Source organism: Lampetra fluviatilis, chromosome 45 (genome assembly GCF_964198595.1).
Source record: "Lampetra fluviatilis chromosome 45, kcLamFluv1.1, whole genome shotgun sequence".
Lineage (NCBI taxonomy): Eukaryota > Metazoa > Chordata > Hyperoartia > Petromyzontiformes > Petromyzontidae > Lampetra > Lampetra fluviatilis.
In genome coordinates, this window is record NC_136319.1 from 7258414 (window position 1) to 7402592 (window position 144179).

General features: G+C 49.3%; 2 protein-coding genes and 1 pseudogene across 2 annotated transcripts in view; 2 read left to right on the forward strand and 1 right to left on the reverse strand.

Moving 5' to 3' along the window:
- Positions 1 to 32159: 32159 nt before the first annotated feature.
- LOC144947445 (E3 ubiquitin/ISG15 ligase TRIM25-like) lies at positions 32160 to 48467 on the reverse strand (annotated as a pseudogene).
- A 21373-nt stretch (positions 48468 to 69840) lies between these two features.
- On the forward strand, positions 69841 to 98516 carry LOC144947503 (E3 ubiquitin/ISG15 ligase TRIM25-like). Its single transcript, XM_078876726.1, has 6 exons — positions 69841 to 70398; positions 70665 to 70760; positions 77746 to 77979; positions 78873 to 78895; positions 79655 to 79755; positions 97969 to 98516. Exons 1-6 carry the CDS (start codon positions 69841 to 69843, stop codon positions 98514 to 98516), a joined length of 1560 nt encoding a protein of 519 aa, XP_078732852.1.
- Positions 98517 to 141055: 42539 nt separating this feature from the next.
- Positions 141056 to 144179, forward strand: part of LOC144947558 (zinc-binding protein A33-like) — a 19890-nt gene continuing 16766 nt past the window's right edge. Inside the window, exons 1-5 of the mRNA XM_078876778.1 lie at positions 141056 to 141329; positions 141468 to 141613; positions 141792 to 141887; positions 142918 to 143151; positions 144001 to 144023. Of these exons, the coding sequence (XP_078732904.1) occupies positions 141056 to 141329; positions 141468 to 141613; positions 141792 to 141887; positions 142918 to 143151; positions 144001 to 144023 (773 nt within the window). The remainder of the gene's footprint in view (positions 141330 to 141467; positions 141614 to 141791; positions 141888 to 142917; positions 143152 to 144000; positions 144024 to 144179) is intronic.

Consider the following 144179-nt stretch of genomic DNA (forward strand, 5'->3'; position numbering starts at 1 on the left):
AAAGAATATAATATACATACATACTTTATGTATGTGAATTACCCAACTAATAATAGAGATCAATTGACATTTATATGGACACATTAACCCGCCTCTTCCACTCTGGGCTTTGCACCTTATTGGCTCACAGTGATGACATCACATTTATTCCTCTAAAACCAAAACAGGAGAATTTCTCCACAATTCTGACTGTACACCTGATGAGGCTGGTTGTAATTACCGGCAAAAACGACGTACTCCAATTTTAAATGTTGTTGGTTTATGTTGTTGGTTTACTCTCCAACACACCGGTGTGCTGAACTAGTAACTAATTGGCATGTTATGTTTTTGTGACAAACCTAATTGGTTGTGTTGGGTGGTGGCAGGTTAAACGACACATTTATATTTATACGATCTAATAAAAAAAACTCTATTAAGGGTGAACACTTGTTGAAGCAGTCAATCTCTGAATTGATGTAAACTTTCCGAGACTGATCAAAAAGCAAATCCACGTGGCTCTCCTGATGTTAAAATTCCTGTTTCAGTATTACTCTTGGTTGGTCGACATTTGGTTACATGAATAAACAAAATTTAGCAGTAAATAGCTTAAATCTGTATATTACAGGAGCATGCGGTTAGATGTTGTAGTGCCAACGTCTGTATAAATTACCAACCGATTATTAACTAAATACATTTGTGTGTTATTTATTTATTTATTATTTGGAAATTCAGTGTTAATTTAAATTTTTACTAGAATATACAAATCCATGTTGGTGGACTTGTTTCTTCCTTTAATTTCAGAAAGCATGGGCCATAGATTGTATTGACAATGCAAGTTGCGAGGGTGGAGCAAGGCCATGCTGGGTGGATAAACGGGGGGCCCCTAGCAAGGTTCGGGGCTGTTGGTTGGAGTGGAACTCGTCGTGCTGCAGGAGTCTTCGTCACCGTCTTTACCTCCTCGGCGTTGTTAGTCAGGCAGCCTGTAAGCTGTCCTGACCATAGTGTAGTTACTCCCAGTACCTGTGAAGGCTATAATAAATAGAGTGCTACCTAATGTTAGTGTTTATGAGTGACGCACGACAAATGTAAAGGAAGTCATCGACTTACGAACACCCGACTTATGGACCTGTTCCCATGAATTATATATTTTTTTAACATCGACGAAAAAGGAAAACTTAATCACGGAACAATTTTTGTCAGCGGAGCAATCCTCCACGAGATGTAATGAGTCAGCCTCGTGCTAGCAGTGAGTGCTTGTGTACAAGTTAGTGTGTGGGGAGTGGTAATGCAATGGTAAGCGCACTGCGTTACCAACCCGGCGATCCGAGTTCAATTCCCGCTCACGACCAACACCAGTGACGAGTATCTGAATGGGTCCTGGGCCTCCCCTAGGTCGACTCAGTCTCAAATGAGTTCCGGGTTCGGTCTGTAAACATCGCCACTGGGGTGGCAACAGTGGTCAATGGTGGCCAGGTGGAGTGATGCCCACTCACACCCTCATGTGTGGTGCCGGCCTTCATAGACGGTGCTCTCCAACAGTCTTTATTCTTTGGTTCTTTCGGTAAAGTCACGTAAGTAGAAAAAATGATAGATCACGACGTTTTGATCGCAATACAAGCAACCGTCTTCAGGTGAAAAAGAGGGGGAATCTGCTGAGGCAGGCTGTTATAAAGGTTTCGAGATGGGCAGGGCAGCTAATGTTAATGTAAGCTCGGCAAGGGCCAAGCTCGGCTATGAAATTTGAGATTCGGCTAATATTTAGCAAATTTCCAGGCCCTAGCCGAGCTCAGCCCTTGCCGAGCTTACCTTTATAAACAGCCTTATAAACAGCAGATTCCCCGTCTTTTTAAATCCTTTATATTAAGTTCACTTGCTTGCTTGCTTACGACCGTGCAAATCTTTCGGTCGTTTTTCAACCCACTTCCCGTGATCCAATCGAGCTGACATTTTGCACACAGACTCGTTGTGCGTGACAATGTATTTTCGTGAAATTTTTTTTACAAAATTTTACACATTTTAGGAAAAAATAAATGGTGCCAGCCATTCATCTGACCTATAGGTGGCAGCCATCTCAAGCCAGAGGACGAGAGGACTCTAGCCGCCATGCATATAAAGGATTTATAGTGAAAAACTTTTTTTTATGGGTTAATTTTTTTCACCTGAAGACAGTTGCTTGTGTTGCGATCGAAACGTCATGATCTGTTATTTTTTCTACCTACGTGACTTAACCGAAAGAACCAAAGAGTATGGTTTCCTGCAGTCACGAAAGCTTCAAATTAAGATTCTCCAACAGTCTGTTAAGGCTTTCTGGGACATCGTTGTCGTTGGAGTGTGTCTGTGCATGAGTGAGTGCCCCGTGTGTGTGTCTTCAATTTTTATGACTCATTGCACCTCTTTCAACAAGGAATACAGGATCAGGACTCAAGGTAAGTGAAAATTCAACGGAGTTTTTTTCTATTTATGTTACTTTATCTTATGTGTTATTTACTACACAATTGTAATAAACCTTCTTGAGACGGCTTCGGAATCAGTTCTTTTTATTTCCACTTCCACAATTACACTTTACTCACACACTCTCCGTTGCTGGCAGACAACGGAGAGAGGGTAGACTTCACACCAAGTCCCCACCGCGCACGTGGCACCCAGAGCCCCCGTACGCGCGTGACTCCTGCTCTTGTCGTTCCCAAGTCTGCTCTCGATCGTTTTCTCTCTTTCTCTCTCTTAATCCCTTCGTCACGTGGTACCCCCCAGCCAATCCTCCATAGACAGCATTGACTGTTCTCGATGGTTCCCTGTCAATCCCGGGACCATGCCTCTGATCCGGCTCCCCATTAGCTTGGGCCCCGATTGGCCAGGCCAATCACCCCTGCTGACATGCCGAGATCACGCCGAGGCCATGCTCCTTGGCTCATCCCTTATTGGCTACAAAGCACAAAGCAGGACCGGCAAGCCAATCCCCACGTGAACCCTCTATGGCTGTTATTACATCACCCCCCCCCCCCCCCCCCGGTGAAAAAATTTAGCCGTCTCGGCTGGGAAAAGGGTGATGAACCAATTCCGTAAAATATCTTATTAGGGCACCAAGGTGCATTTAACAGTAGAGGGTGAAACGGCGTCCCCGCGCCTAACAACACTTAAAACAGTCACCCATGAAAAACCCGACATACATTAGGGCGCCCCTGCAGCGCAGTAACGACAGGGAAAATAGCCAAACGATCAAACGTTAACGAAACAGGAGAGATTTCGACCGCGTACGCGACTCGGGACCCTCTCCGCTCCGAGCGCATGGTCGCTTCGCTTCCAGATGGACAGGAGGTAGTAGGCTCGAAGAAGAAGTAGGTTGTTGGTGCTTGGTCACGTCCAGGGCAGGCCCCGTTGGAGGGGGGGCAGCGGGGGCTTCCTCAGCCCTCAGAACCTGTTCATCTGTAGGAGGCACAACACAGTCCCCTTTGGGATCAACGGGTGTGGCAATCGGTGTAGTCAGCTCGGCAGAACCCGGCAGGTCAGCTAGTGGGGATGAAGGACCGACACGCGCGTCAACATAGGGTTTAAGTCGCGAGGAATGAACATACCACTGACGTTTTCCGTACTGAACGCGGATACTTTGCGAGTTCCGAACATCTACCAGCGTCACAGGCCCCGCCACGGCCTGTGCAGTTTGGGGGATGTGCCCGCCGGCACCTGGGGGCAGTGGAGCCACGCCAGGTCTCCCACTGACCAAGGCATGCGAGTATGCGATCGACGCACATACCGTTCGTTCCTTGCCTGGGCACGGGCCGTCGCACACCGGGCAGCCTCTCGTGCCTCCGTTACTCGTTCAAGCGAGTCACGCACGTGGTCAGGCAAGAAGCAGGACAGTCGTTTACTCGGCTTACCCAGTTGCACATCGATGGGTGGAACATTTTCACGGCCATACATCAAAAAAAATGGTGAGTATCCCGTGAACGTGTGCGGAACCATGCGGTATGCTGCTAAGACGCCTGGTATGTGCAGGTCCCAATCGGTTTGCTTTTCACTGACCGTGTGACAAAGCAGAGCCGAGAGGGTACGGTTGAATCGTTCCACCATACCATCTGTTTGTGGATGGTATGGGGAAGTGCGAACTTTCTTTGTACCCAGCGCGTCACAAACTTCCCTAAGCAATTTAGAGGAGAAATTCCGCCCTTGATCTGTGAGCAGCCTCTCAGGTGCCCCCTTGTCCATGACATACCTGTTCAAGAAAGCGTCGGTGATGGACGCTGCCGTTTGGTCGGGTAGAGGCCAGGCCATCGGCCATCGAGAAAAATATTCCACCCCGACCAGAAGGTATTTATTGCCCCTAGCCGACGGGGGAAACGGGCCCACAATGTCGAGAGCAACTAATTCGTTGATACGGGACACCTCAATGGAACGTAACGGTGGTACATAGTGGTTCCGAGGCGGCTTCCTCTTCGCACAATCATGGCATGAGCGGACAAAGTCATTGACGTCTGCCGTCATACCGGCCCAAAAAAAATCCTTTTGCATCGCGGCCAAAGTCTTTTGGACGCCGAGGTGCATCAACTTATCAGCGTGCAGAGCACGGAGCAGGTCGTAGCGAAGCGCAGTAGGCACTACCAAGCGTGGTCGGTCAGACAACCCGTCGGTACACATTAACAATCCCGACTTGCCTCGGAACATCTGCCACTTCCATCCCGCCAATTGAGATTTTTGTTTCCCTACCAATTTCCGTAGCGGAGACAGCGAGGCATCGGCCTCCTGCTCACGCAACCAGACCGCGTGCGGCAGCCGCAAGGTATCATCGGTGTCCACTGACACCTGCTGGTCGTCCTCCTTCGCTTTCGCCCCTGCGTCGTCCTCATTCGCTATCGCCCCCATAACTGGGCAGGGCGAGGTGGGCGGTGCCGCACAGCGGTGCGTGCCCGTCAGGCAAGTGCACGGAGGAACGGGCGGCAGCCTTGAGAGCGCGTCAGCGTTCGCGTGACGGGCCCCCTTTCGGTATGTATTATCGAAGGAAAATTCCTGTAACGACTCCAACCACCGAGCCAGTTGGCCTGATGGCTGATCCAATTTCAAGGAGTATTTCAAAGCCGCATGATCAGTGCGAACCAGGAATTTCCGTCCATACAGATACGGCCGGTACAATCGAACAAAATGGACAATTGCCAAAGTTCCCGCCTTGTCACGCAATATCGCGTTTCCGCAGGGGATAGAACCCTGCTGCCGTACGCCACCACTCGCTCAACCCCGTCCTTACGTTGCGACAAAACGGCCCCAATGCCGATATCACTAGCATCCGTATCAAGAATGAACGGCTGTGAGAAGTCTGGGTAATCTAGCGTAGGCGCCGTGGCGAAGTGGTCCCGAAGTGCCCTAAAATAACTTTCTTACTCCGCTCCCCATTTAAATCTTTGATTTTTGCCAGTTAGAACGTGTAATGGTTTTGCCAACGTCGCAAAGTTCTTAACGAAGCGGCGATAATAGGAAGCGAATCCAATAAATCGCCGAACATCACCCACTGAAGTGGGTATGGGCCACTCTCGTACACATTTGGTTTTCAGAGGGTCAGTGGACACGCCGTCTGAACTGACAATATGACCCAAGTAACGGACGGAGTGTTGCAGAAGGTGGCATTTCTTAGGTTTAAACTTAAGGTCAGACGCGCGCATTCTTTGAAAAACTGTCTCTAGGCGTTGGAGGTGTTCCTCGAACGTGCAGCTGAAGACAATTATATCGTCTAGATATATGAGGCACGTTTCCCACTGTAGTCCAGCCAACACCAATTCCATGAGCCGCTGAAACGTCGCCGGAGCCGCATTCAAGCCCATAGGCAACCGATTAAATTCAAAAAGACCTTGCGGTGTGCGGAATGCCGTTTTGGCTTTCGACTCGTCATCGAGGGGAAGCTGCCAGAAGCCCGATGACAGGTCAAGGGTGGAAAAGAATTTAGCACCCGATAAAGCATCCAACGAGTCATCCATCCTCGGTAAGGGGTACACGTCCGCCACCGAAATTTTGTTCAACCGGCGGAAATCAACGCAAAACCGCGTACCACCATCTTTTTTCTTAACCAGAACGACGGGCGCGCTCCAAGGGCTGTTGGACGGCGAAATAATATCCGCCGTCAGCAATTCATCTACTGCTCCGCGCACGTGTTCCCTTTCCGCTGGGCTCATGCGATGAGGGTGCATACAGATGGGAGGTGCCGCACCAGTGTCAATATGGTGCGACAAAAGCGACGTGCGGCCGAGGTCCAAATCACAGGCATGGGAACGAGTTGTGGTCATTGCAAACATGATGCCTTGAATAAAGGTGTCAGTTTTGTACCAGTTAAAAGGGTAAAAACCTACCATTATATTTTGCCACTGGTAAAAGAGATCTCATAGTGTAAATGTTTACCCCGAACTCTCAATACTCTGATATTGCACTGTTTTTGAGTTGTACGCCTTCTGGTGTCATCTGGCCCTACACCAATGGGGACTAGGCTCTAAAGAAAGCTGTCTCGGGTGTGGGCCAATCAACTTCAAGGACAGTGCATATTATTATCGTTATCAGAGTTGCTTCTTTTTGTTTGCTTTATTGACTACTTGTGTTGTGGGCATTGCAAACATGATGCCTTGAATAAAGGTGTCAGTTTTGTACCAGTTAAAAGGGTAAAAACCTACCATTATATTTTGCCACTGGTAAAAGAGATCTCATAGTGTAAATGTTTACCCCGAACTCTCAATACTCTGATATTGCACTGTTTTTGAGTTGTACGCCTTCTGGTGTCATCTGGCCCTACACCACTGGGGACTAGGCTCTAAAGAAAGCCGTCTCGGGTGTGGGCCAATCAACTTCAAGGACAGTGCATATTATTATCCTTATCAGAGTTGCTTCTTTTTGTTTGCTTTATTGACTACTTGTGTTGTGGTCATTGCAAACATGATGCCTTGAATAAAGGTGTCAGTTTTGTACCAGTTAAAAGGGTAAAAACCTACCATTATATTTTGCCACTGGTAAAAGAGATCTCATAGAGTACCAAAAATAAATATTAGCTCTAACGAAGCAAAAGCCTTAAGAGAGCTCAGATTAAATAAAGGTAATTAAATTCTGGTAGCTGATAAAAGCAGCACTACTGTAGTGATGTCACGAGCCGATTATGATAATAAAATTAAAGATTTACTAGAGGAAAGTACCTTCATTAAAATTAAACGAAATCCAACTAAAACTTTCGAATGTAAGACTACTGCAATCATTGCAAATGCATTCATCCCCAAGACTGAGCAATACCAAATTAAGCCAAGGGCCTCAAAATCACCTAGACTGTATGGGCTACCAACAATTCATAAAATCGGCATCCCATTACGGCCTACAGTAAGTACAATTGGCTCTGCCACATATAAATTAGCAAAATATAGAACTAAACAAATACAACCCTACATCGGTAGGACATCTTCATTCATAAGAAATTCAGAACATCTTGTGAATGTGATTCAAGATTTTAAACTTAACCCAAATTATATTCTGGTGAGTTTTGATGTAATTTCTCTATTCACAAAGGTTCCAGTTAATACAGGTTTACCAACAGATATTCCAAAACTAGCTGACCATTGTTTAAATAACACTTACTTCTTAAGGAGAGGTGATTTCTTTAAACAAAATGAAGGAGCAGCAATGGGCTCTCCTTTATCTCCCGCTGTAGCAAATCTGTACATGTAAAACTTTGAAACTTGCCTCAAGTACATTAAAACCATCTTTTTGGTTTAGATATGTTGATGACACTTTGGTTGTCTGGCCACATGGTAAAGATACACTTATTAAATTTCTAAATCATCTCAATGCACCAAACCCGGCCATCCAGTTCACCATGGAAATGGAGGTGAATAACACACTCCCTTTCCTAGATATTTTGCTTGGACATGGCCTCAATGGCAAAATAACACACAGCGTTTACCGAAAGGGAACGCACACTGAAGACTATCTGAATGCAAATTCACATCATCACCCAGCTCAGAAATCCTCTCTTATCAAGACGCTCATACATCGGGCTAAAACAGTGTCAGATGGTGAAAGTCGACGGAGAGAGATTAAACATTTTAAAGAAGCACTACGAGAGAATTGCTACAATAATGCTCAAATCACGATCGCAAAGCAACACTGCTGAACATGATCAGATTATTAAAGCAATTAAAAGACCATATATGTCAGGAGTAACTGACAAATTAGCCCGTGTTTTGCCAAAGCAAAACATTCAAGTAAGATTTGGTACAGTACACAAAATAAAATAAAAACTAGTATCTTGTACGATTGGAACCTCCTTTGCCAGTAGCAAAATATGAGTTGCGTGCCTTTTGACGTCATCTGGTCCAATACCATGTGAGACTAGGCTCTAAGAAAAGCTGTCTCGGGTGTGGACAAATCAATTTCAAGGACAGTGCATACATTATCAGAGTTGTGCTTTTTGTTTGCATTCCGACCACAGGTATTGTGGTCAATACAAACATGACTCCTTGTAAAAAGGTGTCAGTTTTGTTGCCAGATAAAAGGGTAAAAAAACAAATACAGTATCTTGTACTAAAGACAAATTACTTAAATTATCAACATAAGGTGTATATCGGTGTAATTGCTTATGTAGCAGATGCTACATTGGACAGATGTGACGTAACATCAGCGTAAGACTAAAAGAACACCAAATAAATATTGAATTATCTTAAACATAACTGTCGGCAATGGCAGAACATGCTTGCCAACAAGGCCACTCAATTGATTTATACCTAAGGTAACAACTATGGTATATCTTCTTGGTTCTTTCGGTAAAGTCACGTAGAAGGGAAGTAATAAAATAATAAAAATAAAACATAATAAAACAATTCTCACGACGTTTCGGCCACAACGCAAGCAGCCATCCTCAGGCGAAGAATGAAACACCCCAAGCTTGGAGCGTATATTTAAGCTGGGTTAGAGGGGGGGGAGGTGGGAAGAAGAGCGCCTAAACAAAATAATTTGCATATCAAGAGGAATTCAGCATATGGAAAATGCGTAGGAGGTGGGCGGGGGGGGTTCCAAATCAATACTATGCCCGTGCATTATGCAGGATTAGCAGCATCAAAGGGGGGGGGGGGAAGGGGGGGAGCATTAACAAAGGAAAGGAATGTTAATAGTATGTAGCTGTAGTTACTAAACAACCACGTAAAAAACTACAGTATAAACTGCATGACAAACTAAAGTATAAACTACATAGCATCATCAGTAAACTTACTATACTCTACAATAAGCTGAGTTACTAACAGTAAGTAATACATGAAAAATTCTACGTTGTAAAAAATTATATAATATGCTTCCATCTAAACTTTATTCTCTTACATCACACGCGTCTATACCGTACTATATACTTCCATAGGCAAAACCAACATTAAATTACATACTGTATTGCTATAAACCACCCTATACCTTATACATTTTTAATATAACACTATGTATTATTCTACCCACCCTAATGTGTATCAAAATGGTTTATTACGTCCTTCCAGTGATTGCTAAGCCAGAATCCATCTTCTCGGTTAAAATTGTCTCTGTGTTTGTAAATGTGGATCGCCTCATGTACGAATCTCTCATGATAGCCAGATGGCTTGCAGAGAACCTCTGTCTTGGAGAAGTCAATGTCATGTGAGCCCACTGAGTTGTAACAGTGATCTGCCACGGCTGAGGTGTTTGTCCTACAGTGTTTCAGGTCAGCTTTATGTTCACGGATGCGGTCCGAGACATGTCGTTTGGTTTCCCCAATGTAACTGCTACCACAGAGGCAACTTAGTTTGTAGACACCAGGGTACTGTATGTCTGGAACCACATCTTTTACAAACGGTACCAGATCACGGATTTTATGTACTGTGTTGAATCGGACCTGGATCTTGTGTTTAATCAGGATTTTGGAGATCTTTTTTGTGACCCCAGCAATGTAGGGTAAGGTGATGGTCTTGAAAGGCTCCTCAACAGGATCCTTCTTGGTGGTTGGAGTGATGGCTTTGCGGATTGTGTAGTCGGAGTAACCATTAGCCTTAAGAGCTTGGCGTACGTGTTTGAGTTCACTGGAAATGTGTTCATGGTCGGAGATGCATTGGGCTCTATGATATAGAGTCTTGATGAGGGAATTCTTCTGGGATGGATGGTGGTGGGAATCCGGTTTTAGATAAGCATCCGTGTGGGTGGCTTTCCTGTAGACAGAGTGGCTCATTGAACCATCAGGTCTCCTTTTGATTAGGACATCCAAAAAGGGTAGCTTGCCATCATTTTCGACTTCCATGGTGAATCTGATGGCTGGGTGTATGGAATTGATATGGTCGAGAAATTGGTCTAGAGCAGGCCGGCCATGTGGCCAGATGACAAAAGTGTCGTCTACGTACCTCTTCCATAAGGTCGGGCGTAGAGTGGCAGTCTGGATGGCGTCCGTCTCAAATTTCTCCATGAAGATGTTGGCTACAACCGGAGATAAGGGGGAGCCCATTGGGGTGCCCTCAATTTGCTTGTAGAAGGTTCCATTCCAGGTGAAGTATGTATTGGTTAAGCAGTGTCTCACCAGGGGGGGTACCCCAGCATTCAGTCCTTGATGAACCAAGTCTTCAATGATTGCGATGGTGTCAGGCACAGGCACCTTGGTGAACAAGGAAACCACATCAAAACTGACAAGCAGGTCGTCTGGGGACAGGGCAATCCCCTTGATTGTTGATACCAGGTCAGTAGAGTTTAGTACTGCAGAGGTGGTTTTTCCAGTGAAAGGCCGTAGGATTTCGGACAAAAAACGAGCCAGTTTGTAAGTCGGGGAGTTGATAGTAGAGACAATGGGACGAAGAGGTGTATCTTCTTTATGTATCTTTGGCAAGCCGTACAATCTTGGTGGCCTGGCTGCAGAAGGTTTCAACGAGAACTGTTTGGTCTGATCAATTAATGCGGTTGAAGCAGAAATGATGTTGTTGGTTTTGGAGACGAGGTTGTTGGTGGGGTCTCTTTTTATTTTTGTATAGCTGCCATCGGTGAGTAGTTCTTGAATTTTGTTGTTGTATTCTATTTTGTCCATGATGACAGTGGCATTGCCTTTGTCGGCTGAGAGGATGACAATGTCATCCCTCTTTTTTAATTGAGCTAATTCAAAACGCTCATCTTTGCTGATGTTGCTAGCTGGCATCTTAGCGTTTTTGAGGGTTACAGAGATTTCCGATCTTGCTACGTCTGCAGCGATGTGACTCAAGCCCTTGAGAGCTACATCTACTCGAGCAATTATATCATTAACTGGTATGTGTCTAGGTGTGACTGCAAAGTTTAGTCCTTTAGCTAAAACGGATTTCAAACCTTCAGAAATAGGACTGTTACTGCGATTAATTACGACTTTGTTAACATCTAGCATTTCAATGTGTGGGTCCGGTTTCTTGTTTGAGAGGCGGTTGAATTTGGAAATCAAGTTGTCCTTACATTTAGTCGACATAGCGGCAGCTGAAGAGGCAGTCATTTTTTCCACATGTTCCCAATCCGATGTGGACATTGTTACACTCAAGGATAAGTGTGATTTGTAGAGTGTCTTGTCTAACTGATCTAGTTCGGTGCGCGTAAGTCTGATTTTCTCTGAGATAAGAGCTAAGCTAGTTCTAGACAGAATTCGTTTCGCATTAGAAGAAGTTACAGCAGCAGATGTTAGTGTAAATGCGTTCGGTATTACCTTAGAGTCGCGGCATCTCTTCAGAAAGGTGAGAGACTCGATTAGCTGAGCCTTCTTGTCTCGGAGCTTGTTGAAGGATCTCAAAGTTATGTGGAAACCCTCCCCGTAGAGGCGGTTAAATTTCGATTTAAAGCTTTCGTGATTCTGGCTTAGCAATCACTGGAAGGACGTAATAAACCATTTTGATACACATTAGGGTGGGTAGAATAATACATAGTGTTATATTAAAAATGTATAAGGTATAGGGTGGTTTATAGCAATACAGTATGTAATTTAATGTTGGTTTTGCCTATGGAAGTATATAGTACGGTATAGACGCGTGTGATGTAAGAGAATAAAGTTTAGATGGAAGCATATTATATAATTTTTTACAACGTAGAATTTTTCATGTATTACTTACTGTTAGTAACTCAGCTTATTGTAGAGTATAGTAAGTTTACTGATGATGCTATGTAGTTTATACTTTAGTTTGTCATGCAGTTTATACTGTAGTTTTTTACGTGGTTGTTTAGTAACTACAGCTACATACTATTAACATTCCTTTCCTTTGTTAATGCTCCCCCCCTTCCCCCCCCCCCTTTGATGCTGCTAATCCTGCATAATGCACGGGCATAGTATTGATTTGGAACCCCCCCCCGCCCACCTCCTACGCATTTTCCATATGCTGAATTCCTCTTGATATGCAAATTATTTTGTTTAGGCGCTCTTCTTCCCACCTCCCCCCCCTCTAACCCAGCTTAAATATACGCTCCAAGCTTGGGGTGTTTCATTCTTCGCCTGAGGATGGCTGCTTGCGTTGTGGCCGAAACGTCGTGAGAATTGTTTTATTATGTTTTATTTTTATTATTTTATTACTTCCCTTCTACGTGACTTTACCGAAAGAACCAAGAAGATGAATCCCTGCAGTCACGAAAGCTTTAAATCGAAACTATGGTATATCACAAATCTTATTTAAACATACAGCAAAGAATAATTACAAAGTATAAGATCTAGGGTAATTGAAAAGAATAACAAGGCGAAATAGGTCAATCACACACGACCAAGATAAAATGTATCCCATAAAATCAGTCCCCAAACCGCCGTTGTATCCCAGCAGCACATAATAATAGTAATAATGCAATTTATAACGCGCGCAAATTTGCAGACGTAACGGCCGCAACTCAGAGGCGCGGAGCCAAGCTCAGAGTCGCTCGAAAGCATGGTTAGAGAGGTGAGTTTTTAAGTCTCGCTTGAAGGAGGCGATTGAGGTGATGCTGCGAATGTGCAGAGGGATAGCGTTCTAGACTGTTGGGGCTGCCACCGAGAAGCGGCGCATAGACATGATCATCCTGGATCTTGGTAGCAACACATAGCATATCAAACACCATAAAGAAATTCCAAACCACATGTACTGTAAACACTGCTCAAAATATACTGGGAGTCACAGAGTCAAACCTCGGAAAGGATATGATACTAAGATAAGGGGTAGAAAATAATATGTCTTCCCTTAAACGTACAACCCATGAGAGTGAACGGAAAACATGGTAACATGTCACACTTCAAAGACGGCGCCTCTTTGAGAGAGACAAGAAAATGTAACACCCCTTTTTTCCAGATTAATTATTGCAGAAAGTTGGAAAACTGGGAAAACACACTTAGGGGCAATTTAAAGCATCTGTTTCCATAAATGGCGAGGTGGCTGAGGAAAAATACAGGAACCAGGATTTGATGAAACAACATATCACTCCAATACAGTTAGAACAAACACACACACATACACAAAAACAGCAGGGAACACAAATCTCCCCGGACGAGGGGTGACTGAACAGACAACTATTTTTCTTTCTTTCTCGTTTTTCTTAATACAAGGGTAAAAGTTCGAAACTTGGCTATAAAAATAAGTCGATATCATAGACTGCCAACACACTCACCCAGATTAAGAACCAAACTACAATCTACATTAATAGGCTAATATTTTTCTCATATTATCTTAACATTAATATTATTAACCTTACCTTGATTATTGTTTTTCTATCGAAGCGACTCTACCGAAAGAACCAAATAATGAATTCCGGCAGTTACAAAAGTCTAAGTCAAAACTTAGCCAGATCTTCAAACCTCAGGATATCAAAATGCAACTCGAGAATAAAAAGCACGGATCCCTGGATACAGACGGGGAACAAAGGTTAATACAACCCTAGGAATACATGTGGTAACAACTATGATACATCACAAATCTTGGATAAACATAGACCAAATAATACTTGGGAAGTATTAACCGAGGGTCATCCGGAAGAGATACAAGGCGAAATAGGTCAATCACACGACCAAGAAAAAATGTATCCCATAAAATCAGTCTCCAACCGCCTTTGTCTCCCAGCAGCACATGGTAGCAATAAATTACATACGCATGACTAGGGCACCTCGCCTTGAGATATCAAACATCATGAAAGAATTCCAAACCACAATGGAAGTACTGTAAACACTGCTCAAAATATACCTTGAGTCACTTACAGAGTCAAAACTGCAAAAGTGGTACAATATCAAGCTATAAGAGGTAAAATAATATTTTTAACTTCCAACCAGTACGAGAGAACACGACTTCAAAGGCCACAGTGCCCCTCTTTGTGAGAGACAAGAGAATGTAACACCCCAGCCGTGAGGGAAGAGGGGGGGAGAACGTAACCGGACGAAAGGAACCCCTCCCTCCTTCCAGATTGATCATTGCAGAAGTTGAAAAACTAGGAAAACACCCTCAGGGGCAATTTGGAGCATCTGTTTCCATTGATGGCGGGGTGGCTTGAGGAAGGGGACAGAAACCAGGCCTGAATGAGACGTAACATATTGCTTAATAAATCAGAACGTACACACACACACATGTACACCACACAAACAACTGCCCCCACAAGCTGAGAGCGAAATCAAAGGAATTCCGGTCCTTTGTGAGAAGGCGAGGGGAGAGCATTTCAGATATAAGAAGGGACACAACACACACATTTCGATTTAAAGCGTTGGTGACTGCAGGGATTCATCTTCTTGGTTCTTTCGGTAAAGTCACGTAGAATGGAAATAATAAAATAATAAAAATAAAACATAATAAAATAATTCTCACGACGTTTCGGCCACAACGCAAGCAGCCGTCCTCAGGTGGAGAATTATTTAATTATGTAAATTTTTATTTATTTTATTATTTCCATTCTACGTGACTTTACCGAAAGAACCAAGAAGACAACACACACAATTCAGTACTACAAGAGGCAGGCTCCGGGAATCTGCCCCCGTGACAGGCTCCTTGATAAGGAGCTGCATCGGCAGAAGCCAAGAGTCGTGGAGTTCGTCTTTTTTTTCTTTTTAATTGTATTTTTGACCATTGAGAGCATAACCAGCGCAACTGAGCAAGAGTGTCGGCACAGGCAACCAGCGGACGAGTTGCGAGCGCAATCGTGCATCGCCAAAGAGCACCAAACAAGGGTGCCAGCCCGGCGACCTGCGGACGAGCTGCGAGCGCGATCGAGCACCTTCACAGACAAGCATCATGCCGACGCAACTCATCCAGCAGTGGAGGGGCCTGCAGCTGCCGCCGAGAGAGAGCCATGTTTATGACACACCCACACTCACACACCCACGACTCATCGCCAAGCAGGGAACCAAGGCATAATCGGTACAAGGAACGCCCCACCTCAGCGTCTGCTTAATGCAAAGAGTTGAGCAAGGAGACAATACACCCGCACACATATTATGCACATATCGGGACTAATAAGAGTACTCCAAAAGTTATCCTTGTGTTTCGAACAGGGCCATCCTGAGGTGGTGCGCTAAATCGTAGGTGATCGTGAAAAGCATTGCTACCCATTGAATTACATGGATATGGTCGTTAGTATTTTAGTCATTTTTTTTTGTTAATTGCATAACTGTACCAATTAATTCATTGATGAAACTAAACATCTATTTAGAAACATCTATGTTACGAATCTACACATTCACACGGAGACTATTATGTTGAAATCTTTCTTTTGATCACAGAATCTTGCCCGCGAATTTATTGAAGCCTTAGCCAATTGATAAGCATTTGCTAGACAGACAGGCACATTTCCGCACTCTATTGTTCCAAGACATTTCGTTAATTGCATAATCTACCAAATAATTCATTGAGGTCTACTTTTGTTTTCGGGACATGTTTCTTTATTGCTGTCCATATGAATATTGTCTCATTCATTTTTAAGGACTTTTTTCTATCGCCGTGTATGCTCGCTTTACTCTGAGGAATTAACCGATTGTTCTGTTACCCAGTTTAACAAACGTAATCGTTGAGGGTTAAATGTATGGATTAATGAGGAGGACATCTCCAGGAGTACTGTGTTGACATTCCTAGCATAAAAGTTCGCATATTAGAGTGTTATGTTTTTTTTTAGAGATTAAAGTTGCTTAACACAGAAGAGTCTGAGTGGTGCCTTCCTAAGTTCATGCATAATTATCTTAATTATAAGAACTGGATCCTGCGCAGAGATCTGAATTTTGAGACCTGACATAAAGCGATAATCATTGTATTATCCTGATTGATAATACAACCCTAAACAATGAAGCCGAGCTTAATCAGCATACTTACATCACACGTGCATAACTTCATACAATTCATTGTATTATCCCGATTGATAATACAACCCTAGACAACGAGGCAAAGCCTATTTATCATAATTGCAAACATTAGCATAATGCATACACTTGTACAACTTAATACAATTACACCTTTATAATTAGCTTAATTTGCATCATTACATAAATGAGCATAAATTTGGATAATTATACATTGCTCAATTTTCATTGAATTTTTATTCTTTTTAATACATTTTCAAGACCGAATACATACAACACGCCCTTGCAGCGCTTCTCACCATCCCGCGGCTGGATAAATCCACCCTTAAGCAGCTGGTGTTCATCTATGGGCCTCCGGCAGACGTGCGCCACAAAGTCGCCAAGTGCATCTGAGCCTAGCAACTTTTGCATCGGGATGGGGCGCTGGCGACTTGCACTGTGTCCCGCACAGAGCCGGGGCCACCGCATACAGCGGGCCCCCTTATGGAAGGCGCGTCGACTTGGAGGGGTGGTGACCGGGGTGATGGTGGCATGCGGCGGACGCACAAGCGGGAGCGGTCGAGGTCGTCTTCTCGTTTCAAAGGCAGCCGTGTAACCTGATACCAGTGCGGCTTGTCGGGCCACGTGGCTTCGGGCTGCCGCGTCCCACGTCGGCATCTTCCGGCATCACCGCCATCCTGCTCTTCTCTATGACCTGAGGCGATTCACGACGTACTTCACACTCGACCCCTGGCCTCACTTCACCCATCTAGGCAATTTGGTTCACAGCCCAATCGTAATCACGACCGAGTCAGTGGTCGGAGCTGGCCCATCGAGTTGTGCCTGCGACTGAGGGTTCGTCTATGGTGCTTGGGTCTATCGAGGGTGTGGAGATAAGGATGCTGATCGACACGGGTGCATCGGCACCTCTCATTACGGTCCCGATTTTTTACATTCTGCCCCCTAAGTGTCGGGTTCTCGACCTTGTCGATGTGCCATTTGTTGCTGCTGATGGTGGTTCGTTGGGTATCATCGGTCGGATCACAGCCGAGGTACGCATCGCTGATGTTAGCTTGTTGGGATGCATTTTTGTTTCCACGTCCCTGACTGTTCCATGTTTACTTGGATCCGATTTCCTTGGCAGGATGCCATTGGAAATCTGCATTGACTGCGGCTGTTTGGAATTGCAATCCGGACGCCGTGTGGCATTTTTGCCTTCCCCTACCCGGTTGTGTGTGGGTAACATTACGGTGCAGATGTCTGCGCGCGGAATGGAGGAAATCTCACCCGGCGTGCGAACGTCTGTTCCCTTCCATTTGAGGGAGCCGTTTGATTTGGGTTCTGCGGAGTATGGAGCTATAGCTCAGAAGTTGGTGTCCGACGACCAGGAACATTGTGTTCAGGTTCAAAATGCTGGGTTGGACACCAGGAAAGTACAGGGTTGGCTCATGCGGCTCCAGCATGTTCGGTAGGGGGCGTTGTCGGGAATGCGAGTGCGGAGCCTTGCATGCGACGATCCTGGTTAGTTGCTGTGCTGTCCGCCCCTCTCGCCTTGAACCGGTTATCGCGCCACGCAATTTCATCTCATCTCCATATGGCTAGGGCCGAGTGTCGAGTGCGTTCAATGACCCGGGGCGAGTGGTCGCTGCAGTTGCTCCTGGACGGGGTGATTCTGTCCCATCCCCAGCCGTGGTACACCTGGCATTCCCTGAACAGTTGCGCATGCCGGTTTCGCGGACTTCGAGGGGGGTGGACCCGCCGGCCTGGCCTACTGCTCTTCATGAGGAACCGGGTCCGGCAGAACATTGACACATTCCCTGCTGGTCCTCTAGGGGTTTGAGCTCACCTCCCCTGTGGGGGGGGGGGTGGGTGTGGCATCATGGACCCGCTCGGAGACTCGTACGTGATCCTCTTGCACACATGCTCCCGCGCGTTGTCGTATGTTTGTCGGGCCCACTGAGTCGTGGCGGTTATTGGTTGATCCTCGGCGCCATTGCGCTCGCGTGCGTTGTTACACGATGAAGGTGGGAGGTGTGATTGTTATGGGGGATCCCGTGGGTTACGCGTTTGTTTTTATTATTGTTGGAATGGTGTTGCTTTCGGGAATTCCTTGCACACTCACTCCCACGCAGTCGGTTGCTTGTCATGTTCGCTGAGCTGTGGCGGTCATTGGTTGAACCTTACCGCCATTGTGCTTGCATCCGTAGTTACACGATGACGGTGGGAGGTCTGATGGTAATTGGGGATCTCGTGGTTCATGCTGTTTTTTTATATTGTTGTTAAGATGGTGTGGTTATTATGGGTTCGTTGGTTGCCACCCTTCTCCCTGTTGGTTTTTACATTTGTATATAGTGTAATTTTTGTACAGGTGCGTTGAGGTATTTATTTCGGTTCTTGTTATTGTTGAGGCACACTGTGTATTTTTTGCTCATTGCATTTCACTTATTGTTCGTTGAGGGGGAGTTGACAGCCGGGATGGCTGGATGCTACGAGGGGGGAGGGGGTGATGTAGTGAGATCGGGGATATCACTGTATGGTGCCGGCCCAGAAGGGTCGTACGGTTCGATGTTCCCACATCGCGGAAAGCACCGTGTGGATGTCTGTGTGTAATACCAGTGCTAGCGGGGCTTGGCGAGCACTGGGAGAGTGCGGCCATCACGCACAGTGTGTGGTGGGGGTTCCCCCGAGGGGGAGGCGGTGTGTGTCAGCCCAGAGGCAGGGTTGCCCCCGGACCGTGGTACTCTGGTTGACCCCGTAGACACGTTATGCAACTACATAATTATCTAAACCATTAAAATGTACTACATCAAAATAATTAATCACTAATACATCATGATTTGTGCATATTCAATTTAAAATGTTTAAATACTAATTGGCTCTACGTTGTGTCTGCTTTAGAGGTAGGTGCTTGCCATGAGAGCAAAAGTGTTCCTGCATTTCTTGCATTATCTTGAAGTCGCATCTCTTGTGTTTATTATAGCATTTAACAGCCGGTTTCCTGTAGTATTTTATTATCATCATCTACACTCGTTTAGTTTATTTTTATAGTTGAATACAGTCGTTGCTCCATATTGCGTTATTTTATCTCACCCATTGTAAGTCATTCGAGTTATCCTGCGAAATGCTTTGCAGTCTCATGAGATATAAACTTTTCTTCCACAAACGTTGTATTTGTTTACATTTACATTTGCCATAATAATTCAATATCCTGCACAGTTATTACACATTGACTCAAGACTAACAAAACTTGAGTCTATGGAGTTGTCCTCACATGGAGAGTTACAGACTCCAAGCAGGGTGGAGGTCACATGGTCACAAAGCCCACGTGTGGTACCTGTATGGCCTTGCGAGTGGCTTTCATCCGTTCCACGGACGCCTCTGCCTTCTTCCTCTTCTTTTCCACTGCTCGCGTCTCCTCTCCAACTCCACTCTGTAAGAGACGAAGTCACCAGGGGAGACTCCACTCCATGAGTGGCCCCTCTTAGCCCAACTCCACACGGAGCCCTCCACAGTGATAGTTTTATAATTGCCCATCAGAAAAGAGTCCAAGGAAGTCAGCTTGAACAAGTATAACCCGTAAAAACAAAGTTTTTCACTATAAATCCTTTATATGCGTGGCGGCTAGAGTCCTCTCGTCCTCTGGCTTGAGATGGCTGCCACCTATGGGTCAGATGATTGCATGGCAGCATTAAGCAATTGGTAATTAAATATAATATTTTTGTCCTAAAAAGTGTAAAATTTTGGAAAACATTTTTCACGAACATTAATTGTCACGCACAACGAGTCTGTGTGGAAAATGTCAGCTCGATTGGATTACGAGAAGTGGGTTAAAAAACGACCGACAGATTTGCACGGTCCTAAGCAAGCAAGTGAACTTAATATAAAGGATTAAAAAAAAAAGACAGTGAAGAGAGAATCATCCCATCTAGATGGATTTGATTTCATGAAATGTTATTGTGGCACTCTTATGGGCTCAGGTCATGGTACTGTTCGCTCCTGCGTGGCTCCCACTCAACCTTCGCGAGCCTCACCTTCCGTGTCTGATACTCATCCTCCAGTGTGATGAACTTATGACCCGTGTGGTCACCCGCGATGGTGCAGTCTCTGCACACGAGGCTGAGGTCTTGCTTGCAGTAGAACTTGAGCTCTTCTTTGTGCCTCTTGCACTTGCGGACTTCAGGGTTCACATTTGGTGAAACCAGGACGTGGTCATTAAACGTTTTCTTCTCCAGGTGAGGCACAAGATGCTCCCTGCAGAAGGACGTGTCGCACTTGAGGCAGGTCTTCACTGCAGGCGTCTTTCCTTCTGGGCAGTTGTCACAGAAAACACCACCAGCAGCAGCAGAAACAGCAGCCATGGTCTCAGTCACTCGCAGCTGCTCTATGAGATTGGCGATCGTCACATTCCTAGTCAGCTGGGGTCGTCGAGGGAAGGTCTTGCGGCATTGCGGGCAGCAGTACAAGTCTGTCTCCTTCCAGGCGCCCTCCAGGCATTGGAGGCAGAACGAGTGGCCGCAGCTCAGAGTGGAGGGGCAGTCAAACGTGTTCAGGCAGATGGAGCAGGTCAACTCACGGTCCACGTTCTCAGCGGGAGCTGTGCTCGCCATGACCCGAGGATGCTCCCAAAGTAGTTTAACACTGTGCCTCAGAGAATAGATTTCAACAAAAACACTTTACGTTAATAATATTGTGAGATGTTTATTACCATTGACGAGGTGTGTTCTGTTCAGGCGACGCTGTGTGAGCAGCTCACACAGCGGAGACGAACAAGGAAATGAATTGACTTCACCTGCAGTTAAGTTATAAATACCTCTAGACACGCCCTGGAATGTTCCACACGGCGGCTGGGCTCACCTGTGTAGACGTGGCGTTACAGTCACGCACTGTGTTAGCTCAAACTGCCTTTTGTGTTTAGTTTGTTGTCGTTCCCCTGCACTTCCAATTAGCACGGTTGGCTACGTACGGTGTGGAGGAAGTTCAACATACATACATAGCTTTTACCGGTCTCATGTGATATAATAATTGTACAAACAAAACCCAGCAGCAGTAACCCGGGACACAGCGATAATGGTTTGTCCCACTGGCTGATTGACTGCAAAGGTCAGGCTGTGTGCATTGCACAATGGAACCGCACCTTGTGCAAACATTCAGATTTAAATGTTAACTAGTTTTTTTCCATCTGTGTCTTTGTCCATTTTTTTCTTGCAAGGCCTGTTTGTTTAAGCTTCGCAGTCTGTGATCTTTTTCCACCTTTACCAGCTAATATTTAATTGCTGGCTTTGTGCGTCCTCTGTTCATCTGCCCAATATGTTTTTAGTTTTTTATTCCTACGACACCGTTTTATTCTAGGTGGACGGTGGTTATATGTATGTTGAACTTCTTTCACACCGTACGTAGTCAGCCGTGCTAATCGGAGGTATGTGAGTGAGTGGGTACGTGTGTAGGTCGGTGAGTGGGTGAGTGGTTGGGTGAGTGAGTGGGTTAGTAAGTGGGTGAGTATGTGTGTTGAACTTATTTCGCAGCGAACGTAGCCACTCGTGCTAATCGAAGGTGCGAGTGGGTGGTGGTGGTTGAGTGAATAAGTGGGGGGATTATTTGGTGAGAGGGGAGACAGATGGGCAGGAGGATAGCGTGAAGGGTGGTCAAGCAGGTGGTGAGAGAGGGCTGGAGGAAGGGTGGCTGGGAGGGCGTGCGGATGAGTTAGTGGTTACTTGGGTGGGTTGCCTCACGCATTACAACAGCGAACAGCCCCTGGCTAAACAAACATCGTGGTTCATTTAAGCTCGTTATATGACTTTCACCATCCATTTTCATATTATACGTAAACAAATCGAGGATTTAAATCTTAATAACCTAACAAATATATATTCATCACCTATTGTTGATGTTAAGATTTTACATCCTGGAATCGCTGAGTTTAGACGATTCTATTAAAAAAAAACTATTTTTATTTGACCAGGTAAGGGCCACTGAGGTTTATAGCTATTTTCACAAATCATAGCTCAACAACGTGGCTTATTATGCAGACATTTCTAGCAGCCAAACACTCTAAACGCAAGTTTTTAAGTGTGGAGGGAAAAATTGGAGGACCGGAGACAAATTCACGCGTCGACGGGGAGAGAGACAAGCCAACTCCAAGTACATGTACAGGCGTCAGGGCCGGGATCGAACCGACGATCTCCTGTATACCAGGCGAGGTAGTTAACATCTCGTACCCACCGCAGCGAGATGTAAAAAAAAATCACAGAGCAGCGACAACGAACAAGGAAACGAACTGACTTCACCTGCAGCTAAATTATAAACACCACGAGACGCACCCTGGAATATTGCATGCGCAGCCCGTACTCACCTGTGTAGACGTGGCGTCGCATTCACACACACAGTGTCAGGGTTAAAGAGTCGCAATTGATATATTTTTACAAAAATCCCACGGTAACCATGAAAAAGGTCATTGTTTGTCCTACAGACTGTACACCAGATAGGGTGAGGCTGTGTATTTCCACTGTCAACCGCACTGTGTAAATTCTTATTAAAAATTTCAAATTCTAAGTCGGCTTTCGCGACCAATATTATCAATAAAACGTGTTTTTGGGTTAGATCGCGTAAACATAAAAGTGTCGTTAAACCCGCCATCACCCGTCACAATCAATGAGTAAGGTTTGTCACCTAAACAAAAAAAACATCCCGGCTAGGGTGAGGCTGTGCGTTTTGCCCAGCAAACCACACAGCTGTAAGTTCGTATTCAAGGTAAAAAAAAAACGATTCCCCTAAACCAGGAGATTCGGAAACCAAAATAACAAGGAGAGACATTTTTGTTTTGTTTTTTACAAACCCGTAAGTAAAATAGAAACCAGACAACTCATTATTTCAAGAGCCGCAATGCAACGGGCTGTGAGTACGAAAGACGGTGGTGGTGGTCCTTGATAAATATGAACGTCTCAAGAAGCAGCAGTCCCTCAAAGAGCCACACGCCGCTCTGGAGCCACAGGTTGCCGATCCTGTGTCCTGAAACAACTGGCGTGACGGTCAAGTAATTGTAATGTGATGATATACCAGGGCGTGGGTGATGGGCTGTCGGCTCAGCCACAGCCAATGCGGAGTCGAGCCAGGGGCAGAACCCCGAGGGCTGAACAGCGCCCTGGAAGGTTCTAACGTGGTGGCTGTGGATTGGCTGGGGGTATCACGTGACCCAGGGTATAAGAGGGGTGGAGAGAGCGGACACGTGGTCTTCGAGCCAGGGTGTGAATGGGTGAGGCCACGCAGACGGGTGGTCCGACCTCAGCCATGTGGCAGTTGTAGCAGCCTCTCTCCCTCTCCCCTTCACGCTGCCAGCCAGCAGTGGGTCGGGAGCAGAGAGAGGAGTGGGGAGTGTGGAGCAGAGAAAGGCTGGAAGGAGTAACCGTATAAACTCACCAAAAGTCAAGTCGTGTCTGGATCAGTTATTACACTGGTGTCAGAAGTGATTTTTGAGACCGCTTGGATCATCATCAACGATGTACAAGCACCTCACGAAAAGGAACTCTGTCTGCCGATGAGGGTTGGCGACGAGTTGCAGACCAGACTTAATCTCTCCGGGTGGTGATGTTGAATCTCCTCACGGTGGTCGCGTCATCTGTGACCATGGGACGACCTCGAGAGACGGAGCCGTATGCGGACGACCTTGGCCTCCAGCAGGGGGTCGCCATCGGAACAGCCGCCACTATAACCCGCTGCGCGGGAAGGGGCCGCCATTTTAAACAAGCCGCGTGTTGCGCCTGCGGCCGCCATTTTAAACAAGCCGCGCACTGCGGGGGTGGCGGGAGCAAGCCCGCCCAAGGTCGATGGCGGGGGTCGGAGCCATCGCCTTCCAACCATTAAAAAATTTGTGGCCGGTGGTGACTGGAACGCTTTCACATGGCGGTTCGAGTCTGCCTTCCGATCTGTGTGATGGTCGGAGTCTGAAGCATTGGAAGCCTTGCCGACGCTGCTCGATGATGTTTCCTTGGCCGTATTCTGCTCCATCCCGACGAGTAAGAAAATGACGCTCAAGGACGCTTTTGCTGAGATGACAGAATTCTACGACCCGCCATCGGCCGCTCATAGGAAATTTATGCAACGCCGTCGAGGACATGAGGAGTCGCCGCTGGCTTATTGGGGTGCGCTAGTGGCGCTCGCGATGGCCGCCTACCCCGATTCCTCCGCCGATCTTCTGGACCCTCTTATTCTCACAAGGATACTCGAGCTGTCGCTGGAGTTGGCCATCTCGCTGCCTGTGTGCGGCCATGAGCCGATGTCGTCTCGCTGGGCAGCTCGATGTCTTGATGCCAAATTTTTACTTACGACGGTGGGACCAGATGGCGGTGTGGAAGGGGGACCCTAAGAAGGATGGTCAACCGTTGGGATGGACCCCACGTCATGTCGTGCAAATGCCAGATGACTCCAGCGACGACGACCTCGTGGCTGCCGCACCTTGTTGGACCCCGCAGCGCCGCCAGGGAATGCCATGTGGTGGGGCTGGAAGGCCGCGAGTTGGTGCCGAGGCGACCGACTGGCGGGCAGCAGCGACGTGCTTCAAGTGTGGCCGCGTGGGCCACTTCGCCCGCGATTGCCGACGCCGGTCCCAGCTTCCGCAACTTCAATCGACCCGCCCCCCACCGAACATGGAGCGGCATCCTTCTCGGGCAAGTCAGCGTACATCAGGCATCCACTCACACACCCGTGAATTTCCCTGATGTTGCTTGCCAACATACTGACTCGTTACCACACACTATTACACAGTGGAAAAAGTTGGCTCGGAGGGTGGTCGCGGCCGCGTCGGGATCTTCCACGGTGCTGGGCACCATTCAGGGAGTGGATGTGCATATTTTGGTTGACACCGGGGCGTCGGCCACCATCATTTCAGATGTGATTTTCCATTTTCTATCCATCCCTGCCTCGCGAGTTCATCCGGCTGTTGACGCATGCGTTGCTGCTAATGGGGGCAGCATGGGTATTATAGGACGCGTTAATGTCAACATCGCTATAGAAAATGTCGCCGCAGCAGGTCCGGTTCTCATCTCCCGATCGTTGGCTATTCCCTGTCTGCTGGGCACCAACTTTCTTCGTCGGATGCCTGTTAAAATTCTGGTTGATCATGGCTGTTTGGAAATGCCAGAGGGCCGTAGGATGTTTTTTTTGCCATCCCCATTGGGCCGCACGACTCCGGTGCACGCCGTTCACGCTCTTGCCGATGTCTCTGTGGAGATTCCTCCTGGTACACAGATGCTTGTTCCATTGCGCTACCATAAGAGATTGGAGGTTGCAGACAGGGTGGCGGGGGTGTTACTGTTCCCGTCGAACTCCTTGGCTAAAGTGTTTTCTCTTGTCGCGGCTCAGACTATTGTTGGGGCTGGGCAATGCCACTACCAACTTTACTGGCCTCGACATGGACCAGCCGTGGGTGCTGGCCGCGGGTGTGTCTCGGACCTCAGGATCGGACGATCGATGGATTGCCGACTTGTGCCGGGAAAACTCGTCCTTGTCCTCCACACAGCAAAGCGCACTGCGTTCACTGCTGTCGAGCTACGCGGACGTTTTCAGTAAAGATGACTATGATTTAGGGCGTACCTCAATCTTGTCGCACCACATTGATACCGGTGCGGCTGGACCGATACGTATGAACCTGCATCGCCTGAGTCCCGCAGAGAGGGAACATGTGTGTAACGCAGTGGACGATATGCTGGCAGCTGATATCATTTCGCCGTCCAACAGTCCTTGGGGCGCGCCAGTGCTGTTGGTTAAAAAGAAGGATGGCGGATTGAGATTTTGTGTTGATTTCCGCCGGTTGAATAAGATATCCGTGGCGGATGCGTACCCCTTGCCACGGATGGACGATTCGTTGGACGCCTTGTCTGGGGTTAAATTTTTCTCCACTCTTGACCTCTCGTCGGGGTTTTGGCAGCTTCCCCTCGATGACGCATCAAAGCCGAAAACGGCGTTTCGCACGCCCCAAGGCTTGTTTGAATTTAACCGCCGTCCGATGGGGTTGAATGCCGCACCAGCGACATTCCAATGCCTGATGGAGTTGGTATTGGCGGGACTGCAGTGGGAGGCGTGCCTCATATATTTGTATGACATTATCGTTTTTAGCCGCACTTTTGAAGAACACCTTAAACGGTTGGAGGCTGTTTTTCAAAGGATGCGATCTGCCGATCTCAAATTTAAACCTAAAAAGTGCCATTTGCTACAACATTCCGTCCATTACCTCGGTCACATTGTTAGCTCTGACGGGATCTCCACTGACCCTCACAAGACTTCATGTGTCCGTGAGTGGCCAACGCCCACTTCCGTAGGTGACGTGCAACGGTTCATAGGCTTTGCATCCTATTATCGCCGGTTCGTTAAGAATTTCGCAACGTTGGCAAAGCCTCTGCATGTCCTGATGGGAAAGAATCAGAAATTCAAATGGGGTCCGGAGGAGGAACTAGCAATCCAATCTTTCCGAGATCGATTGGCCACTGCGCCGACACCCGATTACCCGGATTTTTCGCAACCGTTCATCCTGGACACGGATGCTAGTGACAACGGCATCGGTGCTGTTTTGTCTCAACGGAAGGACGGTGTTGAACGAGTGGTGACGTATGGCAGCAGGGTTTTGTCTCCCGCCGAATCTCGCTATTGTGTCACTCGTCGGGAGTTGCTGGCGATCGTCCATTTTGTTCGCCAGTACCGGCCGTACCTGTGTAGTGCCATAGGTGGGCCACACTTACCAGCAGTGGTGGACAGGGCCCATCTGCAGGTACCTCGGACCCCCAGGGGAGGGGCCACTGTGCCAGCCCAAGAGGGGAGGGGCTCCTGGGGGCTCTAGGATCCTAGACAGCTAAGCCCTCGGCGCCGGCTCTAGGATCCCAGACAACCCAGACAGCTAAGCCCCTTGGCGCCACCAATGGGGGGCTGTGGGGTATCTGGGGGCACACACAACCCCACCCCTCGTTGGGCAAGAGGGATAAATGGGCCGATCGGGGCCAGTCGCAGCTCAAGACCCAAGACCAGCCAGCTGAGGACCCTGGACCCCCTCCTCCCGCTTGTCCAACCACTGGCCCGCTGTGCGGGCCTGTGGTGGGACTCTGGGACTCCCGGCTCTATGTCCTTGTAAGGGCGAGTTCCGAGGAAGCCAGAGTCTAGACCCGCACCTTGGCTGGGTCGTGTCAGGTAGCCTCCCCTAGGGTAATTGTAGCCGGAGGACCCCAAAGCGTAGCTTTGGGGTCCTCTGTGCGGTTACACCTGGGCGATAGTGATAGCTCTGCCGGCCTCAGCCCGCAGCCAATGGGGAGTCGAGTCAGGGGCGTAGCCCTGGAGCTGGACAGTATCTTTGAGAAAGTTCCAGGGGTGTGGTTGAGGATTGGCTACGTGGTATCACGTGGGCCAGGGATTATAAGGGGTGGAGAAAGACAGCACGTGGTCAGTGTGCGGAGGAACGAAAGAGGAAGCCACGTGGCTGGTGCCGTGGTCCCGAGCCAGCCACGTGGCAGGCCGCGGCAGTCTCTCTCACGTTGTCAGCCAGCAGCATGAAGGAGCGGAGAGGGAGGCGTGGGAACCGAGTGTGTGAATGCAGTGGAAGGCTGTGAACGGGAAAACGAATAGACAACTCTGAAGTCAAGACGTCGTCTGAACGGGATTTATTACACCTGTGAAGGCATATGCTGTAGATTTACAAATCGTACCGGGTTAAATCTCGGGCTCAGCTCTGAGAGAGACACTTTCAAGCCTGTGTAATGCGAGCTTAGGGGCTGGGGCTTCGCCGCCCCAGCCCCTAAGCCAACCAGGCGACACAAGACATCGGGGGCAGGGTTCAAGGGCGGAGCCCGCGGGCGCTAGGGGGCAGAGGTCGCAATCGGGTACCCGATACCCCTACCCGATACCTGGCTACCCGGCCGGGTACGGGTACCCGTTTGCGACCCTGGTGCGGCCGGGTACGGGTAGGCCGCGAGTCACTGGCGAGTAACCATTTAACAACGTCTTGTCTCTTCTCACAATTCAAGTTCCTAGAATCAACCCACCCGCGCCTGCAACATGGCTTCATCCCAGAGGTCGCAATCAGCTACCCGTACCCGTACCCTACCCTACCCGATACCCGGCCGGGTATGGGTATCCGGGCATCGAGTAGGGTACGGGTACCCGTTTGCGACCCTGGTGCGGCCGGGTACGGGTAAGGAATCAAAACCCGTTTGCGACCTCTGCTAGGTGGTGGTATTATCTGGAAAGTTCTTAAGGGGTGTGGTGAAGGGCGGAGTCTGGGTGACGCGGGAAGGGGCTCGTGGTCAGTTGGTCAGAGCTGGAAGCTGGACCACATTAAATTGTATTTTTTTTGACAAATCATCTCAACTTCACTTGTAAATGAGTGGGGGATCAGGTGGGAGGGTAGGAGGATGATCGTGTGGGTGGTTGAGCAGGTGTGTGTGTGTAGGTGGAGATTGGTCTTGTCGTGGTTAGTGCGCTGTGCTATGAACCTGCCGATCCAAGTTAAATTCCCACTCATGGCCACCAACATCAATGACTATTGTCTGAACCGGTCATGGGCCTCCCTTAGGTCGATTCAGCCTCAAATGAGTACCTGGTGTAGAGTATAAATATCACCACTCAAGACAAAGGCAGCAGGGCTTGGTGCTGGCGATCCACCCACTCGTGTGCCGTGCCGGCTTTCATAGATGCTCGCTAACAGCACTTGTCCAACAGTCTGTTCAGGCTATATGGGGGATCTTTGTCTTTGTGCGGGTGGGTGAGTGAGTGAGCGGGTTTGCAGGTGATCAGGTGGGAGGGATATCAGCCGGGAATGGGCGCTTGAATATGCATGAGGTGGGCAGATAGGAGGGTGGCAGGATGGGCAGGTGTATGGCCGAGCAGGTGTTGGCAGGTGGGAGGGAGGGTCTCTGTAGACGGCTGGGGGTAGTAGGTTAGGGAATGGCAGGTGTCGGCGAGGAGAGTGTTGGGTGCAGGTGAGTGGGTGGTGGTCATCATTACCAAGCGTAGTCATTATCATCATCGTGTTCTTCATCATCATCCATCAGTCAGGATCCATTCATCATCGTAGATCATGGTGACGAGGAACAAGCAAACTGACTGAGTGTGCAGCAATAAATACCATGAGACGCGCCATGGAATGTGGCCCAAGGCTACAGACAACAATTCCCTGTGAAGGCGTAAGCTGTAAATTTACAAACCATGCCCGGGTTTAATCACCGATAATATAACCTCCAACAAAATAAAACAACAGTAACCATCCCAAAAAAATACATGTTTACACAAGTCAGTCAGTCTCAGCTTTGAGAGAGTCACATTCACAGCCTGGATGACAATCTTGAAAATAGGTTTTCAGATTTCATTTTTTATTCACCCTGAAAACATTGACCCTTGACCCACAATACAATATGATTCCAGTTCATAGGTAACCCAGAACACACTCAAGTCTATGTATATTTACGCGATCTCACCCAATAAACCTTTTTCATTGATAATATTGGTCGCGGAAGCCTACGTGTTAAAGTCGATTTGTTTAACCAGAACTCAAGAGACCAGGATGAGTTTCGGTTGCAAGAGTGATGATAATGATGCTGCTTCTGCTGCTGATAATGATTATGTTACTGCTGATAATGATTATATCATAATTGATGTTGCTGGTTCTACTCCTGATGGTGATGATGGAGCTACTGCTGTTGATGTTGTTGCTCCTGCTACTAATTCTGCTGCTGATGATACTTCTGCTGATGCAGATGATCGAGTCGAGTTGAATTTCATTTTAACGAGGTGAGAACTCAGGAGATCAGGATGAGTCTCATTGACAAGAGTGACCTGGGTCACAAAAATGAAAACAGCAAAACAAGCCAAAATCATGCCGGAAGTAAAGCAATTAGAAATCTCACCCACAGCCAAGAGCACAATGCGACTAGCGTTCACACAATTACACAACTGGTACGATATAATCAATGTGTCTCAAATTATCTACGCGTTGCTATACAGCCTGAGACTCGAGGTTGGGTTCACACCGGATTGGTGTCTCACGTTAAGGAGGGGCGCCGCGGTGACTCGGAGATGTTAACTCCCTCGCCTAGTATGAAGGAGGTCGTTGGTTGGATTACGAACCTAATATCTGCTGTATATTTGGAGTTTGCGTTGTCATTATCCCTGTAATAACACACAGTGTATCTGTGTTATTAATGCGTGTTGAGACAATATTAGTCGTGTTGTAGATTAAGGTAGATCTTCGCTCTAGATATATTAATTAACATACTTCAAAGTCAAGAGACAGTTCCAATTTTTGTCAGCGGAGGAAGGCGTTATCCCATGAATCGAAGGTTGTGACTGGAGGTCCAAAGATAATTAAAACGTTAAACAAAACACACCTTTATTACGAAAAATATTGGTGGCGACAGCCCTCCTACTAGGTTTTAAAATGGCTTCTCTCTCTTAAGCCCTGTAAAATAAAACTACTAGGTCTACTCAACCTAAAATGAGTACCCCTCCAGTCTGTCAAGGCTATACGGGGGACCTTTGTCTTTGTATCTGTGTGTTGTGCTGTGTCAACATCGCCACAGGGGAGACAAAGGCGGCCGGGTGTGGTGCTGGCCACCCACCCCCTTGTGTGCCGTGATGGCCCTGATAGGTGCTCGCTAACAGCACTTGCCCCAACAGTCTGTTCAGGCGAAACAGGGGGTCTTAGTTTTTGTATGTACGTGTGTGTGTATGTATGTATGTATGTGAGTGTGTGTGAGTGTGTGTCTATTTGTGTGTCTGTGTAGCCTTAACATATTTTTGGGCAAAGGGCTGTTAGTAGCAAGTAGCAGCACCTGTGAAGGCTGGCACTCTCACACACGAGGGGGTGGGTGGCCAGCACCAAAACATAAAGTAGAAACAAAGACAGACACAGACACAAAGACACAGACAGAATAACAAAACTAGAGGCCGACCGAAATTCGGTTTAGGTTTTGGCGCGGAAAGTTGGAAAATGGCCACTTTCGGCATACTTTCGGTTTCGGCCGAAGGTACATTTTTAACTTTCGGTTTGCTTTCGGTTTTGGCCAGAAGTAATTTTTTTACTTTCGGGCTGGTTTCGGTTTCGGCCGAAACTGATATTGACTTTTAGTCGTCATTCGTCAACTGAAGATCTATTTTTAGAAAATAATGCTAGTGCTACGTCTATCACTCTGCCTATCGGCCGGTCAGTGGGTGCTAGGCAATCCTATGCGATAGGCTGCAAACACACACACACACGTCCACATCAGCAGCTTGGGAGCGAGGTTACAGCTGCAACTAGAGGCCGACCGAAATTCGATTTCGGTTTCGGCACCGAAAGTTGGCAAATGGCCTCTTACGGCACTTTCGGTTTACTTTCGGTTTCGGCCAACAGTCAATTTTTAACTTTCGGTTTCGGCCGAAACCAGAAATTCAGTTTCGGTCGGCCTCTAATCAAAACACACATAGACATAGGCATACACACCAACCCACTAACCCAAAGGAAATTATCACCCGTGTAGCCTTACAAAACTGTTGGGGCAAGTGCTGTTTGCTAGTAGCACCTATGAAGGCCGGCACTGTGGCACACGAGGGGGTCGGTGACCAGCACCACGCCCGACCCGCCTTTGTTTCCCCAGTGGCGATGTTTCCACACGCAGCAGGTACTAATTTGAGGCTCAGTCGACCTAGAGGAGACTCAGGACCGATTTAGATAATCGTCACTGGTATTGGTGAAACGGTCATGAGCCTCCCCTAGGTCGACTCAGCCTCAAATGAGTTACTGGTAGGGTGTGTAAACCTCACCCCTGGGGAGACAAAGGCGGTCAGGCGTGTTGTTGGCCACCCACCCGCTCGAGTGCTGTGCCGGCCTTCATAGGAGCTCGCTGACAGCACTTGCCCCAACAGTTTGTTATGGCTACATGGGGGATCTGTATCTTTTTGTGCATGAGTCTGTGCGTTGTGTCTTTCTCGTCGCTGCTCACACTCCGTGCTCTCAGGACGCACGACTCAGATCCAGAATCCTCACTGAGTCTGCATACACATACAGTGCAGGGTAGAGCGGTTGACTAAACGAGTGGTGAACGGAGTGCAACAACTCCATGGAGTCGGCACGGTAAAACGACAGCAGCCCCGCCTCCCAGTGCAGGTGACACCCGACTCTCCGGGGAAGATCCCTCACCGGCACTGAGATCACTACACCACCATGACGCGCGTAGCAGCGGTTGTTAGTTTTATATAAAAGCCAGGATGAGTCGTTCTGTCCCAGCCCGCACTCTTTACTACGCCCTTTCCGTGCGATCGTCCCGTACGCGACTCCAACCTTACAGCACTCCGCCACACTCCCCACGTCCACCTCCCAGTAGTGCTGACCAGACGAGAAGCTCTCGGAGCACAGGGCTTGTGTATAGGCATCAAAGCGGTGTGGGTGATCGGGGCGACCCTGGGAGACAGCAGTCTGCGTCATCGTCCTGAGGTCCGAGGAAATCTGGAGGTTGTTGTGGGCCGAGTTTGGGTCCAGAGTCGGTGAGCGGCCGTCTGCAGTAACGATAATCACAGTAGCCGTGTAACAACAGCACAGCTATAACAATAGCACGCGTGCACTAACACGCACATACATTACAATAGAGCAATTCATAATGGGCATTATTATACAACGTTTTAATGTGTAGCTATCGGTGTGATGACATGTAACGGGCACTTTGTTAATCCACTGCTGGATGAGGGCCTCCCTACACTGTGCGGGTCGTGGGGGATATTTGACCATACTTCACCACGCCGGTCACCGCGCATTGGCGAAGGCAGGCGGCGCAGCTGGCGAAAGCACAGAAGTACAGTACAGCGGTGCGTTTGTCTGCCCCACCATCTGCTGCTCCGCCACGTAGCCCCGCAGCCTATAGCACCTGCTATACACGGTGGTGGCCACCCACGCTAGCCCTACCCAGGCCCAACCTCTGCGGGGCTTTCTGAGATGCGAGGACGTGGGGTGCACTGCGGGTGCTCCGTGCGCTAGGGCTGAACGATTTATGGAGAATCTCTAATTGCGATTTTTCTGACAGATATTGCGGTTTGATTTGCGATTAAATTGTTTTAAGTCAATCTTCAGTTCAATATTTACCGTGTAATAGAATTAAAACACGTGATGGAGCATTATCACATTATACCATCAAAATATGAACTGCTCTATGTATGCTAATGCAAGGATTAGAACTTAAAAGATATGAATTGCTTCCAACAGGTATTTATTAAAATGTTTTAATTGAAATAGAACCATCAAACAGAGCAATTGTTAAGTAAAATAAATAAAGTTATAATAATAAAAACAATTCCAATAAGAAAGTAATAGGACTTTTCAAATTGCGAAAAATCGCAGCCTTTGCGATTTGCTAATCGCATTGTTACAAATTTCGATTTGAAATCGATTAATCGTTCAGCCTTACTGTGCGGTAGTGCCCATGGGAGGCAGTGAATCGCAGGAGCAGCAGCGTGGATATCAACACCGCCGTAGTGTCTCCGTTTGTGTACAACAAACACAAATATCTCCCGTGTCACCTTTCACAGGCTGTTGGAGCAAATGCTGTTGGTGAGCACATTTGAAGGCCGCGGCACGGCACACTCGAGGCTGTGTAGTGATGTACACTCGTATGTGTGTGTGTGATAGTGTAGTGATGTGTAGTGTTGTAAATAAAGGTGGACGACTTCTTGTCTTCTGTCCGGGCCACTTTATTACAATCTGTTTATATAACACTTGTTTAGTTATGTCGAGGATCCGCCGTCCATCGCTCGTTCGCTCCCTCACTCGCCACGTCCCTATCCTATTCTCTAATCTCCTTTTCTCACCCGTGTCTCACTGTCTCAGCAGGTTGACACCATGGCAGCCACGGCGTTAAGCGTGCCGACATACGGACTGCGCTCACGCCTTTAGCGTCCTACTCCTGATCTGTACGGGGCCCGTGTCTCACTGTCTCAGCGGGTTGATATCACGGTAGCCCTGGGGGTCAAGCGTGCCAACGTATGGACTGCGCTTGCCCCTAGCGACTCTATCCGAGCCTATCCAGGTCCACACAGGACTTCTCTCGCCCAAGAATACTCTAACTAGCTTGGCGGGTCCGGCTTCAGCTTCTCATGTCTTCTGTCTTCATAATACTGTCCCTCGGGCTCGTTTTGCCCATCTTATATATCCCTCGCGGCCCCTTCCAGAACTTTCTCCAGAATATCCCTCTATGATTGGCAGATACCGGTCTTTTGAATTCCGGTCCACGTCCCCCCTTGTTTACCCCAACAGAATTACCCCAACGGTCATCCTGACTCTGGCTGCTCTTGACGTTCCCATGATGATGCTCACCAACCGCCTCTTTTGGCTGCCGAGCGCGGACATGCAGCCGTTCTTGAATATACGTGCGTTGAACCACTACATAACTCCCCCCCGTGATGAAAAAGCTAGCTGTCCCGGCTAACACACAACGAACACAACGTGCGATTAGTGGCACGGGTTAACAACAACAACAACATTTTGACAACGTAACGCAATCAGTGGCCCGGGTAGAAACCAACAACAATAACATCAGCAGTAACAATGATGTGCCGCAATAACAGGTGTATGTGTAGTGGAATGCTCCCACAGTGCCCTCAATGGATGGCCATTCTCCGGGAGTGGGTTCCAGCTGCTGGTCCGTCACCCCTTAATGGGTCAACTTGGGGCAAGGGAGGGGAACGCTCGATACTTGACAAGTAGCCACGTCTCGTCCTCATTGCGACTTTTCCCTCGTGACGGTGGCCATTCGCCGGCGCGCTGGCACCCCGCTTCCATGTGTCCTGGGGTGCATCCCGAGGTCGCAATCAGTGGCCCGGGTAGGAACCAAGAGCCTGCCAGCCAGCTCATCCCGTGCAAATAGTAGCGGTCCTGCAGGCACACGAGGTGCAGACCGCTGAGGCGCGTCCACATGCGACCGTACCACAGGCTCGTCGGACACATCCAATACAGGCCGCTTCGGGATGGGGGATGACGCATCATACGGAGGAACAAATTTCTTAAGGCGCGTCGGGTGAACGTGCCATTCGCGCCGGCAAAAGTGAATACTTACATTCTGGTCCCGTCGAGTTTCCACAATCTCAACGGGACCCTGCCAGGGCCGATGGAACTTTGGCGATGTGCCTACTGGCACCATGGGGCAATGCAGCCAGGCCTTGTCCCCCACATGCCAGGGCTCCCGCGGAGACCGTGTGCCGTGCAGACGCTCGTTGGCTGCCTGTTGTCGCGCCGTGTTAACCAGTGAGGCCTCTCTTGCCTCATTCAGTCAGTCTAACATCACCTGCATGGGGACAGGTACGGCCGACGTCTTTCTCAGTGCCCGCACGCCCAACCTCACTAAGGCAGGGGCCTCGGGCTCTCGTCCGTATATTAAATAAAATGGTGAATGTCCCGTCAATGCATGTGGGGCCAATCTGTAAGCGGCTAGGGCACCCAGAACGTGCAGGTTCCAATCATTCTGCGCTGCATTCACCTGTTGGCATAGCATAGACGTCAGTGTCCTATTCAGGCGTTCGACCATCCCGTCGGTTTGCGGGTGGTACGGGGACATCCAAATCTTTTTCGTCCCTAGCGAATCGTACACCTCCTTAAGCAACTGGGAGGAAAAGTTGTTGCCCTGGTCGGTGAGCAGTTGTTCTGGTGCACCTTTGTCAAGGACATATCCTTGCCGGAAAGCCTCAGTGATTGAAACCGCAGATTGGTCCACCAATGGCCACGCCATAGGCCATCGGGTGAGGTACTCGACCCCTACAAGCAAGTATTTGTGGCCTCTCGGGGTAATGGGCAACAATCTCGTTAACACGGGAGACCTGTATGGATTGTAATGGCACCCGGTATGGCTGCGCAGGCGCCTTGTGCCGCGCGCACTCGTGCCAAGATTTAATTAATTGATGTACGTTGTTTTGCATGCCTGGCCAATAAAAAATTTTGCACAAGGTCAATGTGGTCTTTTTTTTCACCCAAATGCACAAGTTTTTCATGCGTATCATGAATGAGCTTGCCCCGCAGACACAAGGGCACGACAATACAGAACTTCTGCAGTTCGACGTCCCATCGCACGAGGAGTCTGTTGACAAGCCGAAAGAAAGGGCGATCCACAGACCCTTTAGAGTGAGAAGCCTGAATCCTCATCCTGGTCAAGGAGGAATCCTCCACTTGCAGGCGCCTCCAATCGGCCAACGAAAGGCCCAATATGCCGTTCCCCTGTGCAAGCAACCCATCAGCTGGGACCGAATTGGCTGCGGCGGCCATCGCCGGAACCGCCTGCAGCGGTGGACCGCACCGTAATGAGCCTTCTGCACACCTATAGGAGCCTAATGGCTGCGGCAATCGTGACAATGTGTCTGCGTTGACATGACGCGTCCCCTTCCTGTGTTGGACCGTAAAAGAATATCCTTGCAAGATTTCGAGCCAACGGGCCATTTGATCTGAGGGCTGGTCAACCCGCAAGGAGTATTGCAGTGCCGCGTGGTCAGTGCGGACCATAAAATCCCTGCCGTACAAGTATGGCCGGTACAGTTGTACGAAGTGCACGATGGCCAGCAGCTCCCTGAGTGTGGCTGCCGTATGCTACAACCTTCTCAACACTGTCGACTGTTTGCGACAAGATGGCGCCTATGCCAGTGTCACTGGCATCGGTGTCGAGGGTAAACATCCTGGAAAAATCTGGGTATCCGAGTGGCGGTGCATCTGCCAATGCGCCCCGAAGTGTCTCAAATGAACGCTGTTCCACTTCCCCGCACAGGACCTTTGACCCTTAGTGGTCAAGGTATGCAGCAGCCTTGTGATTGTTGCAACATTTTTGACAAAACGGCGGTAGTATGACGCAAAACCCATGAAGCTACGTACCTCTGACACTGTTTTTGGGACTGGCCACGTGCGTACACAGCTCGTTTTGTCCGGATCGGTGGTGACTCCCGATGCACTAACAACATGACCCAAATATTTCACAGATGTTTTCAGCAAGTGGCACTTTTGGGGCTTAAATTTCAATTTAGCATCAATGCGTGGAAGCGAGTACGCATCTGCAACCAAACTCTTATTAAGTTTTCGACAATCGACTGAAAATTGCAGGGAGCCATCGCGTTCTTTAACCAGCACGATGAGAGTCCCCCATGGGCTGGTGGAGGGAGAGACAATCTCCTGTTCCAGAATTTCATCCACAGTTTGCCGAATGCAGACTTTTTCTAGTGGGCTCATTCTATGGGAATTTAGGCGAATTGGGGGCGCGTCCCTCGTGTCGATGTGATGCGGTAAGCGAGGGGAGACTCCGTGTCCTCCCACTTCCTCAGTTGAAATTTACATTTGGCGGCCAAACGCGGCTCGTAGATTTTTTGCATTACTGGGAATGCACCCACCAGCGATGACCGGTCTTTGTCCGGGATTCTGTGGAACGCCGCTAGCACGTCGTCGTCAAGGGCCGTTGGCAAGGTCTACAGCGCGTTGCTCTCTGCCCAGTCCAGTAATTGGTACGCCGCTCAGAAGTGCCGCGTGAACGCTGTCCAATCACCGACCCTGGCCTTGAAGGGTTGGACGCGCGGGAGCCGATGCTTCGAACCCGGAAGTAGCGACGCCGGCGCCCCTGCGACGTCCGGCGCTGCTTGCGGCGCGGCGGGAGCTGTGGCCGCATTCTCGGCAACAACTGGCATCGCAGGAGCAGGCTGGGGCTGGCTTGTCTCCGCCGTAAGCGCCGCCAGCTTGGCCTCCCACTGTGCTATGATGGCCCTCCACTCCTGAGCCGGGCCCGGCGCCCCGGCCTCGCCTGGTTCGCCCTCCTGCGCTGAAGGCAGCTGGTCGTCCGGGTCCACCGGGGGAGCGGCAATCTCCTGCTCTGACGTGGGAATCACGTCCGCATCGCTGTCGTCGTCATAGAAGTGCGCCAGTACGTTTATTCTTTTTGTTGTCTTCTTTGACATGTCGGCGCGGTTCTTCAGTCACTCTAAAAGCAAATGTAGTGTTGTAAATAAAGGCGGACGACTTCTTGTCTTTTGTCCGGGCAGATTTGAAACACAGCTTGAACGCGGTGGGCTCACACGACATTGTTTTTTCCGAGACCACACTGCTCTGCAAACCTTCGGGCTACCATCAAAGATTTGTTCATGAAGCCATCCAGATATATAAACACAGACACAACTTCAACCAAGAAGATGGATACAAATTGAGCAATCATTGGAAGGACGTTATTCACCAGGTAAAGCCTTAGCTTGTTGTGATGTTTCCATCCTACCTGCTGTCTCTCTCGCATTTTCCACGATGTGGTGTTGTATTTACATCCAAATTACACCTCTTGCCCCGCCCACTTACCCTTGGGCTAAGCCTATATAACTTCGTGTTTTGGCAGCGCTCTCGCTATATTTTTTCACCTGATGACGGTTGTTTGTGTTGCGATCGAAATGTTGTGATCTGTTATATTTTTTCTACCTGTGTGACTTTACCGAAAGAACCAAAGAGTAAGCCTCAATAATTATAAATGAATCCTGAGAATCCTAACGCTGCCTTAGTCTGGTTATGAGCCTACATCATTAACAATGAACCATATGCATCACAACGGTGATGTAGTTTTTCTCGAGTCTGATGACGACATCCATCACAGAGAAGACTTGTACTGGTAGATTAATCTGCTACAATGGTTACTTTGGCCAACAGCATCCTCATTGGATAATACAGACGTGTAATATCAATGGAGTACTTCTAATAGTGAAATACACTCGTGTGTGTGCTATATATTATTGTCTAGAGCATACATTACAGTCGTAACGTTTATATTTGCATCTACAGTGTAGTTATAGTCAAGATTAACCAAGATTATGCCTTAGTCTCTCTCTGTGAGCCTCAGCCATTAATTGGAGAACCTAAGAATCCTAAAATGCCTTAGTTTGACTCTGAGCATCAGGTTGTTGACATGAAGGCTAAGAAATGTAAACGTGTCTTCGTCTGGATGTATGATCCTTGGGCATTACCGATCAACCCTAAGTTTATATAATCCATAACAGAGATTTTTTGGGTTAGATCCCGTAAATATATAAATGTGTCGTTAAACCTGCCACCACCCGACACAGCCAACTAGTAAGGGTTGTCACGTAAACAGAACATGCCAATTCGTCACTAGTACAGCACGCCGGTGTGTTGGGGGGCAAAGCCACAACATTATTTAAAGTTACATTGATCTCATGATAAAACCCATTTAATCCTATGAATTCTGCAGGTCGCCTTTGTGTCTGCAGTGCTAATGCTTACAGAACGTACCCGGTACTCGTTTAAGCCAAGGGTCGACCTGGGAGAGGCTCAGAATTTATTCTGAATCCACTCACCAATGATGTTAGCCATGGTCGTGAATCACGTGTAGGTGACCATGTTTGTAGCTCAGTGCACAGACCATCCCATCATCATTGCACATCCGTACTCACTCTCGCTCATCTACACATACGCATACAAACAGACACAATTACAAGACCCCCGTATTTCCCAAACAGTGAGTGGCACTTTAAGGCCGGTATGGAACATGAGGGGGTGGGTGGCCAGCACCACGTCAGGCCGCCTTTGTCTCCCTAGTGGCAGTTTTAACACACTACACCAGGTAGTCATTTGAGGCAGAGTCGACCTCGGGGAAGCCCATGACCGGTTCAGAAAATTACTGGTGTTGGATGTGAACGGGAATCGATTTTCCGTCACCAGGTTAATATTGCAACATGTTAACCACTATGCCACCGCTCCGCAACATACACACAAGACACAATTACACGCAAAATAAGACACATGCACACTTGGCAAAAGTCCGTGGAACTCACACATGAACGCCAGCAGGTTGACCACAGCTCCCTGCAGGGCGCTGATCGTGGCGATGTCTTCTTTGCTGGGAGATGAGGGTGGATCACCCTTCTGAGCATCTCTCCTGTGAGACCAAAACCGGTAGTGACACACACAACCCGTGTCTTACACAGCATCATCACACAGCATAATCATTCACAGCATCAGCATACATAGCATCATTCTACACATCATCACCACACACATCATCATCACACGCCATCATCACACACGACATCATTACACACGGCATCATCACACACAGCATCATCTCACACATCATCATGCCACACAACATAATACAGCATCATCACACAGCATGATCATCACACATCATCATCATCATTATGCAGCCCATGTTCCACACAAGGAGTCACTCCATGTGTTTATTTGTGCGAGTTCATGAGTCCATACCGGTTTGTCTCTTTCAGGTGAACCTGCAGGAGTCAGACACAGGGGGCGCGAATCAGTTTACCTCCAGCAACGTTAACCACACGGTGATTGGTAGTCGCGATGAGCTGGGCTGCGCTCAGCCATTCGCATATCCCAGTGTTGTTGGTTGTAATCAAGACAAAGCCGTGGACTCGTTATGACTCAATGATTCTCATCAGCAAGGTGTGGCCTCTAAAACTGTTGCCACTCGGTACTCGATGTCATGGCAAGAGGCGTCCGTGGCACACATCGAGTTGCAGTGATTGTGAACCAACATTCAAAATAATGATCCACTGCGAGCGTGAATTACACCCAGAACGTTGTGCTACCAGAGTCCATAGTTTAGCAGGGTGAACATTTGTTGAGGCAGGCAATCTTGGGATTGGTTTCAACTTTCTTAGACTCAACAGCAGTCAGTGCTGAAATATAACTTCTTCTGGCTTTCCTGATGTTAAAAGCCCTTACGTTTTCAGCATTACTAATGGTTGGTATACAGTTGGTTCAATTTATCATTTAAATGTAGTGGCAAGTGGCCTCAATCTGATGTACATTACAGGATGATGTGGTTACAATTTGTAATGCTAATCCCTGCATATATTACCAACAAATTGACTCAAGGGATATGTGTGTTAATCGTATATTTATTCTTTTGAAATTCAGTGGTAGTTTATATTTTTAATTAAAATATACAAATCCAAGTTGGTGAACTTGACTCTACGTTTACTTTCGGAACCCATGGGCTATATTTTGTATTGACAATTCAAGTAGTGTTATCTTGTGTTGCAACGCATGTGCCACATTTACAAACACAATGAACACACGAACTGGCGCACTCGCCCTGGCTCCCTGAGCGCTCTACCTGCAGGAACGTGAGCGAGTCCCTCTCCTTCTGCAGAGTGCGCAGGCGCGTGGCTGTTGCCTTGAGGTCGCTGATCTCGTGCTCGTAATGAGCGATGTTCTCCTCGATCCGGGATAGCAGCTCGCGCCCCTTCATGTCCACGCGATCAAGAGCTGCCCTCTCGTCCCCATCCAGCATTACCCTCATGCGGGTGAACTCGCCTGAGATGCGAGCCTTGGTCTGGAGCATGGAATCCTGCAAGGGGCGTGCAATGGATTTTATAAACTCACTCGCAGTAAGTACCCGGTGTTGCCCGAGCGAAAAAGACAGACACACACATTGACTTACACACAGACATCGACCCACACACATAGAAACACATCGACTTAGACGCACACACACACACATATGGACTCACACAGACAGACATCGACTTAAGACACACACGCATGGAGTTACACAGACACATAGACTCACACACACAAACACATCGACTTACACACACACACATATGGTCTCACACACACATAGACATCAACTTTAGATACACACACATGGAGTTACACACACATATGGACGTACACACATACAGCGACTCACACACACACATATCGACTCAGACACAGACATACGTGGACCCACGCACACACATCGACTTACACACACACATAGACTCACACACATACATAGACTGACGCACACATTGCCCTACACACACAGACACATATGGACTCTCACACACAGACATCTACTTTAGATACACACACATGGATTAACACACACATATCGACTCACACACACGCATTGACTTACACACACAGAGTGACACGCACACATGTATGGACTTACATACACATGTGGACTAACACACACAAATGAACTGACAGGCACACTTGGACTGACACACACACATACAAACACTTTGACGTACACACACACACATACAAACACTTTGACGTACACACACACACACACATCGGGCGTTGTCCATTCGAAAAAGAAAGACACACACATGCACTTAAATACATACATGGACCTACACGCACACACATATGGACTCGAACACACACACATCGACTCACACACACACATCGACGTGCACAGCAATCAGCGATTATGGCACAGCTATCAGCATCGCAGTAGTATGTATCAGTAAATAGCGTGACGTGACCAATCGAAACAATGGAAATGCATAGAAGAAATACGCTGAAATAAGTGTAAATTAAAGAGCAGCAGTACGCACAGGTAAGGTGAGAAGCAGGCTACAGTCTAGATTATAGACTGCCAGTACGCCGGCTCAATGACTTAAGCATTGCTACAGTCGACATGAAAAGCTGGCAATACGGGCAGCAGCTGAAAAAGCAGGATACAGTCGACATGAAAGGCTGGCAGTACATTGAGTGAGGAAAAAAAGCAGGCTACAGATTATAGACTGGCATACACTGATAATGGCCAAACGACAAATAGCAGTGTAGATAATAGAGTGCCAGTGCACTGACGTTAATTAATGAGCAGGCAGCAGGCCACAGCACAGGCTGGCAGTACACCGTAGCAGCGTAAAAAAGACAGCAAAAAAAGGGAATATTTAGCAACCTAATAATGAAAAATAAGGTTTCTGCACACAAACATTATTATTGTAATATTTGCCAACTGATTTGCTTCATAATAGTAAACAATGAACGTGAGTTCTTATTTGTACACAAATATTATAAATGTAATATTTGCCACCTTATTTGTCTCATAATAGTAAACAATGAATGTGAGTTCTTATCTGCACACAAACATTATTATTGTAATGTTTGCCAAATTATTAGTTTCATAATAGTAAACAATGAACGTGAGTTATCTGCACACAAACATTATTATTGTAATATTTGCCAACTTATTTGCTTCATAATAGTAAACAATGAAGTTACGTTATTATGTGCACAAAACATTATTATTGTAATAATTGGCAAATTATTTGCTTAATAATAGTAAACAATGAACCTGAGTTCTTAGCGAAAGATGAAATAAAATTGTACTTTACATTGCCGTGGTGAGGCCTAGTCCCGTGCAGAGCTCGCAGCCTCGCCTAAAATGCCAGGCTGGGGGCTGGGCCGCTACCCCCGCCCCACCATCCCCCCGCCCGCGCTGCAATAATTCTATGTAAGCGCTATACTATTAGTATGTACCGATAGTAAGTGCACACATTGGGGTGGGGGGAGAGAAGAGGACATGACACTTTGATTAATTTACCGTCAGGGTTGTGTGTATTTTTTGTTGCATTTTGAATGGGAAGGATAAATCCCCCCCCCACCCTCCAGCGATGACGCGCGTGCTTCGCAAGGGGCAACCCCTGTGCACCTTTGGCGGGGCCGGGAAATAAATAAATAACGCGAAATAGCACAAAATTGTAAATTAAACTACTTTTAAGTTTACGGATGGGAAAACGGAATAGCCTATGCCCGCCCCGGGGCTTAGGGAGTGCTGCCTGGTCATATCCCTCACAAGCACGCGCGCAGAGACTTTTATACATAAGAGAAGAAGAAGATATTCCATGCCATTAAGACTAAAGTCACATTGTTTTCCGGTTACTCCAAACCTATTTTTCCTTGCCTCCACGTTATGTCTTTGGACTCACATCCCATTAAACAGGTAGAACACAGCAATGGTCAGCCATGGCGGAGATATTAGTTCTGCCGTGTTTCAGATCTGACTTGTGCTTGCGAACACGGTCGAGATATGTCGTTTCGTTTCCTTAATGTAACACTCACCACAGGTGCAACTTAGTTTGTAGACTCCAGGATATTGCATGTCAGGAATGACATTCTTCACAGATGGGATGAGATCACGGATTTTGTGTACTGTACTGAATCGGACTTGGATCTTGTGTTTATTTTAGATTTTGGAAATATTTTTGGTAACGCCTGCTCTGTATGGTAATGTGATGGTTTTGATTGGCGTCTCAGGGGGTTGTTTCTCCATAGTTGGAGAAACAGCTTTTCGTGTAATGCGGTCCGACTACCCATTCATCTTGAGGGCCTGGTGTACGTGTTCCAGTTCACTGGCTAGGTGGTGTTGGTCAGAAATGCGATGTCTTCTTTTAACACCAATCCACAAAGAAATATGTGTTCTCTCTGTGTGTCCTTGTGATGTCTGTCTGCTTGTATGTCTGTCTATAGTTTTCTAGTTAGATTTTTGCTGCTATTTCTTTTATGCCTGATGATGATTGCTTGTGTTACAATCGAAACGTCGTAATATGCTATTATTTAATTTATTATTTTATCTTTAGACGTGACTTAACCGAAAGAACCAAATAATAATTCCTGCAGTCACGAAAGCTCCAAAATTAAGACATAACGTCAGTGTTTCTATTTTTTTTATAGTTACATTCTCCACAACAAATCTAGTAATTATGTTGGTGTTGTGTATTATTAATTTGGCATCTAACGAAGACCCATATCTTTATGAGAGGGTTATTCCCCTATATACATAGGGCAGTACATCAGCATCAACTCAAGCAAGCCTGCCTCTAATATTGAGACACTGGGTGTGAAAATCAGCCCAGAGTTTGCATGTACGGAATCAATAAGTTGTAAAGATGCACTCCCACTTAGTGTGGCTGATGGGATGTGTACATTTTTTCTCATAATTTATGTAGAGGCAAATATATGATGGAGATGTATTGTCTGCTTATAAATTAACATAGGATTGAAGCTTTCGTGACTGCAGAAATTACTGTACTCATTGGTTTTTTTTTTCCGGTAAAGTCGCGTATGTAGAAATATTCTCCAAAACATGGATATTTTGTGCAAATTATTTATATCACCAGCTGACTGGATGCCCTATTTAACAGCATGATTTGCATTATAATGGATACTTATACATGCGACAACACAAACAGGCTCAGAGCAATACCGTTTAAGACATATAAAAGGTAGACGCAATTACATAATTATCCTTGCTGTTAAAATGTACGACACCAAAAGAGTGATTCACTAATACATCACGATTCGGGCACATTCAATATTTTTAAGTCATTGACGCTACGTTGTGCCTGCTTGACAGTTGGGTGCGTGTCATGAGAGCAAAAGTGTTTTCCTGCATTCCCTAGACGCTCTTGAAGCCGCATCTCTTGTATTTATTCTAGCATTTAACAGCCGATTTGCTGTCGTATTTTATCACCTTCACTCGTTTAATGTCGAGTTTCTAATTCAATACAGTTGTTCTATGCTGTGTTATTTTATCTCACCCATTGCAAGTCATTCGAGTTATCCTACGAAATGCTTTGCAGTCTCACCAGATATTTTTTTTCCATAAACGTTGCATTTGTTTACATTTACATTTCAAGCATCCATCACCATAATAATGCAATATCCTGCACAGTTATTATACATTGACCAAAAACTAACAAAGTTTACTTGAGTCAATGGAGTTTTCCTCATAGGAAGAATCACAGACTCCACGCAGAGTGGAGGTCACAGGGTAACAAAGTCCATGCGTTGTACCTGCACGTCCTTGCGAGCGGCCTTCATCCGTTTCACGGACGCATTCGCCCTCTTCCTCTTCTTCTCCACCGCTCGCGTCTCCTCTTCGACTCCACTCTGCAAGAGACGAAGTCACCAGAGGAGACTCCACTCCCTGAGCGGATCCCTCTCAGCCCCACTCCACACGGAGCCCTCCACTGTGATGGCTAGGGAGTCAGCTCAGACTGACTGACACAGTCTATAAAGGCAAGGGAGAGAATCAACTCATGGTGATGTTCGTTGCATGAGATGTTTCTAACAATCCCAGTGACACTGATTATTTTCTGCCCATGTTGTTATGGCCAGTGACAGCTTTTATTAGGTCGAGTTGCGCTTTCGTTGTTTCTGTATCTGAGTAGCTCTCACTCCGTGAGGGCCTCACCTTCTGTGTCTCGTGTTCATCCTTTAGTGTGATGACCCGATGTCCTATGTGGTCTCCTGCGATGGTGCAATCCTTGCACACGAGGCTCTCGTCCTGCTTACAGAAGAACCTGTAAGGGCTTCCATGCTGCTGGCAGCTTCGCCCCTCCAGGCTGACAATGGGAGCCACCAGGACGTGGTCCATCAATCTCGGGTTGTTCAGGTGAGGTTCCAGGTGCGACTCACAGAAGGAAGTCTCACACATGAGGCAGGTCTTCACTGCACGAGCATCCCCATCACCACAGGTGTCACAGAAGACAACTGCGGCCATCCTCTCTCCAACTCTGAGCTGCTCCACCAGGTTGGCGAGCGCCACGTTCTTCTTCAGCTGGGGTCGCTAAAGGAAGGCCGCTCAGCACTGCGGGCAGCTGAAGCGTCTCGCTATTTCTCAGGCACCGTCCAGACACCGGAGGCAGAACGAGTGGCCGCAGCTCAGCGTGGAGGGGCAGTCAAACGTGCCCAGGCATATGGGGTAGCTCAGCTCACTGTCTACACAATCACTGGGAGACGCCCATGGCTCCACTTAGACTCAGTCGCTCACCGCGGCTCACGGAGGAGCTTTCGCAGCAACAGCAGCTCACACAGCGGAGACGAACAAGGAAATTAACTGACTTCACCTGCAGTTTAGTTATAAATACCTCGAGACACGCCCTGGAATGTTCCACACGGTGGCCGCGCTCACCTGTGTAGACGTGGCCTTATAGTCACGCACTGTGTTCGCTAAAAATGATTTTTGTGTTTAGTTTGTTGTCCTTCCCCTGCACTTCCGATTAGCACGGTTGGCTACGTACGGTGTGGAAGAAGTTCAAAATACATACATAATTTTGACCGGTCTCAAGTGATATAATATTTGTACAAACAAAACCCAGCAGCAGCAGCCAGGGATAATGGTTTGTCCCACAAGCTGATTGACCGGCTAGATCAGGCTGTGTGCATTGCACAGTGGAACCGCACCTTATGCAAACATTCTGATGTAAAGGCGAACTTGTTTTTTTGCCCATCTGTGTCTTTATTTTTTTTGCAAGGCCTGTTTAAGCTTCGCAGTCTATAATATTTTAACTACTGGCTTCATGCGTCCTCTGTTCATCTGTCAAATATTTTTTAGTTTTTTTATTCTTATGACACCATTTTATTCTGGATGGACGGTGGCTTAATGTATGTTGAACTGCACAGGTGGTGCATCAGCCAGTCATCTCGGTCATCTCGGTCAGTCGACCCGTGGCACCTGGGTCTGCCCCGTGACCTCCTGCCAGCGGGCGTTCGACACTTCACGTGGCCTCAAGGTGCACATGGCCTGGCACAAGCGTCGTGGTGACGTCACCGCCACTTAGTGGCGAATGGCGGTTGTTGTTGTTGTGTGTGTGTGTGTGCGTGTGTACGTGTATGTGCGTGTGTGCGCGTATGTGCGTGTGTGTGTGCGCGTGTGTGTGCGGTCGATATCCCTGTACCGGTATTAGTATTATTCCTACCAGCCCACCCCGCAGGGTCCTGTTTTGATGAGAGGGGAAACAGATGGGAAGGAGGATGGTGTGAAGGGTGGGCGAGCGGGCGGTGATGGAGGGAGGAAGGGTGGCTGGGAGGGCGTGCGGTTGAGTGGTTGGGTCCCTGGGTGGGTGGCCTCACGCATTACCACAGCGAACAGCCTCTGGCTAAACAATCATTGTCGTTCTTTTAAGCTCAATATCGGGATGACTATCACTGTATATTTTCCTAATTTGCATAAAAGAATATTGCACAACGTTTAAAATCATCATCACGTAAACAAAAAAAGTCTTCATCACTTATTCTTGTCAATGTTTACATTTTAAATCCTGGATTCGCTAAGTTTGGCAGATTCTATAAAAAATAAAAATAAATTATTTCACAAGATAAGGTCCACTGAGCTACGCAGCACTTTTTCCAAAGGCGACCTGGCCACAAATGAAAGCCCAGCGAAGTAGCTTTCCCCGTGGACATTTTCTCAGCCAAAAACTCTAAATGCGTGATGTGGATTTTAAATTTCGAGGGGAAAGCGGTGGGAGCGGAGAAAAATCCACAGGCCCACAGCGAGAGAGACATCCAAACTCCAAATATACAGCAGCAGGCGTCAGGGTCGGGATCGAACCCACGACCTCCTTTGTACCAGGCGAGGTAGTTAACATCTCCGAGACACCAGAATGATGATGAGAGAGACAACCACAGACTTCAACTATACAGCAGGCATCAGGGTCGGGATCGAACCCGCGACCTCCTGTATACCAGGCGAGGTAGTTTACATCTCTGAGCCATCGCAACTAAATGTAAAAAAAGAAAATCACAGAGCAACCACGATGAACAAGCAACGACCTGACTTCACCTGCAGTTAAATTATAAACACAATGAGACGCGCCCTAGAATGTTCCCCGCGGCAGCCCTGCTCACCTGTGAAGACGTGGCGTTACATTCACACACACTTTAGCTGACGTGCAGTTTACTGCTAGACAGCCAGTTTAGATTTAATTGTCATAAACATATCAATATCCCCAGCCTGTTACCCCCAGCATCACACACTACCATCACCATTTCCACATGCTGTTTTTTTGTCTTCTTTAGCTTAGCTTGTGCATCCATGAATCCATCTAGATATAAAAACATAGAAATAACTTCAACCGAGATGATGGATTCGAATTGAGCAATTAGTGGAATGATGTAATTAACCAAGTTAAACTTTAGCTGCCGTGCAGTTTACTGCTAGACAGCCAATTTAGATTAAATTTTTATAAACATATCCATAATCCCATTTGTTACTCCACATTACCACACGTGGTTTTTAGCCTGCACATTTCAGTTTGAACTCTATGCATTCCTAATTTACCCAGGCAGCATAACAAGAGGCAGCTTAAATCCTAGCTTGATTATCTACTTCCACCATCTACATTACAAAGCCTCAGTTCGAACTCCAATCGTTGCTCGGGGTACACAACGCTACCTCCCAGCCCACACCCTGCCCTCACACTCACCATGCCCCCTCGCCCCATCCCCCCGCAACTATTGAATTATATCTTCAACCGAGATGATGGATTCAGATTGAGCAATCATTGGAAGGATGTAATTAACCAAGTACTGGTAGTAACCTCCTGGTTACAAGAGCCCACGGGGGATTATTGTGTCCGTCCGTCGTGCAGGGAGGGGCTGGGTGGGGAGGGGAGGGTGGGGAGGGGCTGGGTGGGGAGGGGCTGGGTGGGGAGGGTGGGGCTGGGTGGGGGGTGGGAGGGGGCTGGGTGGGAGGGGGCTGGGTGGGGAGGGGCTGCTCACCCCGTGGTGCCCTTATAAAACTCAACGTTTAATTTAACCTACTCACGCCGGCTTGTGCCCGCCCTCGGGCATATTTGCAGAATACACCACACCGCCGTTGACCCTGGCCATTGACCGAGCAACCCAACGTTACTACCAGCTCCCTCCGCAGGAATGTGTTTAAACTTTAGCTGCCGTGCAGTTTACTGATAGACAGCCAGTTTAGATTTAATTGTCATAAACATATTTATATTCCCAGCCTGTTAACCCCAGCTTCACACACTACCATCAGCATTTCCACACGCTGTTTAATGGTCTTCTTTAGCTTAGCTTGTGCATCTGTAGTGGTGCTGTTGACGTGTGCCGACAGTGATGGATCACGGGGCGGCGCGAGGGGCAGGGTTAGGCACGCGATGTGGGCGTGGTATGGACGCGCGCGCCGGGAGTGAGGGATGACGGGCGGCGCGGCGTGGGTGTTGAGGCGCGCTGACACGAGATGGGGAAAAGAGGATCGTAGCCAGCGCCCGGTGATTGGTCGAAGGGGAGGTGCTCTCAGCGACGTCCGCAGGAGGGGTATAAAGGGTTACGCGCAAGAGCACTCGGGGCAGTTAGCCAGTTAGAGATTAAAGACGGAGTGGAAGGGGTAGGGCCTGTGTGGCTCGAAGGCGAGACCGTGGGACCCGAGGTCCGACGCCCATGTGGGTCGGGACTGTGGGACCCAGGGTCGAGACGGACACCCCAGCTGGGTGTGTTCCGAGAGGCTACGGGGCGTTAGTCGCCCGGGTAGCTAAGTGGCGTTAGTCGCCGAGTAGATAGTCGAGTAGCTAAGTGGGCGTTAGTCGCCCGGGTAGCTAAGTGGCGTTAGTCGCCGAGTAGATAGTCGAGTAGCTAAGTGGGCGTTAGTCGCCCGGGTAGCTAAGTGGCGTTAGTCGCCCGAGTAGATAGTCGAGTAGCTAAGTGGGCGTTAGTCGCCCGGGTAGCTAAGTGGGCGTTAGTCGCCCGAGTAGCTAAGTGGCGTTAGTCGCCCGAGTAGCTAAGTGGGCGTTAGTCGCCCGGGTAGCTAAGTGGGCGTTAGTCGCCCGAGTAGCTAAGTGGGCGTTAGTCGCCCGGGTAGCTAAGTGGCGTTAGTCGCCCGAGTAGCTAAGTGGGTGTTGGTCACCCGTGTAGCTAAGTGGGTGTTGGTCACCCGTGTAATTACAGTTGGTTCAATAAAAGAGTGTGCTACCCGTGAAGTCGTCTCCCGCCGAGTTACTACATTACACATCCATGAAGCCATCTAGATATACAAACATAGACTTACCCCACATGACCACACGTTGCTTTTAGCCCGCACATTTCAGTTTGAACTCCATGCATTCCTTATTTACCTGACAGCATAACAAAAGGCGACTTAAATCCGAGCTTGCTTAACTACTTCCACCATCTACATTACAAAGCCTCAGTTTGAACTCCAATCGATGCTCGGTCGTACACAACGCTACCTCCCAGCCCACACCCCGCCGCCACACTCACAATGCCCCCTCCCCCTATCACCCCGCGACTATATAATTACTCGTCCCAGCCATCTCTGAGACACACCTAAGCGGTGTGCTTTCGCTAAGTTGTCCCCACCTGAAGAAGGATGCTTGTGTTGCGCCTGAAACGTCGTGATTTAATTTATTTCACGTGGCCTCAAGGTGCACATAGCCTGGCACAAGCGTCGTGGTGACGTCACCGCCACTTAGTTGCGAATGGCAGTTGTTGTTGTGTGTGGATGAGTGGTTGGGTGAGTGGTTGAGTGTGTGTGTGGGTGAGTATGTATATTGAAATTATATCGCAGCGTTCGTAGCCACTCGTGCTAATCGAAGGTGTGTGGGTGAGTGTGTGGGTGAGTGGTTGGGTGAGTGGTTGTGTGGGTGAGTGGTTGGGTGATTGAGTGGCTTAGTATGTATATTTAAATTATTTCGCAGCGCACGTAGCCACTTATGCTAATCGAAGGCGCGAGTGAGTGGGTGGTGGTGGAGTTTGAGTGAGTGAGTGGGGTGGTTATTTAATGAGAGTGGAAACAGATGGGCAGGAGGATGGGGTGAAGTGTGGGCGAGCGGGCGGTAATGGAGGGAGGGAGGAAGGGAGCTGGGAAGGGATGCGATTGAGTTGTTGGGTCCCTGGGTGGTTGGCCTCACGCATTGCCACAGCGAACAGCCTCTGGCTAAACAAATATTGTCGTTCATTTAAGATCATCGATATGGCATTCACTGTACAGTTTCCTATTATGCATACAAAAAATATTGCTGAACGTTTAAAATCATCATCACTTAAACAAAAAAGTCTGCATCACCTATTTTTGTCAATGTTGACATTTAAAATCCTAGACTCGCTGAGTTTGGCAGATTCTATCAAAATAAAAAATATATATTTTACAAGGTAAGGTCCACTGAGCTACGTAGCTTTTTTATCCAAAGGCGACCTGGCCACGAATGAAAGCCCAGCGAAATGGCTTTTCCCGTGGACATTTTCTCAGCCATTAACTCTGAACGCGTGATGTGGATTCTAAATGTCGAGGGGAAAGTGTAGGGAGCAGGGAAAAATCCACAGGACCACGGCGAGAGAGACATGCAAACTCCAAAGATACAGCAGCAGGTGTCAGAGTCGGGATCGAACCCACGACCTCCTGTGCACCAGGCGATGTAGTTAACATCTCCTAGCCACTATGATGACGATGATGATGATGATGAGAGAGACGCAGGCTCCAACTATACAGCAGGCATCAGGGTCGGAATCGAACTCGCGACCTCCTGTATACCAGGCGAGGTAGTTAACATCTCCTAGCCACCGCAGCGAGATGTAAAAAAAATCACTGAGCAGTCACGACGAACAAGAAAACGACCCGATTTCACCTGCAGTTAAATTATAAACACCATGAGACGCGCCCTAGAATGTTCCCCGCGGCAGCCCTGCTCATCTGTGTTGGTGTGGCGTTACATTCACATAATGTCAGGGTTTAAGAGTCGCAATTGATATATTTATACATAAACCCCACGGTAACCATGAACACTGTAATGGTTGTCCCACAGACTGGTTACACTATATAGGGTGAGGCTGGGTTTCTTCAGAGTAAACTGCACATTGTAAATTCTTATTAAAAGTTTCAAAGTTATACGTAAGTTTTCGCGACTAATATTATCAGTATTTTTTTTATTTTGGTTAGATCGCGTAAATTTAAAAGTGTTGTTAAACCCGCCATCACACCCGACACAGTCAATGAATTACGGTTTGTCACTTAAACAGAACATTCCGATTAGTTACGCCAGCACACCGGCTGTGTGTTGGAGAGTAAACCCACAGCATCTACTTTTTCACAACTATGGCTATTGCCTGATGAAGCTGCTTGTAATTGCCAGTGATGCATCATACTCGAATCGTCATCGTTGTGGGTTTGCTCTCCAATACACATCCGGTGTGCTGAAGTAGTAACTAAGTGGCACTTTTTCTTAACGTGACAAACCTCCCTGATTGGCTGTATTGGGTGGTGGCAGTTTTAATGACACGTTTATAATCACGTAGTCTAACCTAAATAAGTATAACCCGTAAAAACAAAGTTTTTCACTATAAATCCTTTATATGCGTGGCAGCGAACTTAATATAAAGGATTTAAAAATATATTCGCCTGTGGAGGACGCGGGGATCGATCCCGCGACCTTTGGCATGGGAAGCGAGGGCGCTACCAACTGCGCTACTCCGTCACGGCCTGAGGAAGCGTTACGCTCTGGGCTCTTATACTGTGACGTTCAGCCAAAGCGATGAATGAGTTCTATTTGAATATATATAAAATATATTTTTTTTGCCTAAAAAGTGTAAAATTTTGGGAATTTTTTTTCACGAACATTAATTGTCTGGCACAACGAGTCTGTGTGGAAAATGTCAGCTCGATTGGATCACTGGAAGTGGGTTAAAAAACGAGCAAAAGATTTGCACGATCCTAAGCAAGCAAGCACGCAAGCAAGCAAGCACGCAAGCACGCAAGCAAGCAAGCGAACTTAATATAAAGAATTTAAAAATACATTCGCCTGTGGAGGACGCGGGGATCGATCCCGCGACCTTTGGCATGGGAAGCGAGGGCGCTACCAACTGCGCTACTCCGCCACGGCCTGTGGAGGGGTTACGCTCTGGGCTCTTACACTCTGACGTTCAGCCAAAGCCATGAATGCGTTCTATTTGAATATATGTAAAATAAAAAAAATTTGCCTAAAAAGTGTAAAATTTTGGGAATTTTTTTTCACGAACAATAATTGTCTGGCACAACGAGTCTGTGTGGAAAATGTCAGCTCGATTGGATCACGGGAAGTGGGTTAAAAAACGACCGAAAGATTTGCACGGTCCTAAGCAAGCAAGCAAGCACGCGAACTTAATATAAAGGATTTAAAAATGATACTGATCGCAGTTATTGCCATTTATTTGTTAAGCATCTGTGTTTTAGAATTCTATATTTGGTATTGTTCTAAATCCACATCAACTTAATAACGTGTTGAATCTGTGGCTCGTGATCTCTGATAGTCATTTGTAAAATAATTTATATTATTGGGATGCAGTTTTAGTCCTGGTGGTTGGCGTTCGGCTGGATGGGTGAGTCAGTGGGCAGGTGAAAAGGTTGTCGGGTTGAGCAGGTGGGCGGGTGAGCAGATGGGCAGGTTGGAGGGGGGGCCGGGTTATTTGGTGGGTGAGTGATCAGTTGGGTTGGTGTGTGAATGGATGGGCGGGTTATTGGGTGGGCACCTGCGCAGATATGAGATGAGTGTGGGCTGGTGGGGAGATGTGAGGGGGGGGAGGTCTCTGTAGATGGCTGGGTGGGTCGTGGGTTAGGGAGTGGCAGATGACCGGGTGGGAGGGTGTTGGGTGCAGATGAGTGGGTGTTGGTTGTACCTTTTTCAGCATGGTTATTATTATTTTCATCCAATTCATCATCATCCATCTGCCTAATCACATGAATGGCTGCTTAGCCCTCTTCCCCACTGCTTCAGTGAAAGATCTTCACACCATAGTCCTCTGTAAACGACGCAAGTCTCGGCAATCCCCCGGTCAAACGGCCCCAGACGTCGCCGTCGCGGTTGTCGAGGTGGCAGGAGTCGAACTCTCCATGCCGCTACTCACGCTCCTCATGTGAGATCATCCGTCTGTTGTATATATTGTGATGAAATTATAAATAAATGTAAAAATTTAAATATGATTAAAAAAACATATAATTTCGTAAAATATACTCTTCGTTCTCTTGGTAAAGTCACGTAGGTAAAGAAAATAATAAATCAATTTTAAATCAAAAAGAAAAATAAGTAAAATTAATTCTAGATTTGAAGCTTTCGTGACTGCAAGGAATCATCTTCTTAGGTTTTTTCGGTAAAGTCACGTAGGTAAAACATCAAAATGAATGAAAATAAAATAAAATAAAAATTCACGACGTTTCGGAGGCAACACAAGTCTCCGTCATCAGGTGGGACCGTCACAGCCAGATTAGCTGCATCAAGTGAGGCAATGATTCAAGATGTAATCCCTTAAAAGCGAGTTGAGGGGGGGGGGGAGAGGGAGGGGGGAGCTCATCAGACTATGGTAGCCAATGAATGGAACGTATCGGGAGGGAGGGGGGGCGAGGCCAAAAGGGTGGGCGACGGCGTGCAAGCGATTGTGCGCAAGCGGCTAATTACTGCACACGCCAACACAATGGAGCGATTATGCGCAAGCGGCCAACTGCCGCACACGCCATTTAGAAACATTTAGGCTGGCCTGCCTACGATCAATCCTGGGTTTAACCAGACTGTATTGTGTGAGGAGCTTGCAAATCCTCGACGGATCTGGACAAAGTCCAATTGGTGAGCTCCTTTGGCAGGCAAGGCTGCGTTAGCTGGGCCATATAGCCCGCATGCCCAATCACCGCATGCCTAAACAGCTATTGTTTGGCCGGATCGAGGGGGCTCAACGGGCGCAGCACGGGCTGGAGAAGAGATGGACTGGATGTGGTACAGGAGGATGTGGAGCTGAGTGGACTTTCCGATGACTGGTACCAGCGGTGTCAAGATCGGCCTCTGTGGGGGAGGCTCGTGAAGGACGCTACTGGGCAGTTGGAGGCAGTCGCCCTCCAACAACAATGGAGGGCGGAAGAGCGACGATCATAACAACGAGCAGAACGCCGGTTGGCTAATGCACAGCAAGTTGGCACAGTTGGGGGCACAGATGGTGCATCAGCCAGTCGTCTCAGTCAATCGACCTGTGGCATCTGGGTCTGCCCCATGACCTCCTGCCAGCGGGCGTTCGACACTTCACGTGGCCTAATTCTAGATTTTAAGTTTTCGTGACTGCAAGGATTCATACTCTTTGATTTTTTCGGTAAATTCACGTAGGTAAAAATTATAATAAATTAAATCACGACGTTTCGGGCGCAACACAAGCGTCCTTCTTCAGGTGGGGACAACTTAGCGAAAACACACCGCTTAAGTGTGTCTCAGAGATGGCTGTGACGAGTAATTATATAGTCGCGTGGGGATGGGGGGAGGGGGAGGGGGCATGGTGAGTGTGGGGGCGGGGTGTGGGCTGGGAGGTAGCGTTGTGTACTACCGAGCATCGATTGGAGTTAAAACTGAGGCTTTGTTATGTAGATGGTGGAAGTAGATAAGCAAGCTAGGATTTAAGCCGCCTTTCATCCATTAAGAAGGTACCCCACTATGGCCCATCATGTCCACGATCAACTCACCTACCTACAAACTGGCCCGTTTTCTGTCGGATACTCTACTTCCCTTCACTGACAAGACCACCTCAGCAGTACTGAACTCAACTCACTTGGTCTCTCTTGTCAAGGACATTTCACTGTCCCCTGATGATGTTCTCGTCAGTTTTGATGTGGTCTCTCTGTTCACCAAAGTTCCAGTGCCTGACACCATAGCAATAATTGAAGACTTAGTCCAACATGGACTGAACCCTGATGTCCCTGCGCTGGTTAGGCACTGCCTCACCAACACGTATTTCACCTGGAATGGTACCTTCTACAAACAAGATGAGGGGACGCCTATGGGTTCCCCCTTGTCACCAGTGATATGGAGAAATTTTAAACAGATGCCATCCAGACATCCACTCTGCGTCCTTCCCTGTGGAAGAGATACGTGGATGATACTTTCGTCATTTGGCCACATGGCCTCCCAGCACTGAACCAATTTCTAGATCACATCAACTCCATGCACCCATCTATCAAATTCACCATGGAAGTGGAGAAGGATGGTAAGCTACCATTCCCGGATTTTTTGTTTGAGAGGAGACCCAATGGCTCTTTGGGACATTCTGTCTACAGGAAGTCCACCCACACAGATTCCTACCTGAAACCTGATTCACACCACAACCCCCTGAGACTCTGATCAAAATCATTACGTTGCCATACATCACAGGCGTTACCAAAAAGATTTCCAAAATCCTAAACAAACACAAGATCCAGGTCCAATTCAGTACAGTCCACAAGATCCGTGATATGATCCCATCCGTAAAGGATGTCATTCCTGACTAATGGTACCCTCGTGTCTACAAACTGAGTTGCACTTGTGGGGATTGTTATATCGGGGAAACGAAACGACATATTTCTGATCGAATTTGCGAGCACGAGTCGGATTTGAAACATGACAGAACGAGTAATTCGGCCGTAGCTGACCACTGTTGTAATACTGCTGGTTCTCATGACATTGTGTTCTCCGATATCAAGGTACTCTCTAAACCTCCAGGTTACTACCAAAGATTTGTCCATGAAGCCATCCAGATATACAAACATGGACATAACTTCAACCAAGATGATGGATTCAGATTAAGCAATCATTGGAAGGATGTAATTAACCAAGTTAAACTTTAGCTGCCGTGCAGTTTACTGCTAGACAGCCAGTTTAGATGTAATTTTATGAACATATCCATATTCCCAGTCTGTTACCCCACATGGCCACACGTTGTTTTTAGCCTGCACATTTCAGTTTGAACTCCATGCGTTCCTAATTTACCCGGCAGCATAACAAAAGGCGGCTTAAATCCTAGCTTGCTATTCTACTTCCACCATCTACATTACAAAGCCTCAGTTTGAACTCCAATCGTTGCTCGGGGTACACAACGCTACCTCCCAGCCCACACCCCGCCCTCACACTCACCATGCCCCCTCCCCCCATCCCCCCACGACTATTGAATTATATCTTCAACCGAGATGATGGATTCAGATTGAGCAATCATTGGAAGGATGTAATTAACCAAGTACTGGTAGTAACCTCCTGGTTACAAGAGCCCACAGGGGATTATTGTGTCCGTCCGCCCGTCGTGCAGGGAGGGGCTGGGTGGGGAGGGTGGGGAGGGGCTGGGTGGGGAGGGTGGGGAGGGGCTGGGTGGGGAGGGTGGGGAGGGGCTGGGTGGGGAGGGGTTGGGTGGGGAGGGTGGGGCTGAGTGGGGAGGGTGGGGCTGGGTGGGGGGTGGGAGGGGTGGGGCTGGGTGGGGGGTGGGGCTGGGTGGGGAGGGGCTGCTCACCCCGTGGTGCCCTTATAAAACTCAACGTTTAACCTACTCACGCCGGCTTGTGCCCGCCCTCACAGTCGGGCATATTTGCAGAATACACCACGCCGCCGTTGACCCTGGCCATTGACCGAGCAACCCAACGTTACTACTAGCTCCCTCCGCAGGAATGTGTTTAAACTTTAGCTGCCGTGCAGTTTACTGATAGACAGCCAGTTTAGATTTAATTGTCATAAACATTTATATTCCCAGCCTGTTACGCCCAGCTTCACACACTACCATCAGCATTTCCACACGCTGTTTAATGGTCTTCTTTAGCTTAGCTTGTGCATCCATGAAGCCATCTAGATATACAAACATAGACTTACCCCACATGACCACACGTTGCTTTTAGCCTGCACATTTCAGTTTGAACTCCATGCATTCCTTATTTACCTGGCAGCATAACAAAAGGCGACTTAAATCCTAGCTTTCTTAACTACTTCTACCATCTACATTACAAAGCCTCAGTTTGAACTCCAATCGATGCTCGGTCGTACACAACGCTACCTCCCAGCCCACACCCCGCCCCCACACTCACAATGCCCCATCACCCCGCAACTATATAATTACTCTTCACATCCATCTCTGAGACACACCTAAGTGGTTGTGCTTTCGCTAAGTTGTCCCCACCTGAAGAAGGACGCTTGTGTTGCGCCTGAAATGTTGTGATTTAATTTATTTCACGTGGCCTCAAGGTACACATAGCCTGGCACAAACGTCGTGGTGACGTCACCGCCACTTAGTGGCGAATGGCAGTTGTTGTTGTGTGTGGGTGAGTGGCTGGGTGAGTGGTTGGGTGAGTGGTTGAGTGTGTGTGAGTATATATATTGAAATTGTATCGCATCGTTCGTAGCCACTCGTGCGAATCGAAGGTACGAGCGAGTGAGTGGGTGGTGGTGGAGGTTGAGTGAGTGAGTGGGTGGTTATTTGATGAGAGGGGAAACAGATGGGCAGGAGGATGGGGTGAAGTGTGGGCGAGCGGGCGGTGATGGAGGGAGGGAGAAAGGGGGGCTGGGAGGGCATGCGATTGAGTTATTGGGTCCCTGGGTAGTTGGCCTCACGCATTGCCACAGCGAACAGCCTCTGGCTAAACAAATATTGTCGTTCATTTAAGATCATCGATATGGCATTCACTGTACAGTTTCCTATTATGCATACAAAAAATATTGCTGAACGTTTAAAATCATCATCACTTAAACAAAACAGTCTGCATCACCTATTCTTGTCAATGTTGACATTTAAAATCCTAGACTCGCTGAGTTTGGCAGATTAAAAAAAAATATTTTTAAAAATTTTCACAAGGTAAGGTCCACTGAGCTACGTAGCTCTTTTTCCCAAAGGCGACCTGGCCACAAATGAAAGCCCAGCGAAGTGGCTTTTCCCGTGGACATTTTCTCAGCCAAAAACTCAAAACGCGTGATGTGGATTCTAAATGTCGAGGGGTAAGCGGAGGGAGCTGAGAAAAATCCACAGGACCACGGCGAGAGAGACATGCAAACTGCAAATATACAGCAGTAGGAGTCAGGGTCGGGATCGAACCCACAAACTCCTCTGTACCAGGCGAAGTTATTAACATATCCGAGACACCGGAATGATGATGAGAGAGAGACATGCAGACTCCACCTGTACAGCAGGCGTCAGGATCGGGATCGAACCCACAACCTCCTCTGTACCAGGCGAAATTATTAACATATCCGAGACACCGGAATGATGATGAGAGAGAGAGACATGCAGACTCCACCTATACAGCAGGCGTCAGGATCGGGATCGAATATACAACCTCCTGTATACCGGGCGAGGTAGCTAACATCTCAGAGCCACCGCAGCTAGATGTAAAAAAAAATCAGAGCAGCCACGATAAACAAGCAAACGACCTGACTTCACCTGCAGTTAAATTATAAACACCACGAGACGCGCCCTGGAATGTTCCCTGCGGCAGCCCTGCTCACATGTGAAGTATTGGAAAATGACGGCAGGAAACTCCTTGACGGGAACACACTTCTTTTATTAAATCTTGACTTGTAACAATACAACGCGTGGCCTCTCTTCTCCACACCGCACTTCTCTTGACTCAGGATTCTGTGCTGCCGGCTCTCTGTGCCTCGTGTAGACTCCGCGCCTCGGCTACACTCCTCTCTCGCCTCGTGTAGACTCTGCGCCTCTGCTACTCTCTCGCCTCGTGTAGACTTTGCCTCTCTCTCGCTGGCTACACCGTATGCATACTCGGCTCGTGCAGACCGTTCTCTCTCGCTGGCTACACCGTATGCATACTCGGCTCGTGCAGACCGTTCTCTCTCGCTGGCTACACCGTATGCATACTCGGCTCGTGCAGACCGTTCTCTCTCGCTGGCTACACCGTATGCATACTCGGCTCGTGCAGACCGTTCTCTCTCGCTGGCTACACACTACACATTACCCAGCTCGTGTAGACCGTTCTATCTCGCTGGCTACACACTATACATGACTCAGCTCGTGTAGACCGTTCTATCTCGCTGGCTACACACTATACATTACTCAGCTCGTGTAGACCGTTCTATCTCGCTGGCTACACACTATACCTTACTCAGCTCGTGTAGACCTTTCTCTCTCGCTGGCTACACACTATACCTTACTCCCTTCTACTCTCCATTTCTCTCCTCTCCGGGCTCTATCTCTACACCTTCGTCTTCATTCTTAGATGGTTCCACTTCTGCCCCTTGCTCCTCTGTGCATCACCTTATATACCCCTTCTTCCCGGGAGACGGAGCGGATGCGGACCTCAACGTCGGCACCGCTCCTCCGTTACCCAATCCCCACGCGCTATCCCCACGATCCGGTTCCGCTCAGCGCGTGTTTCCACTCTCCGACCAATCACATCGCGCTGCTACCCGATCACTCCCTCTGGGCGCGTCACCGGCACACAGCCAATCAGCAGCACTACCCCCACCCGCGCACTGACGCCTGCTCCTCCCCGTCAGCGCGCGTCACCACACACACACCCGTACATACACGCTGGCACACGACATATACACCCAGCGCGTATCACCACTACATCACCCCCTCCCACATAGCTCGCAGCCGGCCCGGCTGCTAACAACAACCAACCACGACGATAAAACGACAACCAACAAAAAAAAACCCCATAACCCCCCGAGTGTGCCCCGTAACATAACACAACAACAACAACAACAAGAATAACTATGTACAGATTGACAATGAACGCGAAAAGTCAACAATAACACGATACGAGCAAATTGGAAACGAACGCGCCCCACGTCCCTGCGACTACACGCAGTGACGAGGCGCTCCAACTGCTCCGCCTCCTCACGAGGCAGGTCATGCAAAGTAGCACGACCTGGCGCGAGTCCGTCTGGCTGGTCCATCGTATGGGGCGGGACACTGACGACCGTCCGGCGGTTCCGGCCGCTCCAGACGGCGCGGAATGGGCCTGAAAGGGCCGGCCCCGCCGCGGAGATCCGGCCGCCGGGGATCGGCAGCTGTCAGTTCCGAGACACCGGGGATTGTAGAGATGACTTGGGCTCTCGGTCGTCGTCCAGCCGAGTTCCTATGGCGCGCTGCCGCGGAGCGCGGCACCCGGACGCCACGTGGCCCCGGAGGCCGCAGTTATAGCACGTGACGAGGGTCGGAGTAGATCTTGGTTGCTCCGACTTTCGGCCCGATCGCAGAGGCGACCGGGCCCCCGGCCTCCAGTCCCCTGGTCGTCCCGTGGCGAACGCCTCCTCTCGTGGGCTGACGACTTGGGGTTCGGCGACCACCAACCCCGGGGCTGCGACGACAGCAGCGTTGCAACCAACGCCTTGCTTCCGTTGTAGGGCCTCGTGCGCTTGAATACTCGTGGCGACTCTCAAAGAAGAAATATCAATGTCGTCAGCTGTGTTGATAGGGACCCCCAGGTCCTGCGCCAACTTGAGCAGCTGCTCCAAAACCATCGCGTCTTGGCCCTCCTCGTCCATCCGAGGGAACGCAGCATCAGCAAGAGCCAGCAACGCCGTGCGATAGGCCAGCGCGGTCTCCGTAGCCGCTTTCCGTCTTGCGTAGAACTGATGGCGGCATGTAGAGGGAGGCCCGTAGACCCTGGCCAACAAACCCAGCGCATCCTTCAGCGTGGAGCGGTCCGACCTCCGTGCAGCCCTGAAGGCCGCGAGCGCATCGTCGTCCAACATGGCGGGCAATGCCCGCAGCGCCGTAGCATCGGACCACGCTGACATCTCTTGATGCGCCAAAAACCTTCGCTGAAATTGGCCCCAGTCTCCGCCTTCCGCCTTGAAGGCTGACAACGTGGGCAGGCGCTGCTGAAAAATGAAGTCATCCGCCTCGTGGTTCCTCTCCGCCTGTCCGTCGGTGTCTAAGATGGCGGCTCCAGCAGCAGACGTAAGATGGCGGACCCCCTCGCGCGCTGATGACGTCGATGCGCGCGCTTGGGAACCCACCACCACGTGGCGCTCGCCGTTCCCGCCAAAAGTAGGCCCAGGCGCAATGGCGGGAATCCCCCATTCGTTTTGGCGGGAATCTGCGGGGCGACCTTGTAAAATGTCCCCCACCGTCCCCGCTCCTCCCGACGAGCTGATCTCCGCCAAGATGGACGCGGCGGCGAGCAGCAGCTCCGCCAGTCGGGAGTGCGCCTCACGAAGCCCGGCGTCTGTCCCCGGTCGTTCGGCCGGCGCCGTCGACGGACCCTGCAGCGTGGGCAAGTCCTCTTCCTCACCCCCGCCACCAGCGGCTCCGAGTCGTCCAGGTCTTCCTCGCGGTCAATCCCGTGGGTCCTACGGGTCTTCCTTGTCTCCATACTTGGAAGCCCGTTTCACTTCTGACGCCAGATGAAGTATTGGAAAATGACGGCAGGAAACTCCTTGACGGGAACACACTTCTTTTATTAAATCTTGACTTGTAACAATACAACGCGTGGCCTCTCTTCTCCACACCGCACTTCTCTTGACTCAGGATTCTGTGCTGCCGGCTCTCTGTGCCTCGTGTAGACTCCGCGCCTCGGCTACACTCCTCTCTCGCCTCGTGTAGACTCTGCGCCTCTGCTACTCTCTCGCCTCGTGTAGACTTTGCCTCTCTCTCGCTGGCTACACCGTATGCATACTCGGCTCGTGCAGACCGTTCTCTCTCGCTGGCTACACCGTATGCATACTCGGCTCGTGCAGACCGTTCTCTCTCGCTGGCTACACCGTATGCATACTCGGCTCGTGCAGACCGTTCTCTCTCGCTGGCTACACCGTATGCATACTCGGCTCGTGCAGACCGTTCTCTCTCGCTGGCTACACACTACACATTACCCAGCTCGTGTAGACCGTTCTATCTCGCTGGCTACACACTATACATGACTCAGCTCGTGTAGACCGTTCTATCTCGCTGGCTACACACTATACATTACTCAGCTCGTGTAGACCGTTCTATCTCGCTGGCTACACACTATACCTTACTCAGCTCGTGTAGACCTTTCTCTCTCGCTGGCTACACACTATACCTTACTCCCTTCTACTCTCCATTTCTCTCCTCTCCGGGCTCTATCTCTACACCTTCGTCTTCATTCTTAGATGGTTCCACTTCTGCCCCTTGCTCCTCTGTGCATCACCTTATATACCCCTTCTTCCCGGGAGACGGAGCGGATGCGGACCTCAACGTCGGCACCGCTCCTCCGTTACCCAATCCCCACGCGCTATCCCCACGATCCGGTTCCGCTCAGCGCGTGTTTCCACTCTCCGACCAATCACATCGCGCTGCTACCCGATCACTCCCTCTGGGCGCGTCACCGGCACACAGCCAATCAGCAGCACTACCCCCACCCGCGCACTGACGCCTGCTCCTCCCCGTCAGCGCGCGTCACCACACACACACCCGTACATACACGCTGGCACACGACATATACACCCAGCGCGTATCACCACTACACATGTGTAGACGTGGCGTTACATTCACACATAGTCTCAGGGTGTAAGAGTCGCAATTGATATATTTTGCAAAAACCCCACGGTAACCATGAACACGGTGATGGTTTTTCCCACAGACAAGTTACACCAGATAGGGTGAGGCTGCGTTTCTTCAGAGTAAACTGCACGTTGTAAATTCTTATTAAAGTTTTAAAGTTACACGTAGGTTTTCTCGAGAAATATTATCCGTAATATTTTTATATTGGGTTAGATCGCGTAAATATAAAAGTGTCATTAAACCCGCCACTACCTGACACAGCCAATGAATAACAGTTTGTCACTTAAACAGAACATTCCGATTAGTTACTATAGCACACCGGTTGTGTGTTGGAGAGTAAACACACAGCATTTACCTTTTGACAATTCTAGCTATTGCCTGATGAAACTGGTTGTAATCACCAGCAATACGTCATACTCGAATTGTCATCGTTGTGGATTTACTCTCCAATACACCACCCGTGTGCTGAAGTAGTAACTAATTGGCACTTTTTATTTACGTGACAAACCTTACTGATTGGCTGTGTCAGGTGGTGGCAGCTTTAACGACGCATTTATAATCACGCAATCTAACCCTAAAAATTATACTTGTCGCAGTCATTACCATTTATTTGTTCAGCAACTGTGTCTTAGAATTTTAAATTTGGAATTGTTTCAAATCTACATCAACTTAATGTGTTCGATCTGTGCCTCGTGATCTCTGATGGTCATTTGTAAAATCATTTTTTTCTTGGGATGCGGTTTTAGTCCTGGTGGTTGGCAATCGGCAGGATGGGTGAGTCGGTGGGCAGGTGAATAGGTTGTCAGGTCGAGCAGGTAAGCGGGTGAGCAAATGGGCAGGTTGGAGGGGGGGCCGGGTTATTTGGTGGGTGAGTGATCAGTTGGGTTGGTGTGTGAATGGATGGGCGGGTGATTGGATGGGCACCTATGCAGGTATGAGATGAGTGTGGGCTGGCGGGGAGATGTGAGGGGGGGAGGTCTCTAGATGGCTGGGTGGGTCGTGGGTTAGGGAGTGGCAGATGACCGGGTGGGAGGGTGTTGGGTGCAAATGAGTGGGTGTTGGTTGTAATTTTTTCATCATGCTCTTAGGTTTTTTTCGGTAAAGTCACGTAGGTAAAAATAAATAATAAAAATAAAAGAAATAATAATAGAAATACAATTTAAAATCACGACGTTTCGGAGGCAACACAAGTCTCCGTCACCAGGTGGGACCGTCACAGCTAGATTTACTGTATCAAGTGAGGAATTTTGCCTCATCGTGATTTATAATTTTACTGCTATTATTATTTCTATTATTTTATCTTCATTATTTATTTTACCTACGTGACTTTACCGAAAAAAATAAACCTAAGAGTATGAATCCTTGCAGTCACGAAAGCTTAAAATCTAGAATTTTTCATCATGGTTATTAGTATTATTTTCATCCACTTCATCATCATCCATCTACCTACTCACATGAATGGCTGCTTAGCCCTCCGCCCCACTGCTTCAGCGAAAGAACTTCACTCTGTCGTCCTCTGTAAACGACGCAAGTCTCGGTACTCCCCCGGTCAAACGGTCTCAGACGTCGCCGTCGCGGTTGTCGATGTGGCAGGAGTCGAACTCTCCATGTCGCTACTCACGCTCCTCATGTGAGATCATCCGTCTGTTGTAAATATTGTGATGAAATGATAAATGAAATGTAAAAATGAAAGTATGAGAAAAAATTTTTTTACGTAAAATATGTTAACATGTGTAACTAAGTGTTATTAACTCGAAATGTGTGTTAAGTGTAATTCATGTGTGTGTTCAAATTTTTTATTGGACGTGTATGTTATTGTGTATGTGATTGTGTGATTATATGTGAGTGAGTTGTGTTTGTGATTGAGTTAATTAAGTGTATGTGATTATGTTTGTGATTATGTTTTTGTGATTATGTGTGTGTGATTATTATTGATTATTATTGACCTCCTGTCAGCGGGCGTTCGCCACTTCACATGGCCTCAAGGTGCACATGGCCTGGCACAAGCGTCGTTGTGACGTCACCGCCACTTAGTGGCGAATGGCGGTTGCAAATTATCCTTAGCAAATGTTTAGAAAGCATTAAAAGCCAGATTTTCAAGATTATGTGATTAACAGACCAACCCACAGCTAATATCAAAATTACCTATTCATGCAGGCATATGGGTTCATACAATACATCCTTATTAAGTGGTTAGAAGAACATCAACGATCAAATCTCACAATCACGTGGTTAAACCAAGCCAATAGGCAACACCTCGAAATGGCAATATTCGCACAGAATTCATACTCTTAGTTTTTTCGGTAAAGTCACGTAGGTAAAAAATGAAATTAAAATTAATAAAAATAAAATAATTAAAATCACGACGTTTCGGAGGCAACACAAGTCTCCGTCATCAGGTGGGACCGTCACAGTCAGATTTGCTGTATCACTTGATACATTTGATACAGCACCTGATGACGGAGACTTGTGTTGCCTCCGAAACATCGTGATTTTTATTATTTTATTTTTATTAATTTTAATTTCATTTTTTACCTACGTGACTTTACCGAAAAAACTAAGAGTATGAATCCTTGCAGTCACGAAAGCTTCAAATCTAGAATTCGCACAGAATGCGTTCTCATCAAACGCGTGTCAATGAGTTCGAAAACGTCAACGATCTGATCTCCCAATCAAGTGATTAAAATAAAACAATAGTCTATCTCATGGTAAGGCGACCATACACACTTCCCTTGTTATAGTGTGTGAGGCATGCAAGCCGAGATTCTTCTTGGCCCACAACCTCTACAAGGTACAGTTAAAAATAGTGAGTGAGTGTAAAGTTAATACTCTTTGGTTCTTTATGTATGGATTCCTGCAGTCACGAAAGCTTCAAATCAAGATTTTTATTAAATTATTAAGTTATTAATAGATACAAATGTAAAAAAAATCGCTAAATCATTTTTTATTATCAATTTCCACTTTAATTCTAATTATCAAACAATTACAATTTAGTAATAATAATTTAATAATTGCTATTACTTGACGGTCACGCCAGTTTGTTCAGGGCACGGGGTCGGCAACCTGCAGCTCCGTAGCAGCGTGCGGCTCTTTGAGGGACCGCTGCTTCGTGAGACGTTTTTATTTATCAAGGACCACCACCAGCACCGTCTCTCGTACTCGCACCACGTTTTATTTATCAAGGACCACCACCGTCTCTCGTACTCACACTACGTTATTATTTATCAAGGACAACACCATCTCTCGTACCCCCACCACGTTTTTATTTATCAAGGACCACCACCAGCACCGTCTCTCGTACTCACACCACGTTGCATTACGGCTCTTGAAATAATGAGTTGTTTGGTTTTCTGTTTTACTTACCGAATTATAAAAAATAAGAAAAAATATCTCTCCTTGTTTTGGTTTCTGAACCCCTGGTTTAGGGGAATCTTTTTTTGTTAAACCTTGAATACGAACAGACAGCTGTGTGGTTTTCTGGGCAAAACGCACAGCCTCACCCTAGCGGGAATGTTTTTATTATTATAACACGCTTTTATTTAACTCACTGTCTGTTGTTGTCGTATCCTCAAATCTTGTAACTCAATTTTAACCCACTTCCCAATGTGGTATCGACTGCAAACTTGGTATACTTACGTCATACTGATGACAATACTATACTTTATATAAAAACAAGAATTTTTAAACATTATTTTTTACATGTTATGTTTCGGCTTGGGTCTAATTGTCCGCGCTCAACTGGCTGTAAATCACCACGGTCCCTTACGTTGTGGCAAGCTTCGGGGCCACTTCCTGGAGTCGTAGAGTTCTGCCTTTACGAGTATGGTACATTTCATTAAAGCGTGTTTAAAAAAAATATTTTTAAATATTACTTAATTTGTTTACGTGACAAACCTTACTCATTGGTTGTGTCGGGTGGTGGCGGGTTTAACGACACTTTTTATTTACGCGATCTACCCCAAAAACACGTTTTATGGATAATATTTGTCGCGATAGCCTATTTATTATTTTAAATCTTTAATTAAACTTTACACGGTGAGGTTTACAGTGGAAAAACACAGCCTCACCCAAGCGGGTGTAACCAGTCTATAGGACAAACCATCACTGTTTTCATGGTTACCGTGGGGTTTTTGTAAAAATATATCAAATGCGACTCTTTAACCTTGACACTGTGTGTGTGAATGTAACGCCACGTCTACACAGGTGAGTACGGGCTGCCGCGTGCAACATTCCAGAGCGCGTCTCGTGGTGTTTATAATTTAGCTGCAGGTGAAGTCAGCTCGTTTCCTTGTTCGTTGTCGCTGCTCTGTGATTTTTTTTACATCTCGCTGCGGTGGCTGGAAGATGTTAACTACCTCGCCTGGTTTACAGGAGGTCGTCGGTTCGATCCCGACCCTGACGCCTGTACATGCACTTGGAGTTTGCTTGTCTCTCTCACCGTTGTGGCTTGAATTTGTCTCTGGGTTCTCCAATTTTTCCCTCCACACAGAGAAACATGCGTTTAGAGTGTTTGGCTGCGAAAAATGTCCACGTAATAAGCCACGTCGTTGAGCTATCAATTGTGGCCAGGTCGCTTCTTTAAAGAGCTGTATACCTCAGTCGGCCTTACCTGGTAAAATAAAAATAGGTTTACAGAATCGTCCAAATTCAGCGATTCCAGGATGTAAAATATTAACATTAACAATAGGTGATGAATATATATTGTTTAGGTTATGAAGATTTAAATCCTCGATTTTTGTACGCATAATAGGAAAATGGACGGTGAAAGTCATTTAGTTAATAAGCTTAAATGAACGACGATGTTTGTTGAGCCTTGGGCTGTTCGATGTTGTAATACGTGAGGCCACCCACCCAGGGACCCAAGCACTCAACCGCACGCCCCTCCCAGCCACCCTTCCTCCAGCCCTCCCTCACCGCCTGCTCGCCCACCCTTCACGCCATCCTCCTGCTCGTCTGTCTCCCCTCTCACCAAATAACCCCCCCCCCACTTACTCAACCACCACCACCCACTCACTCGCACCTTCGATTAGCACGAATGGCTACGTACGCTGCGAAATAAGTTCAACATACATACCCAATCACCCACTCACCCACCCATTCACCTAACCACTCACCCAACCGCTTAGCCACACACCAAACCAATCACCACCTACACACTCACCCACACACCTTCGATTAGCACGGTTGACTACGCACGGTGAAAAAGAAGTTCAACATACATACAACCACCGTCCACTCAGAATAAAACAGTGTCGTAGGAATAAAAAAAACTAAAAAATTATTGACAGATGAACAGAGGATGCATGAAGCCAGTAGTTAAATATTAGTTGATTAAGGTTGAAGACGATTATAGACTGTGAAGCTTAAACAAACTGGCCTTGCAAGAAAAAAGATAATGAATGAAAAGACAGATGGGGAAAAAACGAGTTAACCTTTACCATCAGAATGTTTGTACAAGGTGCGGTTCCACTGTGTGCAATGCACACAGCCTGACCTAGCCGGTCAATCAGCCTGTGGGACAAACCAATATCGCTGCGTTCCGAGCTGCTGCTGCTGCTGCTGGGTTTTTTTTGTACAAATATTATATCACTTGAGACCGGTCAAAGCTATGTATGTATGTTAGACTTCTTCAATACTGCACGTAGCCAACCGTGCTAATTCGAAGTGCAGGGGAAGGACAACAAACTAAACACAAAAGTCAGTTTTATCTATTACACAGTGCATGACTGTAACGCCACGTCTACACAGGTGAGCCCAGCCGCCGTGTGGAACATTCCAGGGCGTGTCTCGAGGTATTTATAACTTAACTGCAGGTGAAGTCAAGTTCATTTCCTTGTTCGTCTCCGCTGTGTAAGCTGCTGCTGCGATAGCTCCTCCGTGAGCCGCGGCGAGTGACTGAGTCCTAGTGAAGCGATGGGCCATGGCGAGCGCGTCTCCCAGTGATTGTGTCGACAGTGAGCTGAGCTGCCCCATCTGCCTGGGCACGTTTGACTGCCCCTCCACGCTGAGCTGCGGACACTCGTTCTGCCTCCGGTGTCTGGACGCTGTCTGGGAGAGAGCGAGCAGCTTCAGCTGCCCGCAGTGCCGAGCGGCCTTCCGTGAGCGACCCCAGCTGAAGAGGAACGTGGCGCTCGCCAACCTGGTGGAGCAGCTCAGAGTTGGAGAGAGGATGGCTGCAGTTGTCTTCTGTGACACCTGTGGTGATGGGGAGACTCGTGCAGTGAAGACCTGTCTCAGGTGTGAGACTTCCTTCTGTGAATCCCACCTGAAGCCTCATCTGAAAACCCCCAAGTTGATGGACCACGTCCTGGTGGCTCCCATTGTCAGCCTGGAGGAAAGAAGATGCAAGAAGCACAAACAGGAGCTCATGTTCTACTGCAAGCAGGACGGGGGCCTGGTCTGCACGGTCTGCTCCATCACTTGTGCACACAAACGACATGATGTCATCGCACTGGAAGATGAGCACAAGACACGGAAGGTGAGGTCCTTTATAGGTGCATGGAAGCCACTCAAACGATACCACAACACTGGGTAAACAACATCTGATGGTAATCATCACCATGGGTTTATTTCCTCTCCACTGTTTCTTGCTTTTCCGACTGTTCAGTCAGTAGAGGTTGACTTGCTTGCCTATTTTATAATGGGCATTTCAGGGCCACTACTGTGGAGGGCTCAGTGTGGCGTGGGGCTGAGAGGCATCCGCTCAGGGATTGGAGTCTCCTCTGGTGGCCTCGTCTCTTACAGAATGGAGTCGGAGCAGAGACGCGAGCGGTTGAGGAGAAGAGAAAGAAGGCAGAGGCGTCCGTGGGACGGATGAAGGCCGCTCGCAAGGCCATGCAGGTACCACGTGTGGGCTCTGTGACCCCGTGACCTCCACCCTGCGTGGAGTCTGTGAGACTAACTCCGTAGAGCTTCCGTCTTCAGGTGGAACAGTCACAGCAATCGTGCTGTGACTGTTCCACCTGAAGACGGAAACTTGTGTTGCCTCCGAAACGTCGTGATTTATTATTTTATTTTATTTCTATTATTACTTTTACTTTTTTACCTATGTGACTTTACCAAAAAAACCTAAGAGTATGAATCCTTGCAGTCACGAAAGCTTCAAATCTAGAATTAACTCCGTAGATTCAAGTGAACTTTGTTAGTCTTGAGTCAATGTGTAATAGCTGTGTAAGCTATTGTATTATGGCTATGGGTGCTTGAAATATATATTTAAACAAATGCAACGTTTATATTAAAAATTCACTTCTCGTGTGACTGCAAATCATGTCGCAGGATAACTCTAATGACTTGCATTGAGTGAGATAAACTAAAAACTAAACTACGTTTATTTGACCAGGTAAGGCCACTGAGCTATTAGCTCTTTTTCAGAAGCGACCTGGCCACAAATGTAAATTTTAAAAAGCGGCTTATCATCCATCATGTGGAAATTTTTAGCAGCCAACTACTCTAATCGCGTGATGTTGATTCAAAATGTGGAGGACCTGGAGAAAAATGCATGCGACTCCGGAAAAATGGAGAGACATGCAAACTCCAGGGATACAGGCATCAGGGGCGGGATAGAACCCAGCGACCTCCTGTGCACCAGGCGAGGTAGTTAACATATCCGAGTCACCGCGGCGAGATATACAAAAATCACGGAGCAGCCACGACGAACAAGGAAACAAACGGACCTCACCTGCAGTTAAATTATAAACACCACAAGACGTGCCCTAGAATGTTCCACGCGGCAGCCCGTGCTCACCTGTGTAGACATGGCATTACATTCACACGCAGTGTGAGGGTTTAAGAGTCGCAATTAATATTTATACAAACCACACGGTAACCAAGGAAATAGTGATGGTTTGTCCCACAGACTGGTTTGGGTGCCGTGGTGGCGAGATGTTAACTCCCTCGCCTGGTATGCAGGATTTCGTGGGTTAAATCCTGACACTGCTGTCTCTATATTAAGAGTTACATGTTCTTCCCGAGATAATTCCTCATATTATGATATGCAAAATCAAAAGGTGAAAAATTATATAACGAATCAAAGTTAAACCATTACCGCCCCAACACCATGGTCATTACACTTCTTTTACGTCTCTTTCGACCCTGGTCTCCCCGACCAAGCCCTGTACTTTGTAACATCTAATGGGGAGACCATGCAAACTCCAAATAAACAGGCATCAGGGTCGGGATCGGGATCGAACCCATGCCCAACCTGTATAACAGGCGAGGCAGTTACCAGCTCGCCACCGTGGCGCCCTAAAAATAGAACTCTGTGGAGCAACGATTGTATTGCATTAAAAACCAGCAATTAATAAAAACAATTTTTTAAAAAATATGACCGAAAATCAGTGTTTACATTTCCAAACACGAGATGCGACCCTGAAGAGTTATGACAAATGTTATAAAAATGGAGTGGATATTGGAATGTGGGTTTGTTTGTACAACTTGTGGGTCGGGGTAGAGCGATCCGTCATGCACTGCTGTGCTTCGTAGGTTTCAGAGAGTTGTATGACCCGACCCTCAACAACTACTCAGCAGGCTGTGGTAATCAAATAGCGTGCTACTACCAAAAACATCACCGGGGTCACAACAACTCTCCTCGCTCAGCAGAGACCACACTGCACACAGGTTCATCTGATCTGAGAGCACGTGTTCATGTACAGTACACCATTATAGAGTTGTGCACTTACTACAGTGTGTAGTTAGTTTTCTTTAATAATAGTGAATAGGAGACTTGGGTTGGTGTACTTCAACTTCTTTATTTCGTTGTCACCGATCGTATACCACAGCAATACTTGTTCAAACCAACCCTGTTCTCTCGTTTCACAATCCCTTTAAAGCCTCCTCTCCGCCCTTCTCCACCAATCACCCTTATCCAATGTCCCGCTCTTCTACCCGTTTCTCCACACAAATCCGATCAGTGTCATCCACTCGCCATCGGATTGCGTGTCGTACACGTCAGTGCTCACACCCCCAATCTCTTTTCTTTGCCTGGCCATGCTGTGTGTGCGTGCCGTCAGTGACCACTGACCTCCGACTCTTCCTTGGTGTATTCCCCGTGTGCGTGATTGATGTGTGCGGCGTGTGTGATGTCGAGTGCGGAAGGTATGCATGTTCTTTGTGTGGTGCAAGTGTGTGAGGATGGATGAGACATCATCGACATCACCCCTTACCCCCCACTCCCCACCTCCCTCTGTTGAGATAGAGCCATCACCAGGCCCGAGTAACTCTGCTCCCAGCCAAAGAAAACACAACACGGCCAGGACCCCCATGCATGCATAATGACAACACATCTGAAGAAATCAAGCGCGAAGAAATCAAGCACGAAAAGCATAACAAAAAAAACAGAATCAATTAATGTAAACAATGGACAAATGCCCACGAGCATCCGACATACCAGTTGAACCAAGGAGACACACACACAAATAAAGAGAGAGCAAGTGAAGAGAAAAAGAGAAAAAAAATACCAATTTTCCCCTTCAGCATGTGAGCTGCTTCCGTCGCTAATATCCTCCGGGATCAGTTACCGCAACTGAACACAAGAGGACCCCAGGGATGTCTTCGTACACTGCTGCGCGGTTCACATCCCGTGGACGGGTCATTCCTCGGGGTTGCGGCTGCATCCCCGGCTGCACCCGGTGTGCCGTTCATCTGTACCCCTGCAGGAGGAACAGGAGCCAGTCTGTCCAGCAGCCATCCACGAGCACGACAACCTCTCACCACCCGACCGAAGTGACGATGAAGGCGGTGAAAATGAGGATGCACGAGGGGGTGGCTCATCCACAGCGTAGTGTTTCAGCCAAGAGGAGTGATCGTACCACCGACGTTTCCCCAACTAAATGCAGACACACTGGGGTTGAAGTACCAGCGCCACAATGACCGGGGCTTGCCACGGTTGATGCAGTTTCGCTGAAGTGCGTAGCAGTACCTGTGGACAGTGCAACCAAACCAGGTCACCCACCACAAAGGGATCCACGGTCACCGATTTAGCCCGCAAGCGTTCGTTCGCTGCCTGCACTCACGCGGACGCCGCAGAAGCGCCGTGAGCCTTGCGTTAATGCCAGAGGTGGGACAAAGTCATTGTTATGCAAGTCCAAGTCGAGTCGCAAGTCATCAAATTCATGACTCGAGTCTGACTCGAGTCCAAGTCACATGACTCGAGTCCACATCTCATAGGTGGGACAAAGTCATTGTTATGCAAGTCCAAGTCGAGTCGCAAGTCATCAAATTCATGACTCGAGTCTGACTCGAGTCCAAGTCACATGACTCGAGTCCACACCTCTGGTTAATGCTACAGTGAGTGGCGTTCACAAAGTGACGCAATATCTCAAATCGTGCACCATACCATCCATTTGAGGATAGTACGGGGAAGACCGCACCTTCTTGACCCCTAACATGTTGCACACCTCTGTAAAAGCTCGGAGAAGTTGGGCCTCTGATCTGTCAACACCCGTAACAAAGCCATTCGTTATGGATACCGCGGTCTGATTGACCAACGGCCATGTGAAGGCCAGCGGGTAAAGTATTTCATACCCACTAACAGGTATCTATAACCCCGAGTAGTGGCTGGAAATGGGCCCATTATATCAAGGGCAATGAGCTCGTTTACCCGAGAGACTTTGATTCGCTTGCAGGGGGGTGTGTAGCACGGCAGCCGAAGACATCCTGCACGCACAGTCTGAGCAGCCCATCACCCAACGATTGACATCAGCGGACATGCCCGGCCAAAAAGAGCAGAGGGGTAGCACTGCCTCTGTCTTATGGCTGCCCAAATGGAGCATATAGCTGACTCCACAGGGAAGAGGGCACCAACAAAACCCTGCGGCCCACAGTCGTGTGCCAGGGTATCAAAAGGCCTCTACACTTGATGGAAAACTTCCCTTAAGTGGGAAGCTCGGCAGTGCTCGTCACCTCCACCAGCTGCCGAAGCGGTGCCAAGGCAGCATCCGCCTGCTGGAGGTCCCTCCAGTCATCCAGGATCAGCCCTATGTCGCAGTCAACTAATGCTAATGACCCCACCGAGTCCGAGTCCCTAACGGGAATCGGGGCTTACGGTGTGGGAACCCATCACCACAGGTGCATTTAATGGGAGCTGGTAACTGGGACAACGCATCAGCATTAGTGTGTCTCAACCCTTTCCGGAGCACCACTCGGCATGAATATTTCTGCAATGCAACATGATCCCTCCAGACAGTGAACTCGTGGCCGTACAGATAGGTGCAAAACTGTTAAACAATGGCGACCAGCCACCAACGGCACTGCGGACACTATGAGCGGCAAATCCGATTGGCAAGTGACAAGCAAAGTCACCAAGACCTAAGCACCCAGCGGGATCGAGACCGTGGTTTGCACAAGCACCTGAACCCGTGGAACTTACTTTCCCTCTTCGTCTAGATGCAAAAAGTACAACCGTCCCCCCGATCAAGATACGCAGGGGCATGTGACTCAGGAAATCCGTGCCCAGCAAACAGGAAACCATGAGCATGCTGGAGACCAGTATCAGTCCCCATATCTCTAGCTCCCCGATGCAGACTAGCACTACCACTGGACCTATGATCCCAATACTTCCCCCATTCGCGGCTCTGTATCTAGCCTGAACTGGCTCAAGATGACGCTGTATTTCTGGCAACAAGTCAAAGATGCACAGGGATATGATGGTGGCTGACACAACTGTGTCGACCAACACGCGCACTCTAACCCCTGTGAGCGAACCTACCAACACTGATGTCCCGGTCATGGCTGCCACTACCCTTGTAGCAAGCCGATGCCACTTAGTGATCAACACGAGACTAAAAGAACATCAGAGAAATATAAAATATCCCAGATACAACTGTCAGCAATAGCAGAACACGCGTGCCAACAAGGACACTCAATTGATTTTGATAATGTTGAAGTTTTGTGCAAAACTAGCTACTACTGGCCAAGACTAATTAGAGAATATATCGAAATTGAAAGAAATCAAAATAACTTTAACCGTTCGGATAGCTCCTGTCTTAGTGCTGCGTGAAAGCGAATAATCAAATAATACATTATTTAAATGAATGTCTACAAAGGCAGCGTACTCCAATAGGGAGTACCATTGGTAGGGCTATTTTAATACACAATAGACAGAAAGGACAAGTTCAAACGGCTCGCATAATGCACATGCATATTGTAGGTTGCCTCAGTAATCCCCCCCCCCCACATTGTGCAAGAGCGCAGAAGCGTGGTCACCACATCTACGCCTCTATATAAGGAATGAAACAGTAAAACTTATCCGCAAATCTGGCTGTCGCCTGATGAAGCCAGTTGTAATTACTCGCGAAACGTCGGACTCAGATTGTAAATGTTTTGGCTTGGCTCTCGAACACACCAGTGTGCTGTACTAGTGACTAATTGGCATGTTCAGTTTACGTGACAACAGTTACTAGTTGGCTGTCGGGTGGTGGTGGGTTTTAACGACACATATATTTACACGATCTAAACCAAAAACCTCTATTATGGATGATATTGGTCACCAAAGCCTACGTATTATCGGTATTTTGATATTTTACACCAAAAAGTGTAAGTTGTATAATCTCCCTCCCCCTCCATAATAACGAAACAAATGATACATGCTCTTTGGTTCTTTCGGTAAAGTCACGTAGGTAGAAAAAATAACAGATCACGACGTTTCGATTGCAACACAAGCAATCGTCATCAGGTGAAAAAATATATGGCGAGAGAGCAGCTCTCTCGCTATATATATTTTTTACTTCTTTTTTCTACCTACGTGACTTTACCGAAAGAACCAAAGAGTATGGATTCCTGCAGTCACAAAAGCTTCTAATCAAGATTGAAATGAGACGTGAATTTAAAAAGTAGTTCTTTATGACTAACATCAGAATGCATCGTAAATTGAATTGACATATATCAGGGGAACACCTTCGTAAAATTTTGTTCGATAATCCATAGCTCAAACAGAGGGTCCTGACCTATAACTTCTGGCAGTTCACCTGCATTGATTCAAGCGAGCCTGACTGCTGATGAGACACAGTATGTCGAAACTGGCCCAGAGTTTGCTTGTACTGTATAAATGCTGTTTAAATCATACAATCACAAAAGGCCGTGGGTCCAACAGATTGTGTACAACGTTCTTTGTTGTTTATGGGGAGTAACAGCTTAATGAAAAAAACGAATTGCGTGCATATCTATTTTGTTAATAATGTACCGATCATTATCAATACACCTCTGGACGACGGCTTCCCAACATCGTGTTGATTATTGCAGAATTAATATGAACCTATATCATGGGAACTCCTTTGCCAGTACCAAAATATGAGAATAGGTTCTCCCCTTTTTTCTGGCAACAAAACAGGTGTTAAGATGTTAAAATACCAAACTGAAACATTTTGCAAGGAATCATGTCTGCATTAACCACAATACTTGTGGTCAGAATGCAAACAAAAAACATACTCTGATAATATATGTATTGTCTTTGAAACTGATTGGTCCACACCAGAGACAGCTTTCTTTTGAGCCGAGTCTCAAACGGTGTTAGACCAGAGGACGCCAAAAGGCGTACAGCACAAAGACAAGAACTATCAGAGTAATGAGAGTTCGGGTGAGCATACATCATGGGACCTCCTTTGCCAGTACCAAAATATGAGAATAGGTTTCCCCTTTTTTCTTGCAACAAAACAGGTGTTAAGATGTTAAAACGAAAAAATGGGAAAACCTATTCTCATAATATGAACCTAGGCTGACTTAAATGTCTGGGTTCAGTGTTTGGCAAAGGTAGCAAGCCTTTCCCCACTCTCCCACCTAGTGATGTGGCCCTGAATATTAATTAATATAATCCATCACACAACCTTTGCAGGATTCCATGGTCCAGACCAAGGCTCGCATCTCAGGCGAATTCACCCGCATGAGGACGACGCTGGATGAGGACGAGAGGGCAGCTCTCGACCGCGTGGACGTGAAGGGGCGCAAGTTGCTGTCCCGGATCGAGGAGAACATCACTCATTACGAGCGCGAGATCAGCGAGCTCCAGAAAGCAGCCACGCGCCTGCGCGCTCTGCAGGAGGAGAGGGACTCGCTCACGTTCCTGCAGGTAGAGCGCTTACGGAGCCTGGGCGAGTGTCCCAGTTTGACAGAGCCCTCAGCAGTAGAGAGACTCCTGGCTAAAGGGTTCACGTATATTAACACATCTATGTGTGTGTGTGTTCAACCACGGTTGCCGAGCACAGGCCCCAAGGTTTGGAACAAAAAGTGACTGGCTACTGACAGCTTCGATAGTGCAGAAAATAACAACGAACACAGGGTTATAGGAACCTGGAAATAGAGACCAAGTGAGGAAATGCCAAGGACGTTTTGTGTCAGGAAAGGAGAAAGAGAAATGTGGTGTCCTATAATACGGTGGTTAACCCTTTCCCGTTCTCAGACGTCTGCAAGTTGCAGTGTGGGTTCCGTTCACCAATGAATATCGGAACACGCAAGCAGTTAGCGTAAATTTTATTCAGAGAGGCATGGCGCCTTTGTTTTAAAACACATTGTAGTCACCGCAGAGAATGGTAGCGACACGACCGCACTCTGCGATAGTGGGCGCCAAACTGTGCCAAACGCCCTCCTGCATGGCATTGTGGAAGCCTTGGTGCTGATGAAGTTACGACGTACACGTACGTCATCGGAATCAGAAGAAAAACGTGTTATCCATACAGCACACGTACTGATAACAAAGGAAGTGACTAACCCACAAAGACAGAGTCTGTGTGCATCTTCATCACATTAACACATTGTCAACAAGTTGTTCATTATCCAATATCTCTTTCAATACCCTCGCAATTTACTCCGTTTGGTCACCATCCCATGAATGCTCTTCCCCTGCCTTCTATTCTCATCGTGTTTTACATCAATACAATAATACACTCTGATCACTCCTGTCTATTTATGGTTCAATTTATCTTATATTATTTATCAATCTCTGTCCCTTTTTTTCTTCCACAGGGTCATATGAAGAAGACAGAAAGGTATCTTGGTGCACGAACACAGGCTGAGGCTGGGTTTGCTCATTGTGTGAATGTTTCAGTAGGAGAGGGGTTTGTTTAAGTGAGGTTTTGAAGAACCCAGTAAAGTATCGGCGAGTGTTGCTGTGTCTATCCCCATGTCTGTTTTTCTCTCGCTAGGTCTTTGTGTGTCTCCTGTGTCCATGTCTTTGTTCAACCTCCTATGTTGGTCTCTACTAATATTGGTTTCTGCTACTGCATATCTAAGTTGTACCCCATGGTGGAAGAGTCCATTGTATAAGATCTTAACGTAAGAATGGCTATTGCCACCTAAATTCAGGGGGAGGATATTATTGCAGCGTTTAGCAACACTGTGGTTGAGCGCAAGTGTTTCAGTGTCTTCTCCCTGTCTCACCGTGTCTGTGTATATATTGTATTGTGTGCTTCAAACGCATCCATCTTCCTCTGTCCATAGTTGTGCAATATTCCTTAAGGACCCTGTACTCGTTCTCTGCAACGTTGACGTTTTTGTTTCGTTGTTGCCGGGCTCACGCACCACGGATCTCCTTTGTAAGATAGCCGGGCATCTGGCTAAGCTCGACCGGACCGTGTAACAAATCTAAATAAACTTAAACATTACCTAGCCCACCTCCTGCAGGATTCTGCCTAAAGTGATTTTATTCCACTCATCTACCCTGTGCTGTATCAGTGCTGTGTCTGCACTGTTTGTTGTTTACTTGTTGACACGCGCTCGTGTGACGTCCTCTCTTCCCGTGTGCATAGGACTGAGCGCCCCCCACCACCCGCTCCTCCGAGTGACTTGACTTTGGGTGACGTGAGCTGGCTGAGTGGAGTCATTGGGAAGCTCAAGCTGTCTGCACCATGTGAGTTCACATTCACACTGCAAAGACACGTATGTATGTATGTTCAACTTATTTTCCACTGTACAGAGCCAACAGTGCTAATCAGAGGTCATACACGGACATATAGAAGGAGACAACAGCAACCGCCATTTGTCACTAAGTGGTGGTTACTTCACCACGGTGCTAGTGCCAGGCTATGTGCACGTTAAGGCCACGTGAAGTATTGAACGCCCGCTGATAGCTCACGGGACAAACCCAGGTGCCATGGGTCGACTGACTGAAATTACTGGCCGATGTACCACCTGTGGCCCCTACTGTGCCAAGGAGACAGACCAAAGGATAGAAACACACTTACAATTAAATGCAGGCAGGTTTAGAGGACATATATTTGTTTTTGCTTGTGGCAGATGGTATTCTATTTATCATCATTCCCCCAATGAGTTCATCACACCTGGCTCAGTGTAAAGGGGAGGGCTTTGCTGTTGAAACAGCCAAGCCCAAATAGCAGGCCCTGGGTTCAAGCCCCATTTCTAACTCCTATCCAGGATAGCCAATGTCCTCAAGTGCAATGAGTCTAGCCTTAGCTTAGTCTCCAATTACTGAACAACAAACCCAGCCCTCACCACTCATGGCACTCAATTCACTCTCAACCAGGGCTGAGGGAATCGATATCAGTGGCGGAGGTAGAGTGGAGCTCAATAACGTAGATAACTCAGCTTCTGTCTCACAAGAGTAATGACATCAACACCCTCATCGTCCATGATCTATCCACTACTGGATGAATGCCTCCACAAGTCATAATGTAGCTACTCCACATCTCATTTTACATATCTAGAGCGCCTTAGCTTAATAAGCTCACATCGTCGCTCCATCTCTCGGGTGAGCACACACCATTAGCTGCTGCTCCATCATTAGCGTCGACCACCAGACCTTGTCCATTCTAGCGATGTTTCCTGCCTGAGCATTCCTCACAATCATCACGATCCATGGACAGATAGCCCGTAGTAGGTATCCACTGCAAATTCCGTCATGTTTCCACTTTCCTCTGTCTTGTGCCAATATTCTCAAGTAGTGCCACATCTTTCTGGCACCAATCTCTTTTCTCATTCTGTGTTAGGTCTTCCTCTATGAGTCTCTATGAATCCCTATTGGTCTCTACGAGTCTCAAGGAGTATCTATAGCTCTCCATACATCTCTGGATCTGTGAGTCTCTATGAGTCAATCATCATCACTATCCATTGGCAGGTAGCCCAAAGTAGGTGTCCACTGCATATTTCGTAATTTGTTTCCACTTCCTCTTGTTATCAGTAGTGCCAATATGCTCAAGTAGTGACCACATCTTTCGGGCACTAATCTCTTGTGATGTCGGCATCAAGCCATTCTTTAACGCCCCTACTTTTTTTTACTTACCAAATGGTTTGGTGATGCTGGCGCTGCGTCGGCATTGGTGCACAATCCCAAATAACAAAACAACTCAACAGATTATTCAGAGCACACGCATATTTATACACGTTCACTACTATATTTTTCCTATTAAGGTAATCTTATTGATGAATGCAAGTTTTTTTACGTAGTTTTCTTAATAGCTTATATTATGCTATCTAATTTGCATGTGTTCCATTCTGCACAGGCTCCTGTTTCTGTCTGTCAGTTCTATTACAAGTGTGTATTTCTCCATCCTTATTTGCGCACTTTTCAGCTTTTGTTAAATAATAATAGTAAAATATATAACGCGCGCAAATTTGCGGACGTAGTGGCCGCAACTCAGAGGCGTGGAGCCAAGCTCAGAGTCGCTCGAAAGCATGATTGTAGAGGTGAGTTTTAAAGTCTTTCTTGAAGGAGGCGATTGAGGTGATGTTGCGAATGTGCAGAGGGATATTGCTCCAGACTTTTGGGGCTGCCACCGAGAAGCGGCGCATAGACGTGACCATCCTGGATCTTGGTATCAAGAGGAGGTCGTAAGTCGCGTTGCGCAGGCATCTGCCGTGTGCTGAGCTACAAGTTGTCAATAATGAAGAAAGGTACGGCGGGCAGGCGGATATGAAGGCATTGTGGCAGAGGCAGGCGGTCTTGTATGTGACCCTACTGGCGATGGGTAGCCAGTTGAGAGCACGGAGACAAGCTAGTGAGTCGAGACGGGGATGATTGTGGGCAATGACGACGCGTGCTAGGTTGTTTTGTAGTTTTTGAAGTTTCTTTAGGTTGCCAGCAGAGGTCCGGACTAGGACGGAGTTGCAATAATCAAGGCGAGACCCGACTATGCAACATGCCAATGTGTTGGCAATTTCAGTAGAGATGAGAGGACGTATGTGTCTGAGAGCCTTCAGGTGAAAGTTACATGAGCTGATGATATGGTTGGTTTGACGGTCGAAGGATAAAGTTGAATCTAGGATGACACCGAGGCAGCTGAAGTGGTCGGTGAACTTGATGCTGTGACCGAAGATGTGTATGTGTGTGGGGAGTGCTGATGAACTGAGACGTTGCTTGGTACCTAATATGATGGCCACTGACTTTTTCAGATTAAGGGCTAGGTTGTGTGCAGTGAACCATTGTTGCACGGCGGTGGTACATTCCGAGAGCCTCTCGAGTCCACATGCATTGCTAGAATCGATGGCGGTGAATAGAATCATGTCATCCACGTATGAGTGATGCTTAACACCGAAGCTTGCGATGAGCCGGCCGATCGGGGAAGTGTAGGCTGTGAAGAGCAGGGGACCTAGTACAGAGCCCTGGGGAATCCCGCATAATGCTATTGTTTCAGGCGATGTGGACATGCCCACCCTGACTGAAGATTGCCGGTCAGAAAGGTACGAAACTATCCACTTGAGTGCTGAGCCGCATATACCGAAGTCGGATTTCAGGAGGGAAGTAAGGAGCGAGTGGTTGATGGTGTCGAAGGCTGACGAAATGTCCAGACTTACAAGTGCAACAGTTGAGCCGGAATCAATGATCGTTAAAATGTCATCGAGCACTCTAGTGAGTGCTGTTCCTGGGAATAGTTTTGATGGTAAGCTGACTGGAAGCAGCAGTAGTTTGCGGAGGAAGTGATTTGTGGTTTTAGCTGGGCGAGGGCTAGTCGTTCAAGGAGTTTAGAGAGGTTTGAGAGGTTAGTGATGGGACGATAACTAGATGGGTCATCCGGGTCTAGACTTGGTTTCTTTAACAAGGGAGAAACCAGGCCAGGTTTGAGATTGGACGGAAAACACCCCATAGAGAATGAGGCATTTGCGATGTTCCTGATCATGATGGCGAAATGTCATTTGTATGTATTGTGTGGTGTATGAAGACTCGGGAGGCAGAATTGCTACTAAGGGCTTACGCCAGTTTATTAACACAAGCGGTTAACACTACACACCAGAGGTGGGTCTCCCTACCCTTCACGCGGACCTCGGGCTCTATCTGCTGCTAGCCTTGGCTATCTCTTGGCTCTCTCACTCGAGTTGGGACGGGGGCTCAACCAACACTATCCGACCGAGGAGAGCAGCACTCCACATAAACCTAGCCTGCTCTTGCAGACTTATCTCAGCCCTACCCCTGGCTATCTCTTCAGAAACTCTTCATCCCGGGCTCCAACAACGACCCCGCTTTCGTCACCCGATCCCCCTTAAGTACCTGAGGTGACATGAGATCATCGTGCCTCACCGCGCGCATGACGTCACGTCTCCATACTAGTCCTCTACATAAGTTCATGTTGAACTTATTTTGCACCGTACGTAGCCAACCTTGCTAATATATGGGTCTCTGTGGGTCTATATAGGGCTGGGTGTCTGTGCGTCACTATATATGTGTATATATGTTGAAATTCGTTTGCAAAATACTGAGCCAACTGTTCTTATCGGAAGATGTGTCAGAATTTGTCGGTTTTCATGGATCTGAACAATTTAACACAATAGGTGCCACTGCACTGATTGAAAACTTTCCCCGATTAGACACACGCTATGCTGCTTTTCATTGTCAAGTTCAGATGTCCAATAGCACTCCCACCTGCTCTCCCCCACACTTGCTCATAGAGGTCGAGTGTGGCTGTTATATCACGTGTTATTACACGAGAAATTGATAAGGGATGAGAGCCTCTCAGTAAAATCGTGAACATTCTGATTCATTTAAAAATGATGAATAAGGAATGGGCGAAGTGTCCATTCCAATGTAACAGATGAGTCCATCTGTCCATTCGTAGCTTATCTTGAGGCTGGGAGATCCAGACTCAAGACACCTTAAAGATTATTGGGGTTTATTGTTAATGCCTGATACTCTCTCAGAATCAAAGGCACCTTTAGGATGCTTTGTTAATATTCAGATGTTTATCAGAAAGCCAGACCAACGCTTAAGCTTGGTTGGCCATGCAAAGCACTACACAGGCAAAAAGGTAATTACAATTAAACATGTATCAATATAGCTATACATTAATATATAGCACACACACAAACACAGATGAGTGTACATCACTCTTATATTGCCTCTGTAGGGGTGTCAGGGGAAGGATTCTCACCAATAGAAGGGTTAGTGGGAGGCGTGATCGAGTAGATATAAGGGGAGAACAGGCGGGAAGAGGGGGCCTTTGGCGGGAACGAGATTGGGACGGCTGGGGACAGGTGTGGATGGGAGAAAAGGATTAAAAGACGGAACCCCTGCAATCTTGTGTCGGCCCTCCTTTACATCTGGTGGCAGCGGTGGGATCTACAATGGCTACGAAGAAGAATCCCCGCGGAAACGAGCCAAGAGAAGAGGAAGCAGGGGCCGGGGATCCTTCCCATCCCAGGCAACAAGGGGGCCTGCTACCAGAAGCAGCAGCAGGGGGCCTGGATCGCCTGGAGGACCCCATGGAGGACCGCATGGCCCGCGTGAAGAGGGCACTCCAGGAGTTACTGCAGAGGCTCCCTATGGGGGGCCCGCCAGCACCAGGACCCCCATGCTTACTACGGGAGGAGAAGCCATGGGACCCGGAGGCCGACCAGCCGGCCGGGCAGGAGCCGCAACCAACCTCATCACGCCAGCCGCCGCCGCTCCCGCCAAAACCCCCAGGGCTAAACACCAAACACGGAGAGCAGGGGGCAGGACGGCCGCGTCGGCTGGGGCCCGTCGACAAGTTCGTGGCCGAGGAAGAAGATTGGGAGGGGTTAGTCCGCCGATTCGAGGCTGCCTTCCACACTCTCGAGTGGACAGACTAAGAGGCATTACCAGCTTTGCCATCCGTTCTGGGCGAAGAGGCACTCTCCTCTTACACCTCCCTTCCCTCGCACAGCAAGACCACGCTACAGGCGGCCTACGAGACTTTGGGGGAGATCTATTGCCCGGCGGAAGGAGCCTTTAAACGGTTCCAGGACCGCCAGCGAGGGGCTAGAGAATCCCCTTTAGCCTACAGGGGTTCGCTGCTCATGTTGGCGAGGAGGGCTTTCCCTCGCCTGGCTGAAGAGGCGCTCGAGGAACTCGTGGTTGAGCACCTCATCGCCTACGCTTGCCGTGCCGGCGTTGTAATGCCCGTAGTGACGCCGGAGGAACGCACCTCGCTGTGGGCTGCCCGGACCATCCAAGCCCACGAGCAGGTCATGGGCCGGGCGCCACCCGTGGGCCGGGTGGCTGGCGCGGCGGGGGGGAACAGCCGAGCCGTTGCCGCGGCGCTACTGGGTCCAGCGACACCAACCGCCGAACCTGCACCGTCGCCATAGGCTGCCTGTGGGGCAGCTGGGAACGGACCCCCGACGTCTGGCCGGAGCCATCGCTGCGGGAGGTGTACGCGGCGATCCGGGGACTGGCGGAGCAGAGGGACCAGGGGCGCGACCACCCGCCGCGTCGCTGGCAGCCGCCTCTACAACATCGCGCTGAGCCACCCCGACGGAACGCCCGTGGGTCTGCCACCGTTGTGGTCGAGAGGGGCATGTGGCGAGGGGGTGCCGCACGGAGCCGGAGGCCGCCAACGCCACCTGGAACCCGCCGGCGCCGAACGCTGACAGGATCCAGGCGAGTAACGCCGTCCCACCCGGCCTCTCGGTCGGGACAAGCAATTACAACCCCGATGCCACGAACTCACCGGGGGTCTCCTCAGGGTGGGCGCCGTCGGTGTCGTTCCCCGGTCCCCACTGTTCTGGTCGGGGGAAGGGGATCGCGCCAGGGATAGCGCCGGTGATCGCGTCGCGACCAGAAGTGGGCGTCGCGACCAGAAGTGGCGTCGCGAACGGACGTGATGTTGCATCTGGAAGTGACGTCGCGGCCGAAAGTGGTGTCGCGTATCGCGCCGGGAATTGCGCCGGGGCCGGGGACCATGCCGGGAATCGCGCCGGGGCCGGGGACCGCGCCGGGGATCGCGCCGAGGCCGGGGACCGCGCCGGGAATCGCGCCGAGGCCGGGAGGGACGTCGCGACCGGACGTGGCGTCGCGGGCGGGCGTGACGTCGCGGGCGGAAGTGACGTCGCGACCGGACGTGGCGTCGCGGGCGGAAGTGAGGTCGCGGGCAAAAGTGAGGTCACGGGCGGAAGTGAGGTCGCGGCCGGGGGTGACGTCGCGGCGGGCGTGGCGGCGGGGCGTGGTGTGGCGTCGCGACCGGGCGTGGCATCGCGGCCGGACGTGACATTGCGGTCGGACGTGGCGTCGCGACCGGACGTGACATCGGGGCCGGACGTGACGTCGCGGCCGGACATACCGTCGCGGGCGGGCGTGGTTTCGCGGGCGGGCGTGACGTCACAACCGGAAGTGATGTCACTAGTTACCTGCGACGCCAGCGAGTTGCCAGAGGCAACGGCCCTTGGGCTGAGGCAGCACACAAAATTGACCACAAGGGGGGCCCATCCTACGTCACCAAGGGGGGGCAATTTGCACCACATAGAGAGCCCAGCCCGCAACCTAGGGGTAAGCCAACACTATGTAACAAGGGCGCGTTCACCCTGCTGCGACGCACTCCAAAGGGAGGAACCCCATCTTCGGTCCATTCACATCCATCCCCCATCATCTCACCATGCACCACAGGATAATGAGACGCCGCCTGGTCAGTGGCCGGACTCAGCCACACAATGGAGGAAGCTGGCAAGGCGGGTGGTAGCGGCCACGTCAGGAACCTCGGTCCTGGTCGGTGAAATCGCGAGAGTGTCGGCACGTATCTTGGTTGATACGGGGGCATCAGCCACGATCATCTCGAGCACCATGCACGAGATGCTGCCGGATAAAATCCGACCTTTAGTCCCCGTCAAGACGACGTTCATTACAGCAAATGGAGGCAGCATGGGCTTCCTGGGCCAGGTTGAAGCTCCGATACAGATTGGGCAGCTTTCGGTAGCAGGACCCCACCTTGTCTCCGCAACGTTGCCCGTACCCTGCCTGTTGGGGACGGACTTTCTGAGGCGGATGCCAATGAAAATCGATCTGGCCAATGGGCGGGTGGAAGTCCAGGGAACGCATTTCCATTTCCTAAAGGCGGAGGGGGCCAGCCGGGGTGTACCCTACGTGCAGGCTCGGGTCAGTAAGTCTGTCTCCATTTCCCCGGCAGCCCAGATGCTAATTCCGCTGCGATATCGGTCCCCCCTCGTGACAGCCCGACCGGACTCACCCATCCTGGTGTCTCCGGCGTCAGCTGCCATGGATCGCCATGCGCTGGTGGGAGCTGAAACTATTGTACAGAGGAACCAGCATCTGTTCATTTAGGTGCTGAACACCTCCGATAGAACAGCGACGGTGCAGGAGGGAACAGTTCTGGCCCACGTTAGTCCCTTGTCACTAGGAGCCCCAGGGACAGAGTCCGAGCTTGTAGGCAGCATCAGCCAGTCCGAGGACAGAGGGGCCGAATTGTGGATGGACCAGCTGGCGGGGCCTGAGCCGGGATTGCCGCCCGACCAGAAACACCAGCTGCACTCGTTATTGCATGAGTTCTCGGACGTGTTCAGCCAGGGACCGTTCGACCTAGGGTGCACAAATCTGTCGCAGCACCACATCAACACTGGAGACGCCGCACCCCTGCGCCAAAACACATATAGAATGAGCCCAATGGAAAAAGGGCACATTCAACAAGCGGTGCAGGAGATGCTGCGGGCCGACATAATTTCGCCATTCTCGAGTCCCTGGGGAGCACCGGTGGTCCTAGTCAAGAAGTCAGACGGGTCACTGAGATTCTGTGTGGACTTCCGACGCCTCAATGCCGTCACGCTGGCCGACGCATATCCCCTACCACGTATCGACGACTCATTGGATGCACTGGCGGGAGCAAAATTTTTCAGTACGCTGGATTTATTGTCCAGTTTCTGGCAGGTCCCACTAGACGCGGACTCCCGCGTCTAGTGGGCCTCCAGACTGCGCCGGCGACGTTCCAACGCATAATGGAGTTGGCCTTAGCAGGCCTCCAATGGGAAACGTGCCTCATCTACCTGGATGACGTCATTGTCTTCAGCCGATCATTCGAAGAACACATTGACCGATTACGTCAGGTATTCCTGCGGTTCTGGAACGCGAACTTGAAGCTCAAGCCGTCGAAGTGCCACCTTAGGCAGTCGTCGGTACGCTACTTGGGCCACGTCATCAGTGAGTCTGGAGTGGCTACTGACCCGGAAAAGACGGCCTGCGTGAGAGCCTGGGCTGTTCCCACAACGGTTCCAGAGGTATGCCTGTTTGTGGGTTTCGTTTCTTACTACCGCCGGTTTGTACCCAACTTCGCAACCATTGCCAAGCCCTTGCACGTGTTGACGGCGAAGAACCAGAGGTTTTATTGGGGCCCTCTGGAGAAAGAGGCATTCCAGCAGCTGCGCTCACGTCTGACAGATGCACCACCATTGGCCTTTCCGGATTTTGGCCTCCCCTTTATCCTGGACACGGACGCCAGCGATGTGGGCATCGGCAGTGTTTTGTCGCAAGTCCAGCAGGGTCGGGAGGTGGTTATCGCCTACGGTAGTCGCGTGCTTTCATCAGCGGAGCAGCGCTACTGCGTCACACGTAGGGAACTCCTGGCAGTCGTTCACTTCATGCAGCAATTCCGACCCTACCTGTATAGTCGCAAATTTACGGTCCGCACTGACCACGCGGCCTTGCAGTATTCGCTCCGCATCGACCAGCCTTCGGGCCAGCTGGCCAGATGGATAGAGCGCCTGCAGGAGTACAGGTACCAAGTGGTGCATCGCAAAGGGACCAGACACGCTAACGCAGACGCATTGTCCCGACTGGCGCCCCAGGGCTCTTGTGCATACACCACAGGCGGGGCACGCTGCAAGGAGGCGAGGCAGGAGGGGACGGTCATTGCTCCCGTACGCACGGCAGAGTGCGCACAGGGTGAGGTCCAGCTGACCGACCACGACCTGGGCCTGACCTTGGACGATTGGAGACGGCTACAGCTGGAGGAAGCCCCACTGCGAACGCTACGTGCCTCAGCAGAGGCAGGGGGGAGGAGTACATCGTATGGGAGGACCTCCTCATGCGATGGGACCCGACAGGGCGCCGGCGATGCCTGGTAGTTCCGGAGTCGCTGCGTCAACAATTGGTTATGGACGTACATGGCCGCAGCTGCTGCACCTGGCGGGGCGGAAGACACTGTACACATTACAGGGTCGGTACTTTTGGCCAGGTATGACCGCTGACGTGCATCGATGGGTCGCTACCTGCGTCGAATGTATGCGGCGAAAGCCGCCACCCCGGGTAAGCCGGGCGCCCCTACAGCCCATCACGGTGACCAGGGTCAACGAATTGGTTGCGTTGGACATCCTGGGACCACTGCCGGTCATGCCACGGGGAAATAAATACCTGTTGGTCGGAGTCGAGTACTGCACGAGGTGGCCAATGGTGTGGGCCCTCCCGGACCAAACGGTACAGACCATCGCCGATGCCTTCGTGGGAGGCTATGTCCTTGATAAGGGGGCACCGGAGCAGTTGCTCACGGATCAGGGCAGGAATTTCTCCTCACGGCTATTGAAGGACGTCTGCTCTATCCTGGGCACTAAAAAGGTCCGAACATCTCCATATCATCCCCAGACCGATGGGATGGTAGAGCGGCTTAACCGCACCATAGCGGCCATGCTGTCCCAAGTGGTGGACGAAAACCATTCCGACTGGGACCTCCACATTCCATCGGTTTAAGCGCCGTACAGGGTAGCCCCGCATGCGGCAACGGGGTTCTCGCCGTTTTTCCTGATGTACGGACGGGATCCCGTTCCGCCTATTGAGGTGCAGCTGACGGACATTCCCGCAAGAGCTGACACATGGCCGAAGGCACTAAAGACCTCCCTCATTTATTTGAGAGAGGCCTGGCAAGCATCGGCCACGAGCCAAGAGAGTAATGTACGGATACGGGAGAGGACAGTGACAGCCAAGCCCTTTAAAGTTGGGGATCAGGCATGGCTACACTGTCCTCAGGTGCCGATTGGCCTCTCACCAAAGCTGCACGGACCCTGGAAAGGGCCGGTCGAGGTCATTAAAGCACTCCGACCGCAGTGCGTCCAGGTCCAACTGGGTAAGCAACGATGGTTTGTACACCCCACCCGCCTTAAGCCATACATCTCTCCACCGTCATCTCCACCAACATCACCACCAACATCACTGCCAACATCATCATCATCATCATCCCTACCCAGGCCAAGGTCGCCGACCACCCCGCGCCGACCGGCAGGGGGTTCGGTGCCCTGTGTTCCCTTGTCACCTACAGCACCCCATGTGAGGCCGGACGGAGCGGCGGCACGAGCGGGGGCCGGAGAGACAGCGGCGCCAGGCAAGGCGACACCGGCACCACCGAACCAGGGACCGCGACGAGAGGGCCTTCAAAGGAGGGGGCCGCCACGGTCATCTGCTGCCTGTGGATGTCCGGGCTGTTACGGGATGCTGGCTGGAGACCTGGGCAGGCCGCGCAATTGATGTTGTTGTGTTATATGGCATTGTATGGTTGTGGGGGGGTTAAGGGCTGTCGCCACTGTCAGTGGTGGGAGGCATGGGGAGACTTAAATGGTCCATGGAGGATGCAGAACCGAGGACGTTTTTTTTTTTCTCCGGGGGGGGGGGGGGGTGATGTAGGGGTGTCAGGGGAAGGATTCCCACCAATAGGAGGGTTAGTGGGAGGGGTGATCGAGTAGATATAAGGGGAGAACGGGCGGGAAGAGGGGGCCTTTGGCGGGAACGAGATTGGGACGGCTGGGGACAGGTGTGGATGGGAGAAAAGGATTAAAAGACGGAACCCCTGCAATCTTGTGTCGGCCCTCCTTTACACCTCTATTAGCACCACACGTGTGTAGTGCCGGATTAAGCTAGTGCGGAGCCTGTAGCATATGTTGTAAAGAGGCCATACATAAAAAAATATACACGTAAATATTAACATACATATGTTTAACTTGCATTGTAAAGTAATTGAATATTTTCATTTCCTATACAGCCAGATAATACGACAAATCGCTAACCTTTAACACCCAGTCGTTCATAAAAGTTGAATGCAGTATAGTACTATAGTAATAGAGTAAGTGCAGAATAACAGAAGCGGAATTGATAGCTTGAAAGTATTTAGGCCCTCGAAAGTGCCCGTGCCCGTAGCATTTGTAGCTACTTTTGCTACGATGATAATCCGGCACTGCACACACACGAGTGTACAACACTCTTACATGGGCTCTATTAACACCACACGTGTGTGTACGATCGAGTGAGGAAGCTGTTGCAATCCTGCGTGTGAGTGTGTTTTACACACACGCTATTATGCCGAAGATTCTTAGGATTTCATTATTAGAGTACTTGAGGCTGAGAGATCCAGGATCAGATGCCTTGAGGATTCTTAGGGTTCAGTGTTACAGCCTGAAGCTCTGAGATTCAAAGGAAACTTTAGTGTTTATTCGACAGCCAGACCAAGGTATAACCTAAATCAATACACAAGTTACTAACAAAAGAACACGTATCAGACAAAGATCCCTCGTATGGCCATAACAGAGTGTTGGGGCAAGTGCTGCTAGCGAGCTCCTATGAAGGGGTGGGTGGCCAGCACCACGCCCGACCGTCTTTGTCTCCCCAGTGGCGATGTTTACACACCACAGTCATCACTACACTATCACATACACACACACGAGTGTACATCACTACACTATCACACACACACACGAGTGTACATCACGACACTATCACACACACACACGAGTGTACATCACTACACTATCACACACACAGTGTACATCACTACACTATCACACAGACACACGAGTGTACATCACTACACTATCACACACACACACACGAGTGTACATTACTACACTATAACACACACGAATGTACATCACTACACTGACACACACACACGAGTGTACATCACTACACTATTACACACACACACGAGTGTACATCACTACACTATCACACACACACCAGTGTACATCACTACACTATCATACACACACACGAGTGCACATGATTACACTATCACACACACACACACAAGTGTACATCACTACACTATCACACACACACACACGAGTGTACATCACTACACTATATCACACACACACACACGAGTGTACATCACTACACTATCACACACACACACACGAGTGTACATCACTACACTACACACACACGCGTGTACATCACTACACTATCACACACACACACACGAGTGTACATCACTCCACTAACACACACAGACGAGTGTACATCACTACAATATCACACGCACACACACGAGTGTACATCACTACACTATCACACACACACGAGTGTACATTACTACACTATCACACACACACACACGAGTGTACATCACTACACTATCACACACACACGAGTGTACATCACTACACTATCACACCCACCTCGTGTGCCGTGCCGGCCTTCACAGGTGCTCACCAACACCACTTGCCCCTACAGCCTGTGAAAGGTGACACACGGGAGATGTTTGTGTTTGTTGTCCACACACAGAGACGCTACAGCGGTGTTGATATCCACGCCGCTGCCGCTACTGCTGCAACCCACTGCCTTCCACGCCACAGTAGGGCTGAACGATTAATCGATTTCAAATCGAAGTCGCAATTTGAGACAATGCGATTTGCTAGCAAATCGCAAAGGCTGCGATTTTTTGCGATTTGAAAAGTCATATTACTTTCTTATTGGAATATAATTAGAACTTTATTTGTTTAACTTAACAATCGTTCTATGTTTGATCGTTCTATTTCAATTAAAACATTTTAATACAGACTTGTTTGAAGCAATTAATATATTTTAAGTTCTCATCCTTGCATTATAATATATCGAACAGTTCACAATTTGATGGTATGGGGCAGGGGTCGGGAACCTTTTTGATTGGGAGAGCCATAAAAGCCAAATATTTCTAAATATATTTCATTGAGAGCCATATAGTATTTTTAACGTATAATAAATTAAATATGTCTTACTTTTAATGTGACTTCTGGTGCTGCATGGTTTTGCTGATAGCCTTGTAGTCTGGTTCATACGTGGTGAGGTTGAGCTTCATGCAGGTGTTGAGGCTTCCATCAGTTAAACGTGAGCGTAGGTTGGTCTTAATGTTCCTCATATGCGAGAATGACTGCTCACATGCATATGTAGAGCCAAACATGGTCAATTACGGCAATACTCACACGCTGCATTGTGTGGTATGTCACAAGAAGCTCGTTCCAAGTTTTAAGAATCAGCTGGTCTTCAGGTTGAAGATTTTTCATTTCTGTCCACTTTTGTTCCCTCGCCAGCTCTGCTCACTGTCGCGCAAGACTTTCCAACTCTCGATTAAGTGACTTGAACTTACTCATCCACATGTCTGATGCCTTCAGGTCAGCAACTTCCAGCTCAAAGTCTCCGATATAGACCCCGGGGATGCATGTCAGGTCGACTTTGTCCACTGCACACTCATGTGGATGAGTGATGAACTTGAAAAGACCAGTGCGCGCACGAAATTCTCCAAAACGTGCTTTGAATGACTGCAGGAGATTGGACGTAAAGCCAGCTAGCTGCTGGAGATCCAGATGTTGAGTGGAGTCACTTGCTAAGCATGCATCTCTAAATTGTCACAGTCTTTCAAAGTGCAGAAGACGACCTGTTTCAATGTCCCTGAGAAAGACTTCCAGCTTGCTTTCAAATGCAAACACTGCTTGTTGAAGGGATGAGATTGTATTTCCAATACCTTGCATTTTCACATTGAGCTGGTTCAGATGGCCAGTTATGTCCACGAGATAATGAAACTGCAGGAGCCAGTCAGTGTTGTCTAGTTCAGGATGCTTGACGCCTTTCATTTCAAGCAAAGTCTGGATTTCACTCAGGCAAGCTGCAAAACGGCTGAGCACCTTCCCCCTTGACAACCAACGCACGTTGTTGTGTAAAAGCAGACCGGGATAATGATTCCCAACTTCTTCTAACAGAGCTTTAAACTGGCCATCATTTAAAGCTCGGGCAACAATAAAGTTGACCACTCGAATGACCAGCGACATCACCTCACCAAGCTCCTGGCCACACGTCTGAGCGCAAAGCGCCTCCTGGTGCAGGATGCAATGAAAACTTAGGATGGCTCTCTTTTAATTTTCACGGAGAAGCGCTACAAATCCATTGTTCTTCCCCAACATACAGGGTGCACCATCAGTACAGACAGAAATAAGTTTATCCATCGGTAGTTTTTTTTCTTTAGCAAACTCCATAAAAGACGTGAATAAATCCTCTCCTCTTGTTGTCCCTTTCATTGGCAAAACAGCCAAGCTTTCCTCACGCAGTGTGTCACCTGCAGCATACCTGGCAATTATACTGAACTGAGATAGATGGCTAACGTCTGTTGACTCATCTAACGCGAGAGAAAAGTATGTCCCGGCGTTTATGTCCTTAATTTGTGTTTTCTCGACTTGAATTGCCATCATGATGCTACGATCGTGAACAGTTCTTGCTGACAGAGGCATGTCTTTTATTCGTTTGATTATCTTGTCTTTATTTGGGAAGTCATCAAACAGTTCATTGGCCACATCAAGCATGAATGTTTTGGCATACTCGCCATCTGTGAATGGCTTTCCATTCCTTACTATTGCCAAAGCACCCGCAAAGCTAGCGGAATTCCCGTCACCTTGCTTGGTCCACACACGTAGTTGCTGCTGACTCGTCTGCACTCTCCGCTGTAGCTCTTCGCATGCCTTTTTCCTGCTGTCCCCCGCTGGATATGTCGATGCAAATGAAGCATGGTGCGTATCGAAGTGCCGCTTTATATTTGACCGTTTCATCGATGCAATTTTATCATTGCATATTAGACATACCGCAGATCCTGCTCTCTCCACAAATGCAAATTCCTCTGTCCACGCAGCCTGGAATGCACGGTAATCATCGTCTTTTTTTCTTTTCGCCATCTTTTCCGTTACAAGGGTTGAAGCGGATAAACTAGTTGGCTATCTGATCAAATGGATTTCTTCACCTTTACAATGACCCGTGACATGCTCGCGAGCCATTGGTTCCCGACCCGACCCACGGGTCACGGGACCCGTGACCCGTGAAATTTATCTTCAAAACGAATTTCTGTTTACTTTAAAATGACACAGTATTATTAAGCAATATCGCAAGTATTTTAAAATCAGTTCCAAACTGATTTTATTTTTTTATTATTATTATTTTTTATTATTATTTTTTTTCAACTCAAAATTGTCTGGGAGCCATATGCCGTCACCGGAAGAGCCATACATGGCTCGCGAGCCATAGGTTCCCGACCGCTGGTATGGGGTAATGCTCCATCATGTGTTTTTTAATCTAACAGGTCCCTGCGGGGTGGGCTGGTAGGAACGAATAACCAAAGAATATAAACATAATGTATTATTACACTTGTTTAGCCAGGAAAGCCTCACTGAGTGTAAAGGTTTTTGTAGGGTCCTGCCAAGTGTTTGCAGTAGGGGGCGATGTTGCTACACCTAATCGGACGATACGAAGGGAGAGTTTGAGACCTAGTTCTAGGCTTTAGGCCTAGCTGTAGGCTTTAGGCCGCTGTGAGTTATTTTTTTATTTAAATGTTTTAATTATTAATGTAAAAGCTTTAAATGTAAATGTTTCTATAAAAAAAACATCAGGTAATGTAACATTGTTAAACATTAACTCCCTTTCACACACGCGGGGGTACAATACGAAGGGAGAGTTTGAGGCCTAGTTCTAGGCTTTAGGCCTAGCTGTAGGCTTTAGGCCGCTGTGAGTTAATTTTTAATTTAAATGTTTTAATTATGAATTTAAAAGCTTTAAATGTAAATGTTTCTATTTTAAAAAAAACATCAGGGAATGTAACATTCTTAAACATTAACTCCCTTTCACACACGCGGGGGTACGATACGAAGGGAGAGTTTGAGGCCTAATTCTAGGCTTTAGGCCTAGCTGTAGGCTTTAGGCCACTGTGAGTTAATTTTAATTTAAATGTTTTAATTAAAAGCTATCTCAGGGAATTATAAGGGAATGTTACACTTGTTTAGCCAGGAAAGCGTCACTGAGTCTAATGGTTTTTGTAGGGTCCTGCCAAGTGTTTGCAGTAGGGGGCGATGTTGCTACACGGACGGACGATATAATCTATTGTAGGCTGGTTCACTTCGTTCCGACCAGTATTACACAGTGAATATTTAACTGAAGCTCTACTTAACTGTTCTGTCTCACGGCAGGAGTTTTGCCGCACGGCAGATGGGGGGGGGGGGGGGGCGTATGTACACAGCAATTTCCTGTTTTTGATGCTAATTTTGGTCACGTGACCAGGAAGTTACAATTTTAGATTTCCACTGAACCACGCGGGCGTCGGCCATTACACAGATAAGTCAGGATGGCGGCACACATCGCGTCTCAGTGAAGCCAGACGCAGTTGTCCATCGTGGGACTTTGAGAAGCATTGTCTGTAAGTTTATTTATATTCTTATAATATTGGCTATGCTGTTGTAATGTTGGAATGACCGTTATCGTGATGTAAATGCCTTTATGGTGCCGTTAAGTTGTTGTGGTAAATACGATACCTAGTTAGCAACGAAGCCTGCAACTTTCCTTATTGTGGATGTTACTTGTGATTTAGTAGGTCGAGTCAGACTTGTGCCCAGGTGGCTATGTTGCGATCCTGAGAGCAAAGATGACGAAGTATCTCATCCACAGTTTAGTGTTATGTGTAATGCTGTACATTTGGGGTGCAGTGGGATGAATAAAGGATGTGCCTTTATGCAACGCACCGGCTTGTGCTCTTGTCTAGTTGTTCAGTGGTAATGTAGGGGCCTGGTCCGTCCAGGAACAATTGTTATCTAAGACAATGTTCTGATGCGGTGGTGTTCATTGTGTTGGTGTTTCCGGGTTATAACAGATGCTGTATCTGTGTTTTCTCACCAGTTTTACCTTGTTAAAATCAATAAATGACGATTGGAGTTGGACGTTCATCCTGGCTCCGAGGGTTTATTGAACGCAAGGTTATCTACTTAACTAGCGGTGCAACGCAGCGCACAGCGAGGCCGAGATATAACAAAAATGTAATCGCAAATCAAATTGCAATCTCTGTCAGAAAAATCGCAATTAGAGATTCTCCCCAAATCGTGCAGTCCCAGTGCACAGAGCGCCCCACCTGGCACCTCGCAAAGCCCCGCAGGGGCTGGGCCTGGGCAGGGCTCACAGGGGCGGCCACCGCCACCCTGCCTAGCAGGTGCTACAGGTTGCGGGGCCACGTTTCGGGGCAGTCACCACCCTGCCTAGCAGGTGCTACAGGCTGCGGGGCCACGTGGTGGGGCAGCCACCACCCTGCCTAGCAAGTGCTACAGGCTGCAGGGCCACGTGGCGGGGTAGCCACCACCCTGCCTAGCAGGTGCTACAGGCTGCGAGGCCACGTGGCGGGGCAGCCACCACCCTGCCTAGCAGGCGCTACAGGCTGTGGGGCCACGTGGCGGGGCAGCCACCACCCTACCGAGCAGGTGCTACAGGCTGTGGGGCCACGTGGCGGGGCAGTCACCACCCTGCCTAGCAGGTGCTAGAGGCTGCGGGGCTACGTGGCGGGACAGCAGATGGCGGGGCAGACAAACGCACCGCTGTACTGTACTTCTGTGCTCTCGCCAGCCGCGCCGTCTGCCTCCACCAACGCGCGGTGACTGGCGTGGTGAAGTATGGTCAAATATCCCCCGCGTCCACATGGTGTAGGGAGGCCCTCATCCAGCAGTGGATTGACAAAGTGCCCATTACATGTCATCACACCGATAGCTACGCATTACAACGTTGTTTAACAATGCTCATTATGAATTGCTCTATTGTAATGTACATGCGTGTTAGTGCATTAGTGCTCTTGTTATAGTTGTGCTGTTGTTACCACGGCTACTGTGATTATCGTTACTGCAGATGGACGCTCACCGACTGTGGACCTAAACTCGGCCGACAACAACCTCCAGATTTCCTCGGACCTCAGGACGGTGACGCAGACCGCTGTCTACCAGGGTCGCCCCCATCACCCACACCGCTTTGATGCCTGGCCACAAGCCCTGTGCTCTGAGAGCTTCTCGTCGGGTCAGCACTACTGGGAGGTGGACGTGGGGGGTTCGTCGGAGTTCTGTATGGTGGGAGTCGCGTACGGGACGATCGCACGGAAAGGGAGTGGTAAAAAGTGCGGCCTGGGAGGGAACGACTCATCCTGGGTTTTATGTAAATATAACAACAGCTGCTCCGTGCTTCATGGTGATGTCTGGACCTCAATGCCGGAGAGGGATCCTCCCCGGAGAGTCGGGTGTCACCTGCACTGGGAGGCGGGGCTGCTGTCGTTTTACCGCGCCGACTCCATGGAGCTGCTGCACTCCGTCCACCACTCGTTTAGTCAACCACTCTACCCTGCACTGTATGTGTTTGGTTATGGTAACTCAGTGAGGATTCTGGATCTGAATCGTGCGTCCTGAGAGCACGGAGTGTGAGCAGCGCAGAGAAACGGGCATAACGCACAGACTCACGCACACAAAGACACAGACCCCCCGTGTAGCCTTCACAGGCTGTTGGGGCAAGTGCTGTTAGCGAACACCTATGGGGCCGTCCATGAATAACGTCACGCACCTGGGGGGGGGGGGGGGGGTTTGAGAAATGTGACGCAACTTTAAATAAATATAGACAGCACGTTCTACTTAGTTAAATAGACTTTTAATAAATGTTTTCTCCTACAACATCAGAGTGCAGCGCCACATTAAATATGCACTACAATGACAATAGTTTAAAGCTATTTTAAGCATGTTTTATTTTCTTGGGGGGGGGGGCAGAGCTTTGTGACGTCATATTTGAGGGGGGTCTGACTTTTTGTGACGCCGTGTGACGAAGGGAGGGGGGGGGTCAAAAATCGCGTGACGTCATTTATGGACGGCCCCTATGAAGGCCGGCACAGCACACTAGGGGGTGGGTGGCCAACACCACGCCCGGCCGCCTTTGTCTCCTCAGTCGTGATGTTTACACAACGTACCAGGAACTCTTTTTTCAGGCTGAGTCGACCTAGGGGAGGCCCATGACCGGTTCACCAACACCAGTTACGATTATCGGAATCAGTCCAGGCTCTCCCCTAGGTCGACTGAGCCTCAAATTAGTACCTGCTGCGATGTGCAAACATCGCCACTGGGGAGACAAAGGCGGGTCGGGCGTGGTGTTGGTCACCGACCCCCTCGTGTGCCACAGTGCCGGACTTCATAGGTGCTACTAGCAAACAGCACTTGCCCCTACAGTCTGTTAAGGCTACACGGGGGATAATTTTCTTTGGGCTAGTGGGTTGGTCTGTACGCCTTTGTCTGTGTGTGTGTCTTTGTGTGCATTTTTTTTGTTGGTGCTGGCCACCCTCCCCCTCGTGTGCGAGAGTGCCAGCCTTCACAGGCTCTGCTACTTGCTACTATCAGCCCTTTCCACAACAGTCTGTTAAGACTACACGTACACACACACAGATACATACATACACACAAACACACTCTCACACACAGACACATACAAACACAGATAGATACACACAGATATACAAAGACAAAGATCCCCCGTATAGCCTGAACAGACTGTTGGGGCAAGTGCTGTTAGCGAGCACCTATGAAGGCCGGAACGGTACACGAGGGGGTGGTGGCCAGCACCACGCCCGACCGCCTTTGTCTCCCCAGTGGCGATGTTTACACACTGCACAAGGAACTCATTTGAGGCTGAGTCGACCTAGGGGAGGCCCATGACCGGTTTACAAACATCATTGATAGCGATTATATGAATCGGTCTTGGGTCTCCCCTAGGTCGACTCAGCCTCAAATTACTACCTGGTGCAATGAGTAAACATTACCCTTGGAAATCCAAAGGCGGGTCACTCCCAGGCTGGCCTTCAAAGGTGAAACTCACCAACAGCACTTAACTCACATTATTTTAAAGCTATACGGAGGATTTTTGTCTTCGAGTAAGTGGGTTGGTGTGTATGCTTTTGTGTGTCTTTGTTATTGTGTTTGTGTCTTTGTTACTGTGCATGTCTTTGTGTGTCTTTGCTATTGTGTTTGTGTCTTTGTTATTGTGTTTGTGCGTATCTTTGTCTTTGTGTCTTTGTTATTGTGTTTGTGTCTTTGTTACTGTGTCTGTGCGTGTCTTTATGTTTGTGTATTTCTGGGCGTGGTGCTGCCTACCCACTCCCTCGTGTGTCACAGTGCCGGCCTTCATAGTTGCTACTCGCTACTAACAGCACTTGCCCTAACAGTCTGTTAAGGCCACATGGGGAATATTTGTCTTTAGTGTATAGAGAGGCATGTGCGTAGTGTGGGGTGGAGCGGTGGTGCAGTGGTTAGCGCACTGGTGGGGGAGGGCGGGGGGAGCCAAGCTTCTCTCTGACGTCATCGTCCCTCGCACCGCGCGCCGCGTGTCGCTCAACGCCGAGAGGGCGGAGCTCCACCGCGGGCGTGCTGGGAACACGCGTCACGTGACGCTGCGGGGTGACACGCGCCGTCCCCCTCATGGTCACTTACTCGTTGGGCGATAAACCCGGGGTGTATGCTGAGCTTCACTGGGATAAAGCATTTTTGTTATAACCTCGGGTCGAGTGACTCCTCCACCCATCCAACGCAGTTTTATTTTACAGGGCATAGAGAGAGAGAAGCCACACCTAGTAGTAGGAAGAGGAGATCTTTCACCAACAATATTATTCGTAATAAAAGTTTGTTTTTATTAGTATTTTAATTATCTGCTCTCAGACTTAGACTTGGACCTGCAGCCACAACCTTCGATTCATGGGATAATGCCTCCCTCTGCTGACAAAAATGGGAACTGTCCTTTGGCTTTGAAGTGGGTTCAAGTAATTAAGCGCCTGATATATATCTAGACTCTAGAGTGAATATCTACCTTCCACTACAACACGACTAATATTGTCTCCACACGCATTAATAATACGCAGACATTTTGTTATTACAGGGAGAGAGACACTGCAAACTCCAAATATACAGCAGCCGTCAGGGTGAGAATCCAACTCACGACTTCCTGCATACCAGGCGAGGGAGTTAACATCTCCTAGCCACCACAGCGCCCCTCCCTAACGCGAGACACCAATCCGGTGTGAATTCAACCTCGAGTCTCAGGCTGTTTAGCAACACGTAGATGATTTGAGACGCATTGATTATATCGTATCAGTTGTGTACTTGTGTGAACGCTAATCGCATTGTGTTCTGGGCTGTGGGTGAGATTTATATTTGCTTCATTGCTAGCATCGGTTTGACTTGTTTTGCTTTTTTCATTTTTGTGACCCAGGTCACTCTTGTCAATGAGACTCATCCTGATCTCCTGAGTTCTCACCTCGTTGAACTCAAATTCAACTCGACTCGATCTTCATCAGCATCAGCAGAAGTGTCATCTGCAGCAGAATTAGTAACAGCAGCAGGACCTACAGCATCAGCAGCGGTAGCTCCATCATTAGCATCATCATCGAAGCGTCAGGAGTAGTACCAACAGCATAAAAATTAATGTAAGCATTTCCAGCAGCAACAGAATCATCACCATCAGCAGTAGAAGCAGCAAAAAGCAACAGCAATCACTCTTACAGCTGAGACTCATCCTGGTCTCTTGAGTTCTCACCTGGTTAAACAAATTGACTTTAACACATAGGCTTTTGCGACCAATATTATCAATAATAAAGGTTTCTTGGCTTAGATCGCATAAATATACATATACTTGATTGTGTTCTGGGTGACCTGTGAATTGGAATCACATTTTATTGTGGGTCAAGGATCAATGTTTGTGTGGTGATGAATAAAAACATTAAATCTGAACATCAGCTTACTGTGCTGGGATGTGTGGGCTCATGTGGTGGGTAAGTTTCCTCGTCTCTATGTGGCTGGGCGGTGGCAGTTTGACATCGTGATATCAGTGGTGGCTATGCACGTTGCCTGTAATCCCACACTGTGGAGGCGAGGGTTGGTGGGACCCCTCGAATGTTGTGAAGCCCACTTCCCGAGGGAGCCGAGGAGGTGCCGTACCCAGGTTGGCTCTGCCAGGAGAACCCCGTACAGCAAAGTGTGGACTAAAATCTTCTGTCCCTTCTGTATGGCATAGAGTGTAGCGCCGTTTCAGGCGAAGGTTTTCTCCGGGTCCTCCAATTTATTCCCACATTCACACACACAAACATTCATTGACTAAAGGCATCTTCTTCTTGGTTCTTTCGGTAAAGACACGTAGAATGGAAATAATAAAATAATAAAAATTAAACATAATAAAATAATATTTTATTATATTGTTTTATATGATATTTTATTATGTTTAATTTTTTATTATTTTATTATTTCCATTCTACGTGACTTTACCGAAAGAACCAAGAAGATGAATCCCTGCAGTCACGAAAGCTTTAAATCGAAATTTAAAGACATCTTAATATATAGAGAGGAGCGCTGAGATTTGGTAATACGTTTAACACGTAGGCTTTCATGACCAATATCATCCATAACACATTTTTGGGGGGTTAGAACACGTAAATATATAAATGATGAAGCTAGTTGTAATTACTGGTGAAACGTCGTAATCAGATTGTAAATGTTGTGGCTTGGCTGTTCAACACACCGGTGTGCTGTACTATTAACGAATTAGCATGCTCTATTCACGTGACAAACCTTACTAATTGGCTGTGTCGGGTGGTGTCAGGTTTATTGACACATTTATATATTTATGCGATCTAACCCAAAGAAAAACTATATTATAGATTTGGTAATCGTTGGTGAAGCCAGCTAATCACCACCTGACTGATGCTTTCCCGCTTGCCTCTGGTTCCTCGACGATCTTGAGAGATGTGCTTTGTACACGTAATGTCATCAGAATGGAATCTCACGAAAAACCGATGACATACGCATACATCATCGAAATAGGTTAGTATATACATCATCTGAACGATAGAAATCATATGCATGACTCAATATGTACCCAACATTTTCAAGCTATATGTATTATACTCTATGGATCTTTCGGTAAAGTCACGTAGGTATAAAAATAATAGATCACGACGTTTCGATCGCAACACAAGCAATCGTCATCAGGTGGGACAACCACGGCAAGAAAAAACTGCTAAAGTAGGCGAGAGATCTGCCGTGGCACGAGGTCATATAGGCCTCAGCAGTAGGGGGGTAGTGTATAGTGTAGTGTATAGTGTAGTTTGTAGTGTATAGTGTAGTGTATAGTGTAGTGTATAGTGTAGCTTATAGTGTAGTGCATAGTGTAGTGTATAGTGTAGTGTATATAGTGTAGTGTATAGTGTAGTTTGTAGTGTATAGTGTATAGTGTAGTGTAGTGTATAGTGTAGCTTATAGTGTAGTGTATGGTGTAGCTTATAGTGTAGTGTATAGTGTAGTTTATAGTGTAGTGTATAGTGTAGTGTATAGTGTAGTGTATAGTAGTGGTGTATAGTGTAGTGCATAGTGAAGTAGGCGAGAGACCTGCCGTGGCACGAGGTTATATAGTAGGCCTCTGCAGTAGGGGGGGGGGGGGAGAGAGAAGTGTGGGGGGAAGGAGGCGGGATAGAAAATAGACCCTGCAGCAACACCAGGGCAACTGGAGTAAAGTGGACCACCACGGCAGCACTGGAGAGATCGACTGAAGGGGGGAGAGAGAAGGGGGCGGGAGGAAGCCAGGCAGAAAGTGGACCCCGCGGCAGCACCCGGGTCACTAGAGTAGAGATCGGAGAGAGATGCACAGAGAGAGAGACACAGAGAGTCGGAAATAACAGCTGACATAGGCAGGTCGGATGGAAACATCACTGTCAGTTAAGACCTACCTGGTTAATAACGTCCTTCCAATGATTGCTCAGTTTGTACCCATCTTTTTGGTTGAAGTTGTGTCTGTGTTTATATATCTAGATGGCTTCATGAGCAAATCTCTGATAATAGCCGTTGGGTTTGCAGAGTACCTTCGTCTTGGAAAAGTTAATTTCGTGTGAGCCCACTGCGTTAAAACAATGATCAGCAACAGCAGAGGTATTGGTCCTACCATGTTTCAGATCTGCCTTGTTTTCGCGAACGCGGTCCGAGACATGTCGTTTTATTTCCCCAATGTAACTGCTGCCGCAGCCACAACTCAGTTTAGACACCCGGGTATTGCATATGAGGAATCACATCCTATACAGTTTGGATCAAATCACGGATTTTGTGTACTGTGTTGAAACGAACCTGGATCTTGTGTTTGTTTAAGATTTTGGAAAAATTTTTGGTAACCCCTGCTATGTATACCAAAAGAACATGCGTTTTCAGCACAGCTTTGTATTCCTGCGAGACTTGAAGATTGAAAAAGACCGACAAAGATAAGGCATTGACACCCGAAATGTATTGCAACAGAAGGATCCTGCATCTAAGCTGGACTCAAAGACTGAAACAACGTAGAAGCAAGAAAAAAGGTTGCACAGAAGAAGACCGATTGCAGGCAGCGATGAGAAGGAAACTGTCACTATTTGTACATTATGTGGGATGGACAACAGCAGGAAAATGTAACGTCTGTTGTTCGTAAAAATGGAAGGAACAGGAAAGAGAGGAAGACCTAACAGAGAATGACTTGACGACGACATCATGAAGAGGTTGGTGCCTGAAAGATCTGGCACTACTTGAGGATATTAGCACAAGACTTAAGAAAGGGGAAACAAATAACGAAATGTGCAGCTGACACCTACGGGCTATCTGCCCATGGATAGTGATGATGATCTTCAAGGGATTCTAGATTTGAAGCTTTCGTGACTGCAAGGATTCATATTCTTAGGTTTTTTTCGGTAAAGTCACGTAGGTAAAAAAATAAAATTAGTAAAATAAAATAAAAATCACGACGTTTCGGAGGCAACACAAGCTTCCATCTGATTCCATCTGTGAAGGATGTCGTTCCTTACTTACAGTATCCTGGAGTCTACAAACTGAGTTGCAGTTGTGGTGATTGCTACATTGGAGAAACGAAACGTCATGTTTCTGATCATGTCCGCGAGCACAAGTCAGATCTGAAACACGGCAGAACTGATTCTTCGGCCGTTGCCGATCATTGCTACAACTCTGTGGGCTCTCATGAAATTGTCTTTTCCGAGACCAAGGTGCTCTGCAAACCTCCTGGCTACCATGAAAGGTTTGTACACGAAGCCATACAAATATACAAACACAGACATAATTTCAACCGTGATGATGGTTACAAACTGAGTAATCATTGGAAAGATGTGATTAACCATTGAAAAAGATTTAACTACACTTATTTGGACCATCTTATTTGACAGACAACTATTACAGGTTATTGATAGACAGCCAGTTTTGTTTTACCAGGTTTAGTTTTTTCTTTTTTCACACTTTTGTTATGTAGGCTAGGCGTAGTCACAAACTGCACCTCTCCATAACAAAGGCTCAGTCTTTTGTTATGCAGTCTATTCTTAGTCTTAAGCCTCAACTTACCATATTAATAACAAGTGTGCCGTACTTGGCCCTTCCCCTCTTCAACCATTATATATACGGAGTGGTAGCTCTTGCAATCTCTCATTTACTTGATACAGCTGTCGTGGCTGTGACGGTTCCACCTAAAGACGGAAGCTTGTGTTGCCTCTGAAACGTCGTGATTTTTATTTTATTTTACTTTTATTAATTTTAATTTTTTACCTACGTGACTTTACCGAAAAAACCTAAGAATAAGAATATATTCAAGGGAGCTTTGTACTTTCACACAAACAACACAGAAAATAAAGTGGACAGCTCCACAGGTGGAGGCGAATGGCGAAATCTATCAAACAAGTTCAAGATTAAATCGTCCAACACAAACCGGTAGTGCTACTCGCCCTGTAACCATGAAGAATATTTAAGTATATAGTTCAACTATCGTACCTAAAAGCCGAGAGCAATGGCGGCACAGCGCCCCCTACTGGAAGACCTGTGTGAAGTGCAACAAAGGCACAGACTGCGCCCCCCGCTGGCTTGCTGGGGAGTGGCATCCACGAGGTGTTCTGTACTTTTGCACCAAACAACAGTTCGGAGTGTTCGGCCTTCTTAGAGATGGTGGGTGCAGTGCTCGACAGAGTGCCGCCTACCGACTCCATCATCTTACTGGGCGACTTCAATGCTCACGTGGGAGATGATGGAGATACTTGGAGAGTTAAGATTGCGAGAAATGGCCCCCTGTGATCTGAACCTGAATGGTGAGATGTTATTGTAATTCTGCACTAGTCATGGAATGTCGATAAACAAACACCATGTTTGAATTTCGATTTACAGCTTTCGTGACTGCAGGGATTCATCTTCTTGGTTCTTTCGGTAAAGTCACGTAGAAATAAATTAATAAAATAATAAAAATAAAATAATTCTCACGACGTATCGGCCACAACGCAAGTAGCCGTCTTCAGGTGAAGAACAGGTGTGTCAAGGAGACATTTAGATTCTGTCTCCTTGAGAGACCTCTACTTGCGTTGTGGCCGATACGTCGTGAAAATAATTATATTTTTATTATTTTATTAATTTCTTTCTACGTGACTTCACCAAAAGAACCAAGAAGACCATGTTTGAACACAAGGATGCTCAGAGAGCAATGGTTGCACAGCGCCCCCTACTGGGCGATCTGCGTGAAGTGCAGCAATGGCACAGACTGCCGCCCTCTGCTGGCTTGCTGGGGAGTGGCATCCACGAGGTATCGTGGAATGTCCTCGTCTGTCCCTCTCTCTACAGAAACGCAGAGCTTTGAGTCGAGTGAATTCCGGTGACTCGCGTGAAAAAAAACCCGACAGGGACTTTCCCATATTCTTAGGTTTTTTCGGTAAAGTCACGTAGGTAAAAAATAAATAAAAGTAAAATAAAAATAAAATAAAAATCACGACGTTTCGGAGGCAACACAAGCTTCCGTCTTCAGGTGGAACCGTCACAGCACGATAGCTGTATCAAGTAAAGGGAAATAATTAAACAATTAAATTCTCACGATGTTTCGATTGCAACACAAGCAATCATCGTCTTCAGGTGTGAAGCTGTATCACTTGATACCACTTGATACAGCAATCATGCTGTGACGGTTCCACCTGAAGACGGAAGCTTGTGTTGCCTCCGAAACGTCGTGATTTTTATTTTATTTTTATTTTACTTTTATTAATTTTAATTATTTTTTACCTACGTGACATTACCGAAAAAACCTAAGAATATGAATCCTTGCAGTCACGAAAGCTTCAAATCTAGAAGGGATGTTCCCAGCCACGCGCACCATGACCGTGACCCAACTGGCGTCTCTCCCTCTGGAGACGATCTCTCTCCCCTCCACCGCTACAGCGCGCTCCTTGAGGCCACGTAGATGAGAGGATCCTCACCCCGTGCGTCCCATTCTCCCAGCGATGTTCATATGCGAACCCTCACCCCATGGCACGTGCAGGTATTGTGTGTCTTTCCCTCGATCGATGCGGGGTTTGGTTTGTGCGATTTAGCGTGCAGTAATACCACCGTGGCAAGATGTTAACTACCTCGCCTGGTACGCCTGCTGCTGTATAGTTGGAGTCTGCGAGTCTCTCTCTCATCATCACGGTAGCTAGGATATGTTAACTACCTCGCCTGGTATGCAGGAGGTCGTGGGTTCGACCCTGACGTCTGCTGCTGTATATTTGGAGTTTGCTTGTCTCTTTCGCCGTGGTCACGTGACAATGCAGCCTTTAGAGCGGTGCTCCGGAACGCTAAATTAGACTAAACTTTTCGCCAGGATGGCGCCGTGCATATTTATTTTTTCTATTGCTGCCGTTATAAAGTCACGAATAATACCATGCAGCATTTTCATAAAGTAGTTGTATATATACTCTTTAGATTTTTCGGTAAAGTCACGTAGAAGGGAAATAATAAAATAATACAAATAAAACATAATAAAATTCTCAAGACGTTTCGGCCACAACATAAGCAGCCGTCCTCAGGTGAAGACAGAGCTGTCTGAAAGACAGTGGGCCCAGCTTAAAATACGCTGCCAAGCTTAGCAGTGTTCATTACGACACTGTCTTTCAGACAGCTCTGTCTTCACCTGAGGACGGCTGCTTGTGTTGCGGCCGAAACGTCGTGAGAATTTTATTGTTTTATTTTTATTATTTTATTATTTCCCTTCTACGTGACTTTACCGAAAGAACCAAGAAGATGGTGGAGGCTTAGTGCGACGAGGGGCGGAGCCAGGAAGAGGTGAAAGAGAGAGCGGGTGAGTGGGTGGGTGAGTGAGTGGATGAGTGGGTGGGTGAGTGAATGGGTGAGTGGGTGGATGAGTAGGTGGATGAGTGAGTGGGTGGGTGAGCGAGTGGGTGAGCGAGTAAGCGAGTGGGTGGGCGAGTGGGCGGGCGAGTGGGCGGGTGAGCGAGTGCGTGGGTGGGTGAGTGGGTGGGTGAGTGGGTGCGTGATTGGGTGCGTGGGTGGGTGAGTGGGTGGATGAGTAGGTGAGTTAGTGGGTGGATGAGTGGGTGAGTGGAGTTGGTGAGCGAGTGGGTAAGCGAGTGGGTGGGTGCGCGAGGGTCAGGTGTGACGGTTAGGCCAGGTGAGGGTGAGAGGTGACGCTTGGTGGAGACTTAGTGCGACGAGGGGCGGAGCCAGGAAGAGGTGAAAAGAGGGAGCGGGTGAGTGGGTGGGTGAGTGAGCGGATGAGTGGGTGGGTGGGTGAGTGAATGGTTGAGTAGGTGGATGAGTGAGTGGGTGGGTGAGCGAGTGGGTGAGCGAGTGAGCGAGTGGGTGGGCGAGTGGGTGGGCGAGTGAGTGGGCGGGCGAGTGGGTGGGTGAGCGAGTGGGTGGGTGAGCGAGTGGGTGGGCGAGTGCATGGATGCGTGGGTGAGCGTCAAGTGTGATGGTTCGGCCAGGTGAGGGTGAGAGGTGACGACGACGTGCGGAGTCAGGAAGAGGTTAAAAGAGCAGGTGGCAGGGTTGGGGGGCGTTGAGGGAGACAGCGAGGATGAAGGTGTGGACCCGTGCCGTGAAATAAAGACATTACCTTGGTGACAAAGAAAAGGGCCAGAGTTTTCTTTCACATGTATGTTGAACGTCTTTCGCACCGTACGTAGCCGTCCGTGCTAAGCGGAGGTGAGCGGAAAGGGCGGCTTCGCTCTCGGGATCAATGTGTAGAGGAGTAAAATGTGAACGTGTCAGGTGTGCCGTTCAGTGCGATGACGACACGTCTTCTAGGGTACTTAAGGGATACCTCGTGATGTAAGCTGAGTCACTGTGGGAACGGGTAGAGTACGAAGGGTGAAAGGGAACCAGTGGGTAGAGAGGGATCGAATAGGGAGTCTGGGGAGAAGCCGGTGGTAGCCGTAGAGGTGCTTCTCTCTCCGCTTGGTGGAGTCGGCAGACTCCACGATCCGACACGAGAGAGAGACCGGAGCTAGCCGGCAGGGACCCGGACTCAGAGTAGGACCCCTAGCCCCTGGGAGTTGTGTACTCTGCTGTTTAATATTGTAACAGCTTTAATAAACCCTGGCGAAAGCCCTTAACTTCGAGTTCGTCCGTCGGAACTTCTCTACAAATGGAACAACGCAAACCACCTCCACCACGACACGGTGGCGATCCTCGAGAGAGACTCGGTGTGCATACACGGCATTCGATAGACCACGTTTTAGTTTAACGAAACTTTGGATTTCTTTCACCAATATTTTACACGGAGAGCTAATGATAAAATAAAACAATGAATGTGTAGTGGTGGTGTTGACGTGCGCCGACTGTGACAGTGATGGATCACGGGGCGGCGCGGGGTGCGGGGTTGGGCACGCGTTGTGGGCGTGGTGTGGACGCGCGCGCCGGGAGTGACAGATGACGGGGCGGCGTGGCGTGGGTGGTGAGGCACGATGAGATGTGGGAAAACAGGATCGTAGCCAGCGCCCAGCGATTGGTCGAATAAGTGGGTGCTCGCAGCGACGTCCGCAGGTGGGGTATAAAGGGGGACGCGCGAGAGCACTCGGGGTAGAGTTACCCAGTTGAAGACCCGAAGACGGAGCTGAGGACCTAGTGCCCCGAGACCCCTAGTCCCGCCGTCCTTGTGGGGACCGGGGCCCTGTGTGGCTCGGAGGCGAGGCTGTGGGACCCGGGGTCCAACGCCCCCGTGGGTCGGGCTGGGGACCCACAGTCGAGACGGATACCCCGGGCAGGGAGTGTCCCGAGTAGCTCAGTGGCATTAGTCGCCGAGTAGCTAAGTGGATGTTGGTCATCCGAGTAGCTCAGTGGCGTTAGTCGCCGAGTAGCTAAGTGGGTGTTTGTCACCCGAGATACTAAGTGGATGTTGGTCATCCGAGTAGCTCAGTGGGCGTTAGTCGCCAAGTAGCTAAGTGGGTGTTTGTCACCCGGGATACTAAGTGGGTGTTTGTCACCCGAGATACTAAGTGGGTGTTTGTCACCCGAGATACAAAGTAGGTGTTAGTCACCTGTGAACGAGTTTGATAGAATAAAGAGTGTGTTACCCGTGAAGTCGTCTCCCGCCGAGTTACTACATTACAACTGGCGTCAGAAGTAAACCTGTCTTCAAGAAGTATGGACACGAGGAAGACTACCCGTACCCACGAGCGAGGTCGGGACGACGACGGCGTACCGGGGACACCAACCTCGGGAGGAGAGGACGAGGAGTTGCCGCCGATGCAGCACTTCGCGGTGATGGCCGACGCTCCGCTTGCCTCCGACACCAGCCTCCAGGACGCGCACTTCCGGTTGGCGGAGTTGCTACTCGCCGCCGCCGCTGTCTTGGCCGACATCTCCGTTCCGGCGGGCGGAAAAACGGCTGCGGGGTTGGTGGAGGAAGCGACGTTGGAGGAATCCCGCCAAAAGGCGCTTCGCGCCAAAAGTCTGGAAGTTGCCGCCGTTTTTGGGGGGCCGCCACCGATTGGCGGGAAAGACGGACGCCACGTGGCCGGACACCTCCGCTCAGCGCAGCCCACGTCATCAGCGCGCGCCGGAGCTCTCCATTTTGCGCCTGACAACCGAGCCGACATTTTACACAACTACAGCGGAGCGCGGGAAAATCTCTCCGACGTCGACGACGATCGGGTCCTCCAGCAAAGATTGCCCGCGCTGTCGGCGTTCAAGGCGGATGGGGGCGACTGGGGAGCCTTCCAACGAAGGTTCCTCGCTCATCAGGAGATGTCGGGGTGGTCCGACACCACTGCCCTGCGTGCGTTGCCAGCGATGCTTGACGACGACGCGCTTGCAGCCTTCACATCTGCTGCAAGGTCGTCCCGCTCTACGCTCCAGGCCGCACTACACCTGATGGCGAAGGTGTTCGGGCCGCCCTCCACGTGTCGCCACCAGTTCTACGATCGGCGGAAGGTGGCTGGAGAAACGACGCTCGCCTATCGCACGGCACTACTCGCCTTGGCGGACGCAGCTTTTCCCCGCATGGATAAGGAGGGGAAGGACGCCATGGTGACGGAGCAGCTGCTGGCGTTGGCCCACGAGTTGGGGGTCCCCATCAATGTGGCGGACGAGATGGATATCTGCTCCTTGGCGATCGCCACGAGCATTCACGCGTACGAGGTCCTCAAACGCAAGCCGGGGGTCGTCTGCAAATGGGCGGGGAACGCGGCACTGGCCGCCACGATCGCCGAACCTCAGCCAGCTGCGGATCAGGAGCAGGCCTTCGCTGCATCGCGTCCGGGGGAGTGGAGAACGGGAGGTCGTTCGCCCACACGTTCACCCCGCAAGCTGGAGCAACCGAAACCTACGACGTCCGTCGTCTGCTACAACTGCGGCCTTCGGGGTCACGTCGCAGCCGGGTGCCGGGCCCCGCGTCAGCGCGCCACAGGACCACGTCGGGACGACGACCAGGGCCACAAGTCATCCCAACAAAACCCGGCAAGTCGCGGCACCTCACACGTTCGGTCCACAAACACGGCACATTCGGGTCGCCGCTTGGCGGTGGGGGGTTCGCGGCTGGGTGCCGGGGGTTCATTTCGGCGAGGGGGGTCCGTACGTGGCCCGCAAGCAGTCGAGTGGTCCGAATTGGCCCACAGGATCGTGGCTGCGTCGGCCGGGTCGTCCGTGGTAACGGGGTTCATTGACGGGGTTGAGGTCCGGGTGCTTGTTGACACGGGTGCGTCGGCCACCATCATCTCGGACCTTATTTATAACATTCTTCCCGTCCAAAGTAGACCCCTTCTGCCAGTAGACGTGCCGTTTTATGCGGCGAATGGGGGATCCCTGGGGATCATCGGCCAGATTCGGGCGACTATTTGCATTGGTGACATCAAATTGGCGGGCCCTATTTTTGTATCATAATCGCTGGCCGTTCCCTGTTTGCTAGGTACGGACTTTTTGTCCAAAATGCCCATCAAAATTCTTATAGATCAGGCCTGCATAGAGCTTCCGTCAGGTCGGCGGGTTGCGTTCTTGACGAGCCCTACCAAAATGCGCACGGTTTGTGCGACGGTGCAGGCGCTGGCAACTCACACTGTACGGGTGCCCCCGGGATCGCAAATGTTAGTACCCCTTCGGTTCAGGAAGCCACTCGAGGTGGGTGCGGAGGCACAGGGGGTGCTGTTGGGGCCGTCTAACAGAGCCAGAAGGGGCCTCGACTTAGCGGTTGCTCAAACCATGGTGAGAGGGGACAGTGAGCCGTTCGTAATGGTCCTGAATACGGGGTCGCGGCCGGCCGTAATTGCGCAGGGAACGGTGCTGGCTCACGCCGCGCCGCTACCCGTTGAGGAACGGCTCGTGGCTCAAGCAGATTTCACTGTCAAGTCGCATCCTCCAAGTGATGAGGGGACAGAGTGGTTGGACTCGTTGTGTGCCGGTTCTGCTAACTTGTCCGAGGTGCAATTGGGAGCATTGAGGGGTTTGCTACTCGAGTTTGCTGACGTGTTCAGCAAACATAAGTACGATATCGGCTGCACTGACCTGTTGCGCCACCACATAGCTACAGGGGACGCGGCCCCTATTCGTCAGAATCCCTTCCGGCTCAGCCCAGCCGAGAAGGAACATGTGAAATCGGCAGTTAATGATATGTTGGCGGCCGATATCATTTCGCCCTCTTCTAGTCCGTGGGGTGCTCCTATTGTCCTAGTAAAGAAACAGGACGGGTCCTTGCGGTTTTGTGTCGATTTCCGCCGCTTAAACAAAATCTCGATGGCGGATGCGTATCCGCTCCCCAGGATGGATGAGTCGCTGGATGCCTTGGCGGGAGCACAGTTTTTTTCCACACTCGATCTGCTTTCTGGATTTTGGCAATTGCCACTCGATAACGAGTCTAAACCTAAAACTGCTTTCCGGACACCTGGTGGCCTATTTGAATTCAACCGTTTGCCCATGGGCTTACATTCCGCTCCCGCCACGTTCCAGAGACTCATGGAATTGGTTTTGTCGGGCCTCCAATGGGATACCTGTTTGATTTATCTCGACGATATCATCGTCTTTAGTCGGACTTTCGAGGAGCACCTCCAGCGACTGAGAGCGGTGTTCCTCAGGATGCGTTCCGCTAAGCTTAAATTTAAACCGGCTAAATGTTTTCTGCTTCGGGAATCGGTCAGGTATTTGGGCCATATCGTGAGTCGTTCAGGGATCTCGACGGACCCTGCTAAGACGCATTGCGTCAGCTCATGGCCAACGCCAACCTCGGTCACGGAGGTTCGCAGTTTCATTGGTTTCGCCTCCTATTACCGTCGTTTTGTCAAGCAATTTGCCACCATAGCCAGGCCCCTGCACGCTTTGACGGCTAAGGGTGTGAGGTTTCACTGGGGGGCGGAAGAGGAGGCTGCGTTCTGCTCCCTTCGTGACGCCTTGGTGCGGGCTCCCCCCTTGTGTTACCCCGATTTCACACAACCGTTTTTGCTTGACACAGACGCCAGCAACACGGGTATCGGGGGGGTGCTCTCACAGGTGGTCGGGGGGGTTGAACGGGTGGTCGCCTACGGTAGTAGAGTTCTTTCCCCCGCCGAACAACGCTATTGCGTAACTCGTCGTGAATTGTTAGCAATTGTGTTTTTTACACAGCAATTCAGGCCGTATTTTTACGGCCGTCATTTTACGGTCCGTACGGACCATGCGGCTCTACAATACGCTATGCGCGTGGCACAGCCATCGGGCCAATTGTCCCGATGGTTGGAGGTCCTTCAAGACTACCAATTCACGACGATTTACCGCAAGGGATTGCGACACTTAAATGCGGATGCCTTGTCGCGGGTGCCTCCGTGCACGGACTGCACATGTTTGTTGGGATCGGCGCGGTGCAAACCCCCGGTCGCCGGCACCCCGGGAGTTGCGCTCGCCGCCACTGACACCCCGGGAGAGGACGCCCCCACGGGGAGGGATTCGCTGTTGTCGTTGCCCCTCATTGAGTGGGGCCGTCTCCAGATGTCCGACAGCTCCCTACTTACGCTACGTCGGAAAGTTGGCGCTCCCGAGGTAGGGGAGGCGCGGGTCGGTTCCTGGGTGTGCAGACAGGGCCTTTTGATGAAGTGGGACAACATGTCCCGGCGTCACGTGCTCGTTGTGCCTGTTGCTATGCGGGGTAGGGTTGTTCTGGCAGCTCATGAACGGCTCATGCATCTGGGTTTTCACAAAACGCTCGCCCTAATCCAGCGAGACTATTATTGGCCGGGGATGGGTAACGACGTGGCGAATATTCTTAAGGGATGCGTAGGGTGCGCCAAAAGGAAACCGCCACCATTGGCAGCTAATCCACCGCTGCAATCCATTCAGGTTTCGCGTATAAACGAATTGGTAGCGTTGGACATCTTGGGGCCCTTTCCGGCTACACCAAGGGGAAATAGGTTCCTGCTGGTTGGCGTGGAATACTTCACCCGATGGCCTATGGCATGGCCGCTCGCCAACCAGTCGGCTGCGGCGGTGGCGGACGCCTTTGTCCAGGGTTATGTTTTGGACAAGGGCGCCCCCGAACGCTTGCTGACGGATCAAGGAAAGAATTTTTCGAGCGTTTTGTTGCGCGAGGTGTGCGACCTGTTGGGTACAAAGAAAGTGCGTACTTCCCCCTACCACCCGCAGACTGACGGGATGGTTGAGCATCTGAACAGGACGATTACGTCTATGTTGTGCCAACAGGTCTGCGACGATCAGGTTGATTGGGACTTACAGGTGCCGGGGGTACTCGCGGCCTATCGAATGGCCCCTCATGCGGCGACGGGGTTTTCCCCATTTTTTCTTATGTATGGGCGGGAGGCCGATCCGGCCATGGACGTCCAACTGGGGATTTCCCAGCCACGTGCAAAATCTAAATTGGCAGACCACATCAAATTTAATATCGCCAAATTGACTGAAGCGCGGGAGGCGGCGAGGTTGAATTCGCGGTCGCGGCAAATTGCGAACGAGAAATTGCATGAGCGGAGGGTGCATACGCATGATTGGAAACCAGGCGATAAGGCCTGGCTGCATTGTCCACATGCACCGTTGGCTACGTCCCCCAAGTTGTTGAGACCTTGGAGGGGACCGGTGGAAATTGTGCGGGTTGCACGACCCCAGAGTATACAGATTAAATGGGGGAAACGCCGTTGGTACGTGCACCCCTCCCGACTGAAGCCCTATGCGGCACCGTGTGACCCCGTTCTGTGCCGTGACGACCGGGCGTGTGATGTGACCGTCGACTCGGGGAGGGAGGTGTCGCAGGCTGATCCTCACGTGTCTCCACCTGACCCACCCCCAGGTGCCTCGGGCTTGACGGCTGCTGACCGTCGGGAGCCTGAACCCCGGGGCACGCACGGGTCCTCGATGCCTGGCTGATGTCTTCCTGAACCGCCGGCACCACCGGACGTTCAACCGCGTCTGGTGCCGTACGACGGACCGGCAAGGCGGACTCGGGCTAGGGCTCAACAATTTTCATGAAGACGTTTTTTCTCTACACCGAGCTCGCCCGGTGTTCCCCTCTGCCGGGGTAATGTCCCGTTGTAGGGACGCACGAGTCGAAAGAAAAAAAAAAAAAAAAAATTCCATTTATTTTCCTTTCTGCATACACATTGCTATTGTCACTTGCCGGTTTGTATATATTGTTCTATTGTCGCGGTGGCATTGGTTGATGGTTACGGATGCTAGTGTTCGCGTCGTGTTGTGTTGTTACGTTAGTTGTTGTTCTTGTTGTTGTGTTGTGTTACGGGGCACACAGGGCGGTTTGTATATTTTTATAGCAGCCGGGTCGGCTGCGAGCTATGTGGTAGGGGGTGATGTAGTGGTGGTGTTGACGTGCGCCGACTGTGACAGTGATGGATCACGGGGCGGCGCGGGGTGCGGGGTTGGGCACGCGTTGTGGGCGTGGTGTGGACGTGCGCGCCGGGAGTGACAGATGACGGGGCGGCGCGGCGTGGGTGGTGAGGCACGATGAGATGTGGGAAAACAGGATCGTAGCCAGCGCCCAGCGATTGGTCGAATAAGTGGGTGCTCGCAGCGACGTCCGCAGGTGGGGTATAAAGGGGGACGCGCGAGAGCACTCGGGGTAGAGTTACCCAGTTGAAGACCCGAAGACGGAGCTGAGGACCTAGTGCCCCGAGACCCCTAGTCCCGCCGTCCTTGTGGGGACCGGGGCCCTGTGTGGCTCGGAGGCGAGGCTGTGGGACCCGGGGTCCGACGCCCCCGTGGGTCGGGCTGGGGACCCACAGTCGAGACGGATACCCCGGGCAGGGAGTGTCCCGAGTAGCTCAGTGGCGTTAGTCGCCGAGTAGCTAAGTGGATGTTGGTCATCCGAGTAGCTCAGTGGCGTTAGTCACCGAGTAGCTAAGTGGGTGTTTGTCACCCGAGATACTAAGTGGATGTTGGTCATCCGAGAAGCTCAGTGGGCGTTAGTCGCCAAGTAGCTAAGTGGGTGTTTGTCACCCGGGATACTAAGTGGGTGTTTTTCACCCGAGATACTAAGTGGGTGTTTGTCACCCGAGATACAAAGTAGGTGTTAGTCACCTGTGAACGAGTTTGATAGAATAAAGAGTGTGTTACCCGTGAAGTCGTCTCCCGCCGAGTTACTACATTACAAATGCACTGAAATTAATAGGCAGCTATTTGTAAGATCTACCGTACTGTCTAAATAATATGATGTCTAAATGCGGGCAAAACATGTTCTTTGTCTATTTGCTTGTGTTTCTCCCTTGTGATGGGACTTTCTAGAATGAACGTTGAGATTTATAAGGGGCACGGGGTGACCATTAAGCTCTGAATTGGTCTGTATTAAGGTAGGGAACTGATAATGGGTTCACAGCTTTGCGTTTCTTCACTGTGGTGTAAGTCACTTTCTTTTTTATACTGTACAGTATAACATTTTAATATTATGTTCTATATAAATTGCCTTCATTGACCATATGAGGAGTAAGCTGTGAAGTGTTCATAGTGTGAAATGGTAAGTAACCAAGGATGGGAACGTATCCTCATGGCACCAATGTTGTAAGTCATTCACTATACGACGTTTCAATATACGAGCAAGCTCCAGGAACGCGTCTCCTTCGTATACCGCGCTATCACTGTGTGCGCGGCTAGCCTATTTCTACCCAAAATTCAAGACACAGTACGCGGTTTGAGTTCACTCGTGTGGCCATGTGGTCAAACGTGGGATTACTGTACTGTGCACTGTATGTACTGTACCGTGTGTACTGTATGTACTGTACCGTGTGTACTGATTGCATAAGGGAAGCGGTGGTGTAGCGGTTAATGCTGCGCTACGAACCTGACGACCCGAGTTTTGAATCCTCGCTCACGGCCACCAACACCCAGTAATAGCGATTATCTGAACCGGTCCGGGCCTCCCCTAGGTCGACTTAGCCTCAAATGAGTACCTGGTGTAGCAGTGGTGGTGTAGCAAACATCGCCATTGGAGGGAGACAAAGGCGGTCGGGCGTGGTGCCGGCCACCCACCCACCTCGTGTGCCACGGTGCTGGTCTTCATAGGTGCTGCTCGCTATTAACAGCACTTGCCAGAACATTCTGTTACAGGCTAAACGGGGAGATCTTTGTCTTTGTGTACGTATCATTTGAGGCTCAGTCAATCTAGGGGAGTCCCGGGACCGGCTCAGATAACACTGTGTAACAATTTTTTTTTGTTCCTGGGTAGTAAGTGTTACTTCCTAATTGCAGTCTTTGACTTTGGGACAGCAGGGACACCAAGGCGCACGACCACAGGCGGGACTGGCCACAGCGGACCGATTTCTCTGTGGGGAGGAACAACGTTAAGTTGTAGCCACTGGTGGACCGCCGGAAGGTGCTGATGCCACCACTACACATCGAATTGGGCCATATGAAACGATTTGTCAGAGCTGTAGTTAAGAAGTTGGCAGCCTTCACATACCTTCAATACTTCTTCCCTAAGCTGTCTGAGGCAAAGGTCAAAGCCAGTGTCTTCGTCGGACCACAGATAAAGAAGACCCTGGAGTGCAATGAATTCCCCAAGAAGCTGACTAGTAAGGAGAAGGCGGCTTGGAGCAGCTTTGTCGCAGTGGTTCGTGGATTCCTGGGCAATCACAAGGTCGAAAACTATGTGGAGCTGGTTGAGACTGGTGAAGAACTACGGCACAGTGGACTGTAGGATGTCCCTCAAAGTCCATTTCCTTGATGCTCATCTTGATAAATTCAAGGGAAAACATGGAGCGTACTCGGAGGAGTAAGGCGAGCACTTCCACCAGGACATACTGGACTTTGAACGCCGCTACCAAGGATAGTATAACAAGAACATGATGAGAGACTACATTTGGGGGCTGATTCGTGAAAGTGATTTACAGCATAATCGTCAATCTTGAAAAACTACTCACTTCTAAATATTTTAAAGTAATTTTTTATTACTTTAGTATAAATACATGTAAATTTTGATTCATGTTTGTTTTTTCTCACTTTACGTGAACAAAAAGACACAAATTCGCCCGTTTTCTCATTGAAAATAGGTACATTTCAAAATATCAATGTCCTGGTCACAAAAGCAAAGTTTGTGGGCAATAATAACCATTTTTTATACTTTTTAGGCATAACCAATTACGAAATAACACCTACTACCCAGGAACAAAAATTGTGTGACATAGTGTAATTGTGGCTGATGTTCGTGGCTGCGAGCGGGAATCGAACTCGGGTCGCCGGGTTCGTGGCGCAGTGCGCTAACCTCTCCCCACACACACGTGTAGATGCATGTGTAGTGGTGGTATTGACGTGCGCCGACTGTGACAGTGATGGATCACGGGGCGGCGCGGGGTGCGGGGTTGGGCACGCGTTGTGGGCGTGGTGTGGACGCGCGCGCCGGGAGTGACAGATGACGGGGCGGCGCGGCGTGGGTGGTGAGGCACGATGAGATGTGGGAAAAGAGGATCGTAGCCAGCGCCCAGCGATTGGTCGAATAAGTGGGTGCTCGCAGCGACGTCCGCAGGTGGGGTATAAAGGGGGACGCGCGAGAGCACTCGGGGAGAGTTACCCAGTTGAAGACCCGAAGACGGAGCTGAAGACCTAGTGCCCCGAGACCCCTAGTCCCGCCGTCCTTGTGGGGACCGGGGCCCTGTGTGGCTCGGAGGCGAGGCTGTGGGACCCGGGGTCCGACGCCCCCGTGGGTCGGGCTGGGGACCCACAGTCGAGACGGATACCCCGGGCAGGGAGTGTCCCGAGTAGCTCAGTGGCGTTAGTCGCCGAGTAGCTAAGTGGATGTTGGTCATCCGAGTAGCTCAGTGGGCGTTAGTCGCTAAGTGGATGTTGGTCATCCGAGTAGCTCAGTGGCGTTAGTCGCCGAGTAGCTAAGTGGGTGTTTGTCACCCGAGATACTAAGTGGATGTTGGTCATCCGAGTAGCTCAGTGGGCGTTAGTCGCCAAGTAGCTAAGTGGGTGTTTGTCACCCGAGATACAAAGTAGGTGTTAGTCACCTGTAAACGAGTTTGATAAAATAAAGAGTGTGTTACCCGTGAAGTCGTCTCCCGCCGAGTTACTACATTACAACTGGCGTCAGAAGTAAACCTGTCTTCAAGGAGTATGGACACGAGGAAGACTACCCGTACCCACGAGCGAGGTCGGGACGACGACGGAGTACCGGGGACACCGACCTCGGGAGTAGAGGACGAGGAGTTGCCGCCGATGCAGCACTTCGCGGTGATGGCCGACGCTCCGCTTGCCTCCGACACCAGCCTCCAGGACGCGCACTCATAGTTGACGGAGTTGCTACTCGCCGCCGCCGCTGTCTTGGCCGACATCTCCGTTCCGGCGAGCGGAAAAACGGCTGCGGGGGTCGTGGAGGAAGCGACGGTGGAGGATTCCCGCCAAAAGGCGCTTCGCGCCAAAAGTCTGGAAGTTGCCGCCGTTTTTGGGGGGCCGCCACCGATTGGCGGGAAAGACGGACGCCACGTGGCCGGACACCTCCGCGCAGCGCAGCCCACGTCATCAGCGCGCGCCGGAGCCCTCCATTTTGCGCCTGACAACCGAGCCGACATTTTACACAACTACAGCGGAGCGCGGGAAAATCTCTCCGACGTCGACGACGATCGGGTCCTCCAGCAAAGATTGCCCGCGCTGTCGGCGTTCAAGGTGGATGGGGGCGACTGGGGAGCCTTCCAACGAAGGTTCCTCGCTCATCAGGAGATGTCGGGGTGGTCCGACACCACTGCCCTGCGTGCGTTGCCAGCGATGCTTGACGACGACGCGCTTGCAGCCTTCACATCTGCTGCAAGGTCGTCCCGCTCTACGCTCCAGGCCGCACTACACCTGATGGCGAAGGTGTTCGGGCCGCCCTCCACGTGTCGCCACCAGTTCTACGATCGGCGGAAGGTGGCTGGAGAAACGACGCTCGCCTATCGCACGGCACTACTCGCCTTGGCGGACGCAGCGTTTCCCCGTATGGATAAGGAGGGGAGGGACGCCATGGTGACGGAGCAGCTGCTGGTGTTGGCCCACGAGTTGGGGGTCCCCATCAACGTGGCGGACGAGATGGATATCTGCTCCCTGGCGATCGCCACGAGCATTCACGCGTACGAGGTCCTCAAACGCAAGCCGGGGGTCGTCTGCAAATGGGCGGGGAACGGGGCACTGGCCGCCACGATCGCCGAACCTCAGCCAGCTGTGGTGCAGGAGCAGGCCTTCGCTGCATCGCGTCCGGGGGAGTGGAGAACGGGAGGTCGTTCGCCCACACGTTCGCCCCGCAAGCTGGAGCAACCGAAACCTACGACGTCCGTCGTCTGCTACAACTGCGGCCTTCGGGGTCACGTCGCAGCCGGGTGCCGGGCCCCGCGTCAGCGCGCCACAGGACCACGTCGGGACGACGACAAAGGCCACAAGTCATCCCAACAAAACCCGGTGCCTCGGGCTTGACGGCTGCTGACCGTCGAGAGCCTGAACCCCGGGGCACGCACGGGTCCTCGATGCCTGGCCGATGTCTTCCTGAACCGCCGGCACCACCGGACGTTCAACCGCGTCTGGTGCCGTACGACGGACCGGCAAGGCGGACTCGGGCTAGGGCTCAACAATTTTCATGAAGACTTTTTTTTTTCTCTACACCGAGCTCGCCCGGTGTTCCCCTCTGCCGGGGTAATGTCCCGTTGTAGGGACGCTCGGAAAAAGAAGGGGACACTGCACGAGTCGAAAGAAAAAAAAAAGATTTTTCCATTTATTTTCCTTTTTGCATACACATTGCTATTGTCACTCGCCGGTTTGTATATATTGTTCTATTGTCGCGGTGGCATTGGTTGAGGGTTGCGGATGGTAGTGTTCGCGTCGTGTTGTGTTGTTAAGTTAGTTGTTGTTCTTGTTGTTGTGTTGTGTTACGGGGCACACAGGGCGGTTTGTATATTTTTATAGCAGCCGGGTCAGCTGCGAGCTATGTGGTAGGGGGTGATGTAGTGGTGGTATTGACGTGCGCCGACTGTGACAGTGATGGATCACGGGGCGGCGCGGGGTGCGGGGTTGGGCACGCGTTGTGGGCGTGGTGTGGACGCGCGCGCCGGGAGTGACAGATGACGGGGCGGCGCGGCGTGGGTGGTGAGGCACGATGAGATGTGGGAAAAGAGGATCGTAGCCAGCGCCCAGCGATTGGTCGAATAAGTGGGTGCTCGCAGCGACGTCCGCAGGTGGGGTATAAAGGGGGACGCGCGAGAGCACTCGGGGAGAGTTACCCAGTTGAAGACCCGAAGACGGAGCTGAAGACCTAGTGCCCCGAGACCCCTAGTCCCGCCGTCCTTGTGGGGACCGGGGCCCTGTGTGGCTCGGAGGCGAGGCTGTGGGACCCGGGGTCCGACGCCCCCGTGGGTCGGGCTGGGGACCCACAGTCGAGACGGATACCCCGGGCAGGGAGTGTCCCGAGTAGCTCAGTGGCGTTAGTCGCCGAGTAGCTAAGTGGATGTTGGTCATCCGAGTAGCTCAGTGGGCGTTAGTCGCTAAGTGGATGTTGGTCATCCGAGTAGCTCAGTGGCGTTAGTCGCCGAGTAGCTAAGTGGGTGTTTGTCACCCGAGATACTAAGTGGATGTTGGTCATCCGAGTAGCTCAGTGGGTGTTAGTCGCCAAGTAGCTAAGTGGGTGTTTGTCACCCGAGATACAAAGTAGGTGTTAGTCACCTGTAAACGAGTTTGATAAAATAAAGAGTGTGTTACCCGTGAAGTCGTCTCCCGCCGAGTTACTACATTACACATGCACGCACGAGTGTGTGGAAGCTGAGCGATCTTTACTTCACACATTGCACATTTATTCACACAAACACTGCACCTCAGCCAACTTTCCGTTGGTGCCCGTATCTCCATGTGTCACCACGTGACCCAGTGTTTCTCTGTGACCCCGTGTGTCTCAACTTGACCCCACGTGTCTCCACGTGACCCAGTGTGTCTCCACGTGACCCAGTGTGTCTCCACGTGACCCAGTGTGTCTCAGTGTGACCCAGTGTGTCACCACGTGACCCAGTGTGTCACCACGTGACCCAGTGTGTCCCCACGTGACCCCAGTGTGTCTCCACGTGACCCAGTGTGTCACCACGTGACCCAGTGTGTCCCCACGTGACCCAGTGTGTCACCACGTGACCCAGTGTGTCACCACGTGACCCAGTGTGTCCCCACGTGACCCAGTGTGTCTCCACGTGACCCAGTGTGTCACCACGTGACCCAGTGTGTCTCCACGTGACCCAGTGTGTCACCACGTGACCCAGTGTGTCTCCACGTGACCCAGTGTGTCACCACGTGACCCAGTGTGTCACCACGTGACCCAGTGTGTCTCCACGTGACCCAGTGTGTCTCCACGTGACCCAGTGTGTCACCACGTGACCCAGTGTGTCACCACGTGACCCAGTGTGTCACCACGTGACCCAGTGTGTCACCACGTGACCCAGTGTGTCACCACGTGACCCAGTGTGTCACCACGTGTCCCAGTGTGTCACCACGTGTCCCAGTGTGTCACCACGTGACCCAGTGTGTCACCACGTGACCCAGTGTGTCACCACGTGTCCCAGTGTGTCACCACGTAACCCAGTGTGTCACCACGTGACCCAGTGTGTCACCACGTGACACAGTGTGTCTCCACGTGACCCAGTGTGTCACCACATGACCCAGTGTGTCACCACATGACCCAGTGTGTCACCACGTGACCCAGTGTGTCTCCACGTGACCCAGTGTGTCACCACATGACCCAGTGTGTCCCCACGTGACCCAGTGTGTCTCCACGTGACCCAGTGTGTCACCACGTGACTCAGTGTGTCACCACGTGAGCCAGTGTGTCACCACGTGACCCAGTGTGTCTCCACGTGACCCAGTGTGTCACCACGTGACCCAGTGTGTCCCCACGTGACTCAGTGTGTCTCCACGTGACCCAGTGTGTCACCACGTGACTCAGTGTGTCACCACGTGACCCAGTGTGTCACCACGTGACCCAGTGTGTCACCACGTGACTCAGTGTGTCACCACTTGACCCAGCGTGTCTCCACGTGACCCAGTGTGTCACCACGTGACCCAGTGTGTCACCACATGACCCAGTGTGTCTCACCACGTGACCCAGTGTGTCACCACGTGACCCAGTGTGTCACCACGTGACCCAGTGTGTCACAACGTGTCCCAGTGTGTCACCACGTGACCCAGTGTGTCTCCGTGTGACCCAGTGTGTCACCACGGGACCCAGTGAGTCACCACGTGACCCAGTGTGTCACAACGTGTCCCAGTGTGTCACCACGTGACCCAGTGTGTCTCCGTGTGACCCAGTGTGTCTCCACGTGACCCAGTGAGTCACCACGTGACCCAGTGTGTCACAACGTGTCCCAGTGTGTCACCACGTGACCCAGTGTGTCTCCACGTGACCCAGTGTGTCTCCACGTGACCCAGTGTGTCTCCACGTGACCCAGTGAGTCACCACGTGACCCAGTGTGTCACCACGTGACCCAGTGTGTCTCCACGTGACCCAGTGAGTCACCACGTGACCCAGCGTGTCTCCACGTGACCCAGTGTCTCACCACGTGACCCAGTGTGTCTCCACGTGACCCAGTGTGTCACCACGTGACCCAGTGTGTCACCACGTGACCCAGTGTGTCTCCACGTGACCCAGTGTGTCACCACGTGACCCAGTGTGTCACCACGTGACCCAGTGTGTCACCACGTGACCCAGTGTGTCACCACGTGATCACAGTGTGTCCCCACGTGACCCAGTGTGTCACCACGTGACCCCATTGTGTCTCCACGTGAGACAGTGTGTCTCCACGTGACGCAGTGTGTCTCCACGTGAGCCAGTGTGTCTCCACGTGACCCAGTGTGTCCCCACGTGACCCAGTGTGTCTCCACGTGACGCAGTGTGTCACCACGTGACCCCAGTGTGTCTCCACGTGACCCAGTGTGTCACCATGTGACTCAGTGTGTCTCCGTGTGACCCAGTGTGTCACCACGTGACCCCAGTGTGTTTCCACGTAACCCCAGTGTGTCACCACGTGACCCAGTGTGTCACCATGTGACCCAGTGTGTCACCACGTGACGCAGTGTGTGTCACCACGTGACCCCAATGTGTCACCACGTGACCCAGTGTGTCACCACGTGACCCCAGTGTGTCTCCACGTGACCCAGTGTGTCGTGCAAACTCCAAATATGCAGGTGTCAGGGTCGGGATCGAACCCATGGACTCATGCATACGAAGTGAGGCAGATAACATCTCTCCACCTGATGCAGGACGAATATATTGGCGTTTTTTTACGGAACGTATGTATGTTGTCAATGTAGTCAATGTAGTATATTGGTGTCCTGTATCGTAATTTAGTGTTGTGTATAATCGTGTGTGGTATATAGTGTGTATCGTGTGTGGTTTGTAGTGTAGTGTATACTGTGTCGTCGTGTCGTGTTTAATAGTGCTGTATAGTTGCATGTATTTTGAACTTCTTTCACACCATACGAAACCAAGCGTGCCTTTCGGAGGATAGGAACACGGTTAATGTAAATGTGTTGTGTTAGTTGTACCTGCACACCACCGCCAACGATGCATCGCCAAATGATGTTCTCATCTCGACCAGGAAGCAGCAATTACCAACCTACCCCAGCTGCATTGTTGATGTTCGACGCACGGCGGTCAAACCACGACTCTATAATGCTCAGAGCTGGACTTTGGACCAAATTAATCGAATAACCAAACTCTGTATGCGTTCATGCCTGGAATTGATAATGAGGCTTAAACCATGAACTCGTTTCACCGGAGAACCGCGTTTAATCACAGGCGAATGCTTGGAATTGAAAGCCCGCATCTCAGGATGTGTTATTTTTACGATTGTGATCATGTTCTTACAAAGTCCATTGTTGGCACTGGTTAAAGCCAACGGCACGAATCTACAGGTACATCTAGACAGGGTTGTGTGATGCGGGGCTTGTTTTTACATTCCTTAAACATCTGAGAACGTTCCATTGGTTGCCTCGTGAGGTTTGTAACCCGTGTAAAGTAATTGAAAATCTTTTTTTCTTGTCTGTGAGCCTTGATACAAAAAAATTTTACCACTCATCATCGACACACTCACTACTCACCACCCTAAATCCACACACACTACTCACCATCTCATATGCGCACACTACTCACCACCCATCCACACACTATTCACCACTCCATATCCACACACACTACTCACCACTCACCATCCACACACACTACTTACCACTCACCATCCACACACACTACTCACCACTCACCATCCACACACACTACTCACCACTCACCATCCATCCACACACTACTCACCACCCTATATCCACACACACTACTCACCACTCACCATCCACACACACTACTCACCACTCACCATCCACACACACTACTCACCACTCACCATCCACAAGGTAGAACATCTCCCCCAACAATAAACCCGTTTCACATATTTCTGAAGGAGAGAATGAGACCAAGAAAGAACTGCAAAGCGTAAACACAGATCCTCGCAGAAGGAAGAGGCAATGACACAAACGTGCAAAAGGCAGAGCCAACCGACTCGCCCTCGCCTTAAATGGACTTGCTCACTACATTCATGACCTCCTTCAGCCACGAATATTTCATAAAGATCGTCAAGATCCTCAGCTTGTGCATTGCTCACCGTTCCACGGTCTCTCGGCTACACACGTGGAGGTGCGTTGGCAATTATGCACCTGCACTCTGGAACTCGTTGCCCATCGAGGTCAAGGGGACTTCCGAGACACTGCTCATCTTCACATCTCCACTAAAGCCGTCTCTGTTTAAAATGGAGTTCTCCCTTTAGTGATGTTCAAATGTCCTTCTCACTTCTTTCATTGGGTGATGTTCACTCATTTCCATCTTGCCATGCATAGCACCATAAGAGCGATTGTTTATGGGCTCTTTGTAAATGGGAATTATTTAATTATGATCAAATTAGGGCCATTAAATCACAATTCAATTATTATTAAATAATTAATCAAATATCCTTAGTAGATTATAAAAAAAACATTAGTACAGTAATTTTTTTTTATTATTCAAGACCTTTTTTTTATTAACGCTATTAAATTTGGAGCATTAAGTTATAATTTGAATCAGTATTACAACATTATTTAATCATCATTATTTATCATTAAAATATAATGATTAAATTGTTATCATTAAATGATAATCATTCAATAATTCTAAAATTATTACGATTAAATTATTAATATTTGACGGTTATGCCACTTGGTTCAGGGCACGGGGTCTGCAACCTGCGGCTACGGAGCGGCGTGCGGCTCTCTGAGGGACGGCTGCTCCGTGAGACGTTTTTATTTATCAAGGACCCCAACCACCAGCACAGACTCTCCTCCTCACACCACGTTGTATTGCGGCTCTTGAAATAATTAGTTGTTTGGTTTTTATTTTACTTACGGGTTTTTAAAAAAACAAAGAAAAAACGTCTCTCCTTGTTATTTAGCTGTCTGAACGCCCTGGTTTAAGGGAATCGTTTTTTTAAACCTTGAATACGAACTAACAGCTGTGTGGTTTGCTGGGCAAAACGCACAGCCTCACCCTAGCCGGAATGTTTTGTTTACGTAACAAACCTTTCTCATTGATTGTGTCGGGTGGTGGCGGGTTTAACGATATTTAATATTTACGCGATTAACCCAAAACACGTTTTATGGATAATATTGGTCGCGAAATCCTACTTAGAATTTGAAATCTTGAATAAGAATTTACACAGTGCGGTTGACAGTGGAAAAACACAGCCTCACCAAATCTGGTGTACAGTCTGTAGGGCAAACCATCACTTTTTCGTGGTTACCGTGGGGTTTTGGTAAAAATATATCAATTGCGAATCTTTAACCTTAAACCATCAACTCCTTTCATCGGAGAACCACGTTTAATCACAGGCGACAGCTTGGAATCGAAAGCCCGCATCTCAGGATGGCACTGGTTAAAGCTAACGGCGCGAATCTACAGGTACATCTAGACAGGTTTGTGTGATGCGGGGCTTGTTTTTACATTCCTTAAACATCTGAGCACATTCCATGGGGTGCCTCGTGAGGTTTGTAACCTCATGTAAAGTAATTAACAATTCTTGTTTCTTGTCTGTGAACCTTGATACAAAATATTCACCACTCATCTACACACTACTCACCACCCGATACCCACACACTTCACATCTCATATGCGCACACTACTCACCACTCAGCATCCACACACATTACTCACCACTCACTATCCACACACACTACTCACCACTCAACATCCACACACTACTCACCATCCACACACACTACTCACCAGCCGCCATCCACAAGGGAGAACATCTCAACCCGGGAATAAACCCGTTTCACAGATTTCTGAAGGAGTGAATGAGACCAAGAAAGAACTGCAAAGCGTAAACACAGATCCTTGCAGAAAGAAGAGGTAATGATAGCAACGAGAAAAAGGCAGCTCCAACCAACTCGCCCTCGCATTAAATTGACTTGCTCCTCCCTGCATCCATGACCTCCTTCAGCCACGAATATTCCATCGAGATCGTCAAGATCCTCAGCTTGTGGATTGCTCACCATCCCACGGTCTCCAGGCGACACACGTGGGAGGTGACGGTGCCTTGGCAATCACGGCACCTAAACTCTGGAACTCGTTGCCCTTCGAGGTCAAGGGGACTTCCGAGACACTGCTCATCTTCACATCTCGACTAAAGCCGTCTCTGTTTAAAAAGGCTTTCTCCCTTTAGTGATGTTCAAATGTCCTCGCTTATTTCCTTGGGTGATGTTCACTATTTTCTGCCTTACCATACATAGCACCCCGAGAGCGATTGTTTAAGGGCGCTTCGTAAATGTAAATTATAATTATTATGTTATTAAATTACCATTACTGATTTATAATGTAATCAGCGTAAATTAATTATTTTATTATTAGAGTTTTCCCCATTATTATCATCAAAGTATTACTACATAATTGTTTTATTATTAAACTAGCGGAAGTACCCGGCTTTGCCCGGGTGAAAAATATATTTCTTAAAAACCTTACATATATATATACACACAGATACTAAGGTATTGTCAAAGCCCGGTGGGCTGTTTGTACATTTCTCCACCAACAAATATATAAGAGGCTTTCACAAGTCCAAAAAGTTGTAGAAAGTGTGGGGTAAATAGTTGATGTCAAAAGGTTTCCGAAAATTGTGGTCTCCCCCCCCCTCAAAAAATATCTTTACCCCTCGTAGGTATATATACTAGCAACACCTTACATACAACAGAGGAAGTGGTATCTATTGACTCTGTAGTAGTATCTACTGACTGTACCGTAGTATCTACTGAGCCAGTAGTAGCTACTGACTGTGTAGTAGTATTTAGTGACTGTAATAACTACTGACCATAGTAGTATTTACTGGGCCTACAGTAGTATCTACCGACTATAAACTCATAACGACTAACTGTATAGTATCTGCTGACTCTATAGTTGTATCCACTGACTATAGTAGTAACTACAAAATCTATAGCAGCATCTACTCACTCTATAATAGTATCTACTGACTCTAGTAGCTACTCACCGTAGCAGTATGTACTGACTGTATAGTAGTATATACTGACTGTAGCAGTATTGACTGACTGTAGTGGTATATAGTATATACTGACTGTTTTAGTATTTACTATAGCGGTATCTACCAACTCGATAGCAGTATCTACTATCACTACAGCAGTGTATACCGACTGAGGTCGTACCTGCTATCACTACAGCAGTGCATACTGCTGTGTTGGTACCTGTTATGATGACAGCAGTGCATATTGTGGTGGAACCTGCTATGATTACAGCAGTGCATACTGCTGTGGTGGTATCTGCTATGATGAGAGGAGTACATATTGTGGTGGTGGTACCTGGTATGATAACAGCAGTACATGCCGAGTGTGGTGGCACCTGCTATGACGACAGCAGTACATACTGTGGTGGTACCTGCTATGATGACAGCAGTACATACTGTGGTGGTGGTACCTGCTCTGATGAGAGCAGTACATACTGTGGTGGTGGTACCTGCAATGATTACAGCAGTGCATATTGACTGTACTCATCATTCACCCTCACCATTCACCACTCAAAACTCACCCTTACCACTCATCCTCACCACTCATCACTCCCAATCACTATTCACCATTCACCCTCACAACTCACCACTCACCAATCTCCCTCACCAATCTCCCTCACCACTAACCCTCACCACTAACCCTCACCACTAACCCTCACCACTCTCCCTCACCACTCTCCCTCACCACTCACTCTCACCATTCACCCTCACCATTCAGCCTCACCACTCACCCTCACCACTCACCCTCACCACTCACCGTCACAACCACCACTCACCCTCACCACTCAACCTCACCCTGACTACTCACCATTCATCCTCACCAATCACCTCTGACCAATCACCACTCACCACTCTTTACTAACCCTCACCACTCAACCTCACCACTCACCCTCAAAACTAACCACTCTCTCACCATTCACCCGCACCACTCAGCATTCACCCTCACCACTCACCCTCACCACTCACCCTCACCACTCATGCTCACCACTCACCGCTCACCACTCACCCATCACCACTCACAACCACCACTCACCCTCACCACTCATCCTCACCACTCACCCTCACAACAACCACTCACCCTCACCGCTTACCACTCACCCTCACCACTCACCCTGACCACTCACCACTCATCCTCACCAATCACACCCTCACCAATCACCAATCACCACTCACCCGTACTGCTCACCCTCACCACTCACACTCACGCTCACCCTCACAACTCACCCCTCACTAATCACCACTCATAACCGCCACTCACCCTCACCACTCACCACTCACCCTCAACACTCACCCTCACCACTCACCCTCCACCCTCACTACTCACCACTCATCCTCACCAATCACACCCTCAACAATCACCACTCACCCTCACCACTCACCCTCAACAACCACTCACCCTCACCGTGCACCACTCACCCTCACTACTCACCACTCACCACTCATCCTCACCAATCACACCCTCACCAATCACCACTCACCCTCACCACTTGCCACTCACCCTCACCACTCACCACTCACCCTCACCATTCACCCTCACCACTCTCCCTCACCACTCTCCATCACCACTCACCAGTCACGCTCACCACTCACCCTCACTACTCACCACTCACCCTCAACACTCACCCTTACCGCTCACCACTCACCCTGACCACTCACCACTCATCCTCACCAATCACACCCTCACCAATCACCACTCACCCTCACTGCTCACCCTCACTGCTCACCCTCACGACTCACCCTCACCACTGACCACTCATGCTCACCCTCACCACTCACCCCTCAGTAATCACCACTCACAACCGCCACTCACCCTCACCCTCCCCACTCACCCTCACTACTCACCACTCATCCTCACCAATCACACCCTCAACAATCACCACTCACGCTCAACACTCACCCTCACCACTCACCCTCTCCACTCACCCTCACCGCTCACCACTCACCCATCACCACTCACAACCGCCACTCACCCTCACCACTCATCCTCACCACTCACCCTCACAACAACCACTTACCCTCACCGCTTACCACTCACCCTCACCACTCACCCCTCACTAATCACCACTCACAACCGCCACTCACTCTCACCCTCCCCACTCACCCTCACTACTCACCACTCATCCTCACCAATCACACCCTCAACAATCACCACTCACGCTCAACACTCACCCTCACCACTCATACTCACCACTCAACCTCACCACTCACCCTCAAAACTAACCACTCTCTCACCACTCACCCGCACCACTCAGCACTCACCCTCACCACTCACCCTCTCCACTCACCCTCACTGCTCACCACTCACCCATCACCACTCACAACCGCCACTCACCCTCACCACTCATCCTCACCACTCACCCTAACAACAACCACTTACCCTCACCGCTTACCACTCACCCTCACCACTCACCCTGACCACTCACCACTCATCCTCACCAATCACACCCTCACCAATCACCAATCACCACTCACCCGCACTGCTCACCCTCACCACTCACCACTCACGCTCACCCTCACCACTCACCCCTCACTAATCACCACTCATAACTGCCACTCACCCTCACCACTCACCACTCACCCTCAACACTCACCCTCACCACTCACCCTCACTACTTACCACTCATCCTCACCAATCACACCCTCAACAATCACCACTCACCCTCACCACTCACCGTCACCACTCACCACTCACCACTCACCCTCAACAACCACTCACCCTCACCGTGCACCACTCACCCTCACTACTCACACTCACCACTCACCACTCATCCTCACCAATCACACCCTCGCCAATCACCACTCACCCTCAATACTTGCCACTCACCCTCACCACTCACCACTCACCCTCACCATTCACCCTCACCACTCTCCCTCACCACTCTTCCTCACCACTCACCAGTCAGGCTCACCACTCACCCTCACTACTCACCACTCACCCTCAACACTCACCCTTACCACTCACCCTGACCACTCACCACTCATCCTCACCAATCACACCCTCACCAATCACCACTCACCCTCACTGCTCACCCTCACTGCTCACCCTCACCACTCACCCTCACCACTCACGCTCACCCTCACCACTCACCCCCCACTAATCACCACTCACAACCGCCACTCACCCTCACCACTCACCCTCACCACTCACCCTCACTACTCACCACTCATCCTCACCAATCACACCCTCAACAATCACCACTCACCACTCACGCTCAACACTCACCATCACCACTCATGCTCACCACTAACGCTCACCACTCACACTCACTAATCACCTCTCACAACCATCACACACCCTCACCACTCACTCTTACCACTCACCCTCATCACTCACCCTCACCGCGCACCCTCACATCAACCACTCACCCTCACTGCTCACCCTCACCGCTCACCACTCAACCTCACCCTCACCACTCACGCTCACCCTCACCACTCACCCCTCACTAATCACCACTCACAACTGCCACTCACCCTCCCCACTCACCCTCACCACTCACCCTCACCAATCACCACTCACCCTCACCACTCACCCTCACCACTCACTACTCACCACTCACCCTCACCATTCACCCTCACCACTCACCCTCACCACTCTCCCTCACCACTCTCCCTCACCACTCTCCCTCACCACTCTCCCTCACCACTCACCTTCACAACTCACCAGTCACGCTCACCACTCACGCTCACTACTCACCACTCACCCTCAACACTCACCCTCACCGCTCACCACTCACCACTCACCCTGACCACTCACCACTCATCCTCACCAATCACACCCTCACCAATCACCAATCACCACTCACCCTCACTGCTCACCCTCACTGCTCACCCTCACCACTCACCCTCACCCTCACCACTCACCCCTCACTAATCACCACTCACAACCGCCAGTCACCCTCACCACTCACCCTCACCACTCACCCTCACTACTCACCACTCATCCTCACCAATCACACCCTCAACAATCACCACTCACCACTCACGCTCAACACTCACCCTCACCACTCATGCTCACCACTAACGCTCACCACTCACCCTCACCACTCACTAATCACCTCTCACAACCATCACTCACCCTCACCACTCACTCTTACCACTCACCCTCATCACTCACCCTCACCACGCACCCTCACATCAACCACTCACCCTCACTGCTCACCCTCACCGCTCACCACTCAACCTCACCACTCACGCTCACCCTCACCACTCACCCCTCACTAATCACCACTCACAACTGCCACTCACCCTCCCCACTCACCCTCACCACTCACCCTCACCAATCACCACTCACCCTCACCACTCACCCTCACCACTCACTACTCACCCTCACCACTCACCCTCACCATTCACCCTCACCACTCACCCTCACCATTCACCCTCACCACTCTCCCTCACCACTCTCCCTCACCACTCTCCCTCACCACTCTCCCTCACCACTCTCCCTCACCACTCTCCCTCACCACTCTCCCTCACCACTCACCTTCACAACTCACCAGTCACGCTCACCACTCACGCTCACTACTCACCACTCACCCTCAACACTCACCCTCACCGCTCACCACTCACCCTGACCACTCACCACTCATCCTCACCAATCACACCCTCACCAATCACCAATCACCACTCACCCTCACTGCTCACCCTCACTGCTCACCCTCACCACTCACCCTCACCCTCACCACTCACCCCTCACTAATCACCACTCACAACCGCCACTCACCCTCACCACTCACCCTCACCACTAACCCTCACCACTCACCCTCACCACTCACTAATCACCTCTCACAACCATCACTCACCCTCACCACTCACTCTTACCACTCACCCTCATCACTCACCCTCACCACGCACCCTCACAACAACCACTCACCCTCACTGCTCACCCTCACTGCTCACCACTCAACCTCACTCTCACCACTCACGCTCACCCTCACCACTCACCCCTCACTAATCACCACTCACAACAGCCACTCACCCTCCCCACTCACCTTCACCACTCACCCTCACCAATCACCACTCACCCTCACCACTCACCCTCACCACTCACTACTCACCCTCACCACTCACCCTCACCATTCATCCTCACCATTCACCCTCACCACTCACCCTCACCATTCACCCTCACCACTCTCCCTCACCACTCTCCCTCACCACTCACCTTCACCACTCACCAGTCATGCTCACTACTCATGCTCACTACTCACCACTCACCCTCAACACTCACCCTCACCGCTCACCACTCACCCTCACCACTCACCCTGACCACTCACCACTCATCCTCACCAATCACACCCTCACCAATCACCAATCACCACTCACCCTCACTGCTCACCCTCACTGCTCACCCTCACCACTCACCCTCACCACTCACGCTCACTCTCACCACTCATCCCTCACTAATCACCACTCACAACCGCCACTCACCCTCACCACTCTCCCTCACCACTCTCCCTCACCACTCTCCCTCACCACTCACCTTCACCACCCACCAGTCACGCTCACCACTCACGCTCACTACTCTCCACTCACCCTCAACACTCACCCTCACCGCTCACCACTCACCCTCACCACTCACCCTCACCACTCACCCTCACTACTCACCACTCATCCTCACCAATCACACCCTCAACAATCACCACTCACCACTCACGCTCAACACTCACCCTCACCACTCATGCTCACCACTAACCCTCACCACTCACCCTCACCACTCACTAATCACCTCTCACAACCATCACTCACCCTCACCACTCACTCTTACCACTCACCCTCATCACTCACCCTCACCACGCACCCTCACAACAACCACTCACCCTCACTGCTCACCCTCACCGCTCACCACTCAACCTCACCCTCACCACTCACGCTCACCCTCACCACTCACCCCTCACTAATCACCACTCACAACTGCCACTCACCCTCCCCACTCACCCTCACCACTCACCCTCACCAATCACCACTCACCCTCACCACTCACCCTCACCACTTCACTACTCACCCTCACCACTCACCCTCACCATTCACCCTCACCACTCACCCTCACCATTCACCCTCACCACTCTCTCTCACCACTCTCCCTCACCACTCTCCCTCACCACTCTCCCTCACCACTCTCCCTCACCACTCTCCCTCACCACTCACCTTCACCACTCACCAGTCATGCTCACCACTCATGCTCACTACTCACCACTCACCCTCAACACTCACCCTCACCGCTCACCACTCACCCTGACCACTCACCACTCATCCTCACCAATCACACCCTCACTAATCACCAATCACCACTGACCCTCACTGCTCACCCTCACTGCTCACCACTCACCCTCACCACTCACGCTCACCCTCACCACTCACCCCTCACTAATCACCACTCACAACCGCCACTCACCCTCACCACTCACCCTCACCACTCACCCTCACCACTCACCCTCACTACTCACCACTCATCCTCACCAATCACACCCTCAACAATCACCACTCACCCTCACCACTCACGCTCAACACTCACCCTCACCACTCATGCTCACCACTAACCCTCACCACTCACCCTCACCACTCACTAATCACCTCTCACAACCATCACTCACCCTCACCACTCACTCTTACCACTCACCCTCATCACTCACCCTCACCACGCACCCTCACAACAACCACTCACCCTCACTGCTCACCCTCACCGCTCACCACTCAACCTCACCCTCACCACTCACGCTCACCCTCACCACTCACCCCTCACTAATCACCACTCACAACTGCCACTCACCCTCCCCACTCACCTTCACCACTCACCCTCACCAATCAGAACTCACCCTCACCACTCACCCTCCCCACTCACTACTCACCCTCACCACTCACCCTCACCATTCACCCTCACCACTCTCCCTCACCACTTTCCCTCACCACTCTCCCTCATCACTCTCCCTCACCACTCACCTTCACCACTCACCAGTCACGCTCACCACTCACGCTCACTACTCACCACTCACCCTCAACACTCACCCTCACCGCTCACCACTCACCCTCACCACTCACCCTGACCACTCACCACTCATCCTCACCAATCACACCCTCACCAATCACCAATCACCACTCACCCTCACTGCTCACCCTCACTGCTCACCCTCACCACTCACCCTCACCACTCACGCTCACCGTCACCACTCACCCCTCACTAATCACCACTCACAAACGCCACTCACCCTCACCACTCACCCTCACCACTCACCCTCACTACTCACCACTCATCCTCACCAATCACACCCTCAACAATCACCACTAACCCTCACCACTCACGCTCAACACTCACCCTCACCACTCATGCTCACCACTAACCCTCACCACTCACCCTCACCACTCACTAATCACCTCTCACAACCGTCACTCACCCTCACCACTCACTCTTACCACTCACCCTCACCACTCACCCTCACAACAACCACTCACCTTCACAACAACCACTCACCCTCACTACTCACCCTCACCACTCATCCTCACCAATCACACCCTCACCAATCACCACTCACTGCTCACCCTCACCGCTCACCACTCAACCTCACCCTCACCACTTAACACTCACCCTCACCACTCACTACTCACCCTCACCACTCACCCTCACCATTCACCCTCAGCACTCTCCCTCAGCACTCTCCCTCACCACTCTCCCTCACCACTCTCCCTCACCACTCTCCCTCACCACTCTCCCTCACTACTCACCCTAACCACTCACCACTCACCCTCAACACTCACCCTCACCACCACCACTCACCCTTTTCCCGTTTTAAAAACGTACTTACGTGTCGCCAAGTATGCTTGAGGGTGATTGGTGAGGGAGAGTGGTGAGGGTAAGTAGTGAGGAATAGTGGTGAGGGTGAGTTGTGAAGGTAAGTGGTGAGGGTGAGTGTGAGTGGTGAGTGGTCAGTGATAGTGAGTGGTGAGTGATAGTGAGTATTGAGGGAGAGTGGTGATGATGAGTGAGGGAGAGTGGCGAGGGAGAGTGTTGAGGGTGTATAAATGTTTTGCCTATGATGACAGCAGTACATGCTAAATGTGTGAATGTGTGTGTCGGAAATGTTAAGTAAACGTGGCGACATGTATGTATATTAAACAGGAATAGGGCGATTCTAAATGAATCTACAACCTTCGATGATTCCTTCGCGCGATTCAAAGAATCGATTCCTGGCGTGTAGGAGGTTTCCATGTTCAATTACAGAGTTTTATTTTCATTGGTATGTTATGTTTTAAAGTTTTCAGGAGTTTTTAATTATATTTTTGCCCCGGTCAATGCCGGATATTTCCCATTCGTAGCAGTTTATATCGACTCTATAACAAACTTATATTTAACAGGAATAGGGCGATTCTAAATGAATCTACAACCTTCGATTCATCTTTGCGATTCAGAGAATCGATTCTTGGCGCGGTCGGGTTTAGAATTTTAATTACACAGTTGTATTTTCATTGGTATGTTATGTTTTAAAGTTTCAGAAGATTTTAAATGTATTTTTCCCCCGGGCAACGCTGGGTATATCGAGTTTATACCACAAAGTCGTCGCCTGAGACGTGTGGGGTGTCGAGGCCTAGTACCGTGTAGAGCCTCCGGCCTCGCCTAGATTGCCCACCCAGCCGAGGCTGGGTGCTGTGGCCGTAACCCCCCCCCCCCCCCCCGCGCTACAATAATACTGTCTAATCGCTATAATTTTATTATCTACCGAACCTATGATAGTAATTGCACACATTGGGGTGGGGGGGGGGGAGTGAAGAGGACGTGAAACTTTGATGAATTTACCTCAGAGTCGCGTGTTAATGCGTGCGCATATTTTTAACGGGAATTAAAAATGGCGTCCACCCCGCAACGACGGCGTTGCTGCCCGTTGCCAGGGGCCAACCGCCCATTGCCAGGGGCAACCGCCTTGGCTCATGTGCAACGGCGTGCTTCGTTACGTGCCGGTCGGCAATAGTAAATAAATAAATAAAGAGATATCGCACTAAATAGATAATCGGTCCGATTTAAAGTTTAGAGACGAAAAATCGGAAATGCCTAAGTTTACCGCGGGGCCGGGGGCGTGCCCACCTGCAAAATTTAATCTCGGCGAACCCCACGGTCCGAGAGCTAAATCCCCCAGAAGGGAGCAGACGGACGGACAGACAGACAGACAGACAGACAGACAAAAAATGAATTATATAGGCTAGATGATTATTTAAGTGTCAGTAGGAAACTTATTTAATAAGTTTTTAGTAGATAAAAATGTAAAAAAATTGCTAAATATTTTTTTATAATGATAAATTTCCAATTAAATTATAATTATTAAATTATGATTACTTGCCGGTCACGCCAGCTGGTTCAGGGCACGGGGTCTGCAACCTGCGGCTGTCGTCAAACTGCAGCTCCGTAGCAGCGTGCAGCTCTTTGAGGGACGGCTGTTTCGTGAGACGTTTTTATTTATCAAGGACCACCACCACCGTCTCTCGTACTCACACCACGTTGCATTGCGGCTCTTGCAATAATGAGTTGTTCGGTTTTTATTTTACTTACGGGTTTGTAAAAAACAAAGATAAAATGTCTCTCCTTGTTACAGTATTTTGGTTTCCGTATCCCCTGGTTTAGGGGAATCGTTTTTTTTTACTTTGAATACGAACTTACAGCTGTGTGGTTTGCTGGGCAAAACGCACAGCCTCACTCTAGCGGAAATGTTTTTTTTTGTTTACGTGACAAGCCTTACTCATTGGTTGTGTCGGGTGGTGGCGAGTTTAACGACACTTTTATATTTATGCGATCTAACCCAAAAACATGTTTAATGAATAATATTGGTCGCGAAAGCCTACTTATATTTTAAAGCTTAAATAAGAATTTACATGGTGCGGAAACAGCCTCAGCCAAGCGGGTGTAACCAGTCTATAGGACAAACCATCACAGTTTTCATGGTTACCGTGGGGTTTTTGTAAAAATATATCAATTGCGACTCTTTAACCTTGACACTGTGTGCGTGAATGTGACGCTACGTCTACACAGGTGAGTACGGGCTGCCGCGTGCAACATTCTAGGGCGCATCTCGTGGTGTTTATAATTTAGCTGCAGGTGAAGTCAGCTCGTTTCCTTGTTCGTTGTCGCTGCTCTGTGATTTTTTTTTACATCTCGCTGCGGTGGCTACGAGATGTTAACTACCTCGCCTGGTATACAGGAGGTCGTGGGATCGATCCCGGCTCTGACACCTGTATATGCAATTGGAGTTTGCTTGTTTCTCTCACCGCTATGGCTTGAATTTGTCTCCGGTCCTCCAATTTTCCCTCCACACTTAAAAACTTGCGTTTAGAGTGTTTGACTGCTAGAAATGTCCGCATAATAAGCCACGTCGTGAGCTATCATTTGTGGCCAAGTCGCTTCTGAAAAGAGCTATATACCTCAGTGGGCCTTACCTGGTAAAATAAAAATAGGTTTTATAGAATCGTCCAAACTCAGCGATTCCAGGATTTAAAACCTTAACATTAACAATAGGTGATGAATATATATTGTTTAGGTTATGAAGATTTAAACCTCGATTTTTTTAACGCTTAATAGGAAAATGTACAGTGAAAGTCATATAGTTAAGAAGCTTAAATGAACCACGATGTTTGTTTATCCAGGGGCTGTTCGCTGTTGTAATGCGTGAGGCCACCCACCCAGGGTCCCAACCACTCAACCGCACGCCGTCCCAGCCCCCCTCCCTACACTCCTCCCTCACTGCCTGCTCGCCCACCCTTCACGCCATCCTCCTGCTCATCTGTCTCCCCTCTCACCAAATAACCCCTCCACTCACTCAACCACCACCCACTCATTCGCGCATTCGATTAGCACGAGTGGCTACGTACGCTGCGAAATAAGTTCAACATACATACCCACACACCCACTCACCCAACCACTCACCCACACACTAAATCACTCACTGACCTACACACTCACCCACACACCTTCGATTAGCACGGTTGACTACGTACGGTGAAAAAGAAGTTCAACATACATACAACCACCGTCCACTCAGCATAACACGGTGTAGTCAGAATTAAAAAACGAAACAATTATTGACAGATGAACAGAGGATGCATGAAGCCAGTAGTTAAATATTAGTTGATAATGGTGGAAGACGATTACATAATGCGAACCTTAAAAAAGGCCTTGCAAGAAAAAAATGTATAAAGACACAGAAGGAAAAAAACAAGTTCACCTTTACATCAGAATGTTTCCACAGGGTGCGGTTCCACTGTGTGCAATGCACACAGCCTGACCCTAGCCGGTCAATCAGCTTGTGGGACAAACCATTATCGCTGTGTGCCGAGCTGCTGCTGCTGCTGGGTTTTGTTTGTACAACTATTATATCACTTGAGACCGGTCAAAGCTATGTATGTTGAACTTCCTCCACACCGTACATAGCCAACCGTGCTAATCGGAAGTGCAGGAGGACAACTAAACACAAAAATAAGTTTCAGCTATTACACAGTGCGTGACTGTAACGCCACGTCTACACAGGTGAGCACGGCCGCCGTGTGGAACATTCCAGGGCGTGTCTCGAGGTATTTATAACTTCACTGCAGGTGAAGTCAAGTTCATTTCCTTGTTCGTCTCCGCTGTGTGAGCTGCTGCTGCGATAGCTCCTCCGTGAGCCGCGGCGAGTGAAGCCATGGGCCATGGCGAGCACATCTCACAGTGATTGTGTCGACAGTGAGCTGAGCTGCCCCATCTGCCTGCGCACGTTTGACTGCCCCTCCACGCTGAGCTGCGGACACTCGTTCTGCCTCCGGTGTCTGGATGGTGCCTGGGAGAGAGCGAGCAGCTTCAGCTGCCCGCAGTGCCGAGCGGCCTTCCTTGAGCGGCCCCAGCTGAAGAGGAACGTGGCACTCGCCAACCTGGTGGAGCAGCTCAGAGTTGGAGAGAGGATGGCCGCAGTTGTCTTTTGTGACGGCTGTGATGATGGGGAGACTCCTGCAGTGAAGACTTGCCTCAGGTGTGAGACTTCCTTCTGTGAGTCCCACCTGAAGCCTCATCTGAAAAACCCCAAGTTGATGGACCACGTCTTGGTGGCTCCCATTGTGAACCTAGAAGAACGAAGATGTGCGGAGCACGATGCGCATCTCCAATTTTACTGTGAGCAGCATGAGATCCCGGTCTGTATGGTCTGCACTGTTGCAGGAGACCACGCAGGACACAAGGTCATCACGGTAAAAAAAGCCCAACATGCTAAACAGGTGAAAAATCAGTTCCTGCTGTAACCCACCGTCCTATAGTGTTACTACAGCTTGTATTTGCATTTTTACTCTTAAAAGTCTGTTTTTAATTTATAAGGATTTATAATTAATTGATGATGATGACGATGGTGATGATGAAGTGAATATTAAGCACTGGATGTTCACCTGCCTCACACAGGAGGAGCTGAGGCTCAAGAAGATGGAGAGAGAGAAGAACAAGGGGTCTGCAGTGTCACAGACACAGCAGCTCAAGGACACGTATAAGCACACGCAGGTATCTTTCGAGACGCAGTGACAAGTATGACAGAGTGGACTCGCACATTGTCGCCTTTTACCCGAACGATGTTTCTAACGGTTTCACCAGAGTGACTTATGGCGTGGGAGGGGGACGTCGTGCCCAACATTGAGGGCACAACAAACCAGAAGTGATATGCTTGTAAAGGTTCAGTCGGTCTATTTTCCCACTCTCACCGACCTTAAGGGACAGTCTCGTGTGATGCTATATACAGCAAACCTACAGTTAAATAAACACTCGGTGGCAAAGGAAACAACAACACACTTTGAATGTGACCGTCTAAACGCAACCTGATCCTACGGTCTCAAGGCCGTCCATCACAACGGTTTCCTTGTTCTAACAATCAATCGATGTGAACAAGGTATTGACGCAATATTTAGAGGTCAACGCGTCAGTCAATGCCACATGCCATCACCACCTCGAGCCTTTAACTGGTTCGTATCGTTAGTGTAAATCATGTATTTTACGTTGATTATAATCAACGTACATTATGCAAATGGTAATGACCATTTGTATAACCCAACCGACGACAATGGATACCCATTGTAATTGATATGTATTCATTAACCCCCCCCCCCTTCGCACAAGAAGGGCTCACAAGTGATGTCATCACATCTATCCCTCTATTTAAGGAATGAAAAAGAAGGATTTCTCCACAAATATGATTGTCGCCTTATTAAGCTAGTTGTAATTACTGGCGAAACATCGTACTCAGATTGTTAATGTTGTAACCAATTGTCATGTTCTGTTTCCGTGACAAACCTTACTAATTGGCTGTGTCGGGTGGTAGCAGGATTAATGACACATTTCTATTTGTGCGATCTAACCCAAAAACTATATTATGAATATTGGTCGCGAAAACGTAGGTGTTAAACAGTTGCACGTTATTTGACACACAGAGAGACATTTAGATATCGAGACAGACATGTGGCATTACAGATAGACACACAGCCAGAAACATACAGAAACATGTGAGTGATTCAACTGATGATCGTCCCCTTCTGCATAGGAGTCTCTACGTGGAATGAAAGCGCAGATCAGCCGAGAGTTTGAGCGCAAGAGGCAGCAGTTGAATAAGGAGGAGAGGGAGGCACTGGAGCATGTGGACGAGGAGGGCCGCTCTGTGCTGTCCCGGATCCAGGCGAACATCGCTCTCCATGAGGACAGAGCACGTGGCCTGGAGCAGGAGATCAACGAGCTGCTCGTGGCCCTCGCAGTGAAGGACCCACTCACCTTCCTGCAGGTGACGAGACGTCTCTGCTTCCATAACTTCACGTAACCCAAGTGGAATGTTAGACCAATCCACTTGGGTGTTTATCAATGTGAGAGGAAAATTAAGTACCCAGATAGAAGACATTCCCTTGCTTTAGCAGATCCTCAAATCATGGAAGTAAGGATTGGTTGATTAAGCAGACGTGTGAAACTCCAAAACCCAGCGATCTGCAAAGTTACTCGGGGGTTACAGTAAAGAAAGTTGGTTTGTGAATCTACCTGTTCACACTCTTAACTGCTAATCTCTCACGTATATTGGGGTTTCCGTTTATAATTAATTTACATCCACGTGCAATTTCCTCCTCTCACAATGCAAATGGCCAAACTTCCCAATGCGAGACTGAAAAAAGGGGTTGAGCCCATGGCGCCTAAAACTTAGATTCAAACTCATAAACTCAGCAGTAGAAGCTCGGCGCTCTGACCTATGACCTAGCCAGCCACCACATTATTCTGAACTTGATATAACTATAACATGTTGTTGTGTTTCCTTTTCATTCAAAACGTTATTACTGGGCTAGAAGATTCATGTGATATGGCCCAGTAGTAGCATGTTTATTATCACTCTTTGCAGAGTTTGCAGGGACAACCCTGATTAACACTGCAGGTGTATTAACATAAAGAAGAAAACAAGAAATGATGTTGACGCCCAAAAAGCCTATCCAGTGCAGGACACCCTATTCAATAGTCAGATATTGTTATCCCGTATCGTGATGTCAATCTATCCTGACAACAGGAAATGAGTGTGTGGAAGAAGAGGAGGAGATGTTGGTGATGGAGTGAATATTTTTATTGATATGAGTTGCACAATTGTGTTTTTCAGGATCCCAAGTACGAGGAACTCAGGTCAGTACCAGAGAGACGTGGACCCTCATTAGTCTTTGTATCTCATGCTGTGTGTAGACTGTAGATATACCTGGACATTGACTATTCTGCGTATCCTGTGCTGTGTATGCAGTGAAACTAGAAATCTCACTATACTATGTTAGAATCTACGGGTGG

Excerpts from the sequence above, each read along its gene's own strand:
- LOC144947503 (XM_078876726.1), top strand. The coding sequence starts at position 69,841 with ATGGCGAGCGCGTCTCCCAGTGATTGTGTCGACAGTGAGCTGAGCTGC. Across the intron at positions 70,761-77,745 it reads CCGCTCGCAAGGCCATGCAG|GATTCCATGGTCCAGACCAA; the intron begins GTACCACGTGTG and ends CAACCTTTGCAG. Across the intron at positions 79,756-97,968 it reads GCTCAAGCTGTCTGCACCAT|ATGGACGCTCACCGACTGTG; the intron begins GTGAGTTCACAT and ends TCGTTACTGCAG.